Source organism: Cavia porcellus, unplaced genomic scaffold (genome assembly GCF_034190915.1).
Source record: "Cavia porcellus strain 051 isolate PalLab524CR breed Dunkin Hartley unplaced genomic scaffold, mCavPor4.1 scaffold_7, whole genome shotgun sequence".
Classification (NCBI taxonomy): Eukaryota; Metazoa; Chordata; class Mammalia; order Rodentia; family Caviidae; genus Cavia; species Cavia porcellus.
The window spans coordinates 13,919,882-14,064,060 of record NW_026947490.1 but is presented as its reverse complement, the minus strand read 5'-3'; the positions used below and the strand labels follow the sequence as shown (position 1 = coordinate 14,064,060).

General features: G+C 39.3%; 1 protein-coding gene, 1 long non-coding RNA gene and 1 pseudogene across 4 annotated transcripts; 2 read left to right on the top strand and 1 right to left on the bottom strand.

The window, feature by feature from the left end:
- The first annotated feature begins 65,774 nt into the window (after positions 1-65,774).
- Lsm14a (LSM14A mRNA processing body assembly factor) lies at positions 65,775-120,957 on the top strand. 2 transcript variants are annotated; one of them, XM_003467204.5, is made up of 10 exons: positions 65,777-66,091; positions 94,213-94,376; positions 97,670-97,799; positions 101,799-101,921; positions 105,357-105,533; positions 105,802-105,867; positions 111,182-111,364; positions 111,479-111,650; positions 112,628-112,862; positions 119,649-120,957. In XM_003467204.5, exons 1-10 carry the CDS (start codon positions 65,971-65,973, stop codon positions 119,670-119,672), a joined length of 1,395 nt encoding a protein of 464 aa, XP_003467252.1. In that variant the 5' UTR covers positions 65,777-65,970; the 3' UTR covers positions 119,673-120,957. The 2 variants fall into 2 exon arrangements, with proteins under 2 accessions (XP_013005244.1, XP_003467252.1); XM_013149790.3 differs by lacking the exon at positions 105,357-105,533 and having other exon boundaries at positions 65,775-66,091.
- On the bottom strand, positions 91,555-91,957 carry LOC111756009 (cofilin-2-like; annotated as a pseudogene).
- Positions 120,958-135,198: 14,241 nt separating the features above from the next.
- On the top strand, positions 135,199-142,089 carry LOC134476841 (uncharacterized). Of its 2 annotated transcripts, XR_010048606.1 has the most exons (4): positions 135,199-139,691; positions 140,710-140,745; positions 141,395-141,518; positions 141,905-142,089. It is a non-coding gene; the product is annotated as an uncharacterized LOC134476841 (long non-coding RNA). The 2 variants fall into 2 exon arrangements; XR_010048605.1 differs by lacking the exon at positions 135,199-139,691 and having other exon boundaries at positions 139,717-140,745.
- Positions 142,090-144,179: the final 2,090 nt, after the last annotated feature.

Sequence of the window (144,179 nt, the reverse complement as noted above, 5' to 3'; positions counted from 1 at the left end):
CACGAATACCTAGAATGTCATGCAAATCCTTTCTCTCCTAAAGCCATTTTTTATCTTCAACCACAGCTTGAAGTGTTCTTTGTTTTCTTCTTTTTTTTTTTTGGTGGGGTGAGTAGTGGAGATTGAACTCAGTACCTTCATACTAAGCTATATTTCTAGTCTTTTTAAATTTTTTGAAGGTTTTTTTTTTGCTTTGTTTTGTCTTCTAGTATTTATTTTTGGACAAGATCTCAATAAATTGTGTGTTTGAGCTCCAATTTGCACTCCTCCTGTCTCAGCCTCCCAAAGTTCTGGGACTATAGGAGTGTGTCACCATACCCAGTTTTTAAAGTATTGACAGTCTTCAGAATTGTCTGAACATGTCCATGCCCACAATATTTGAGGACAACCCTATAACTGGACAACCTGTCTGCTAACATGTCCCTTCTTTTTTTTTTTTTAGTTTTTTTTTTTTTTTTTAGTTTTTTGGTTTTTTGAGTTTTGGTTGTTTTCACTGTTGTTGTTTTGTTTTTTGTTGTTGTTTTATTTTGATATTGTCTTTTTGAGACAGGGTCTTGCTATGCAGTTCAGGCTGGACTTGAGCTCACTTTGTAGCACAGGCTAGTCTCGAATTTGCAACGATACTCCTGCCTCAGCTTCCTAAATGCTGGAATTACAGGCATGTGCTACCATGCCTGGTGCTTTCCTGTTATTGTAGAACTGCCTGAATGTGAAAGGTTATACTGAAGAGATTAAATATGTTAAAACAAACATATAGTTAAAACAATGTTATACCAGCTCTACCAAATTGAAAATTTTTTTCTCCATTTCAACCTCTGTTTAGTATTTCAGAAAGTTTCTGCAAAAATTCCATGCCAAATATCAGCAAAGACAAGAGTCAAAATACAAAACTAAAACTAAATAGCATCTCTTGCCTGCTGTTTTAGGCCACAAATGAAAATCACACTGCGATCAACTTTAATATCAAAAATAATCAGCAAGCAAAAAATAAAATTCTATGAACTGATAAAATTTAATTTTGTTTGTAAACTCTAGATAATGTAAACATTAGTACATATTTTTTCAAAAAGCTATTCGGTTTGCCTAAATAGAGTACAAATGTTCAAGCTTTTAATAGCTCATATTAAACTATTCAGTCTGCTAAATCAAGTACAAATGTTCAAGCTCATATTTGCTTAGTGAAGGAAAAGATCTAACAGAGTGACTGGATTTGTATTAAAATTGTTATGGATCCCTTAAGGACTCAGGGTGGAATATGGACACTAATTGAGTCACTCTGCTCCAAATTTTCAATGTCCCCCAAGTCCAACAGCCAGCTGAGCCACAGCTGCTCCTCAGTGGACTCTGTCTCCCTGCAAGCAGGGAGGCAAGCAGCCAAGCAAGCAGCCACATCCTCAGCAACAAACATTCAGACATCTGCAGGAAAAGCCAGTGGTCCAGATGCTCTTGTGGCCCAGCTCTCTGCTCCAAGATCCCTCCCAAGGAGTCTTGTTTATATTCATCATTACCACATTAAATCCAAGCACTTATATGACAAATGGAGTAACGTCATCTTTCTATGGCTCTTTTCAGTTAACAAACGTCTATTTCTGTAGGCATTGTCTCATTTAATTTTTACAACATAATATGGGGCAATTAACAATATCCTCATTTTACTAATGAGGTATTAAGGTCTGAAAATACAGTGTCCCACAAAAAGGACACACTGGCAGAGCTTGATAGAACCCCAGGCTTGGATTCCAAGGGGAATTCAGACCTCCTCACAACACTTAGTTGAGAAGGCAATTAGCACTGTCCCTAAAGTAAAACTGCCACAACTCCTATCCCTACCTGCTATTTACTATCCCATCATCCCATTCTTTCTTTCCATAATTATTTTACATATTGGCCATCTTCTTCTCTCAATACCTAATAAACTGAACATACATGGTGTTATCAATATATACAGTGAATGTTTAATTTCTTTAATTTATTGCAGCCAAAGACATACTACCATTAGTTTCCTTTAAAATATTCCACGTTTCTTCTACTACACTTATACCATCATTCTTAGCACTTTCTGAAGCAGCTCTTTCCAAGATGTGATAAAACAAAATATGGGAAATGCTGCTTCCCAGTGCCATCCAATAAAAAGGCGGGCTCATAGAAACATTATATTATGTACTCATCCACCTTATTCACTGAATATGGCAATGTGTGATTTTTGACTCTTCCTCAAAGTCAAAATGACCATGAAAGGTAAATGTTTTGAATCAATTCAAGACATGAAAGCATCCAGGCCAACATACCTAACGACACTCAAGAAAGAAGATTTCAAAACTGCTACAGAAAGTGACAAGAATGATGGGGTATGTTTGTTCAAATCAAAATGTAGTATTTTAAGATGGGTTAAATTGTGTCTTTTGCTATGATAAATTGTTTGTATTTAAGCATTCATCATGTTTTATCATCGTATCTGAGTATGTTCATTCTGAACATATCTGCAAGAACAAATCTGAAAGAACATTGTAGGGACATTGTCCTGTTGACCACTGAATCTCCAGCAGTGTCTGGAACCTAGAAAATTGCAATAAAAAATGAAATTAATGAATGAATGAATTGAACATTTCTAGAACACAAAATACATTCTACCTTCAACAGTCATATGGACATTTGAAAATCAATCCAGCATTAACATCTTCCAATGATATTGTTGTTTGTAGTCACTTTCTACTTGCTAGAATTCAATATCTGATACCAACAAATTAAAAGAAGAGAGATTCATTTGGGCTCACATTCTTACCCCATAATCCGCTGGCAGAGAGGTACAGTAGAGGGAAAATTACTTCGGTCCTGGAAACCAGGAAGCAGAAAATAAAAGGAGGAGCTGGGAACAGAGATGACCACATGTGATATGGGTCACATATCAGCTTCTGACCAGTGAAAGGGTTTTGGCCCAGACAGGACACTGTAGCCAGGAAAGCCTCAACCGGAAGCAGGAAACCCCTATCTCCCCTGCCTCTAGGAAGTTAACTGTGACGCCATCTTCCCGCCCCTGGAAATTTACTTATGGCGCCAAACCTAGGACCAGTGGGCTACCTGTGCATCCCTAATGCCCGCCTTAGGTTCCACCCCAAACCAAGGCTATTTACATGCCCCCACGCCACGTGTCAGCCAGAGAGATTGCCAGTCGCCAGCGGTGGGGGTGCCGGTCATCTCTTTCCGTGTTCTCAGAATAAAGGCCGCTTTTTATTTTATACTTCTCATCTTTTGGAAATATTTTTCATCTTTTGGAAATAATCCTAGCAACCAGTAGCCTCCTTTTCAGACCAGCCCCACCTCCTAATGTCACACAGAGCCACTGTTCCCTGTGGTTCAATTACCTTTCAAAAGCTCACCTGTGATCAAGAGGCTTTCAGGCCGCATCTAGATATGAACCGTAACACTGATCTTCCACAAGATATGAGATCAGCATTCCAGGCATCATCATATCATCTCTGATTCTAGGAAAGTCTGGTTCTGTTTTTCTTACAAAAATCTTTTCCATGAAGATACCTGGATGTTTTCATACATTTACCTTTATTTTGATTTATATTGTCAAAAGACACACACATACTCATACACACGGATACACAAAAATGTAACTCAACAATAAGGATTCTGGTTTAAGGAGTTTAAAAATGAGTTACAGAAAAAAATGAAGAAGTAAAGGAAGAGAAAATGATGTAAATAACAGTCCAACATAAAGTGTCTTCACAAAGTAGCACAAGATTGCTTGCCAAATTAAATATTAACAAAGTATTTGATACCAAAAAAAATCACCAAAAGATTTTAAGACAAAAAATAATAAAAGTGTCTTTAAAATCACAGGAAGGAAAACACTTGAATCTGGACTGAGAAGACTTCAAACAAGACAGGAGAGGAATTTGAATTAGCCCTTGGAAAATGAGTGGGGATTTATAAAAGCACAAAGTATTTAAAAAGTCATGAAAATTCAAGTCAACTAGTTTTGCCAAAAAGACTTCAGTTTATGAGTGATCAGAAAGATGGCTCAACACAGAATGAGGTCAACGCGGTGAGGACTATTAATGCCAGGATGAGAAAACTGAGATTTCTTTTATATGCAAAAAGAACCACTTAAACATTTAATGCAGGGATCCAGGAATGGTGGTGTGTATGATCCCAGCAACTGAGACGTTAAGGCAAGAGGATTGCTGCAAGTTCAAGGCCAACCAGGGTCATAAAGTAAGCTTAAGGCCAATCGGAACCACATTGCAAGACCCTATCTCAAAAAACAAGCAAACAAGAGGATCAATGCAGGAGAAGATGAAAGAGTAGTGAACAGCCCCTTAAAAACCCGTTCCAAGATTTAGTTTTCAGATGCTGGAATATAGCAACATGAGAAAGAGAAGGAGGGAAGAGAGTCCCTGTAACCCAGCAAGGATATGAAGTGAGAATTGAAGCCCTCTGGCAAAACAGAGAGAGAGAGAGACCTCAACACAGAAGAAGATGGTAAGCAGCAGTTTCTCCCTAAGCCTGACTCACTGTGTGGGAGATGTGGTTTGAACCTGCAGGTGCATGGTGACCAGAGGCCTCAGAGAAACACACCAGCAGCAGCAGATGCAGAAGACTGAAAAGCCTGGTGAGTTATTCGAGTTCAGATGTCCCCCAAGAGAGGGTGATTGGGCAGAAACTATCTTGGAGAGGGGTGAACTAAGGTCACAACTCAGAGCAGCTTGAGACTGACTCCATCTAGCAATGCCAAGGTGACTCTAGTGCCAAGGTGAGATAATACGGGGTACAAGTTGGCAGGAAGTCAAAGAGAAAAGTTCAAACCTACAGGGAGCCAAGGCTGAACAAATCTGATTGCCAGCCTCACAGCAAGAAACCAGCCCAAGTATCAGTGGAAATAAAGGTGCAGATTTTCTGGAATTATCCACTACCTACCATGAATCTACAACTGGTTTACAGCAAAAACATAAAGGGAATATTGCAATTAAAACATGAATATCTGTAAATAGTGTAGTACATAATGAGGCTGAGACAGAGTCTGATTTCTATATAGAAATGACTTTTTAAATTTTAATTTCTTATTGTGTAAGCTCTGTGCTTACACCATGGGAAATGACTTGGGGAGGGCGCTCTCCAACACAGAAAGACTGTTCTGTTATTTGTTCTATTTTAATAAAATTATTTGTAGATCTTAGAAAAAAAGAAAAGAAGACATTAAACAGTTTCTATACTTAAATGATAATGCCATTGCAATTCCTGAACTTCTGGAACAAAATGAAAGCAGCACTAGGAGGGAAAATTATGGTGGTGAATTCCCATTAAGGAAAACAGCAAGCTCAAATGAAAAACCTAATGTTGAACCTCAAGGGTTTTTTGGGTCAAGGAGGAGCTACCAGGAATCAACCTCTTGCTTGTGAGACAGGCACTGTGCTACTGAGCTATATCCTTGACTCAAGCTTCTAGAAAAAGAAGCCCAAAGCTCATACAAGTAAGAAAATTATCAAAAGCAGAGTGGAAATTAATGCATTGGAGAATAAGAAAACTGTATAAGGAACACATGAAGCCAAGAGTCAGTTGTTTGAAAGATTAAATGAAATTGACAAACCCTCAGCCAACCTTATCAAAAAAAAAGAAAGAAAAGACTCAGATGCATGCAATTGGGAATAAAAAGGATGAAATCACAACAGATCCTGCAGAAATCCAGAAGATCATCAATACTCACTTCAAGAGCCTGTATTCTAATAAGATAGAAAATGCAGAAGAAATAGACAGATTCCTAAATACACACAACTAACCAAAACTGAATCAATTTTTGTTTTTGCTGTTCTTACTCTGTTCTGTTCTTGTTTTTATTTCTTCCATCACCAAAAACAGGCAGAAGCAGCCCAAACTGAGGTGAGTGTACAAAAATCTGATTCCTCAGGGCATTGTGAAGCTGGATCCCTCCCCCTACACACATCCGTGTGGATTTCCCTGTGATCCTTCATGAGGTATGAACCTGGTGAGTAACAGACACAACCACCCCCTGACCTAACAAGAAACTTCCAGATTTAAGGTGTGCCTCAAGGTTAGGAACCCAGACTGCAGCTACAACCCTGAATAAATTTCATTATCTCAGAACCCTCAGCTGTGAGCCAGGAAGTCTCTGAGTATAAATTAGGTATTGGTTTATATGTGGACAAGAGATGGTTGGTGGTTGGCAAAGGCTAATGGCAGAGTGACCACCACAACCTCCCCATCCACTCCTGCAAGTAAGAAAATTATCAAAAGCAGAGTGGAAATTAATGCATTGGAGAATAAGAAAACTGTATAAGGAACACATGAAGCCAAGAGTCAGTTGTTTGAAAGATTAAATGAAATTGACAAACCCTCAGCCAACCTTATCAAAAAAAAAGAAAGAAAAGACTCAGATGCATGCAATTGGGAATAAAAAGGATGAAATCACAACAGATCCTGCAGAAATCCAGAAGATCATCAATACTCACTTCAAGAGCCTGTATTCTAATAAGATAGAAAATGCAGAAGAAATAGACAGATTCCTAAATACACACAACTAACCAAAACTGAATCAAAAGATATGAACATTATAAACAAGTCAATGTCAGTCGAAGAAATTAAAAGTGTAGTTGAAATCCTACTAACAAACGAAAGCCCGGGTCCTGATGGATTCACTACTGAGTTTTACGAGAACTTTAGAGAAGACCTAATGCCACTACTACTCAATCTCTTTAATGAAATTGAAAGGGAAGCAATACTCTCAAATTCATTCCTGGAAGCAAGCATTACCCTAATACCAAAACCAAGTAAGGACCCAACCAAGGAAGGAAACTAAGGCCAATCTCCCTAAGGAACATATCTGCAAAAGTCCTCAATAAGATACTGCAAACAGAATGTAGCAAATCATAAGAAGATAGCACATCAAGACCAAGTAGGATTCATCCCAGGGATGCAGGGATGATTCACCATATGTAAATCAATAAATGTAATACACAGTATTAACAGAGCCAAGGTCAAAAATCATATGATCATCTGAATAGATGCAGAAAAAGCATTTGACAAGGTCTAACAACCATTCATGATAAAAAAAAACTACAGAAAATTTGAATAGATGGTCTTTACCTCAATCTGATAAAAGTCATCTATAGATAGACCAACAGACAACATCATACTAAATGGACAAAAACTGAAAACTATCTCTCTAAAATCAGGAACAATATATGGATGTCCACTGTCTCTACTCTTATTCAACATAGTCCTGGAAACTTAAACTGAAGCAATTAAACAAGAGAAAGAAATAAAAAGAATAATGATAAGAAAGGAAAAAGTTAAATTATCATTATTTGTGGGTGACATGCTACTCTATATAAAAGACCTCAGAACGCCACCAGAAGACTTCTAGAATAAATAACCAAATTCAGTAGTGTAGCTGGATACAAAGTGAACACTCAAAAATCAATAACATTCTGTACACAAATAATTAACTCACTGAGAAACTAGGGGAAATAATATCTTCCACAACAGCATCCAAAAAAATTAAATATCTAGGAATCCATCTAATGAAGAAAGTAAAAGACCTCTACATTGAAAACTATAGTTGGCTGAAAAAGGAGATCAAAAAACATTATCAGAGGAGATTGGAAAATGGCGGCGAGCTAGGGGATCGAGCGAAGAATCTCTCCAGAGAATTCAAACTCAAAGATAAAAAAAGACAGCATGGAGAGGACCAGGCAAATGGATAGCGATTCTTATTAACCAAGACAGTACAACTGGAGGATTTAAAGTCGTGCTGAGACCGGAGGCTACAAATCCCACGCCCTTAAATCAACAAACAGACTCGTGGACCCAGCACGAAAAGCTGAGTTGCTTTTGGAGACCGCGGGAAACTGAGACCCAGATCGAGACTCCAAGTAGCAGCCAGTTCTGCACCGCTGCACCAGAGCGGATGTACAAAGCTCTGGCGATTCAAATCTAAACGGTGCACAGAAATCTGACCAGTCAGCGCTGAGCCGCGAGTGGGGGAAAAGTGGACAGCTTGGTGTGCGGCGGTCCCGGAACGAGGACTTGCACCGGACCCTGGTGAGTACAGAAAACCCCGCCGCTGCTGGGTTTGACCAGAGAACAGCTGGCCCGCCACCACGGGGAAATCAATAACACAGAATCTGGTGCAGACGTATTAGCCTGGCGGCAGAAATCGCAGCTTAGTGACATCACCAGGTCGCCCTGTAGGGAGGGCTGGTGGAAGACATCTTAAGTCCTGGCAGAGCCTGATTACTTGTTGGCTTCAGCTCCACACAGAGAACTTAGTGGGAGCCATCTTTGTTTTGGGCAGATCTGCTTTTCTGGTGCACCTATCACAGAGAGGTTTGGAAGAGAACGGCTGGGACCTGGGCAGAATCCTGTGCCATTACCCAGCTGCTTCTGATTCAAAGAGAACTGGCAGGAGCTACTGGGGCTAAACCAAGCCTCTGCTTGGGGCCCAATAAGCAGATACAAAATAGTCACAACTCAGTGACAACCAGAAAGTACAGCCTAATTTATGAACTAACTGACACAGAGGCTAGAGTCTAGACTGTACCACCCCTACATCCCAGCCTTCCTCAGCCTTCCCCAGATAACAGCAAATTGGGGAGGACAGCAAAAACTCAAGCCAGCACGCTTCTGAAAGGCCCTAAGCAATTCGGAGAGGGCCAGAGAACTCCAGGACAGTCTGAAAGAAACCAGAAACATGACAAGAGATAAAAATTAAAAAAAACCTCCAGCTGTTCAACAGGAGAAATTAAACCCAAGAGAACTAAACACTGAAGAGAACAAGCACAGTAACCATCCTCTACTCGACACAGCATCAGCCAAAATTAAAAAGTACTTACATGATCTCATAGAGGAATTTAAAGATGTACTCCTGATCCAAGTGAGGCAAGATATAAAGAGATTAATTAAAGAAATGACAAGCCCCGCCCAAGAGAACACAGATGGAAGAACTGAGGAAATCAGAAAAGAAAGAGAAGCATCTGAAGAAGAATTTAAGCATAACTTAGAATACATGAAACAGATCCAAAGAGAATATCAGGAAACTCAGAACTCCATTGAATATTGGCAAAATGCCTTGACAGAAACTAAAGACAACCTTCTGAAACTTGAAGAGAGATTTAGGGCTTATGAACGTGAAAGAAAAAGCCTCTTAAAAATAACAAGGAACCAGAAAGAAGCAATTCTAAAACTGGAAGATGATAAAAAGATACATAACCTAAGGATAAAGAATGTGAGTGAGGAAGCAGGAACATCCAAAAATGAAATACAAAAAATATTCACAGAGATATTAAAGCAAAATTTCCCACGTATAGCAAAAAGAAATGATATCCAGATAAAAGAAGCATACAGAACGCCAGCTACCTACAACCAAAACAGATCTACGCCTAGGGATATAATAATCGAGATCCCAGAAATCCACCAAAAAAACAGAATATTAAAAGCAGCCAGAGAAAGGATGCAGGTTACCTATAACGGGAAATCTATCAAAATAACAGCAGACTTATCATCACAAACTCTTAAGTCAAGAAGGGAGTGGGGAGAAATATTCCAAGTCCTGAAGGAAAAAAATATGCAACCTAAGTTCATATATCCGTCAAAACTCTCTCTAAAAATTAATGAAGAAATAAGATACTTTCAAGACAAGGAGGAACTGTGGAGCTCGTGGCCACCAATCCAACCCTACAGAGAGCGCTGAAGGACATTACAGAGAAAGAGAGGAAGAGATATCAGGATTACAGCTACAGTGGCAGAGAAGCCTCAGTGAACGGGGCAGACCATGGAATGAGGGAATAAGGTGGACAAATTATAGCAGAAAAGTGGAGTAGCAGACATGAGACAGAGACGGTAAGCTAGTCTTTAGTAGAGACAGCTCTGAAACTATATTTAAAAAAAAAAAAGAGGTCATTGCTAATGGTGTATAACGATTTAAAAGACACAGTAGTCCTAGTGACATATTTAGATAGAATTAAATTTGTTCTGGTCTGTCCACTCACATCAGATTTGAGGACACAGACCTCTAGAACCAAAAATAGCAGGTTATACCACGGCAACTATCCTTACTTTCCTATTGACTTAGGCTGAAATTCTGTATTACTTACATTGTCTTACTATGACTGATCTTAATTGTATCTGAATCATAAGACTATTGGTTGGCCTTGACTGATCCTATTAGAAATCGGTATGCATGTTAGAATCAACCCTAAAAGTAGAGGAAACTACTCTGAGCATGACAAGATGTAAAGGATATCCATACTGGTATGAATCAGTAACAGCTCTCAAATACTACAATGCAGTCAAAGATAAGTTTTTATAAAAATAGGTGATAGTATGTTTAACTATAATAAGCCAGTGTTGTCGACAAATCTATTGAAAATAACAAGAGAAAACATAGTAGCTACGGAAGATCATTTATATTATAGTTTTATAAGTCCTATCCATTGCATGATTATCTAGGAAATTGTTTCGTTGTCTTGTTATGACTTGGTTTTCCCTATAATACAGAGAGGATAGGAACAAATACTCTGAGGAAGAAACCTGAAAAACCCGAGGCTTATTTTGTAGCATTATAATATAAATTCTAGCAATCTATTGCTTGCTGATTAAAATGACTCTGGACTGGTTTCTTCAGCTCAACTTCAGCATATGCAGAGATGGGGACGGCTATCACAAAGAGAATGAGAGATGCGATGGTAGTTGGTATTGTCTTCCCTAATTTGGAACTTGAGGACCTAAAAAGACTCCATCATCCTGTAATGATTTGATTAGTTCTATAATATGCAATAAGTATAGAAAGTGGGTGAAGTTAGGGACAACTATTTGTAAGAAGCTAGATAGATAAGGTAGATCTCCAGTGGACTTGCTTTGAAATCTGTATTTCTTTAAATTGTTTTTTTATTTTTTTTAAAATGTTCTGTTCTGTTTTGATATGGTTAACCTTATCCTCTTAGAGATGTAAAACAAATAGGTGGGACTGATAATCATATTACAGAGCTTTTGTTCGGCCATAGAGCAGAATGGTTTGTAGGGTCATTTTTTTTTGAATGTCATTCTATATACTTTAATTCTATAACCTGAACAGCCATTTCGAAGATGACAATTTGTAACTTATCAACTGGCAATTTCTTACCTTTTGTTTGTCTGTAATTTAGAATTATTTCTACCCTTTTTTTTTAATTTTCCATGTATTTTTTTTTCGTTTCCTTTTCTTTAAATAAAAAAAAAATTATCAGAAAATGGAAAGATTATACCTTGTTCTTGGGTAGGAAGAACCAATATAGTGAAAATGGCCATATACTCAAAATTGTTATAGAGATTTAATGATATTCCAATCAAAATTGCAAAAGCATATTTTACAGAATTAGAGAAAACAACTCTAAAATTCATTTGGAACCAGAAGAGACCTAGGATAGCAAAAGCAATTCTGGGCAACAAAGAAAAAGCAGGAGAGATCACAATCTCTGACTTGAAGTTATACTACAAAGCTACTGTGATAAAAATAGCATGGTAATGGCAAAAAGAAAAGACCTGAGAATCAATAAACAGATTAGAAGGTACAGAAACAACTCCAAACACACTCAGCTTCCTTATCTTTATCAAAGAAGCCAAACACCTTCACTGGAAAAATCCTCTTTAAAAAATGGTGCTGGAAAAACTGACTTTCCAAATGCTGAAGATTTAACTATACCCATATCTTTTACCATGCTATATACTAAAATCAAAATAGATCAAAGATCTTAATATTAATATTAGAAACACTAAATCTACTGGAAGATAGAATAAGTAGAACTCTTTTTTTTCTTTTTTTTTTATTTTATTTTGAAAGTATACAACAGAACAAGACAGAATAAAGCCAGCTAAGATCGTACAATGAAATTGGTACAGAACTTCACAGCAGGTTACCGGGATAACAGTAATAGGTATCACAGTACATTTTGTTATCTTTATAATAGTTGTTCTTGGGGCTGGGGATTTAGCTCAGCGGCATAGAACTCTTAAAGTCATTGGTGTAGAAAAGACTTTATGAACAAAACCCAATAACACAGAAACTATCACAAAGAATCAATAGCTTGAATCACAGCTTATTAAAAATCTTTGTACATCAAAAGAAACCACCAACAGAGTAAAGAGACTGCCCACAGTGTGGGAAAAAATTTTCCAATTGTTTCTCAGACAAAGAACTAATATTTAGTATATATTAAAAAAAACTCAAAAAAAATCAGACCCCTCAAATTTTTTTTGTTTTGTTTTTTAATTTTATTTAAGGAGAAAAGAAAAAAAAGCAGAGAAAGGGTACAAGAAAAAAATTTACAGAAAAAAAAATGAACAGTAGGAAATCACTAGTTAATGGATTACATATTGTCATCTTAGAAGACCCCTCAAATTTAAAGACACAGAGTCATGTGGAGCCTGGGAAGAGAAACAAGAAGCCAACTTGCCCTTCCTGTGAGCCAATAAGTGCACAGGTTGGAAGAAAAGACCTCCCACCCCCATAAGCAACTGACTGGTTTGGAGAAACAAAAGTTGAGTTGACAGCAACTGAAGTACAAAAACAACTTAGTGCTTATATTGTTTGATTGACTTGGCAGGCCTAAATCCAGCAGTCTGAGCATCTGTTTAGAGGTTAACAATATGAAATATAGCAAATATGGAGGATTATTTCTGTCTTATTTTTGAAATCCAATATTGTTCTCACTGTTTTGTTTTGCTCTGTTTTATTTTGTTGTTGTTGTTTTTAATGTTCTGCTTTGATTGGTTTTATTCTGTTCTGTTTTGTTTGAAGATATGGCAATTTTGAAGATAGCCATTGTTGATTTCCTATTTCCTGTTTTGAAGTCCTGTATCACTTTCACTGTTTTGTTTTGATTGGCTTTATTCTGTTTTATTTTGTTTGGTTTTACTCTTTTTAAAATAAGTTTTTTAAAAAGTTAAAGACACAATCTAAAAATGAACATCTAAAATGAATAGATACTTCTCAGATGAAGAAGTAGAAACAAGAAGTAAATATATGAAAACATATTCAACATCACTGGTCATTTGAGAGATGCAAATTAAAACAATGCTAAGATTCTATCTCACTCCAGAAAGAATGGTCATTTTCAAGATAGTAGCAAATGCTGGTAGAGCTGTAGCGGGAAGGAATCCTTCTCCACTGTTCGTGAGAGTGTAAGCTGGTGCAACCACTGTGAAAATCAGTGGGGAAGATTCCAAGAAAACTAAAACTAGTGGTTCCATTTGACACAGTTATTCCTTTTTTTTGTTTTTTGGTATCTCCTCGAAAGAATAAAAGTATCATATCCCAACAATATATGCATACCCATGTTTATAGCAGCACAGTTTGTAGTAGCCCAAATGCCCATCAACCAATGAATGAATGAAGAACATGTAGTTTTTTATATAATGGAGTACTATTCTGCCATAAAGAAGGATAAGTTTGAGACATTTCTAGCTAAATAAATGGATGTCCCTGGAAACTGTACTATTAAGTGAAATAAATTAGACATACATGTTTAAATATCACACTGTTTCTCTGGTGTGACAAACTGAAAGTATAAATAAGCACCAAAATGTATAATAGATATTGGAAAATGGGAAGAAAATATTAAAGTGGGGAGGGAGGAGATGGAAAGGAAGGAAGGTGCAAAAAAAGAGATTAGAGGAAAAAATGAGAAAAAATTTTTGTGAAAAGAAAAAAGCAGCAAAATAAATAGAAACCAAAAAAAAAAAAAAAAAAAAAACCAGTTTCATGCAGGTATTTCATGTGATCAGTGAGCTGTTTTATGAAGATTATTGTGATATAATGTGAGCCCAGATGGGAGGAAGTTGCCACTAATTCCCTCAGCCTCCCTTTAAACTCTATGGGCATTCTCTTTTTTAAAAAAGGGAATTATTCTCTAACAATAGTGACTGGGTAAAGGTCTCCATGATTGTCACTGCTATATGAACCTTGTTTAATCCAAAGAGAACACAGATAACCAAGTAACAGGCTATGTTCCTCAGCTTTCTTTGATGGGTCAAAAAACCTGAGATAATCAGCTTTTAAAAAGGAACCGTTTATTTTGGCTCACAGATGCGGAGATTTTAGTCAAGTGGTCAAGTGGCCCTGTTGTTTCAAGCCTGTGGTGACACAAAACATCATGACTGCATACACATGAGAGGGGTGGCTGCTTGCCTCAAGGTGGCCAGGAAGCAAATCAGGTAGGAAGGCGTGGGAGCTGTTGAAGCTGAATACACGTGCAGGGCTATGGCATGGCCCAGCATGACTGAACTAAGAACAGGAGACACCTGAGTGGCCACGGCTGAGACCATGAGAGACTTTCTGAGTAGTCTTCTTTAATTAGCACTGTCTGTTGCTCTGAGGGGCCTTTGAACCCCTCCCAAGAGCCTGTTTAGGTTTCCTCCATTGTCCACTCAACTCCTTGCTTGTTCTGATTAAATACCGGCTGCCTAGCGTCAGTCAGTTGGCTAAGAGTTATGAGCTCTGCCAGGATTTCACTCCTCCTGCAGCCCTAAAGACCATGCCGTGTGTCTCATTCCTTTGAGCCTTCCCTGTGCACCCATTTGGAGGGTTGGAGGTCTAGATACAGACCCCAATAGGAGGGGACTGGGGTTCCAATATCTTCTTCAAAGTAATATCCCAATGACTTAATTTCCTTCTCGTAGACCCCACATCCTAAAGACTCTACCACACTCCAACAGCGCTATAGGCTGGAACTATACCTCCAACACTTGAGTCTTTAGAGGACAGTCAAGCCCAAACTATTGCAGTGATACGTCCCAGCCCTGCCTTGCGATCAGACTAAATAAGGCAAGGTTTTAGTCAGTGGTGTCCAGTGGGCAAACAGGAGGAAACTTCATTCTGATCCCTCCTTCCTTACGTCCAGACAAAACACTAGCATCTCTGGGTCACCTCATTTTTCCTCCAGTCATAGGGATTGATCCCAGGGCTATCACACTGAGTTACATCCCTCACTTTTTAATTTTGTTTTGTTTTGGGACAGGGGCTCATTAAGTTGTTAAATTGTGCAGGTTGGGCTGGAACTGACAGTTCTGCCTCAGCCTCCCAGAGTGCTAAGATTATAGGACTGTACCACCATATCCAGCATTTAGGCCACCTCATTTTGTTCCACAAGGTTCCTTTTGTTAATTTTTTTTTTTTTTTTTTAGTACCAGGGATTGAACCCAGGGTACTCTACCAGTAAGCTGTATTCCTAGTTCTTTGGAGTTTTTGTGGGTGTTTTGTTTTTGCTTTGAGACTGGGTCCCACCAAGTTGTCCTCCTGCACTGCATATTTGTTAAATTTTTATGAGACCTGTTCACGTAATGCAAAGAATGCTGTTTCTCACTCACTCCTGTACCTAAAAACAGTGTCCATGCATTTAAATCCTTATAGTTTCAGCTTTTGAACTCTTTTGCTTTGCATTTCTTTGACTGAGACAGCAATAATCATTTCTTCACAGCTGAGACAAAAATAAACTATGTGCCTCTGTACACTACCTTTTAAAGCTTCAATTGCTGAGGCAGATGCCACAGGAAGAAGACTGCTGAAAGCCATTGTTTTTAATGAAAATAAATTGTGTCTACTCTTTAAAACACTATAAACATGGAGGCAAGTCTGGACAGATTTATCAGATCCTCACTAGAGCCTGCTACAAAATACTACTTTGAGAAAGCAGTTCAAAACACACCCAGTCCCATTCCGGACTTGGCAAAGAAGTAGACTGCAACACTAGCACCTCATTGTCAGATTTGCCTTTATTTTGTGAAACATTCTAATGAATGTAATAGGTCATAATATATAGTCCTGCTTAAATGTTGTTAATATCTCCCATTATCTCCAAAGATAATCCTTTGGAAGAAAATAAACTAATATTTGGGGGAGGTTTCTTACCTACCGGGCCTTCTTCTAAGCAATTTTCATTAATTATTTGGTCCTCAGAACAACACTTTCAGGTGAGTATTGTCCCCATTTACAGGACTGAAAATGTTCTAAGGTTACATTGTGGTTGCCTGACTCTAAAATAAATTTTAGCACTATAATTATATCATAATGTACAGTTTAGTGTAAAAAAAAATTTGCCAACCTATGGGGAAGTTTGCTGACCTCTATTTTGCTTGAACAATGTAACATTGTCCTTGCGTTCTTCTTTTTCTTTTTCTTTCTTTCTTTTTTTTTTTTTTTTTTTGGAATATTCTAGATTGTCTTTGGTGTCTTTTACAGTGGTGCCTTGGTTCACAAACTTAATTCTTTCCACCTCTAGTCACAAGCCAAAGTTGTGGGAGACAATTCGTGTGACTCCCCTTGAATGCAGAACAATTGCTGCAACTTTGATTATATAGAGGCTAGTTTCATTATACTGGTATGTACAGAGCTGGCCGTGGTATTTCCTTCTCTCTTCAATTGGCTCTAAGCATTGCAAATAAGGCTAGCCAAGGTACTAATATGTAATCTCTAAAGCCATCAGACAGTCTCCTGTTCCCTCACATTGTGCTCTCTCTAAAATATATAAGCACAGTGGGATGTTAAAGCCAGTCAGCTCCAGGAATGTCAACTGGGTACAGCCTCAAGGTAAAGAGGCCATGACTCCCCAGGGCACAAACATTTACGTATCAGAAACTAAAGCAATAGCCTCCAAAAACAACTCAGTTGCTACTTCAATTGATTTATACAAATTGATTATTCTGCATATCTTTATCTATGCATTTTGCAGAGATGCTTTTCTCTACCTGGCCAGCCAGCTCAAATTACTATGTAATTCCCACCACCCTCTCTGTCACTTATCCTCGAGCCACCTCCTTCTTCACAAGATAATAAATTCTGGGAGAGGCCTAGGATCAAGGCCTTTTGCCTACACATCCTCATGGTGATTGGATTTAGGCCCCCTTGGTTACCCTTAAATTGGAATACATCTTGGTGTCTTCACTCTCACCGAAGGTTGCATTTGAGGTAGTTGATTGGAATTATCTTGCTGAGATTCCAATAATATCTCAATGGGATTATAAATATAACTTTTTGGGCCGGGCGTGGTGGCGCACGCCTGTAATCCCAGCACTCGGGAGGCTGAGGTGGCAGAATCGTTGCGAGTTCGAGACCAGCCTGGGCTACAAAGTGAGCTCAAGTCCAGCCTGAACTGCATAGCGAGACCCCGTCTCAAAAAAGACAAATAAATAAATAAATAAATATAACTTTTTGGATTTTAAGGAAGACTGGGGAAAGGAGTCTAGTACTTGGATAACTGTACTCTATACTTGCGATTACAATACAAAGTGAACAAGAACCAAATCAAATTCAATTATTAAAGTTAATAGTGACCTTATGTGGAAATTTGATTCGCTTCTCATCCAATTACATTTTTGATCAGAACGATGGCAAGAATTAAGTCCATGAACCAAGCAAGGTACCACTGTATTTCAAACCCTACCTTTACTTTATTTTTTATTCTCCTAAATCTTTTTATATGCATCAAAACCATTACCTTCAAAGTTTAATTTGTCTCTAAGCATAAAATGAGCTTAACTGAAACACTACCCCATAAGCAATGCATGCGCATAGATACACGTTTACCCCTACCAATCAGAAAAGGTGTCAACTTTAATTTAGTTATCTGGGGCTACTGTCATCCTTAAACTTGATGACTGGAGTCATAGGATCTGTTTTCAGGATTACTCATGTGGCTGTTGGCCAGAGGCCTCCCAAGATTTCTCCAAAGTCTTCCTGAGTCTGCTGATCATCCAGCTGACTTCCTCTGGGTTAAACTAATTAACCTTAGAGCATACAAAGAAGAAACCTCAGGGTCATGAATTTAGCTCAGTGGCATAAGTGACTACCTGGCAAGCGTGAGGTGGTGAGTTCGATTCCCAGTACCAAAAAGAAACCTCAGTGCTCTTTCTGACATGGTTTCTGAAATAAACCACATTCCTTCCACTTCATTATATTCCTTGCAAACAAGTAACCAAATCCTGCCCATGCTCCAGGGGAAGAGAATTAGGGTCCACCTCTCCTTGATGGGAAACTTATCCAAGAATTCGTACATGTAGTTTAAAACCACCACAGCTTTATTGGTAGGTACCAAAGGACTCTGACCTCCTCCTCCATGGGAAGGGACTGTGGCACAAGGCTGAGCAGTCAGAAAAGCCAAGCTCCAAGAATAAATTCCTAGTGAAGGTAAATTTGCTTTGTCAAGACTATAGACAAATATCGAGAGATGGCATGCACCTATCCAGTTTGGTGTTCCTGAAAAACCTTGAAGCCCTGGTTCCCATGAAGCCTCTGAGCTTCAGGCTTCACCCACTCCTTCCCATTAGGAGCTAAGCTTTCTTCCCTTCTTGCATTGACATAATGCATAAGAGATTCTCCAAAACAGGAGTGTTTACCCACCATACCATCTCAGTGGAGATGTGGAGCCTTAGGATCTGCTTGTCCTTCCTGGTCTCAGAATTGTAATCTACTTTACTCTGATTTAATCTTAAAACTAGGATTAATTCACAACGTAACCTCACCCCCATGTTTGGCCCAATAAGAGAGGAAAGGGATTGCAGCCCTTACAAAATCTTCACAGCAAGACAAATGAACTGGCACCTAGTCCTTGCACTTGTCTCACCTTGGGAGAGACAAATCTTCATTGTTTAAGTCACTTCTGCCATAGTAATCTGTTACGGCAGCCCAGACTGACCAAGACAAGGGAGAAAGTGTCAAATCCAGATTTTGGATGACTCTAAATTTTAGACTTTGACACATTCAAACAAAGCGTTTTATTCATTTAGTTCTCCAATGTATATTTATGTGATTCTCTCTCTGTCTCACTTTCTGTCTGTCTCTCTGTCTCTCTGTCTCTCTCTCTCTCTCTCTGTCTCTCTCTCTCTGTCTCTCTGTCTCTCTGTCTCTCTCTCTGTCTCTCTCTCTCTTTCTCTCTCTCTCTCTCTCTCTCTCTCTCTCTCTCTCTCTCTCTCTCTCTCTCTCTCTCTCTGTCTTTCTCTGTCTCTCTTTAGGCAGGTTCTGACTATGTAGCCCAGTCTGGTCTTGATGTGTCAGGTCTTACCCTGAATGCTGAAGATAACATGGCAAAATAAAATCCTTCCTCTGAGAGCTTACAAATGATAAAACATTTAAAAAGAAACCAATAAAGCAGCAGCTGGGCTCAAGCCTAAGAAAATCATTTCTGTGGACAAGGTACTGCTCAGATATACAGTGGTGATATGAGGGTAATCGAAGGCCTTTTGGAGCCAAGGAACTGAGACTGCTATTGGCAGCCAGGAATTCAATTACTCAGGTAAAGGAATCTTGTTCTCTGCCAAACTATAATCCTAAACCAAGTTTGAGGCTCACGGCCATTCTCCCTTAAAAGAAGCTAAAGGTGATGTTGGAGCTTAGGACTCTGGGAAGCCAAGCCAGCACCTCCCCTCCCTGGTAAGCGGAGGCAGGGTGGCAGACTGCAGCCCTTCCAGGGGGAGAACTAGCAGTGTCTCCTGAGATCCCCATCATGTTGGAACTGAGGACACTGTGAAAACAAATGACTATCCTGCCTCCCTGCTAAGCAATAGTGAACCTACTGCTACATGGCCTAGAGTCAAATATCCCACTTCCCCTATCCTCCTTCTCCCCCCCCCCATTAGCAAATGGGAACCAGAAATCTGAGCATCTCCTGGGAGGTTGACCATAGCAAATAAGGGGGACTTCCTTCTACCATTTCTTTGAAGGCAAATATTTTTATTACTGTTTTGCTCTTTTCGGATTAATGGTACTGCTCTATTCAATATTCTGTTTTGATAAGTTCTATAGTGTTCTATATTTCATCTCATTTTGATATATGTGATTGAAAGAACAACTATTATAAAGGTAACAAAATATACTGTGATACCTGCTACTGTTATCCCGGTAACCTGCTGTGAAGTTCTGTACCAATTTCACTGTACAATCTTAGTTGGCTTTATTCTGACTTGTTCTGTTGTATACTTTCAAAATCTTTAAAATCTTTAAAATCTTTAAAATCCACATGATCTAGGTATGGTAATATATGCCTATAATCCCAAATCTTTTGGAGGCTGAGGCAGGAAAATGGCAAATTCAAGCTTAGTCTGGACAACTCAGCAAATTAGTGAAACCCTCTTTCAAAATAAAATATTTTTTAAAGGCTGAGAATATAGCTTAGTGGGAAAGCCCTCAGTTTCAATCTCCAGTACTACAAAAAAATAATAAAGTCTACCTAAATATTTTGCCCACCTAGAAGAAAAGCTGCAGCGCTATTATTTTAAGGGAAATTTGTGCTTTGTGTGTCATCTACTGATTTTTTTTCTTGTCTCTACAGCACTCAATAATGTTATAATGGAGATGAAAAACTCAGCAGCCTTAAGAAAAATCTGACCATTATTGCCTCTCGTAAGTCTGCTGCACTGCCCAGGAGCCATTTCACAACTCTGGTGAGGACACTGGGCTTGCCTGAAATAAGGATGGCTTTTGTCCTTAATGAACCCCTGTAAGGAGCAGGATGAAAGTTACAAACTTGCAAGTGTCTTCACACATAGATATGACAACTTTAAAACAAAAATTCAACCTGCCTCTTTTTAGTCAGGTTCTGACTATGTAGCCCAGTCTGGTCTTGATGTGTCAGGTCTTACCCTGAATGCTGAAGATAACATGGCAAAATAAAATCCTTCCTCTGAGAGCTTACAAATGATAAAACATTTAAAAAGAAACCAATAAAGCAACAGCTGGGCTCAAGCCTAAGAAAATCATTTCTGTGGACAAGGTACTGCTCAGATATACAAGTTTTGTTTTGTTTTGTCTGAGACAGGGTTTTGCTGTGTAGTTCAGATTAGTCTTCAACTCACTTTGTAGCCCAGGCTGGCCTCAAACTTGCACCAGTTCTCCTGCTTCAGCCGCCCTAAGTACTAATTACAGGCAAGCACCACCACACTCAATTTGGGTCATAATTTATCCATAACTTTATTGCACATGAAATAAGATTTTCCTAACAATGTCATCCAAATTAACATAGGAGCAGAACTTACCAGGTCACTCTGGGTAACTTTCCTCTCACCTATTGTTAATTAGCATCCAATAAACAATAGATTTGTTAGTTTTAGTGTTTTATAAAAAGGATGGAGGAGTGGTGGTGTATGCCCAGATAAGTGGTCTGGGAACATCCCTTAACAGCCCTGAAGGCATAGGCTCTGACACCAACTTTTTGAGAGTTGGATAATGACTCTGCCAGGTAAGAGTGTGAAATCTGTTAAAGATAACTTTGCTTCTCTGTGCCTTCGTTTCCCCACGCACTCACTATACTGGCATTCACGTATTACATTTTATGGAGGGGATGGTCTACAGACAAAATTGAGTAGTAAAACAATTTTACTTTTTGGACAGGGTCTTGCTATACAGTTAAGGCTAGCCTAGAGCTCACTGTGTAGCCCAGGTTGTCTTGAACTTGCTATGATCCTCGTGCCTCAGCCTACCGAGTGCTGGGATTATAGGCAACAATTCTTTAATAAGAATTTGTTTTGCATCAAGTAAAAAATACTGAAAAAACAACAAGCCATACTTTTATTGCGGCAATTTAATGGAACCCCTGTAAGAATTCCCTCTCACCTCAGATTGGATTTGGGAATTTCTTTTTCATGAAGTGTCAGAGAAACAACTATATTAAACCGAAAACTCGCCCAGAAAGTTGCAAACAGGCTATGTTCCCTCTAGTTGCAACAGTGCATCCAAACCTGCAACCCCTGCCAGGAGCATCCAGAGCCTTCCTCCCAATCACTATGGGTCTCGGAGATCGGTTCTAAGTGAGCAGAGGGACCTGGCATTGACAAAAATCCTGCCTTCTCTTCCAGAAAATGAGTGGGCACAAATAACCTCTATCGCCCACAACCACCTGCTGCACTCAACAGCTGGAGGACTGAACTCCTGATATCAGGACGTGGGGGCGGAGTCAAGGGTCCACCACCCACCAGACCTGGGCCTGTGTGCCTCCGATCTCTCCTCTGCACACCTCACTGCACCTGCGTGGTGTTTCTGTGGGTGTCGGTGGCCTTGTTGGTGACTCACTGTGTTTGCCTTGACTTTTAGAAGCTTTTTTGTTTTGCGTTTTTGATTTTGTTTGGTACTGGGAATTGTATTAAAACGCTAAAAAACTAAAATGCAAAGTTAAAAAGATAGTTATTAGCAAAAATAGTTTAAAAGATAGTTATTAGCAGTATTGTCATTCTGTGCTGAACTCATTACCCTAGTAACCACCTAACTGAAGCACCAACCACATAGTTACAGATTAACTGACCACGTCCTCATGCTGTTCTGTATGCGTGCCCCCCCCACCCAGTACCTGTTTGCTGTGTCAACCTTTGTTCCCTCTGAAAGAAACAAATGATGCTGTGTCAACCATTGTTCCCTTTGTGAGAGACAAATGTTCCTGGAATTGGCAGACCAAGGCCTATGAATTGGCTAACCACCCACCGTGAAACGCCTCTGACCTCAAGCAAAGGGGAACAAAGGCCCACCTTGTTTCTGTTTCTCATCGCTATGTACTTAAGTGGTCAATGGGTTATAAAAATCTGTCAAAAATCTAACCCAGTGGCACAGCTTTGCAAACTCTATCTGCACTGTGCCTCTGGGTACCAGCTTAAATAAAGTGCTCTTTTAAAGGCATCTCCCCCCCCCCATTTTTGATTAAAATCTTGGGGCCTTGTTTTGGGGTATAACAGGATTAGAACCCAGGGTCTTCTCTCCAAACTACACCACTAGTCCTTCTTATGTTGTGATAGGGTGCCACTAAATTGCCTCAGCGGGCCACAAATTTGTGAGCTTCCTGCCTCAGCCTCCCAAAGTGCTGGGTTACAGGTCTGTGCCACCATGCCCAGTTCTGGATGCTGCTTTTCACCCTCACCTGTTGCAGCTCTATGAACTTCCCTACCTTCCTGGCCCCTCTGGACAGTCTAGAAGCCAGTAGCCCATCATGGTCTTCACTATTTTGCAAAGCAATGCTACCTCTCCTACTGTGCTCTGGGGGCTACACCTACTAATGGTATTGTGTCATTTAATCACCTCTGTAATTGAAACTCTGAAACATAGAAGTCAAGGAACTTGAGTAAGCTCTCAAACACGAAATCTACTAGAGGTTGTAGTTGATTGTGTGCTGTGGGCCATCATTCCACCTTACATGGCTGTTACAAAGCTTAGATCAACATGATATACAAGTCTTTGTGGAACATAGGGTTTTATTTGGATTGGTATCTAGAAGTGAAATGACTTTGTCATGATTACACTCCTTCATGATCCCAACTTTTGGGAGGCTGAGGCAGGAGTATTGCCATGAGTTCAAGGCCAGCCTAAACTACATAGTGAGATATCATGTGATAGAGATATATTTAACTTTTTAACTGGTAAATTATTTTTCAAAGTTAATGTCCCATTTCATGTTCCCACTAGCAATGAATGAGAGTTCTATATCATCCATGACTAGATCCTCAATGTCAGACCCCTTTAAAGGTGTATAGTGGGATCTCATAAATTTAATTTGCATTTACCCAATTATTAATGATGTTGACCATCTTCTCATGAGATCATTTGTTAACTTTACATCCTTCTGGATAATGTCTTTTAAAATACCTTTCCCATTTTAAAATGAGGTTCTTCCCTTTGGCAGGAACCACCATCTTCCAGTAATTTGCCAAAATGATGAGCACAAAGGAAGAGAAAAGGGGAACCTGTTGTATGTTTTCTAGGCCTTTTAGGTTGTTCCTTTGGCCACATACATGTAAATCTACAAAAACGGATGATACTGTAGACATCAAGGGAATGGGTACTCAATGAAAAGGAATGCCATACAAATATTACCAAAACTGGAAGAGTCTACAAGGTTACCCAAGATAAATGTTAGCAAGACTGGAAGGGGCTGCAGTGTTACCCAGAGTAAATGTTACCAACACTGAAAGAGTCTACAATGTTGGCATGGTTATAAACAAGACACCCAAGGGCAAGGCAAATGATCAGAAAAAGAAGGAAGCCAAAGAGAAAGGTACATGGTTCAAATGAAGCACCAACCTGCCCCCAGCAGAGAAGCACACTTTGTGAGAACTAATGGGAAGGAGCCTGAGTTGTTGGAACCTATTCCCTATGAATTCATAGAACAAGCTGGGGATGTAGCTCTCCCATTCGGTGCCTAATTAGTGGCTAAGTGTTCTGGGCCCCACTTATAAATAAAAGAATCATGCTATGTTGTAAGGATGGTTTTCTTAATTGAACAAGTGTGTGATGCCTTTACCTCAGAAACAACTATTTGGAGCAATTTTTCATTCTGCCTAGTTAATTGTGTCAGGTCTTTATGCTTCTGTGTTTATCTTGCTGAACAATATTGCTGAGATATTGTGTAGGTATATACCCAAATGGCCAGGTATTCATGAAATACTTACATTGGCTTGAAGAGCCTGTAGAGCACCATGAGGAAAACACGTATCAAAATAAATGGAAGTCACTTCAGTTAAATAAATGGAAGTCATTTGACTTAAATAAAATGTTCAAAGCCAAAAAAAGAGGTTAATTCCCTTACTCAGTTTTGAAGTTATTTTCACAATCAGTAGTCTTTTCAGATATGATTTTTGAATTTGTCCTTTTTTTTTCAAGTGCTGGAGATTGAACTTAGAGCCTTGACACTGAGCAACATTCTATTTTTATTTTTATTTTGTACTGAGTCTCACTAAGTCACTAAGTTGCCCAACCTGCCCTCAAACTTTCTGCCTCATTCTCCCAGTGTTAGGATTACAAACATGTGCCACCACACCCAGTTTATTCTTTCATTTTCTAAAAACATGTTTCAAAACACACTCCTAAGTTTGATAAAATTTAATTATATATATATATATATATATATATATATATATATATATATATTATCCTTTTGGTGTCATATCCAAAAAAGATTTGCCTAATGTGAGGCCCCCAACATTTTTCCCTATATGATTTTCCTAGAAGTTTTATAGTTCTGTTATACATTTATGTCTAAGAGCTATATACTATACCAATTTTTAGGTGTAGTGCAGAATATGAATCAATGTTAATTTTATACATATAGATATCCAAATATTTTAACCATTTGTGGAAAAGATTACCCTTTCTCTGAGTTACCTTTACCACTTGGTTGAAAGTCAATTTTAATCATACAAATACAGGGGGACTTGGGGTCTTTTTTTTGTTTAAGGAGAAAAAGAAAAAAAAAGAGAAAGGGTACAAGTAATACAAAATTTAAAAAATAAACAGTAAGAAATCACTAGTTAATAGGTTACATATTCTCATCTTAGAAATAGTTGTTCAAGTTACAAAATTAAAGCATATAAAGTGGACTTTAACACAATGAGAGTGCAAACAGTTTTGTTAAATGATCCAAAAAAACTCAGTAATATGGTTATCCATCTTATACACTCTAACATATATGCAGTTATAACGTTTAGAGTACCTTCTTTTCTTTTCTTTTGTACAATGACAATTACACATTTTGGGTTTTATTACTCCCACAGTTCTTATTACTTTTTTTGAAGATAGTAAAACCAAATGTGACATATCAGAACAGAGTCAGTCAAATCAAAAGGATGGACATAATAGATAATGTAGAAACAAAATATAAGGTGATCAACAATGGTTACCATACTGCCTCTTGCTATCTTAAGAATTGCCTATATCACCAGTTATAATAAAATTGAACAAAACAGTAGAGAATATAACCAAAACATTGCAGACTTTACAGGACTTTAAAAGAAGGTAATAGTCAACCAGAATGAGCGCCATAATGAATCTTATTGTCTTCACAGTTTTGCCTATACTTTTGAACTTGGCACTATCAAGCAAAGCAGAATAGGGGAAAATCAGTCAAAGCAAGACGGTGAGGGCAATACAGGGTTGCAAATCAAGTTAATAGGAAATCAAAATAGGTTATTGTAATGTATCCTGCTATTTTTTAAATTTATTTTCCCTTAATTAAAAAGATAAAAATAAAGAAGTAAATAATTAAAAAAAGAAAAAAAGGGGGGATTGAGAGAAAAGAGGGTATAACAACAGAACAGTGTAGGTCAAAACATAACCATTTAAGCAAAATAATGTTTCACCACAAGATATCCTGACATAAAAGTAGTTACCATAGTGACTCTTTCCTTGAAATCTTTGAATATAACTTCGTATACTGTAGCACCAAACATATCAAGACACTGTAAAACCATTCAAGAGAATGACATTATTACAGGGTATTTAGAACCAGCTAACAGAAAATGAACAATGGTTTCTGTATAGTCTCCTTGTCTATAAAAGTTTTTGCTTATATTATCACATATAATAAAATTCAATAAGATACAACCTGTTAAGACTGATGGAGACAGAAGAATACAAGCTTGATGGGACTTCAAAACAAGATGACAGGGGGCTGGGGATTTAGCTCAGCGGCATAAGCGCCTGCCTTGCAAGCAGGCAGTTGTGAGTTTGATCCCTGGTACCGATAAAAATGAAAAAGACAAAAAAAAAAAAAAACAAGATGATATTAAATCAGCACTAGCTAATATGATGTCTTGTTTTCTCCAAAATAGCTCTTTTCTAGCATCTGATCTTCTCTGCCTCATTTCTGTTGAGATCTTTTTCTGTCGTTTGTTGTTAGTTTGTCTTCTTCATTTTGCTTTCTGCTCCACTCATTGTGGCCTCTCTGCCATTATTTCTGGAATCATGGTATTTTCCTTTTTTAGAATATCCTGCAGTATTCTCTGTAGAGTTGAATTGGTGGTTGCAAATTCGCCTAGTTTCTCTTTATCCTGGAAGCACATTGTTTTTCCATCAATTTCTAGGGACAGTTGTGCAGGATATATCAATCTTGGCTGGAGGTTATTATCTTTCAAAGCTTGAATTATTTCCCCCCATGCTCTTCGTGATTTGATGATTTGTGCCGAGAAGTCTGCTGTAATTCTGATGGGTGTTCCCTTGTAAGTGATCTGTTTCTTGTCTCTGATGGCTTTCAGTATTCTGTTCTTCTATTGGATTTCTGGAATTTTGATTATTATATGCCTGGGTATGGCTCTGTTTGGGTTGTAGGTGGCTGGGGTCCTGTATGCCTCATACATCTGAGTATCTTTACCATTTGCTAAATTAGGTAAACTCATACACAATACATACACTTGGTAAATTTTGTTGTAAAAAAGAGAGGGGAAAAAAAGAGCTCTAACGGATATAACAGCAAGTGTGTTTAGGGGTGTTAAATAGCTGACTATATTAATGTTTTCGGATCATTGAACACAGCTGTTTGCAGTCTCTCTGTTTGAATGTCCACTTTGTATTCTTTGATACTGTGATTTGGGCAACTATTTCTAAGATGATAATATGTAATCTATTAACAGGTGATTTCTTACTGTTATGGGTTTTTTTTTTTTGTAGTTCTGTATTACGTGTACCCTTACACCACTTTGTTTTGTTTTGTGTTTTTCTCTTTTTCCTCTTAAATAAAATTTAAAAAAAAACAATACATACACTTGTATAGCAGGAACAAAAAATATGGGAAGAGGGAGCAACAAGAAAGGCTCCTCGGCCCCCAATCCTGAGAAACATGCAATAGCAGACACAGCACCAATAGACATAAAGCAATATCTCCAGAGCCTCATAGATGAGTTTAGGAATGAAGTTATTAACAACCTAAAGCAATATATAAGTAGAATAGTTAGAGAAATGCTGAGCACCACCCAAGAAAGAACAGATGGTGAAATGGAAGAACAATAAAAGGGGAGAATTGTTTGATGGAGAAAACAGAGAAAACATAGAATATGTGAAGCAGGTTCAAAGAGATTACCAGGAAAATAAAAACTCTATTGAAAGCTGGCATAACAGCTTGAAAGAAACTAAGGATAGATTATCTGAACTGGAGGGCAGATTTGTAATATGGGAGCATGAAATTAAAACTTCTTAAAAATAACAAAAAAACAGCAATAATACAAAGGCTAGAAGATGATAAGAGGATCTATAACTTAAGAATTAAGAACATAAAAGAAGAAGTAGGAACACAAACAAATGGACTACAAAAGCTATTCACAGAAATAATCCAAGAGAATTTCCCTAATTTAGCAAAAGGTAAAGATACTCAGATGTATGAAGCATACAGGACCCCAGTCACCTACAACCCAAACAGAGCTATACCCAGGCATATAATAATCATAATTCCAGAATATAAGAACCAATATAAGAACAGAATATTAAAAGCTGTCAGAGACAAGAAACAGATCACTTACAAGGGAACACCCATCAGAATTACAGCAGACTTCTCGGCACAAACCATCAAATCACGAAGAGCGTGGGGGGAAATAATTCAAGCTTTGAAAGATAATAACCTCCAGCCAAGATTGATATATCCTGCACAACTGTCCCTAGAAATTGATGGAAAAACAAGGTGCTTCCAGGATAAAGAGGAACTAGGAGAATTTGCAACCACCAATTCAACTCTACAGAGAATACTGCAGGATATTCTAAAAAAGGAAAATACCAAGATTCTAGAAACAGTGGCAGAGAGGCCACAATGAATGGAGCAGAAAGCGAAGTGAAGAAGACAACCTGACAACTAATGACAGAAAAAGAGCTCAACTGAAATGAGGCAGAGAAGGCTGGATGGTAGGAACAGCCATTTTGGAGAAAACAAGACATCATAATAGGTAGTGCTGATTTAGTATCATCTTGTTTTGAAGTCCCATCAAGCTTTTGTTCTTCTGTCTCCATCAGTCTTAACAGGTTGTATCTTATTGGATTTTATTATATGTGATAATATAAACAACAACTTTTATAGACAAGGAGATTATACAGAAACCACTGTTCATTTTCTGTTAGTTGATTCTAAATACCCTGTAATACTGTCATTCTCTTCAATAGTTTTGCATTATCTTGATATGTTTGATGCTACAGTATACGAAGTTATACCCAAAGATTTTGAGGAAAGAGGCACTATGGTAACTACTTTTATGTCGAGATTATCTTGTGGTAAAACACTATTTTGCTTAAATGGCTATGTTTTGACCTGTGCTGTTTTGTTGTTATGCCCTCTTTTTTATCTCAATCTCCTTTTTATTATCTACTTTTTCATTTTTATCCTTTTAATTAAAGGAAAAATAAATAAAAAATAGCAGGATATATTATAGTAAACCCACATTGATTTCCTATTAACTTGATTTGAAATCCTGTATTGCTCTTACCATCTTGTTTTGACTGATTTTCCTCTATTCTGTTATGCTTGATAGTACCAAGTTCGAAAGTATAGGCAAAACTGTGAAGACAATAAGATTCATTATCACACCCATTCTGATTGTCTATTATCTTCTTTTGAAGTCCTGTAATGTTTCCAATGTTTTTGGTTCTACTGATCTTGTTCTTTACCCTTTTGTTCAATTTTATTTTAACTGATGATAAAGGCAATTCTTTTTAAGATAGCAAGAGGCAGTATGGTAACCATTGTTGATCACTGTGTATTTTGTTTTTACATTATGTATTATATCCATCCTTTGATTTGACTGACTCTGTCCTGTTATGTCACATTTGGTTCTACTTTCTTCAAAAAAAAAAGTACTAAGAACTGTGGGAGTAATAAAACCCAAAATGTGTAATTGTCATTGTACAAAAGAAAGGAAAAGAAAGTGCTCTAAAGGTTATAACTGCATATATGTTTAAGTGTATAAGATAGATAACCATATTACTGAGTTGTTGGATCATTGAACAAAACTGTTTGCATTCTTACTGTTTGAAAGTCCCCTCTATATGCTTTAATTTTGTAACTTGAACAACTATTTCTAAGATGACAATATGTAATTAACTAGTGATTTAATCCTACTGTTTATTTTTTCTGAAATTCTGTATAACTTGTACCCTTTTTCTGGTTTTTTTTTTCTTTTTTTCTCCTTAAATAAAATTTTAAAAACCCAAAATGTGCTATACTTACTTTGTTCTTTTCCTGTCAAACTTGTGTAATTGCAAGATGCAGCCTTGTAACATACCCACCATGTAACCAGCCCCCTCCCTACCTTCCTGGTTCCTGTCACTGCTTGTTCCGCCTCCCTGGTTCCTTTTATGGGGACAAATTGATCCTAAGACCCTGACCCCTGCCCTTGTGGCTTGCTACTATACCCTCCCTGCAGCCCCTGGCTCGCAAGCACTTGCCTGGATGCTTTTCTGGGACAGTGCTGCCACTGAGATCAGCTAGTAAAGTGATTTCTAAAAATTTTTTGGAGTCCATCATTTTTCTGCCCATATCATCTATCCATTAACATAGTCTGGCTGGATGTGGTGGCACATATCCATAATTTCAGCCCTTTGAAGGCTGAGATAGAAGGATTGTTTTGAGTTTGAGGCCATCTTGTACTACATAGTGAGTTCAAGAACAGTCTGAACTATATAGTGAGACACTGTTTTAAAAAACCAAAAACAAACAACAAAGCAAAAACTCCCCTAAGCCCCTGTTATAGTCAGGGCTTACAAGGGAAAAGACAATACAGGGCACATAATCTATAGGATCATTTTATAATATTCACCCAAAGAGTCAAATGAAATGAGTACGGGAGATCTGTCCACACTAGAGACCCAAAGAATCCAACTGAGGGCCTGGATCCTATGGCAATGTCCTGTACAAATCCAGCTAAAGACCTAGTGTTGAGAGCTGTTCAAGCTGGAGATTGATCACATGTGTGGGCCTAAAGCAAGGCCAGCCCAGAAAAAAATAGAGACCAAAATAAGCTACGTAAGCAAGTTGTTCCAGCTCCCAGAAGGCAATGGGCCTAAGCCTGCCAAGCAATGGGTTGCTAGGCAGAAGGGCTGAAATTGACATCATCTTTCCCAGTATATAAAGGTGCTACAGTGGTTGAGCAATTCCTGACCTCCCATCAGGAGAATAAGGGCTCCACCTGACCCCAGCTTTGTTTTTTCTTTATTTTCTCATCCTTTTGCTTAACCCCTAGAACCTCAGGAGCTGCATTGGGTCGTGGTAATCTAGAACCCATGGAATTGTCCTCCATGAGTCCAGCTGGTGGCCGAGAGCCCACAACGTCTCATGCATGTCTGTATCAAGGATTTGCACTTGGTAGGCCCAAAGGTTAGTGGTGAAAGCTAGAAAGTCTGCACCAGTTGGGTGAAGGGTCTGTGGCAGCAGGCTAAGGTTCTGCACTGGAGCCAGGAAGCGATGCTCAAGACAAGGATTAAAGCTCCCTCTCAAAGAACCCCAGTCATCCTCAGCGATGGTGAGGACCCAAGCTCCTCTGATGATAACAGCTGAGTTCATATTAGAAAACCAGTGCAACAAACTTCTCCAGGAGAACCAACAGCACACCATCTTCTCCTCCAGTTGTTTTTATGTTGCTGGCAGCAGTTCTCAGCTGGCCTTTCTCACCCAGCACTGTGCTGATTCAGTTCAAGTGGGTGTTATAAGTTGACCGTTAGTTAATCCGCCACAACTCCCCAAAAACAACACAACAGAAGTCTGTTGTATTAGTCAACTTTCCATTACTATAACAAATACCTGAGGTAATGAGTTTATAAGGAGAAAAAGTTGATTTTGGCTCAAAGTTTGGAAGGTTTTCTGGCTAATTGATTGGCTCTGCTGTTTACAGGGCTGTGTTAAGGAAACATAACATGGCAAAAGCCCATGGTAAAAGTGTTCACCTTGTGGCAAGGACAGAATAGGAGGCTTATTAAGATCCCAATATCCCACTCAAGGGCACACCCAAATGACTAGAAGACCTCCTGGTAGGTCCAACTTTTATTTTGCAGTACTAAGAAGCCAACTGTGGGTATTTTGTCACTCCAACCCTTTTTTTTTTTTTTTTCTATTTTGAGACTAGGGTCTGACTAAGTTGCCCAGGGTGGGCTTGAATTTGAGATCTTCCTGTCTCAGTCTGCTAAGGTTCTACCACTTCTCAATTATACCACAAGCTGAAGACCAATCTTTTAATGTGTGAGCCTCTGGGGAACACATCCAAATCATAGCACCTATTATATTTTTATAGTATTATTATCTTTCACATTAAGGTCTGTGATATGCCTCAAATTAAGTTTTGTGTATGGTTCTGGGTAGGGTTTAAAGTTTATGCTTGTTTACGTGACTAATTGGCCCAGTCTCATTTATTGAAAAGACCACTCATTGCTCCACTGAACTGTATTGAGAGCAACACCTAAGAAAAAGACACAAAAGTCATCCAGATTAGAAATGAAAAAAAAATGGTTTTTATGCACAGATGACACGATAACCTACAAAAAATATCTTATAGAATGTATAAAATGCTGCTCAAACTAATGAGTTTAGCAAGTTTTCAGGATCTATATAAAAATCAACTATTCATATTCAAATTAAAAATACTATTTAAAATAACATAGTAATGGATCACTTATGGATAATTTTGACAAAAGATACACACGGCTTAAATGTAAAAACAAAAAACAACATTTCTGAAAGCACAGAATATATAAGTAAATGAAGATACATCCCTAATTCATAGATTGGAAGATTCAGTCTTTTTAGGGCATGAATTTACCCTAGGTTCAGCTATAGATCCATTACAGTTCCAATCAAAATCCCAGCAGGCTGTCCTGCTCTGATGACATACACCTGTAATCCCAGCATTCTGGGAGGCTGAGGCAGGCAAATAGCAGGTTCGAGCCCTGTCTGGGCAACTAAGCAACTTGGCAAGATCCTGTATCCAAATAAAAAGTTAAAAAAAAAAAAAAAAAGAGTTGGGAATGTAGATCAGTGTGGAGGCACTAGGTTCAATTGTCATTTCTGGAAAAAAATCCAAGCACGTTATTTTTTAGTTGAAATGTCCACGCTAATTTTCAAGTTCACTTAGAAATGCAAATGGTGGGGTTGGTGGGGCAAGTTGGGGAAATAGCTCAATGGCACAGTGCCTGCTTGGCAAGCACAAAGTCCTGAGTTGGATTTTAAAAAGAGAGAAATGTAGGAGGGACTAAGAAAAGAAGAAATGTAAAAGTCATAGCTTAGTGAAAACAATTTTGAGAAAAAACAAAGTTTAAAGATTAAAATTACTATACTTGATTTCAATTCACTTACTTGATTATTTGATAACCTATGATAATCAGGACTAAATGGTAACAATGTCAGGACTGATAAGTAGAACAATGAACATAAGAGGTTTCATAAATAGTTTTCTATATTTTTAAGCTAATAGAAGTTCTATAAATAAATTCAGTCAGGAGTCGTGGCTCACGCCTGTAATCCCAGCACTTGTGAGGTAGGAAGATCATCACAAGTTCGAGGCCAGCCTGGGTACAAAGTGAGTTCCAGGCCAGCCTGCGTCATATAGTGAAATCTTGCCTCAAAAAAAGACCCCAACGAGACTTCCAGGAGAACATGGCGGATAGATAGCAGCAGCTTCAGAGACTTTTCTGTCTTCATTCTCTTTTGCATTTACCTTTCCTGGATCAGTGTTCTCAGGATTGGAGACTGAGGACGCTTTCTTGTTGCTCCCTCTTCCCATACTTTTTGTTCCTTCCATACAAGTGTATGTAGGGGGCCCAGGTTTTGTTTTTTTTGTTTTGTTTTGTTTTTTTCTCCTTGTCTGTTACAGTTTGTTTGAATCTGCCTGCTCGGTGTTCCCACCGGCTCGGTGTTCCCGCCCACTGCAGTGTACTAGGGAGACACAGACCTGGGCAGCCTCTGCTGGGCCTGCCCCTCCAGGTCAACCTACTGAACGCTTCACTGCTAGGGCACACCGCCAGGCACAGGGACCTGGTTTGGGCTAGCCTACTGGATCTTAGTCCGCGGCGTCACCAGGCCAAGCACTCCCCACCAATCCTGCTTGATGGGAATATGCGACTAAAGTCACTGCAGGGCCCCGTTCTGGCTAGTCTGCCTGGTCTCAGAATGTCCTCTGTTGGAGCCTCCTAGTCTATGAAAGGGTCCCCATTTCTCTCACTCACCGCAAGTCAATGCAGGGTTCCCTGTCAGTCCCACTCTCAACGCCGTTTGGTTCGTTTGGTTCGCCAATTCCCGCTCTCAGAGCTTTCGTGCATCTCTCTCCCTGCCATGCCAATTGGGACGCAGTAGCGGCAGCAGGAAATTCAAATCATGGCTTCCAAAGGCACCGATCCAGCTTCCGCACTGAGATTTTATCTGTTCCTGTTATAGCATCAGGATTGCATTTCCAGTTGGTTTCTCTCAGCTTAGTTCGTTCCTGGGTCGCAGGGTACATCTCCCCTCACGTAGGACTCCTCACAGGGCACCACTCCTGGATTCTAAACTGGTAATCTCAGAGAGCCTCCGTGGCTGCTGTTATTTGTCCGCCATGTTCTCCCGGAAGTCAACTGACAATCAGCCCTGCATTTTCTTCTGCATATTGTGATGACATCAGATGACTTTAGAAGCAGAAGAGTAGGAGACTTTGCTCTTCATTATATTGCATTCTGTTTTTCATTCTTTAAAACCATCAGATCCATCAACAACTATAGCTTCTTAACTGCTCTATGCTGTTACCTCAAATTCACTGAGATCCTCCTGCCTCAGCCTCCCAAGTGTTGGAATTACAGGTAGGCACCACCACACCTGAGATACCTCCTTACTGTGAGGTCCTCCATCATTTGGGAAAGATGATAGGCAAAGCTTTGCCTGTTCGTCTTCCACCATCTTCTGTCTGGCACCTGGAGACTCACGTTTCCTCCCTGGTCCTATGTCCTCCCAGTTTTTGGAGGTTTCAGTCTACACTCAGTTGGCTCCAAGGCAGGCAGGCATGGCTGGGCCGCACTTCATGACTGCTGCAAACAGCCTACATTTTGGGTTTTTAAGCTTATTACATTCCCTGCTGCTTTGGGTCGAGTCAAATCTTTGACTCTGTTGTACAATCATATGTAGGTAACTGGTATCCTTTTTGTCTAAGTACAAACATTTTAACAGCTTGAAATCAGTGCTGGATGTGATTTAGAAGGCACTTTATAATATATGGCCCAACAGTTAAGGCAAGTAAGAAGAGAACAATTGGTCCTATAGAGCTGAGAGTAGGGTGGTCGGCCAGGAGGACAGTGAGAATAGGTTTTGAAACCAATTCCAGTCATGTTCAAGGGACATCATAAACCTTATCCAACAAGTAAGAGAAACTAACACTATCAGGAACATTTTGACAGTTTGAGTTTCAGGGGGAGCTCAGTCCCAGTAACAGTCCACTTATCTGTATCCTGGGTATCCAGAGGAAGGACCTTGATGTGCAAGTGATGTATCCAGGTGGGTTTCCCAGCCACCTTGACAGCTGTGGGACTGCTGAGAACAACGGTGTATGGTCCAGTCCAACATGGTTCAGGGGAAGAGCTGCAAGAATGGCATTTGAGCAGCACTTGATCTTCTGGGTTTGTGGCCAGAGGGGTCTCTGGTGTGCGTGGCTTGGCTTAATGGTCTCAGAAGAGTTGATGAATGGAAGCCAGCACAGATTGAAGAGACTGTAGGGACTTAATCAAACTGTGGTTAGCAGTCTCTGCCAAATGAGTACTATCAAGGCGGGGGATAAGGGGTGGTGGTCTCTCATAGACTGCCTCAAAAGGAGTTATTTCATTTATATATGGAGTACAGCATACGTGCAGGAAGGCAAAAGGAAGGAGACTTACTCAGTTTTCACCAGACTCTAAAATCAATTTGCTAAGCATCTCTTTCAGAGTTTGATTCATCCTTTTAACTTGAGCCGAACCTTGGGGATGGTAGGCACAGTGAAATTTCCAGTCAACCTGTAATAACTGAGCAACTTTATTAATGATGGAAGCTGTGAAAGCCGGACCATTGTTGGACCCCATAGATAAGGGAAGGCCAAATCTAAGAACTATTTCATATAAAAGCTTTTTGACAATAATCAAGGCCGTCTCGGTCTTCGTTGGCTATCCCTCAGTCCATCCAGTGAAAGTGTTCATCAAAACCAGCAAATACTTATGTCCATGTAGTCCTGGTTTCACCATGTCCATGAAGTCAGTTTCCCAGTGTTCTCCTGGAAAGATTCACCAGTATCAAATTCCCTCTGAGATAGTGGTGGCTTTGGTATTTACTTGTAGACATTGTGGGCATTTTCGACTGACTCCTTTGCCAGTTGAGTCAGCTTAGGAATGAAGTACCTGTTCCAAAGCAACTCAACCAACTTTGAGCCTCCTGGATGTGAAGCCTGGTGGATTTGAAGAATCAAGTCTCTTCCCAGGGTAGCAGATATTAAAATTCATCTGTTTGGCAATTGGAACCAATTTTCGGGGGGCTCTTGTTTTGCTCTCAGTTGTCTAGCTAGCTCTTGATCTGACTTGGAATACACCAATTGGGGCAAACAAGGGGGTGGCAGAACTGGCAGCAAATGGGCCGTAGGCTGTACAAATGACTTTAGAGCTTCCTCTTGAGTGCTCCTGTCAGCGAATATGTTAACTATTGAGATTGGATCTTTTCCCATCTGGTGGCCCCTACAATGCACCACTGTTATAGATTTGGGGAGCCAAACAGCAGCTAACAAGTCCAGGATAAAAGGAGCATTGTTAATTTTTGAACCAGCAGATGTTAAGAGCCCCTTCTCTTGGTAGATTGCCCCACGTACATGAACGGTAGCAAAAGCATAATGGCTATCTGCATAGATAGTTGCCCTTAGCCAATTTTAGGGCCTCCGTGAGAGCAATGAGTTTGGCCCTTTGAGCAGAGGTGACTTGATCCATTGGTTGGGCCCAAATTACTTGTGTTTGAGTGGTTATGACCTCCCCTGCCACCCATTTCCTTCAAAGAGGAAGCTGCTACTTTCAGTGAAATATTCAACATCTGGATTCTCTAATGGAAGATCAGTAAGGTCTTGACGAAGACTGGCACTGGTAGAGAGCAAAGCCAGGCAATCATGGATGGGTACCTGTGGATCATCATCTAGCAGCAGAGTTGCTGGGTTTCAGACAGTAGTCTCCTTGAATTTAATAAGGTCAGAGTTAAGCAAGACGGCCTGGTCCTGCACAATCCTCGAGTTTGAGAGCCATCTGTCAGGTGGGGCCCTGAGAAGGGTTTCAATTGCATGAGGTGCCACAATTTGAAGTTTCTGCCCAAAGATTAATTTATTGACCTTTTTTATTGTCAAGTCAGTAGCTACAGTGGCTTGAAGGCAATTCAGCCAGCCTGAGGAAACTGAGTCCAGTCTTTTTGAGAGATAAGTGACTGGGCAGCACCATGGCCCCAACATCTGAGTCAGTAACCTCTTAGCTATTCCTCGTTGTTCTGCAATGAACAGCAGGAAGGGTTTGGTCAACTCTGGCAATGCCAATGTTAGGGCTTGGGCAAGAGCCAATTTTAGTTTTTGGAATGCTTGGTTTTCCCTCTCAGTCCAAACGGGTGGTCAGAAGAGGTTCCCCAGTTGCAGCATGGAGGGGTTGTGCCAACTCAGCAAAGTACAGTATCAACCAGGAAATCTATGGGTTGCCCCCACACACAGTTAAGGTTACCCAGGGCTTGGGGGTCCAAACCCTGAAATTGTCAATCTTTTTTCAATAGGACCCAAGGTGCGGTTTCCCCTTTCTCCAATTTGGCCTTTAACTTTGGACAATCCTTTTTCCAGTGGCCCAATTCTCTGCAATATGCACATTGATTCTTGTCTAGCAGAGCCCTTGTTTGTTGGTCTTTTCCCTTTTTGCCTTGAGTATGCCCTTTTGCCAGTATGGCCAATATCCTAGTTAATTTCTTCTCTTGTGGGTCTTACCTGTCGTCAAAAACCTTCTGGGATATCTCTATCAATTGACTTATCATTATTTCTTTAAAACTCTCTAATTTTTGCAATTTTTGTTTAATATCGGGGCTGACTCCTCTATTTTTTGGTGTCTCCAGGGCTATAGGTGTATATATACGATAGGCCTCTAGGAGGCGCTCAAGGAAAGCCAAGGGAGACTCAGAAGCCAATTGTCATACCTCAGTTACTTTTGATAGATTAGGAGGCTTCTGGGCAACACCCCGGAGTGCCGCAAGAAGAGTCTGATGATACCGATCGAGAGCCTCCTTACCACCATCCATGTTGGGGTCCCAGTTGGGGCAGGTCAAAGGGAAAACAGCATCGAGCCTCATTAGATCTGAAGTGGGTTCCCTGTTAGTGTGGAGGACAGATCAACACGCCAAAGTGCAGATTTGCTCATGTTCCTCTGATGTGAAGAAAGTCTGCAAAAGCTATGGCAGTCATCCCAAGTCGGCTAATGTATGAGGGCACCAAATCCTAACCACTAGACCACTTGATCAGGGTGCATGACTGGCTTACGAGGGGGTCTGAAAATGACTTGATGGACCTGTTGAGAAACTTGTAAGTTAAAAGTTCCCTCTGAAGGCCATTGAACACCAAAGGAAAGCCATTTGAGGTCACAGAATGTTCTTAGCTTCTTAGGGTAGACAGGATCTCCATACCTGGCAGCTCAGTCCCTAAAATCCTTAATGATTAAGAACAGTTGCAAGGATGACAAAGGGGAGGAAGCTGTTTGGCCCACGAGAGACAAAGGATACAGAGAAGCGACCAAAGACAAGATGGCGGAAGCCTGCCACAAAGACAAAGAATCACCCACAGGGCTCTGGAGACTGGGGCAGGTCCTCGATTTTGCAACTAGGAGCTGGTTAAAATTACCAGGTGGCCACTTTCCTGTTTGTTGATTGCAGATTGCCCCAGGGATTTTAAAATAACCAATTTTTGCTACCTGCAGGCTAGCCTCGGGAAGAGCACAATTTTCAACTGAATAACCCAAATATCCCCACAAAACCATCTAATTTAGTTAACTTGAGTTAATCAGCTGATATAAAAAAAACTCCAGGAGGCAGTTTACATATTAGCTCTGGCTTAAATTGCAAATTCTCAGTGATGGATACATCAGGAATAGAACAAGAAGATGAAAGTATATGGGAGCTAAGACAAGATCTTGGTGACATCTCAACTAAGTGGGAGCAAGCCTGAAAACTTGACTCCCCAAGTGTGGTGCACCCAGCAGAGGTCAATTCCTCCCTCAAATGGCGGTAACCTGCCCTAATGTTGGTGAAGTCTTGCCCAAATGGGTACAAGCCTGGAAACTTGACCCAGGATGTAGAAAAGGAGAAAATTGCCGAATGAAACGAAAGTAATAAGTACCTGCCAGTAGAAGGAAGCCGCGTTGAAAAAGATCCTGATGTCATCTGAAGAGTAGGAGCCTGGGGCAGGGGGGTAAATCCCATAAAAGGTAGAATTCTGGGGCTGGAGGTTTAGCTCAGCGGTATAAGCGCCTGCCTTGCAAAGCAGGCGGTCGTGAGTTTGATCCCTGGTACCGATAAAAAGGAAAAAAGACAAAAAAAAAAAAAAAAAGAGAGAGAGAGGAAAAGGTAGAATCCTGGATGGAGGAGCCCCCAAATGATATGGGCAGGAAGACAGACTTCAAAAAATTTTTAGAAAGCACTTTACTAGCTGATCTCAGTGGCAGCACTGTCCCAGAAAAGCACCCAGGCAAGTGTTTGCGAGCCAGGGGCTGCAGGGAGCATAAAGCAGCAAGCCGCAAGGGGAGGGTCAGGGTCTTAGGATCAGTTTGTCCCCATAAAAGGAACCAGGGAGTCAGGGAGGGGGTTGGTTACGTGGTGGGTATGTTACAAGGTTGCAACTTGTAATTACACAAGTTTTACAGGAAGAGAACAAGTTATAATAAATACAGCACATTTTGGGTTTTTGAGCTTATAACAGTAAAGATAGAAATTTCTTAAAACATAATAATAACATAAAAGATTAATAATATAATTTATAAATTAACTTATAAATTACTAAAATTTTTATTCATCTGCCAGATATAGGAGTGCATACCTCTAATCCCTACAACTAGAAAAGCTGTGCCTGGTGGATTGCTTTGAGTTTGAGGCCAGCCTGGGCTACAAGATGTATTCAATGCCAGCTCACATTGCATAGAGACACCCTGTTTTTAAAACACAAAAAAGATTTCTAGTCACCAAGGCAGCATTAAGAAAGTAAAACAGTGCCAGGCATGGAAGTACACACTTGTAATTCCAGTACCCTGGGAGGCTGAGGCAGGAGGAACACAAATTCAAGCCCAACCTGGGTGACTTAGAGACACTTTGTCACCAAATTTAAAATATGTATGTGTGTGTGTGTGTGTGTGTGTGTGTGTGTGTAGAAAGGCTAAGGATGTAGCTCAGTGGGAAGGCCTTGGATTCAATCCCCAGTACCACAAAAAGTAAAACTTAAAAAGTGAGTATGTGACAGGCCAGGAGAAGATATGCCAAAACATTCTCATCAAAAGACTCCTATAAATTGCTTAGTGTGACAGTTTTTCAGAGAACAGCAAGGGCAGAAGACCTACACTGGCCTTTACAAAAGAGAATATCTAAATGGCCAATTAGCAGAAGAAGAGATTCTCAAGATCACCAGTCATCAAGGAAATGCAAATGAAAGCCATAGAGAAGAGACCACCATAGCCAACACCCGGGGCCTCCACCATGGGTGCAGCCACTTAGGAGAACTGACAGTAACTGCCACAGCCGGCCGTATTCACGCCATGAACCATCAGTGCTGTTTCTGAGCATGTGCCCAACACAAATGCATATTTCTTCCTCCAAGAGACATAGAACAAAAATACTCATAGCAGCAAATGATGTCCACAGGTAAAAATTCAGTGTGCTAGAAGATTTAGATCATATATATTGATATAAAAGAAATATAAAGTGCCTGTTGCTGAACATAATTATTCAGTTCTACTCATATGTGTGCTTATTTCTGGGCCAAAGTTGCACAAATTTTTTTTTTTCAAGACAGGATTTCACTACATAGTCCATCTGGCCTTGGAACTCACAGAAATCCTCCTGCCTCAGCCTTCCAAGTATAGGCACGCACCACCAGCCCCAGTGCACATAAATGTTTTTTCTGCAGATAGTAAAATACAACAGAACAAAGCCAATCAAGACAATGCAGTGAAATTGGTACAGAACTTCACAGCAGAATACTGGAATAACAGTAATAGGTACCATAGTATCTCATTATCTTCACAATAGTTGTCCATTCACTCAGGTATAGCAAAATCAAACCAAAAATAGAACATTATTAAACCTATCTAAACATAATATTGAATAGAGCAAAACAATCAGAACAAAGCAAAACAGTGAAAACAACATTTGCCTTCAAAGAGAAGACAGAAGGGAATCCCCCATATTTGCTATATTGCATACAGTCATCCTCCCAAGAGATGCTCAGACCTCTGGCCACTAGTTGCTAAGGGAGGAGGGCGGAGGAAGGGACAGGGGTTGTGGTGTTTGATTCTCAGCTGGCGCACCAGTAGGCTCACAGGAGATGCTAACTGGTTCTCTTCCTGGCTCACCAGCCACTTGCTCGCACTGAATGCACATAACTTTTTGATTACTATAAATTTACAGTAATTTTGCTATCTAGAAAATAAGTTTCTCCTCTTTTAAAATTTTCATACACATATGTTTGCAGATGAATTTCAGGATAAAAATTTCAAATTCCTTTAAAAACACTCACTAGAATTTTTATTGTAATTATGTGACATTTTTAGTTTCTTTAGAGACTATCAACATCTCCAATGTATTAACTCTTCTTGTAGTTCACTAGGTACTCAGGGTGATCTTTATGTCTCAGCCTCCCAAGTACTGGGATGACAGGTGCACACCACCATCCCCTAGGACTTCCCATCTAATTAATATGAGTAAGTGCCATGTGCAGTGGTGCATGCCTGAAATCCCAGCACTCAGGAGGCTGAACTAGGAGGACCAGTGCACATTCAAAGCCAGTTTGGGTTACACAGTGAGTTCAGGACCAGCCTGAACTACATAGCAAGATCTTGTCTCAAAAACAAACAAAATAATAATAATAATAATAACAGTTCACTTAGGAATTTGAAATCAAGTTTTTAGGTACTTTTCATATAGGACTTGAATGTTTTTTACTATATTATGTGCATTAAGTATATTATGGTTTCCACTGCTATTAAGAAACACATAATCATTCACTTATATCCTATTATTATCGCTGGCACATAAAAGGCCTTTTAAAAAGGCCACTTCGCTGACTCCTTCATTCGCGTAACTGGTTTTCATTTGATTCTTAATTTCTAGGTGTCTGTGTAAAAGTATCAGAATCTTTGACATTTCATGAGGATCTGGCTTTTATTTTTTGGTTTTTCCTAGAAACAGATAGATAGTAAGCATCAACTATGTCACTAGACAACATAGCTTAGAATGAAAATGACCACAAGTTGGTAAAATTTATCTGGGCTGGCAGTCACTATCGCTTAGGGCTCCTCTCCTAATCTGAGTCCCTTGTGCAGACCCTGGAAGAGATGCCGACAGAGTTGCTACTGAAGTTGCTATTTTCCAAGGGCAATGAAGCTTTTAAACCAGAACAACCTGCATAGCAAGCCCAGCGTAGCTCTTGTCTCCCCGAATCTGAGCCATCTGCTGAGTGACGCTGCCCACTACTAGGAATATAGAATACATGCTCCATCTTGGCAGCATGTGTGGTGGGGTTCCTGTCCGAGATCCTTCCCAGAAATAGGCAAGTGGAATCAAAGTTTAGTTGAATGTAAGAATACATCGACCCCCAACACTCCATGGGCATGGCACAGTGGTATCAGCAGTCGGCTAGACTTCCAGACCCTCAATTCCGTTTGGATAACAGACTAGGAGCTAAAAAGAGTAGGGAAGAAAGTGCTGACAAGGCACTGAAAGCCCTGGTGTTCACAGGAGAGTCCATCTACCCACCTGCTAACGTGGAATACTCCACCACACATGACAGAGTTGATCATATCTGTTGTGGGAGGCAGATGAGGGTTGGTGTAAAAACAAATTCATACTGAGATACTCACTGCCCACAAAGAGACCTGGCCAGGAGCCCAGCTGCAGGTAGGCTGCACAAACAGATTAATATCTGGCAGAGGTGGGTGTCAGAAGAGGGGAGTAAAGAGCATAAACCTATGCTTGTGACAGGATGGAACTGCTAAACTGAGTAAACTCCTCTCAAGTTCTAATCTCTGTGGAGGAAAGTTTGGGCACCCAAGAGAGCAGCAGGCAAAAGCAGAACAATAGGATATGTTATCACTGATAAAAGAGTAAAGAAAGTTCTTCATGTGAAAGATTAACCTAAACCTATCACCCAGAGTCTGACAAAACCTAAGGACTCAGAATGCGCCAGTGACTCGGACCAGTGTCTTCTGCTGCCATCTAGTGACAATTATGGGAAGGCAGCCATCAATGCAGAAATTTTTTAACTTGTGGAGGGGGAGAGACCTAGGGCTAGAAGCCAGGCACCCTGCCACCGAGTTACATCCCCAGATCTTTTTTTTATTTTATTTTTTATTATGAAACAAAGTCCCACTAAATTTCCCTGACCTGCTTCAGATTTACAATTCTCCTGCTTCATGTCTCCATGCAAGGATTGCATGTATGTACCGTGGACCTCAGCTGAAAGACAAGATGTTTTAAAGCCTCAATAATTGGCTATTGTAAAGGTCTAAACTGTCTCTTAGGATTAATAAAATTTTTATATGGTATATAGAGATAATACACTTTTTATATAAATGCTAACTTTCATTCACTGTAGTAAGTTGGCTGAGTTGAAAAACTGAAACAAAAATTATCTACAGTATCATCTAATACTTTTTGATGTAAAAAATATTAAGAATTCCCAGAATAGGAGGGGTGGTGGGGTACAAAAAGGAGCTGGCATTGAGCTCTCACTCCCTTGTTCTTTCAGTGGTCCACTTTCCTGCCCGAGGATGGAGTGCATTTCTTTAACTTGGCCCAAATATGCTCTGCAGGGCATGTTTCTTTTCATACCTTTAATAAATGAAAAAAAACCTCACACACAAAAAAAGAATTCCAAGAATAAAAAATGTTTATCAACACTGATTATAAAATGTACCAATTTGTCCTGGGGCTTTGGGGGGGGGGTGTAGGGGTAGACAAGCTCTTGCTATGTAAGAGCTCAGGCTTAGCTTCAAACTCAAAGTGACCCTCCTGCCTCAGCCTCCAGAATGCTGGGACTGTAGGTGTGTGCCACCATGCCCAGCTCTTGTCCTGTTCTACTAAAAAGTGTTATCCAGAGCTATGGGGCAAAACTTGAACAAATGCTATGCATGAGACTCTAATTTAGGGTTCTTTCCCAAAAAGTATGTGCTAATTATGCTGCTAGGCAAGACTGCTTACAGTAGAAAGGACCACTAATAAAGTGTACCTAATTGACCTGTAACTACCTGGTGGGGTAATTATATGTGGTAGTTTAGACCTCAAGTTGTTTTTTCATTTGCTTGATGGGACTTCTGGGGATCAAACAGGGCCTGGTGCATATTAGGCAAATGCTCTACCACCTAGCTACACCCCCTTACCCATACCTCCCTGTTGGTTTCCTGAACACAGAACTCTGGTCACTGGACACGCCCTTTGCAGAGAAGCTATGTCTGTGGAACTGGGGGGCTATCTTCGTGTGGCTAGGGTATTTCAGTCAGAGCAGTTCTGATAAAGAGCTGAAGAGCTCACCTCGTCCACGTGCACTGGAGAAAGCCCTGCAGCAAGGACTCTCAGGCCCGGGGACAGGTGAAGGAAGCTGCCCAGCTGACAGCTGCAACTTCTGACCTAAATATTGAGAGTGGTCTCTGACCATCTTGTGAGCTTAAATAATACTAAAAGACCACTGGCCATCATCATATAAGTTATACCAGTGGTCAAACATGACTCTCCCCCACCACCACCACCTTTCCCTTACCATTACAATGCACACTTTTTTGTTTTGTTTTAATTTGCAGTGCTGGATTGACCCTAGGGCCTCCACCATGCTAGGCAGATCCTCTACCACTGAGTCATATTTTTTTTGGTCCTCCACATTTTAGTTTTCCACTTTTTATTATGAAATAACTTCAAAGATATAGGAAAGTTGCAAAAAAGAATCTAAACACCTACAAAGTTTACCATCATTCACCAATTGTTCCCATTTTGCCACATTTGCTTTATTTTATTTTTATTTTCTCTGTGAACATATTTTAATTAATACTATTACAGTTGTTCTTCAGTATCAGAGGGTGATTAGCTCCAGGACGCATAAAGATACCAAAATCTGAGGATGCTCTAGTGCCTTGTACACAATGGCACAGCATTTGCAAGTAACATGTACAAATCCTTCCATATATTTTAAGCCAACACTAAATTACTTATAACAACTACAATGTCAATGTGACAATTTTGTAAATAGTTGTTATACTATTTTGGTGAGAGAATAAAAACAAGAACAGACAGTCTAGCTGGGCATGGTGATACATGCCTGTAATCGCAGCATTCAGCTGAGATTGGAGGATTGGCATGAGTGTGAGGCCAGCCTAACCTACATAGCAAGATTCTGTCTCAAAAAAAAAAAAGAAAGAAGAAGAAAAAAAACAGCTCAAAAGTAAAGAACAACTACGATGGGTAAAAGGATAAAAGAAAGAAAAGGAAAAAAGAATATACAAAAGATAGCTAATTATACAGCTGATTTCTCTTAGTTCATTAAAAAAACATTTTTACTTACACTGTTTGGTCAATTATGCATGCCTGTATCTTGTAATCTGAGCGACTACATTGAAGATGGCAATATACAATATTAACCATTATTGATTTCCCATTACCTTGTTTTTGAAATTTTGTATCTTTGTTTTTATTGAGATTTTTTTTCTTCTTTAAAATAACATTAAAGCTGGACATGGTGGTACACACCTGAAATCATAGAACTTGGGAGACTGAGGCAGGAAGATCACTGCAAGTTCGAGGACAAGCTGGACTGCAAAGTGAGTTCAAGGTTAGCATGAACTGCATAGTGACACCCTGTCTCAAAAAGACAAAACTAATTTAACTTAATTTAATTTAAAAAGAGTGAAAGAAAAGTCTCTACATTTTCAGCATAGACTTCATATGCAGCCTAACTACATAAAATCACATAGCAGCAATGTAACGCTATTTCCTTATTGGGGACTGAATCTAGGACCCAACACTCTAGATAAGCACCCTACCAATGAACTACATCCCCAGAACTTTTTCATCTTGAGACAAGTTCTCACTCAATTGCCCAGATTGCCTTCAAACTTTCCGTATTCCTGTCTCTGCCTCTACCTCTTGAGTAGCTGGAATTACAGGCATGTGCCATGGAGTCTGGCAGCAACATAACCTTTTTGAAACTTGGTTGGTTTGATAACTTGCTATGTCACTTGACAGTAAATTGTAGCCAACATGTATCTTAAGTATTTTATTGGGTAGTTCCTAAAGTAGGACGCCCTCTTATATAGTCACACTATAATTATCAACCAACCTGGGAATTAACATTAATACACTGCTGTTACCTAATTGACAAATCGGTTAGCATTTCACTAGTCTTTCCAATATTTTTCTTGATAGCATTTTTCCTCATTCAGATCCACTCTTTTAGTCATGTCCTTGTTTTTAGTTGTCACATCTCTTGTCTTCTTTACTTGACAATAGTTTGTTAGCCTCTGTTGTCCTTCTTCATGACTTGTACATTTTGAAGAGCATAGGCCTGTTCTTTTAGGAGAATGTCTTTCATTTTAGATTTGTGTGACGTGATGTTGCCTCTTGGTCAAATTCAGGGTTAGGGTTCCCCATCTTAGGAACCCATACTCTGCACCTTGTCCAGACTTGAGCATCTGGAACCAAGGAGACACTCCCATGGCAGCCTGTCCATGTCCACCTTCTAGACCAAAAGTCCACAAAGTTCTCTGTCACAGCTAGTCAGCTCTGCCACTGCAATACGAAAATAGCCAGAGGTTAGCTCAGCAACACAAGCATTTGCTTGGCAAGCATGAGATCATGAGTTTAATGCCTGCCGCCAAAAAAAAAAAAGAAAAATAGCCACCAATAAAAGGTAAAGGTAAGTAAATGAGAATGGCTAGCATTATGATTTGAATGTCTGTACCAAAACCCCATTGTGAAATATTCATAGATGGTACCAAGTGGACCTTTAAGAGGTGATTAGGTGATGAGGGTTCTACTTTATAAGTGAATTATTCATTTGTGGATTAATGAGTTAGTACTTCATCCCCAGAGTGGATGTTAGAAAAATCAGTTTGGTTTTCCCAGTGGCACAGGGAATAGCACCAAGAATAAACAACTAGATTCACATTAATGTATAAAGCTTTTGCACATCAAAGGAAACAACCAATAGAGTAAAGAGACAACCTACAGAATGGAGGAAAAAAACTTTTTGGGAAAGCCTTAGACAGAAGACTGATATTTAGAACTTTAAAAACAGCCCAAAAATATTATATCCCTCTCCAAAATAAGGCTCAACCAGTAAGTGGGCAACCAGGGCCAGAGGTATAGTTCAGCAGCATGGTGCCTGCCTGGCAAGCACAACGTCCTGAGTTCAATTTCCAGTAGCAAAAAAAAAAAAATTTAAAAAGCCAAACAAAGTAACAAATGGCCAACAATGCATGAGAAGGAGACTTCTGACAAAATAATAGAGTGGTATGCAGCAGAGAAAGAACTTCTCCAGTTTTGGTGTCCAGGCCCTAGAATATAGCAACATGAAGAAGAGAAAGAGGAGAGAGGTAGGTCCCATGGACACAGGAAGGATCTGAACTGCGACTGAAGCCCATGGAGAGAGATAATTCAGGAATCCAGCAAAAGTAAGAAAACAGGGGTGGCAGCCCTGCCAGATGGGGAGAAACAGCACGGAAGCCATGCAGCCCCCAGCCACTGTGTGCCAGCAGAGGCCTCACCGGCCTGGGAGAAGTTCCAGGGAAGCTACTATGCAGCCTTCTTGTGTGCTGGAGGAGGCCCTGCTGGCTGGTGAACACCAGCAAGGACACTGCCTCCCCCTCCCATCCACCGGCCTGTAAGCAACTAGACGCAACACAGGCTGAGATGTTAATAACTGAAGTAAGGAAGCAAACTGACACGTTACTTGATTGACTTTGCAAGTCTGGGGCTGGCAGTCTGAGCAACTATTTAGAGGATAACAATACGCAATATAGTAACAATTATGGGTTTTCTACTGCCCTATCAGTGATCTGTTTCATTTTACTATTCTGTTTTACTTTCTTTAAAATGCATACATATAAACATACATACAATGCGTGAAAAAAAGGCTAAACCTTGCTGGCCACTAGAGAAATACAAATTAAAACAACACTGATATCATCCTACTGCACAAAGAACAGTTAGCATTAAGAAATCAAATAATAACAATTGGTGGCAAGGTTGGGGGGAGGGGAGAACTAGTCTTTTCGGTGGGAATGTAAAATTATGAAACCACTATGGAGATCATTATGGAGATTCCTCAAAAACTAAAAACAGAGACTTCATTTGACCCAGGCATTTACCTTCTAGGAATCTTCCCAAGAGTTAGCATCATCATTCTACATTAATACATGCATAACCATGTTTATAGTAGCACAATTTATAACAGCTAAATCTGGGAAACAGCCCATATGTCCATCCACAGACGAATGGACAAAGAAAATGTGGTATTTATGTGCAATGAAATGCTACTTTGCCATAAATAAGGATAAACTTGAAAGATTTGTAGATAAATGGATGTACCGCAAGACACAATGGTAAGTGCAACAAATCAGACATACGGTTTAACTATTGTGTAATTTCTCTGATACAGAAAACCCAAAATATAAATGAAGAGCAAAATAAAGATAGGAAGGGGTTCTTTTCAAATGGGAAGGGGATCAAGATTTGAGGGAAGTGGGGCAATAGTAGCATATAACTGTGATTCTGGCACACAGAAAACCGAGGTAGGGGGATCGCCCAAGTTAAATGCCAAGCCGGGCTACCCAGTGAGTACAAGGCTAACCTGAACTACATGGTGAGATTCTGTCTGAAAAAAAAATTGGAGGGAGAAGGGACAGATACTAGGGGAAAGACACAAAAATAATTACCATGTGTTACGTATAAACTCCCCATCATAAATGTAATCATTATGTACTACACACATGTACTAATGAAATAGAAAATGGGGAAATCAACTTGTTTCTGCCTCTTAGCTGCACCCAGCCCACCAGGAGAGGCCCTCTGCTGTGCTGTGACCCTGAAGAAAGGTGCTTGCCAGAGCTGAGCAGCTGCCAGCACCATGCTCTTAGCCTTTCCACACTCCAAGACTATGAGCTGAAGACATCCCTCTTTCTTCTAAATTACCCAGTTTGTGGTGTTCGATTACATCAACAGAAAATAAACTAAAACAGTTATATGCCAATAAATTTCTACTTACAAAAATAGGTAGGGAGCCCAAATTTGTCCACAGTTTGATAACCCCTAATCTAATCCATGCATTAATTACCGAAGGAGGACAGTATTCTATGGCCAAGTAGCCACAAGCCTATCTCCAGGGCAAGGCTATGTGGCCTCTCCCCAAGGCCCTGACCCTGAGACCTGCCATACTGATGGTAGGTTTTCTCTCCTGAGGCTTGAATGTGACCAAGAGGTAGCTGCTTGGTGGACAGATCCAGACAACAAGCTGAGATGTCTGTGCAGGTGAGACTCTGGCAGTGTGGGAAAGGGCCAGCAGTAGGAAGAGGAGGAAGATGTGTCCATAGACTGGGGCTCTCCTCTACCGCACTAGTTCTGGTGTGGAAGTCCACGGAGGCTCACAATTCTATACTTGAACCCAGCTTTCAAAGTCTACTTGAAGGTGTAGTTTATCCAGGGTTTGACTTTTTATTTAGCAATTTAATGCTTGAGTTAAGAATTTCAGGCATTTAGAAAGTTTAGTTTCCATTTGTACTTTGCCCCTGCCAGACTATGCCAAGGGACAGCCTGGAATGCTTCTCAGATCAGCCTTGGGCAGGCTGCCCTTGTTCCCAAGTCTGTGAACTGGCCCCCGGGAGCAGAGCATCAGAAGCAGCAGGTGGCAAGGCCTCCCAGCCTCCCAGCCTGCAGCCACCCAGCTTATCACCAGATCCCAGACCTAGTGCCTAGCTTCTCAACCAGAAAGAAAAGACCCCAAACTGACCAGTCCCTCTTATTTTTCCACGTTTCGCTTGTAGAATGTCTGTTCTGATTTCACGGAATCTCTTGATAGCTGTACAACAAATTCTGTTGTAGCACAATTAAGACCTTTGAAGGTTCCTGGTCTCCCCAGTCTCACTCATTTAACACACGCACCATCACTCTGACTACTACTACCTCTGCCACCTGATCAGCAGCACAAGGGCTTGAAGCACAAGTCCCTCACCCAGAACACTCACACTAGAGGTGCTTAGATGTTTGGTGTTGCCATCCTAACCAAATTAGCACATGCTCAGTTCCAAGACACCTTGGACTCTAATGTAGATTTAAATATAATATCCAGATCAATCTTTCTTTTCTTCTCTCTCTCTCTCTCTCTCTCTCTCTCTCTCTCTCTCTCTCTCTATGACAGAGTCTGTCTTTGTAGTACAGGTTGGCCTTGAACTCACAGAGATATTTTTGCCTCAGGCTCCCAAATGCTGAGATTACAGTCATGTGCCACCATGCCCAGCTCCAGATCTTATAGTTGAACGTGTCCAAAAAGCAAGCAACTCTTTAAAATGCTATCCCACTGGCAAGCGCAAAGTTCTGAGTTTGATTCCTAGTACAAAAAAAAAAAAAATTGCTATCCCAACCAGCCATGTCTCTATAATCCTCACTCTGGAAGACTAAGGCAGGAGGATCACAAGTTCAAACCCAGCCTGCACAATTTAGTGTCATAGCAAGAACCTGTCTATAAATAAATAAATAGTTATTGCATAATGTGTTCTTACTCCTTCATATTTTTTTTTGTCTTTTTCATTTTTATCGGTACCAGGGACCAAACTCACGACTGCCTGCTTGCAAGGCAGGTGCTTATGCCGCTGAGCTAAATCCCCAGCCCCACCTCTTTGTATTTTTAAAAGGTGAGTGATACCTATTGCTCTAAATATCACTTCCAATGATATAATACTTGTGGCAAGGCATCTTATAATTTTAATAATTACCATGATTCAATTTACATAATTAGTGTTATATTTTATTTTCTTCAACTTTTTACCTTTGTTTCAAAATTATTTTCTATAAATATATGCCCCCCCAAAGTTGCTCCAGTGTCATTTGTATCTTTTTTGATGCTCTGAACTCTAGAAAAAAATTTATGAAATATTTTGCAATAAAAATTGATTAACATTTTATTTGACAATGCTTGTCTATTTGATAATTTACTATTTATATTTTCAGTGACTCATATCACCATCAGAACACATAGTCAAGATATGAGATATTGCAAAACAGGAATTTTGTACACAAAGCACAAGGGCCAAATCAATTGTTAAGTATGTCCTTTTTTTTTTTTTTTTTTGTATCATGAACTGAACTCAGGACCTTGTGTTGCCAGGGAGGCATTTGTGCCACTGAGCTATATTCCTAGACTGTTAAGTATATTACTTTCTGTTCCGTCTGGAGCATCATAGAAAAGGCTCATATGTCAAGCACTGTGATGCGTGCCTCTAATCAAAGCTACTTGGAAGGCTCTGGCAGGAAGATGGTTAGATAAGACCAGCCTAGGCAACTTTGTGAGAGCCCATCTCAAAATATCGATAATAATAAGCTTAGAAAAACAACCCAGGCAACCAAACTGAAGAACAAATGGGAAAATGCTGAAAAGAAAAGTTAACAGTGACACTAATGAGTTTGTTGTTATCTCATAACATGCAAAAAAAGTCTTTCCTAACCCTTTCATGACATTGTCTTCCTCTGACAGATTGTGAGAGTTTACTTAGGTGTCAACTGAGATAAGGACTGCTCAGATAGCTGGTAAATATTGTAATTGAGTCTGAGTTGGTTGGTTTTGAGAAGATTAGCATTTGATCAATCTTTTTTTTTTGGTACTGGGGATGAAACTCATGACCAGTGCAATAATACATTGATTAACATTTTATTTGACAATGTTTGTCCATTTGATAATTTACTGTTTATATTTTCAGTGACTCATTACCAGGCAAGCACTTGAGCCTCTCAGCTAAACTCTGAGCCTTGAGATTAGCATTTGAATTAGTAGACTAAATAAAGACTATCCTTTTCCTCAATGTAAACAGGCATTATCCAACCCACTGAAGCACTAAACAGAACAAAAAGGCAAGTACCAGAATATGGACTTTAAGCATCCCCCCAAAGGATATGATAAAAGTGGGTTGGCCAAGAAGGCATTACTGGTAGATGGTGGAGCCATTCAGAGATAAGGCCTAATGGGTAGGTTTTAGATCTCTTCAGTTTCCCCCTTTCTCTTTCTCTGTCTCTCTCTCTGTCTCTCTCTGTCTCTCTCTGTCTCTCTCTCTCTCTCTCTCTCTCTCTATATATATATATATATATATATATATATATATATTCTAGTCATGAAGTGATTGGTTTTGATTCACAAAGCACTTCCACCATGATGCCACGAGCTCAAAGCGAATCAAACAATGAACCAAAATAAACATTTTCTCTTTATAAATTGATTTGTCTCAAGAGTTTGCTATAATGAGAAAAAGCTAGCTCACCAGAAAGTAAAGGAGGAAATCTCTCTCCTCTTTCTCCTTGTTGTGAATATGCTCCCAGACTCAATTTGTAAGTATCGATAATAAAGCACTCACACATCAAGAAATCTCAACAAGGAGTTTTACTTATGCAGAAGGGCATGAGCCCAGCATAGTAGCACACGCCTGTAATTCAGCACTTAGGAGGCTGAGGCAGGATGATCATTATGAGTTCAAGACCACAGTGGTCTACATAGTGAGTTCAAGGCCAGTTTGAACTGCACAGTAAGACCCTGTCTCAAAAAACAAAACAAAATCACTAAGACATAAGAAATTTCAATAAAATTCTTAAAGTTATAGAGGATAAATCCATTTTATTTCAAAGAGAAAAAAAAACAAAATTAAATTTTGAAACATGTCAATCACAGGGCCAAAAATTTAGCTCAGAAGCATAAGTGCCTGCCTGGCAAGCATGAGGTTGTGAGTTCAACCCCCTGTACCCAAAATCAAACAAACAAACAGTCAAAAAAAAAATCAGAACAACAATAGTACATACATTGTGCATTGTCATTCCCAAATAATTTACCCAGAGCACAAAACACCTGCATTCAATTGTCTGAACAATACCAGCACAAATCTTTCTCTTCAGTAAACTCAGAAAAATCAATTGTATAACTATCTTAACTATTTGTACACATATACATATGTTGTTTCAGCTTCTCACACTAGTGAAACAATACAATATTTACACATGTGTGTCTTATTTATTTCACTTATGAGTATGGTCTCAAGTTGCATCCATTTACCTGTAAAAGTCTCTAATGTATCCTTCTTTATGGCTGAGTAGTACTCTATTATATAAAAATATCACATCTTTTTTATCCATTCCTCAGTCGATGAGCATTTAGCTTGTTTCCAAAATCTAGCTATTACAAATTGTGCTGTTATAAACATGGGTACACATATATCACTGTGGTATGATGTTTTTAATTCTTTTGGGGAGATATCCAGAAGGAGAATAGCTGGGTCGAATGGGACCTTTAGTCTTAGTTTTTTGAGGAATCTTGGCACTGATTACCACAGTGATTGCACCAGTCTACACTCTCACCAACAGTGGAGAAGCGCTTCTTTTTCCCCACAACCCCTCCAGCATTTGTTATGGCTTGATTTCTTAATAATAGCCATTCTTTCTGGAGTGAGGTGAATCTCAGCGTTCTGGTAGGCTGAGATAGGAGCTCTGCAAGTTCCAGCCCAGCCTGGACAACTTAGCAAATCTTATCTCAAAATAATAAATTTTAAAAGGCTGATGATATAACAGTGGGAAACCCCTGAGTCCTGAGAAAAAAAAAGAGGAGCAGGAAGAGAGACCGAGACAGACAGACAAGAAGAGAAGAAGAAGAAAGAAAAATTGGAAACATGACTGGAAACATATCTCACTGTAAAGTCCTCCTCCCCCTCCGCCAAAAGAGAAAACAGACTGGCGATATGCCTTCAAGGGAGGAGAAAATATGAAATTAGCGTTTAATGAGCAGAGTTTTTGCTTGATAAGATGAAAAAGTTCTGAAGATTGACAGTGGAGATGACTACACAACATGAAGATACTTAATGCCAATAAACTGAAAAATTACTAGACTGGTAAATTTTGTAGTATGTAATTTATTGTACACTCACACAACTAGAGGTTGATGAATAACTGATGAAGTCAAAGACAGGAGGCCAACGACTAGTTTATACTTGTATATGATGGGGAGGTACAGAACTGCAGCCCCTAGACACACAGGTGATTTATGGTTTGTAATTGCCTGTAGACCAGAAGGTAAATGCGAGGCATAGAGCTGAGTCTTCCTAGTTCCCTTGCTCTTCCTCTCATATAGCAGCCATGTGGTAACCTGACATGCATCCCTAAAAAACTGCAGGAGTTTTCCCCAAAAATAAGATTCTCTAAAAACCTCTACAGTCATTTGTAGGTTCTTTGATTAAATGTCTAAAGAGTGAGCCTCATGCACCTGTACTGTAATCCCAGATGCTCAGGAGGCAGGCAGGTCACATGTTCGAGGCCAGTGTGGGCAACTTAGTAGGATCTTGTCTTCAAAAGATAAAAAGGACTGAGGATATAGCAGATATAATCCAGTCATAGAGTACTGGTTCCAGTCCCAGTATTAAAAAAGAAAAGACAAAAAATGACTTCTTCCTACCTGATCACCTTAAGTTCTCCAGAACCTAAACTAGTGGTGGTGAGCCTGTGGCGTGTGTCCCACAGTGGGTTGTTTGTATCACTGAAAGCTCTAAAAGGTCTGCCCTCACCGCCTAAACAACTATTTATAACCTTGTTCTCATGCATGTTCCACTACAATCACCAGAATTTGATGAAAGTCTCTAACATTAAAGACACACTAAGAAAATAAAAAAACAACAAGCCAGGTGTGGTAGCTCACACCTGTAATCCCAGCACTCGGGAGGCTGAGGCAAGAGGATTGTTGAGAGTTCGAGACCAGCCTGGGCTATAAAGTGATCTCAAGACCAGCCTGAACTGCATAGCGAGACCCTGTCTCAAAAAGACCAAAAAAAAAAAAAAAAAAAAAGAAGAAGAAGAAGAAGAAGAAGAAACAACAACAATAAAATTGACCAGGACACAAAGACTCTTCACACTACATAACTGCACAAGCAAGCACATCCATGATCAGGACAGTCCACCTAGCCATTCATATGGCCTGGCCTACAGGCCTCCATACAGCAGGTAACTCAGGCATGGAAAAGAATTTCCAGATATCGCTTAAGTACTTGGCCTGTGAGATAAATCTTCACTTTATCAGAGCTGGGAATTAATAGACAACATCTAAAAGAGGTGTATCAAGAACTGGTGATATAAGTATATTATTTAGAAATAATAACAACCACCAGTAGAAACAGCTGAAAGAGTTAACCATGATTGTCTCCACAATAATGGAGTGGCAGGTTGGGCCTGATGGCCATGCACCACAATCTCTTCTGTATGATTTGATGGTTTCATCCCATGCATGTATCGGTATTTTTATTTTTTGTAACTTATTTTCAAAGAAGATGACTGGTAAGTTTTTCCTTGTGTAGCATTGTTTCATTCTGGAATCTTCCAATTATGCTTTTGGCTAAACACATAAATATGATAATGATAATTATTTAGGAATCGGAAGCTTTATAAAACAGTGTGTGCCATTAGAGTAATCAAGCTCAATTCTAACACATCATGGCTTTTCAGGATAATTAGACGACACTGGAGGCCCAGATGGGGTGAATGAAAAAGCCATGGGTGTCTGCCACACAGTAACAAGAAAACATCACACAGAATTACTCAACTGGCAATTGAAATTTACATGTTAACTTAGCACACAACAAGAACTGAATAAAAATATTTGTATTTGTATTTGTATTTGAGATAAAACATTTCATTATAAAAATCAAACATCGAACTTAGATTATTAATATCCTACACAACTCATTTTAAATCCTCATGAGTTAAAATCTTTAAAGCCAGAAGTAGTTTCTTTTTGTTTGTTTGTTTGTTAGTTTTATTTTTGGCACTGAGGACTGAATTTGGGGCCTTCACATCCCTAAACCCTTTTTTATTTTTTATTTTGATATAGGGTCTCACTAAATCACTAAGTTGCCAAAACTGAGTTCAAACTTGCAATCTTCCTGTCTCAGCCTCTCAGAGTTCTGCAATCATACGTATATGCCACAATGTCCAGTTTATTTCTTCTTTTTAAAAAAATTCATCTCATCAAGACCATCTTTACAAAAGTCACTTATTCCATTAATTAATCTGAAAAAGGATTATATCCCTACTTTTGTGAGTTAGTGGTAAGGTCACAGTTGGTGAAAACACACACAGTCCCTGTACTAAGCACATCTGAAGACTAATGTAAGCCAGGCGTGGTGGTACATGTCTGTAATCCCAACACTCAAGAGGTTGAGGCAGAAGGATTCCTGAAGGTTTGAGGCCAGACTAGGCTCCACAGTGAATTCAAGGCCAGCCTGAACTACATAGTGAGACCTGTCTCAAAACAATGTGCAATTGGAACAAGTAAACAGACAATTTCACCTAGTGCATGCTGTGGTTTAAGTGTGGTTTGTGCATGCCTTCAACAGTTCACATGATAGAAGCTTGGTACCCAGTGTGGTCCCCTACGTGGTGGTGTTGAGGTGTGAGACCTCTAAGAGCAGGGGCATCGTGCAAGGAAATTAGGTTGGGAGACATTGCCCTTGGAAAGGATTCATGCTGATCTCACAGAATAAGTTAGTCCTTATGAGCACAGGTTGTTATAAGCAAGACCACCCTTGCTCTTGGACTTTTCTGTACACAGCCAGTTTCCATTCTGTTTCTCTACCATGTTGCAATGCAGCAGAAAGAGCCTGTATCAGAAGCCAAACTAATGAGGCTGGTCCATTTTAGAGTTTCAGCCTCCTAAATGATGATAGATAATAGACGGGTTTTTTTGTTTGTTTGTTTTTTGGTTTGGGGGTTTTTTTGGTACGGGGATCAAACTTGTGACCACGGGCTTGCAAGGCAGGTGCTCTGTCACGGAGCTAAATCTTCGGCCCTGATAGATTTTTTTAATACATTATTCAGCCTCTGGTCGTTTTATAGCAACAGCAAACAGCCCAAGACAATACATGAGAGAGATGCACTGGCAAGGCTCAAAGGGGCAAACCTCAGAGAAGTGTGAGATGCTTCTGAAACAGAAGACAAAGAAAGGCTGAGGGGTGTCATGAACGGGGTATGGTGAGGAAGAAAACCAGAGGTGAGATAAGCAGAAGCCAATGCACATGCAATTTTGTAAATAGCACATCCCAGGTTATTCCAAGAGCACAGAGCAATGAAAAGCCACTAAAACTACTGAAGGTTTTGTATATGTGCATAGCAGGAGGCACAATGAGCCGAATGCTTATATTCTGCCAAAAGTCATATGATATTAGGAGGAGGAGATGGCATTAGGAGGAGAAAACTTTGGGAGGTTATTAGGTCATGAGGATAGCATCCTCATGGATTTTAGTACCTTTATTTGAAAAATACCAGGGATTTAGCTCAGCAGCATAAGCATCTCCCTGGCAAGCATGAGATCATGAGTTTGATCCCCAGTACCAAAAAAATAAAATTAAATTAAAAAGGCCTCAGAGAAGCTAAGAATGATGATACACACCTGTAATCCTAGAACTCTGGAAGGCTAGGGTAGGAGGAGAACAAGTTCACAATCAGCCTGGGCAACTTAATGATTTAGCAAGATTCTGAGTCAAAATAAAAAATAGAGGGGATGCACCTAATGCAAAGGCTCTGGATTCAATCAAATACACACACACGCACACACACAAGTACCTCAGAGAGATCCCATGCTCCTTTCTTCAGGTAAAATTTTAACAAAAAAGCCAGCCATTAATGAAACAAGAAGTGAGTCCTTACCAAACATGAATCTGCTGGAGTCTTGATCTTCCACTTGTGAAGTGTGAAAAATAAATTTCTGTGGTTTATACGCTGTTAGTTAATGGTATTTTGTTACAACTCCCTAAAGTTGGACTAATAAGATGTAGGAGAATGGTTTTGAGGGATAGATTTGGCATCATCAGATTTGGCATCATCAGAAATTCTCAGAAAAAAATTTTACAGGATAATTTCCATTATTGTGCTCACTTTCCAATCACACAAATGTATCTTACTCGTTTCTAGTGTTTGTTCACTCATTTCTAGTGTTTGTTTGTTAAAGTAGTTAAATATTTGAAAAATTGTAAGAATAAGAAAAGCCAGTGTGTTGGTACATGCCAATAATCCCAGCTACTGAGGAGCCTGAGTCAGGAGGATTGCAAGTTTAAGGTCAGCCTCTGCAGTTTAGAGAGAACTTTTTTAAAAAACAAAATTAAATATTGGGATGTGGTGATATGTACCTGTAATCCAAGCAATCTGGAAGACTCAGGGAAGAGGATGGCAAGTTTGAGCCCAAACTGGACAATTTAGCAATTTAGACCCTGTCATTCCAGAGGCTGAGGCAGAATCATCACATGTTCAAGGCCAACCTGAGCTATGTAATAAGACCTTGAAAGAAAGAAAAGTAAGAAGACATAGAAAGCTACTGCTAATTAAAAAGCAGAAAATGATTAATCAATGCCTTCATGTTAATCTCATAACCGCACTCTGAAGAGTACACAAGAGACAGAAATCAGTGCTAATTCTACTCAGTGTGCATAGACCTGCACCAAGAGCAAACAAGAAACAGGAAATATCTTCCATGGAACCATTAGTCTCTGTTTCTCATACAATGAGCATCTCGTGCAATCAAAAGGGTTCTGTTACTGGGTATGGTGGTACACACCTATTGCTATGGTTTGTGTCTGGATGTCCCCCACAAAGCCTCATGAAGTTACAGGGAGCAGGCTTTTGGGAGACAGCTGATTCCAGAGTTTGTGAATGATTCATGGTCCAATTCTGGGGCCTGACCTAGGGTGGGTAGCCTGCATGCAATATAAGGGTCAGAAAGAATCTTGTCCCTCTTCTACTCTCTCACTGCTTTTGCTGCCTTCCTCCACTATGAATGTTTGCCCCTCTACCATGAACCACCCTGTCTTGGAGCCAGCTGATTATAGACTGAAATCTATCAGAACTATGAGCTAAATAAACCTTTCCCCTATTAACTTTGGGTGTCAGGTATCTTTCTCTCAGCAACAAGAAAAGCATATACCTGTAATCTCAGCATTCTGGAAGGCTAAGGCAGAAAGATCATAAGTTTTTGAAACCCTGTCTCAAAATCTAAAAATTTACAAAAGACTGTGGGTGTAACCCTGTCAATCCCAGTCCATCCATCTTTCAAAAAAAAAAAAAAAAACACTGGTTCTGTTGTTTGAAGGAATATATTTCCCAAAAACACATGGCTTCTAAATGCAAGACAGCAAAATCATGTATTACTTAAATGAAGGACCACTATTCCAACTCTGAAGAAAAAAACCGGCTAGAAGCCCCTCCCTAAGGATGTAATAGATATATCAATACTGCATACAAATATGGTCAAAAATCTTGTATTTAAGTGATGGGAGCATCTATTCTTTTCCAGAGAGAGAGAGAGAGAGAAGTTAGAGCATTAGATGGTCATAGTAGGTAAGAAGATGTAGCATTTTTGAGAAAAAAGCAGACTCTTTTTTAGACAGGGTCTCACCATATAGCTCAGACTGACCTCAAACTCACAGCAATCCTCCCGCCTCAGCTTCCATACTGTTGGGATTACACACATGTGCCACAACACCCAGGTAGACCTCTATTAATAAAAATAAATTCATGCTAGGTAGCCCAGGCTGGATTCAAAATCACAATCCTCCTGCCTCAGATTCCTTAGTATCAGGATTATCTTGTGCTTCTGGCCATAGACTGCTTGCTTGTTTGTTTGTCTTTTTGAGACAGGGTCTTGTTATGCAGTTTCAGCTGTGTATGTGGAAAGTAATATATATGAAATAACAAAGGGACTATGAAAATAGATTTATATTTCTCTTTGGCTGTCTTGGTTTTTTTCCTGTTTTGTTTTTCAGTGTTGGGGATTGAACCCACAGCCCTGCACATGATAGGCAAGCACTCTACCCTGAGTCACACCTCCAGCCCAGAATTATATTAAGGCTTCTAAATTGTTCATAAAAAATAAAGCAGTTAATTCAGTCTAAACTATGGTATATTATGGATCAATGTTATAATCTGTACAGTAACCATTAATATAGTTTTGTGTTTTTTTGGGTTTTTTTTTATCAGTACCGGGGATCGAACTCACGACTGCCTGCTTACAAGACAGGCGCTTATGCCGCTGAGCTAAATCCCCAGCTCTAATAGTTTTTTTTTTGATACATGGTCTCATTGTGTAGTTCAGGCTGACCTTGACCTCATGGTGTAGGCCAGGCTAGCCTTGGACTCATGGTGATCCACTTGGCATTACAGAGTATGCACTACCACGTTCTAGTTTATCTCTGTTTCTTCTATTCCACCTCAATAATACCTGGGCTCTCTCTGCCTAATCTTCCTTCTTTTCACTGTTATCTTTTATAAGCACAATGTACAATAAATTTCTTTTACTCCTGTCTCAGGATCTGATTCTGAGAACCAACTGACACATGTGCTAACTTCTCATATGACAACCTTGTGTCAGAAGTGGCTCTTCCAATGTACTTAAAAATAACTGACCCAATACCTGACATGAAACAGACTTATCATAGATGTTAGATGTTTTTGCTTTTTGTACCACTTAGATATGCACTGGGGTCTAGAGAACTATCTCAAAGCCACACACAAAAAGATAAAAGGAATCGGCTATGCACTTGGCTGCTAGTTAAGACAGACTCAGAGACTACAGCCCTTCCAGGGGGATAACCAGCAGCAGCTCCTGAGATCCGCGCCATGTTGGAACTGAGGACACTGGGAAGCCAAGCAAGCACCTCCCCTCCCTGGTAAGTGGTGGTGGTCTGGCAGACTGTGGCCCTTCCAGTGGGAGAACCAGCAGCAACTCCTGAGATCCATGCCATGTTGGAACTTAGGACACTGTGAAACCAAACAACCAGCCTGCCTCCCTGCTAAGTAATAGTGAACCTACTGATGCACGGCCTAGAGTCAAATATCCCACTTCCCCTACCCCCTTTTCACCCTCCCACCGCCCATTAGCAAATGGGAACCAGAAACCTGAGCGTCTCCTGGGAGGTTGACCATAGCAAATAAGGGGGACTTCCTTCTACCATCTCTTTGAAGGCAAATATTTTTATTACTGTTTTGCTCTTTTCTGGTTAATGGTACTGCTCTATTCAATATTCTGTTTTGATAAGTTCTATAGTGTTCTATATTTCATCTCAATTTGATATATGTGATTGAAAGAACAACTATTATAAAGATAACAAAATATACTGTGATACATATTACTGTTATCCCGGTAACCTGCTGTGAAGTTCTGTACCAGTTTCACTGTACGATCTTAATTGCCTTTATTCTGTTGTATACTTTCAAAATAAAATTTTTAAAAAAGACTCAGAATAACATTGGCACAAATAAGGTAGTTGATAGCCTCATGACTACAGTGTCATAAAAACCTGAGCCTTCTAGCCACCGTATTGCTGCCAAATAGATGTAAGCAAAGCTATCTTGGACCCTCTACACCAGGCAAGCTGCTACCTAGCAATCCCAATTGATGCTACATTGAGAAGAACCATTCCCACTCACCTTGGTCAATGTTTTGACCTATGAAACTGTGAAATACATGAAATGATAATAATGTTAAATCACTGGATTTTGGAGGGGGGCCAATATGGAGGATTGAATCCTGGGCCTTCCAGCTAAGTTCCATTGCCAAATAACCAACCTTTTTATTTTTCATTTTGAGACAAGGCTTCATTAAGTTGCTCAGGCTGGGCTCAAACTTGCAATTCTCCTGTCTCAGCCTCCCAAGGTGCTAAGATTATAGGCATGTGCCTCAATGTTCTACTAAGTCACTGGATTTTTGTCAATGACAATGAGGGTGACTTTGAATCTTGCCTGCAAATGGAGATAGGATACAGAGCTTTTGTTTCGTTCAGATAAATGTAGGAGACGAAGGAATAATTACAGAAGAGAGAGTACAATACTCCTTTTCTTTTTCTTTCTTTTTTTTTTTTTGAGACACAGACTCACTATATATTTCAAGAAGTCCTTAGACTCAGCCTCCTGAAGGCTGGAATCACAGATATACACCATCACACCCAGCCCAAGACGCTTGTTCTGGATCTTAAGGAATTCAGTGTTACCAGAGGCAAAGATGTACAGAGAGAATTTAGGAACTATTATGAACAACAACCACACCAAGGCACACATGAGGGATACATTTCTCACATCTGCTCCACTGAACACATTCACTTCACTTCTTACAGGTTCTATCACCTCTCAGTATTGCTGTACTTGGGACGACCAAGCTTCCAGCAGATGAATGTGGTAGATTGACAACTGATGGTCAACTTGTAATACCAGCTGAACTGAATCAGTGCAACGCTGAGTGTGGATGACCTACTTGAGGATTGTTGCCAACATAAAAGGGAAAGCTGGAGAGGAAGTAGTAGCTTGTTGGTTCTTGTTGTTGGTTCTCCTATTGCCATTGGTTCTTGTGGGGGAGCTTGCTGAGCTTCTTTCCTGATATGAACTTGGTTATTCTCATCCTCAGAGGTGCTCTGGGCTTTTTTGTCATTGAGAATGGCTGAGGTTCACTTTAGGGGAGCTCTGGTCTTACCTTACCTCTTCCTGGCTTCAGAGGGGAAGATGGTGTGCTATTTAACCTTCAGGAGAAGCTTGTCACACTGGCTTCCTGATATGAACTCAGCCATTCTCATTGGAAGAGCTTAGGGCCCTGTTGTTACTGAGGATGGCCATGGTACCTTGTGGGGAAGCTCTGGTCTTTTGAGCATCACTTCCTGGCTCCAGTGCAGAACACTCAGCCTACTGGCACAGATGCTTATCCACTGAGATAGTCTTTCAAGTTTTCAACACTGACCTTTGGGCCTTCCTAGTGCAGATTCATGAAATAGACTTGCATGAGACATTGTCATAGGCTCTAGGTCTTTAGTTGGACTCATGCAGGACATTGCCATGGATTGAGGCCATCAGCTGGATTCTTTGGGTCTTGGTGTGTATACAGATTTCCTGCACTCTTCCTTATTTGACTTTTTGGGTGACCATTATAAAATAATACTATAAATTACATGTCCTGTATGTGTCGTTTTCCTTGAAATCCCTGACTACAATAAGGACACACTCAAACCATATCCAAAACAAAGCATACATGTGTGTTCTGCAGCCCTTGATGGGGCTAGAGGTCACAGATAAAAGATAGTGCATTTAGGAGGACAAAAGAAGTGGATGCAGTAATTTTGCGCATGAGCTGAAAATGCTTGTGGACACCAAAGCAATTCCATATACTATATAGTCAGGGCTGGGGATATAGTCCAGTGCAGAACACTTGCCTAGCATGTATACAGCCCCGGATTCAATTCTCCAGTACCACAAAACATGGAAGTCAGGCGAGATTCCTGTAATCCCAGCATTTGGAAGGCTGAGGCCAGAGCATCACCACGAGTTTAAGGCCAGCCTGCATTATGAGTTCAAGGGTACCCTAAACTACATAATGAGATCCAAAAACAAAAAATAAAACAAAACAAAAAAATGCATACTACATAATGAATGTCCATGATAATCCGAAGATGTGAAAAGGAGATGTAAATTTGGGAATGATCAGTTAAAGAAACTGACGATGGAAAAGATTGAGTTCACTAAGGAAGCATGAAAAGGTAACTTGGGTCATAGGCCTTGAATGGGTAGGAAAGAAAAAGTATAATAACTCAACTTCCTGACATTGACTTTATGCTGAACCAGAGATTTCCTAGTCTTCCTTTGAAGATGCTGCGCAGCAACTCGATTACAGCTTAATTTTTTCTTCTGCTTCCCAGACTCAATAGCAACAGTCATCTCACCCTTTGTTCACTCTGCTCACCAGACTTCCTGACTGTACAGTCCTCTGCTTTCACACACACACCAAATATTTGCTGAGCAACTGTCTTGTGCCAGGTGCTGAACAAGACCCTGATAATACAAGAGCAACTAACCAACAGCCCTGCCTGAAAACACTTAGATGTCATCTCTGGGGGTGACATTTAACCAAAGACTGGAATGAAGTGTGAAATCTGTGTGAAGAAAAGATGATTAGAAAAGAACGAGGAAGCAAGGTAAGAAGCAGCCAAGTCAGACAAAGTAAGAGTCTGTTTTTCACTTTGTGTAACATGGACTTAGGAAGAGTAGTGAGTAAAGGAGAGACATGATCTGACTGAGATTGGAACATGATCTCTCTGGCTACTGAAGAATGAAGTAAATTGGATAGTAGTGGTGCACACCAAGTCCTGGTTACTTTGGAGGCAGAGGCAGGATTATCGTGAGTTCAAGGCTGGCCTGGACTACACAGCAAGACTTTGTCTTGAATAAATAATATAAATAAAATTAAAGAATAAATGGGGCTGGGGATTTAGCTCAGTGGCATAAGCGCCTGCCTTGCAAGCAGGCAGTTGTGAGTTTGATCCCTAGTACCGATAAAAATGAGAAAGACAAAAAAAAATTTTTTTTAAATTTAAAGAATAAAGTGTGGAAGTGGGGTAAGGGAAGAAGTGGAGGGAACTCTCAGGAAGATTCTTCTGCAACAATCCTAGCAGAGTGTGGCTTCTTCTAGAGCTACAGAAATAGGGATGGTGAAAAATGGTCAGATTTGGGATATTTTGCACAGGTGGGATGGACAAGATTTCCAATCAGGACATACATGAGAGTAAGGGAGAAGTCAAGGATGACACCGAGGCTTTGAGGAGCAGAATAAATGCTATGCCTTACCTCAATGGAGAAACAGTTGCAAGAGAACAAATTTAAAGAGGAAATACAGTGCGGTTTTGGAAATAATTTGAGATGACAATTTGACATTCAATTGAAATGCCTGATAAGGATATGGTTTTTATTAAACTGAAGTTCATAGAACTGACCAAAGATGTAAATACTTGGGATTGGTCAATGTACAATAATATGAAAAGCCATAAGCTTGGATCAGGCTACCTGCAAGTGAAGGATAGAGAAGGCTAAAAATTGAGTCCCAGTTCCTACTGCAAAAGCCTGATGTGTGTGCGCGTCAGGGGAGGGATCCTTGGGTTGATGATCTAAGCAATAACAAGACCTTGAGCACTCTAGGAGGGGCGTGGCTGCCTCAGCAGGCAAATGGCAGTGAGTGTGCATTGGGGATTGAACTCGGCTTTTGCACTGAGCCACAGCCTATCTATCTAAAAAATGACCATTAACTTGCCAGGGAATTTTAAGGGGTTACGTTAACTTTCCAGGTAGAAGGTCTTGCGCTTACAGAGACACTGAGAAGGCAGAAAGATTTTAAATTGAAGCCTGTCCTCGCAATTTAACGAGACCTTATCTCAAAAAAAATTTTGTTTAATATTTTCAAAGGGCTAAAGATGTACCCCAGTGCTAAGCCTCTGGGTTCAACTCCTACTACCACAAGGAAGTAAAAATAAAAAGATACAGGTCACAACAAAAACACACAGCGTGTAGAAATGACACAAGCCACAGATGGGGCCATTAGGAGCGACAATAGCTTCTCCAGTCACCGTCACGTGTTTCCAGGCTTCGAACCATTTCCCCTCTTTCGAAACTCCTTCGAGGCTATAAACCAAACAAATGGCGAAGCCAAGATTAACTCGGTGTAGACTGTCACCTCCCTCGGTTCAAGTCTCGCGAGAGTGCAGTCTCGCCCTCCCAGCATGCCCTGCGCCGCCGCCGCTGCCGCCGCCGCCGCCGCCGCCGCTGCCGCCGCCGCGCCGCGGTTTGAGGGCGGGAGGCTGGGGGAGGGTAGCGGAGCCGGCGACGACGCCATGTTGGGTCTGAGGCGGCTCCTATAGGCGCCGACAGAGCGAGCGAGCGGGCGGGCGGCGCAGCGACAGCGGTGTGGGATCTGCCTCTGCGAGCGGCCCGGAGCGGCGGCGGCGCCATGAGTGGGGGCACGCCTTACATCGGGAGCAAGATCAGCCTCATTTCCAAGGCAGAGATCCGCTACGAAGGCATCCTCTATACCATCGACACCGAGAACTCTACTGTAGCCCTCGCCAAAGGTAAGCCCTGGCGGACTTCGGGGGCGGGCGGCCGGGCCGAGCGCTGCCTGTGAGCTGTGCTGCGCTCCGGCCTCCCCTTTTTCCCTCCCGCGACCTCCAGGAGAGCGCTCCTTCCCTCCCTTCCGGCCCCGGCGTCGCGGGCCCCGCCGCGGCCTCCCCGAGCTCCCTGGTTCTACCCTGAAGGTCCGCGCCTTCAATCCGGGCAACTAGGGGACCGAGTGCGCGGCGGGCGGGGCGGCCTCAAGTCTGAGAACGGCCGGAGAACACCGCGATGCGTGTCTTCCAACTCCGAAATTCGGTGGTTCTTCCGTCTGACCGCCGAACAAAGCCGGAGTAGTCAAAGAATTTTTCCGCCTGTCCTGAGTTTAGTGCTGATTTGCTGACTTTATAGCCCCCATTTTTTTCAAGTTTTTAGTATCAGCTCGCTCCAATTTTCCTTAAGTGAACTGTAAATAATGGACCAAAACTTTGAGTTTTCTTTGCGGTTATGAGATCTCGAAATTCCATTGGTACCGTGAAGCAGATCACACCTCCCTTGTTTCTTCTGTGATAGTTACCTGTTAAACCGGAATGCTTCCCAAAGCCTGTAGTGCAACTATCTTTAGAGTGATATTAAAAACGTTTGCTGCCCCCTTCGCCTTGCCCCCCAGCCCTGTTTCGGGAAACTTGGTCTAGGATTCTTGTTCACAGTTAAAGATCGGAGTGGTCAATGGGCGCCGACCGACTGCTGCAATCTGGGAAAAACTGGATTCTATTGAGGAGGTAACTGTCCTGTCCATAAACATATGTTTACCATCTTCTGTGGGTTTTCTTTCCGTTCACACGTGTTAGGCCTTTACTTTGCCAGGAAATCAGAAAAAAAAAAATCTTAACTCCTGATCTTAAAGGAAATCTGACAACTGTTTGTAATACCCGGGAGGGAGAAATGATAACCTCTTACCGCACTAATTTTCCCAGCCCACCTGGTAGAGTTAACTGCATAGCCTGGTAGGGACAAAAGTTAAAGGATAGAAGGAAAATTTTGTGAATCTAGTTTTTCAGTCGTTGGCTGATGGCATGTTGTTTCATAGTGGCAAACAAGTTTAATGGCATGTTTTTAAGGCTCTGGTAGGCCTTTTGATATCATGGTTGTTGGGACAAATGTTTTACCTAGGTAAGGAATTAAACTGTAAAACTGTGCTGTGTGGGGAATGGAGCTGTGGCCTGGTGGTAGAGCACTCGCTCTACCATCACACTAGGGTATTGGATCCCTAGTATTGTAAAAAAAAAAGCAAAGAGAACTTGCATACTATAAAAGTAGTATTAGAAGTGCGACAGTTGTGATGATAGTTGCACAAGTCTGTAGATTTAGTAAAGATCGTTGACTCATACACTAAAAAGTCACGAAGTCCTTTTAAAAAAGAGTACAAGTGCTATGGCTTCAAACTTGAAAGACTGAAGGAGGATCAGGTGAGCCAAGAGTTCAACGCCAGCCTGGGCAATAGGAAGCCCCTCTCAGAAAATAACAGAAAGAATAGTACAGAAAAATAAGGAGTATCCCAAAACTGCTCTTTGCCTGGTGAAACATTATCTCATGAAGTTGTTAAAACATCTCAGAGTTAGCTCATCTTTTTAGAAACCCACTGTACTTCAAGATACATGATTCTATTTAGTGATTAGTAGAGGCTTGGCCAGTGATGCTTCTTAAATAACTTAGTTTTTGCTTGCCTTTATTTTGAAATTATTTTTACATTAAGTTTCTTTATAGATTAATAGTTAGCTTTGTTTGGGTTTTTATGGCTTTATAGAATTACAGAAAAAGTTGTTCTCTTAAATTCTTGGTGAGAGCTGCATACACTTTGAGAACAATATTTCTTGTTAAAGTGATTTAATAACTTTTTAAAAAAATCGTTTCTCTGAATTTAAAGGTATTTTTGGCAGCTTAGTTACTTATTAGGGAATTGGGTGTATTGTCTTCACTGCTCATAAAGAAAAATAATCGGAGGGTCTGGGGATTAGGCTTAGCAGCAAAAGCATCTGCTTTGCAAGTTTGTGATGTTCCATCCTCAGTACCAAAAAAAAGAAAGAAAAGAAAAGAAAAATATTCGGTAACATTTTTAAGATTTGTAAGGTCTTAATTTTAGTCTTTTTTTTTTTTAAAGGTCTCATAGGACCATATCCTTTTATACCTGAAAAGCTATATTCATATTCATGGCATCAATTAAATTCATCCGACATAAAATATAATTTGTTCCTGTGTCATAACAATCATGTAAATAAAACAATAAAAAATTTTAATCATTTAATTTGTATTTACAATGTTGACATTTAATCCATACATCAATATGAGTTAATGTATAAGGGGTTTTTAGAATTTAATCATGCTTGGAAAAACAGAAGTGGCCAGGGGGTTTTTGTGTGTGTGTTTACTTGTTGGTTTGTTTGTTTGTTTTGCAGTAGAGATTAAACCAAGGCTTTCTGCAAAGCTACATCCCCGGCCCTTTTTTTAAGTTTTTAGACAGATCATACTAACTCATCAAATTACCCAGGCTAGGCTCAAAACTTTCAATCCTCCTGCCTCCTGCCTCAGAATGCTTGTGCTACCATGCTGGGTATCAAATCTTAATACATTACTTGACAGTATTAGCTAATCTAAAACTACTTTATAACTGCCCACTCAATAAAATTAGAAGTGGGAAGTTTGGGCTGGGGATTTAGCTCAATGGCATAAGCACCTGCCTGGCAGGTACGAAGTCATGAATTGGTTCCCTGGTACCCAGAAAAAAGCAGACAAGACTGAGAAGTGGGAAGTTTTATTCTGACAATTTTAGAATTTCCATGACTTGTTGAGTAATTTGGTATCAGGTAATTCTGCCTTTTAAAAATTAGGAGCCAGAAGTGTATTGTTTGATTGATTTTGCAAGGTTAAAGTCAGTGGTTTGAGCAACTATTCAGAGGATAACAATATGCAATATAGTAACTATTGCAGATTTCCTTCTATCTTAGGGCTATTTTGTTTCGTTTTCTGTTTTATTCCCTTTAAAATGAAATTTTAAAAAATTCAAAAATAGAATAGAAATTTGGAGTCGGGCATGGTAGTACACACCTGTAACCCCAGCCCTCGGGAAGTTGAGGCAGAAGGATGTTCATGAGTTTGAGGCCAACCTGGGCTACACAGTGAGTTCAGTGCCAGCCTAGACTATGAGACTGTTTCAGATACCTACCACCCAAGGGGAAAAAATTGGTTTTGGGTGAAAAGTGGTAGACTCACAGCTGAAAGTTGAAAGTTTATTCATGGAATTTAGTTATACAGATGTGGAGATCTCTTACTCTTTTAAAACTTTGAAGTACAAGTTAATATTTTTCAATAACATTCCTAGAATTATTTTTAGATTTTTTTTTAATCTCTAGGGAGAGTTTTTTCCTTTTTTATTGTGAAATAACAACCACCCATGCTAAGAAGATATGTAATATACGAATGAAATATTCTTACAACATTATGCAGGCCAAGTTAGACATTGATTGTAGCATGCCAGAGGCCTTCTGCTTCTTGTGTCTTCCCATCTCTTACCATCTTAGTCTAGATACAGTATTTTGATGTTTATTGTTTTACTGTGTAACTGTATAGCCCAAAATAGTTTCACTCATTTTTGAGCTTTGTATAAATGGAATTGCCTTCTGTATGTTTTCTTTTGAGCTTTTGTTATATAATATTCATGAATATAAAACACTGATTTTTTTTTCTGCAGTTTTCAATATTTCACAGTTGATGTTTAGGTTGTTTACAGTTTTGACTATTATGAACAATGATTTTATGAACTTTTGTTTTTAAATACACCAATGAATGCTTACATAGTTTTACCAGGGGTGTATACTTAGAATTTAAATTGTAGGAACATAGAGAATGTGTTAAATAATGCTATGCAGTTTCCATTGTAGTGGTTTACTAGTTTTTACTTCACTTACTAGTATATGTGAATTCTAATTGTTCTATATCCCTTGCAACTAATAATATTTGGTATCATATATTCTCATTCTTGACTGTTTGGTGAGCATATGATGGCTTTTATCTCCATTTACCTGGCTACTAATGAGAGTGAATGTCTTTTCATGTCTTGGCCATTTGGATTTCATCTATGAAGTGCCTTCAGAACTTAAAATATGAATTATTAGTTTGGTATATGTTTTGCCATTTAATGAATTCTTAAGATAAATGGACAGTCTTCATTTTAGTGTAGATGTGTTTAATTAGGCCTCTGTTTTATAGCTAATGGCGAGTATTTTTTTTTTTTGCTGTACCTCAGCATCATAGAAGTGCTTGGGTTTTTTTTTTCCCCTCTTTCACGTTTATGTCTACATTGTATTCAAAACTAATTTTGTGTATGAGTTATTTAAATCTTTTTAGTAAAGGATTTACTAGGCTTAAGTGTTTCATATTATAATTTAGTCCTTTTGCTTGAATATTATACTATATTTTAAATATATTTAGAACTATAGACTACTCGTGAAATTTTTGGCTGTTTGGTGTGGTATAGAATTGAGATTATGTGTTCTAGGAGGTTTGTCCTAGGAAAAAGTCGTCATTCGTGCTTTTTCTAGCACAATTATTTAAAATATCTCTTTTCTCTCTTGAAAATGTTCAGGTCTGGTTAAATAATTGTGTGGTTACACAATATGAAATCAAAAGCCTAATCACAGGTACTGCTAAGTGGATGGTGCCCTTTATATTCTAGAGATATTACAGACTAGCTCTAGTTGTAAAAATGAAGCTTAGGTAAGCTCAGTGGGCTTTGATCCTAGGAACTTAGTAAGTAAATGTCAAGAAGTCTTAAAGGCAATCTGGGAGAACACAGATGTCGGTCTGATTGTTATGTTTATGGATAATCTGGGGCACAGTTTATTTCTGGTTTGTTTCAATGTAGTAATCTTGTTCACAGTTCTGAATTTTCCTTCCTAGCATTGATCATGACCTACACTAACCATCTTTATTTGCAGGTTTTTTGTTTGCATTCACCTTTTTTCTCCTTCCAGAGTCTGAACTCCTGAAATGAGCAAATATTTATTTAATGAGTGAATAATGGAAATAATTTAGTAATTTAATTTACTAATTTTGTAGAGGTTTCAGGGATACCTCCAAATACTGCTTTTTCATGTTTACAACTATACTGTTTTATATTTTATTTTACTTAGGGTCTTGCTGTGTAGTTCAGAATGACCTTGAACTCACTGTAGAACAGACTGGGCTTAAACTGGCAGTGATCCTCCTGCCGCAGCCTCCCAAGTGCTGGGGTTATAGTAGTATACCATCACACCTGGTTTATATGTCCTTTTAAAAATGGAACCTCACCAAAACAGGCATATTAGAGAATTATAATTGAACAATGATACAAGAGATTGAATTTTTATGACAAAGTTAACATTATTAGGGAAGGAAACTTTCTGTGATTCAAGCTCAATTATTGTTCAAAATTTAAAGAATGAATCAGTTGAAGATTTTAGAGGATATTATAAAGTGATAAGTGACATGCATGAATAGTTTGAGGAATAGTTCCAATTATGTTCACACCTATGTTTGTAAATGAATATAATACCTAGTAGGCCAGAGTGAGTGAAATTGTTATCTGAAATGAAGATATTTTTATAAATTTAGTTAGCTGTACCTAGATAATGATAAAGTAGAAACTAGATTGCCTCTGCATAGGGAAAAGAGAATTTGTGAAGAAAAATAGTTACATAAATTGGTTTCTTCTAAATAATTTGCCATTAACAAATAGAATGCTAGAAAGATGTAATGGTGGTAAATTATTAACAGATTATTTCTTTTCTTTGCTTGTTTGTATATATGTGTGTTACTGAAGATTGGACCCATGAGCTTCACACTGTGCTGCATCCCTTTATTTTTTGAGACAGTGTCTCACTAGGTTGCCCAGGCTGGGCTCCCATTTGTGATCCTTCTACCTTAGCCTCCTAGAATGCAGGGATTAAAGGTGTGTATCACCAGCTAACAGATTATTTCTTTAATTATCCGCTAAATCTTGTTAATTAACCATATAATCATAAATCATGTCCCAGTGGAGAGAGTAGAAGAGGTTTTGCATGATGGATGAAAACACTTTGTGGTATTTTATTGATTTCTTGCATGACTGGGAGATCTAAGTCTTCAGTTCACATAATCACTACCTAGACAACAGAGATCTAGCAAAACTTCAAGCCTCAGTTTCTTTTATTTGCTTTATTTAGTGAGGTTGCCAGAACTAAGAGACTTGGCAAAGAGTTTATTATTGCTAGATAGTCTACAGGAATACTTAGTAATTCTAAGCGTCTGCAAAAACTGTTCATTTTCTTATAGGGTAAGATGACCCATGGCTTTCTGTAAGTAGAGAAAACAGCATAAGCCTGAAAAAAATAATGGTAGAGGGAAAGAAATAAGAAGAGAGAAGAAATCTAGTATCTATGCATGAGAACATAGCAACAGTTTTTATAGCCACAGTAATAATAGCTGTTCCTGCAAATAGTTTAACTAGAATTTAATTACTCTGTGCTAGAGTTAGAAGATATGCCCTCTACAGGAACAATTTGGCTTATTTTCTCATGATGTAAAATAATCTATTGACAAGGATCTATACTATGTTTTGTTTCTGGAAGAAAAATGTTGCCCAAAAGGCCAACTGGAATACATCATGCTCTTTGACTGTCAACAGGTTATTAATTTTAGCTTTGACTTCATCTGATCAGTGGGGTCAACAGTGCCCATCTTTCAGTCATTCTGATAGCTAAATGAAATGATACTAAAGTAGTAACTAATTTATTTTAAGTGCTTAATAGAGAATTGTAATTGCACTGTTGTTTCCATCTACCATTTCTTCAGTACTCAGTTTCTTATACCCTATCAACCTCACAAATCAACTGTGGTCTGTAGTGTCATGATCTTACCTTTTTTTTTTTGAGACAAGGACTCGCTGTGATGTAGTTTAGGCTGGCCTTGAACTCACTGTGGAGCCCAGGCTTGCTTCAAACTTATGAAAGTCCTTCTACTTTAGTCTCCTGAGTGCTGGAATTACAGGCTTATGCCACCATGCCTGGCTGATCTTAACTTTCACTGACTTTACCTCCCTCTTCAACCTGCTTGAATTCCATGTGCAGTCATTGTGTATACCCTCACCTTGTGCCCCTCTTTCTTTTATGGACAAGCTTGCAGAAATCTCAGCCCTGATTATATCAACATAAACATGCAGACCAGTTTTACTCTAAATTTATGCTTAATCTCAGTGTACACATAACTTCCCAAGAGCCATACTATATTTCCATTCCATACTTCTACATGATTATTCCATTCTTTCTGTTTTCCTCACACCAACACTTCCTCCTCCTCCTCCATCTTTAATTTCTGCCTGTTAACTTTGCTTCCTTTTTTTCCCCTTTCAGTACTAGAGATCTAACTCAAGGCCTCACACATGCTAGGCAAGTTCTCTACCACTGAATTACATCCCAACCCATCTTTGCTTCCTTTTACCTGAGAAAAGAACAACAAATGAGTGCTCTTGCACAGTAAGATATCTACAGATAAATAGTAGCTAACAGAGAATATTAATGCATGTACAAGTTACCTGCATTTGTGCCCCAGACCACTAGCTTTTTCCTAGTCAATGTAGATAATCTTTTTCTTTTCTCCAATCTTCAGGGATTGAACCCAGGGAATGTTGTGGTACAACTCAACCCTTTATATTTTGAGACAGGGTCTCACTAAGTTGCCCTGGATGTGTACATGTCAGCATTCTCTATGCACACTCTGGCCATGGTTTGTGTCTCCTAACTTGAATCTTGAACTTACAATCCTCCTGCCTCAGCCTTCTAAAGTAGCTGAGATTACTGGTGTGTGCTACTGTGCCAACCAGATAAACTGTATTTATATTTGTGTACAATCCCTTTTCTACTCTTGCACTTTTTATCTCCTCTTGAAGATTCAAAGACATGACTCCTACAGTTATCTACTCTTTAGTTTTTTAAAAATGCATCTTTCCCTTGCTTACAGATAAGCTGTTGTTTTTCTCATCTTAAAGTTAAAAACAAAACACAACACTAACTGTATTCCTCTGTTACTCCATTTCTGTCCTTCCCTTTACTGTAAAACTCCTTTAAGATGTCTATACCGGGGGCTGAGGGCTTAGCTCAGCTTGCATAAGCATCTGCCTTGCAAGCAGGCGATTGTGAGTTCAATCCCCGGTACTGATTTAAAAAAAAAAAAAAAAAAAGATGTCTATACCACTTATATCCATTTTTCAAAATCTACTTCATTTAAATTCTTATTCCCACAGATAAAAAAACTGTTCTTATCAAGGTTACCAAAGACTTACGTTGCTATATCCAGTGATCAGGGTTTGTTTTTTTCAGTGATTAGTTTTTAATCTCCATTCTACTTGCCCAGTCAGCATAATATGGCACAATCTGTTCTCGGTGAAGCATTTTTTTTCACTTGACCTTATACACATGTTATAAAACTCTAGGAATCACATCTTTTTTTAGTCTATGTGCTGCTGAAGTGAGCACTCTTTCTTAAAAATTGAATCACTTGAACTTTTTCTCTCTCCCTGTTTGTCTTCTACCCCAACCATAGCACCTGAGGGTGCTTTAGTGAGTTCCAAACTTGTTCTCCCATTGGCCTTTTTCATCTAACCAAATGACATCTCCATATTTATAGTTGGTTAGGCTAGAAACTTTGGGGTCACCCTTAATTCCTCTTTTTCTCTCATATTTGATAATGCAATTTGAACATATCAGTTCTACTTTCAAAATAGATCCAGAATTTGACCTCATAGCACCTTTGCTCTTATATTATGATCAATTATCTCTCACTAGTTGTTTTGTTTTGTTTTTTGGTACCGGAACTGTTGACCTCAAGCTTGCCAAGCACGTGTGTAAGACACTGAGCTAAATTCTAGGCCACTTCACTAGTTTTTTGAGGGTTTTTGGTTGGTTATTTCTGTTCCTTTGTAAACAGTCATTCAAATTTCAAAATAAGATTATAGGGGAGTCACAATGGTTAGTACATAGTATATTATATGCAAAGTAGTTGCTACATATTACATGAAAAATTGACCAAACAGTATGGGCACAAACCTTTCTTTTCAATGAACTAAAATATAGCAATTACTAGTATAATTATCAGCTGTTTTGTGTGTTTACTTATTTTTCCTTTTCTCTTCTTTTCTCCTTTCTTCCATCCTAGATTCTCTTTCCTTTTGAACAGTTTCTTCCCATTTCACAGTATCTGTTGTACATTTGGATCATTTATCTTTTCAGCTTCTTACACTAGGGAGCAAATATGATGTTTACTTGCAAATCTGATTTATTTCACTTACGAGTATGGTCTCAAGTTGCATCCATTTATCTATAAAAGCCTCCAGTTTATCTTTTTTTTTTTTTTTTTTTTTTTTTTTGGTCTTTTTTGTTTTTATTGGTACCGGGGATTGAACTCACGACTGCCTGCTTGCAAGGCAGGCGCTTATGCCGCTGAGCTAAATCCACAGCCCCTCCAGTTTATCCTTAATTCTTACGGGAAAATACTCAGAGGGGGAATAGCTGGGTCAAATGGGACCTCTAATTCTAGTTTTTCAAGGACTTTCCACACTGATTTCCATAGCAGTTTCACCAGTCTACCTTCCCACCAACAGTGGAAAAGGGTTCCTTTTTCCCCATAGCCCCTCCAGCATTTGTTACTGGATGATTTCTTGATAGTCATTTTCACAGGGGTGAGATGAAATCTCAGCATTTTTAAATTTCCATCTCTTGAATGATCGTGATGTTGAACATTTTTCATATATTTATTTACTGTTTGTATTTCTTTATCCAAGAAATACGAGTTTCATCTCAGCTTTTAGGATTTTAGGATTGGATTTTTGAATCTGAAAGCCTGGTTTTTTTTCAATTCTAGATATAAGTCAAGGTCTAAAGGCTAGTTGGCTAAAGTTTTTCCCTCTGTGGGTTGTCTTTTCACTCTGTTGGTGATTGCTTTGGATATGCAAAAACTTTTTAGTAAGATGAGATCCCAGTTGTTAAGACATTGAAGTTTCTGTTTCTTGAGTCCAATTTCGGCCTTTCAGTTGGTTGCTCTCTAACTGAATGTATCTTTGTAATGAAAAAAATACATATAATATGGCATATGTGAGTGAAAAGTTTTCTTAGTGAACCTATTTTTTTGTTGTTATTGTTTTTGGTTTTGCCTTGCTGGTGATTAAATTCAGGGCTAGGGCATGGTAGGCAACTGCAGTCCATCTGTGGCCCAACCTTTGCTTTCTTGATACTATTCAGAAAGTTAGAATCTTTCTATCTATAGAACTTTGTGTTTGTTTCGTCGTGGTGGTGGTGGTGGCGGTGATGATTATTGTTGTTTCTCTCTGTAGAACTTTAAAGTTAGTTTTTTGTTTATTTGTTTGTCTTTTTGAGACAGAGTCTTGCAGTGCAGTTCAGACAGGCTTTGGGATCACTTTGTAACTCAGGCTTTCTTGAGCTCCCAAGGATCCTCCTGCCTCAGCCTCCCAAGTGCTGAGATTATAGGAGTGCACCCCACACCCAGCTAAAAGTTAGTAGTTTGTTGTCTTTTAACATTCTGATCTTGCTAAGGCCAATTTGGAACCTTTCAAAATTCTTTACTCAGGGAATTCACAAATGTGATTACATTGTACATATTTATTTCTGTTTTCTAGAATAGCACCTTTGTGGACCTTGTGAATCTGAATATCAGCAGGTTTTGTTTTTATTTTTGAGACTGGGTTTCACTGTGCAGTTCAGACTTTGAACTCACAGAAATCCTCCTGCCTCACCTTCCCAAGTGCTGGAATTATGGACATGCACCACCATGCCTGATGTTCTCCCTGTTCTTTAGATTATTTATTGTTTTTTTAGACAGGGTCTTGCTGTATTGTTCAGGCTGGCCTCAAACTTGTAGTGATTCTCCTGCCTCACTGTCCTGAGTGCTGGAGTTACAAGTATGCACACCTTGTCTGGACCTTCAGATTAATTTCTATATTGTTTTTACTGTTCCTTTTTCAGCCCCTCCCCCTTTCTTAAACACTGTATAGTTCAGGCTGGCCTCAACCTCACTTTGTAGCCCAGGCCGGCCTTAAACTTACAGCAGTTGTCCTGCTCAACCTCTCTCCAAATTGCTGAGATTACAGGCATGCACCACCACACATGGCTTGTTCTGCCCATTTTAAAAAATCTTTTTGGATGCATATACCCTGTTTGCTCTCACATTTTCATATCTTGTCTTTTGATTCTGTCACTGGGAGAGATTAAAATATGAAACTAAGCACAAGGAAGAATGCCATCTGAAAGCAATTTAAAAAGCCAAGATTAAATTTAGCTGCTGGATAAAGATAGCAGATTGAACATGTTTTTACTTTTACTCCCTGCTAGTCAATCCTTCCAAAACGTTAAAAGGCATAAACCTGTGAAAGACAAAGTAGATTTGGAAAGGAAATAGCATCCACAAAATTTTGGAAGCTTAATAATAAATGAGTTTAAATAATTTCTTAGCAGAATTGGGAGACCTATAACCAAAGTAGGCAGCCAGTATAAAGTAAAGAATAAACAAATTACATCCCTAAACTCCCAAGAGACTCGAATTGATATCAATAGGTACAAAACTAAGAAATAGAGGATTAACTCATATTTTGTTTGAGCAAGTGAGATTTTCATAAACCTTTGGCATTTCTCAAACTAGTTGCCCTAATATTCTCCGGAGTAGGGGTAGGATAGAGGTACTGGAGAAACTGGGCACAGTTAAGAGCAGATGTACAGCCAGGCTGTGGTGGCTTTCGCCTGTAATCCCAGCACTTGGGAGGCTGAGGTGGGAGGATCATTTGGCGAGTTCGAGACCAGCCTGGGCTACAAAGTGAGCTCAAGGCCAGCCTGAACTGCATAGCGAGACCCCATCTCAAAAAAAAAAAAAAGAGGTACACACTAAGAAGGTGTTTAGTAAATGTGTATGTATGTACTGGGTGCTGAGACATCTGCGTTGAAAACATATTAATCAGGGGCTGGGGATTTATCTCAGCGGCATAAGCTCCTGCCTTACAAGCAGGCAGTTGTGAGTTCGATCCCCAGTACTGATAAAAAGCAAAAAAAAAAAAAAAAAGAAAGAAAGAAAGAAAGAAAGAAAGAAAAAGAAAATTACAGAAATCAGCAATTCATAGTTTTTAAATTTTATGCCATTCTGAGTAGTGTGATGAAATCTTACACCATCCAGCTGTATCAACCCAGGGCAGGGATCCTCCTTCCTACACTATCTGCCCTTTGGTTACTTAGTTACCACTTCCAATCCACTGCCACAGCATCAAAATATTACAGTGTTTGTATTAAAAAGCTTTCACTAGTAGCATAAAGCTGTCCAAAAATCCCTCCTCATTCACCTCACTTCGTCATGGGGGTGTAACCAATTTAAGTCATCACAAGACGAGTACCATACAATAAAATTTTCAGAAGCCACACTTATAACTTCTATTATAGTGTATTGTGCTTGTTGGGGGGGGGGGAGGTTCGAGGAATCAAACTCAGGACCTCTCACTTGCCAGGCAGGTGCTGCACCACTGAGCTATATCCTCAGCGCCTGCAGTATATTGTTTTGAGTGTACTATTTTGTTTATTGTCACTAACCTCTTAACTGTGCTTAATTTTAAATTAAACTTCGTTATCAGTATGAAATGTAAGGAAAAAAACCATGGTGTGTGTAGAATTTGGTACTACCTACAGTTTCTGGTATTCACTGCAGGTCTTGTAATATATATTTCATGGGTTGTGGAGGACTATTATATTTCATAGATCAATTTGAACAGTTAGCAAGTTACTATAATGAGTCCTTAACATGAAGTTCATGGATAATTTCAGGAAATCATAGATTCCCCTGAAATTATAAATAATTTTTGTTATATGTATAAACGTTGAGGGAAAGTTTTTAGATCTTATTATTTTTCTAAAACAAGTGAATAAAAACTACCTTCTCTATGCCTAAGACAGAAACTTTCATATACTATGTCTTTTTACTTTTCTCACTCTGCCCCAGTTTCTAGTTTTGATGTAATTTGAAATGTTAGTTACAGATTGTTAATACATTGCTTACATTTTTAGAATCTCTTAAGAGCAGCTTATTAGCAATATTGATTTAAATAAAACTTTTAAGTTCTTATTTCACCACTCATCACTCTTAAATTTGTTTGGCAGTTTTTCCACTAGGGAAAGGGAAGGAAAGTAGGAAGGTTGATTTATTTGTGTTGATTGTTACTCTGAGGTACATATCTGCTTATATGTCTTATTATCTCATGTGTAATTTATATCCCTTACCAGATATCTTTTCCATTATATTCTTTTTTTTTTTTTAATTTTTTTTTTTTTTGTCTTTTTCATTTTTATCGGTACCAGGGATCGAACTCACGACCGCCTGCTTGCAAGGCAGGTGCTTATGCCGCTGAGCTAAATCCCCAGCCCCTTCCATTATATTCTTTAACATTGTTTTACAGTACTGCTTACATATACTGCTATTTGTAAGAAATTAGATATCAGACTGATTCTCTTTTCTATATAAAGAACGTACTATTGGTGGGCTTTTCCACAACTTTGCATCTGAATTCTTATACTTTTCCTGTCAGCATTCTTATCTTACACTGTTATTTATCATCTGTGTTGTAGTCTTCTCATCCAGCTTTTAACTTTCTGCCCTGGATTCTGAGAGAGCTGTCAAATTTAGATTATTTTATTTTTCTAAAATAAGTGAATAAAAACTTTCTTCTCTATGGCTAAGACAGAACTGGTTTGCTAATTTGGCATTTTTTTGTGTCCCTTCTGTTTGATATTTCCAGTAAGTTTTTAGGAGATTTGATAGAGATATGTATTTCCTTTCTTTTCAAAAATTAGTGAAAAACACATTTTCCTCTCCATTCTGTTATTAGACTCCAACTGCTATTTTATACTTGCTTCCAGAGATAATGCACATGTAAGTATATATAAAAAATCTATGTCACTTTGTTTCTGATTATTTCACTCACTGTCCCTTATGTTGTCATAGGACATAAATCAGATTTTTAATAAAATATTTCCTGTAGTGACTTGATTTGCATGGGTGTGTGTTCTGATTGTTAATCCTGATCTTTCAATCTGCCAAGTCCTCATAGGGCCCTTTTATTTTCTGTTATCTGCTGAGATTTATAAATGAAAATCTAGATCCATTGGTTTTTGACATCTGATGTGTTTCCTTTCAACAGTAATAAAAGTCTTTGTCCAGGTTCTCAATACATACTTGGTTCTAGTGTGACTGATAATACTATGGTCCTCATTAAACAGTTACTGTGTCAATGGGAGAGGGTCTTCCTCTGTTTCAAAGAGTCGAGTTTAATCCCTTTGGCTCATCGATTGAACTAGAGCACAGTTAAATTTCCTAATTGCCTTTGTTTTATTAATTTGTGTTTTATGGCACCTTGCTTGTTATATAGAAAATTGGCTCTGAAGTCTAGACTCTTGGTAGCCATCCTTTGTCTCCTCACATAGATACTTGAAGTTAAGAGACAGTACATTGAAGCTGAATTTGATAGGTTTCTGAGACGAGTTGGCCTGCATTTGAACAATGAATCTCCAAACCAGATAACAAAAATCACCCTTTTCCTCAATCTTTTTGATTTTGCCTATGTTTTTAGGTTTATTGTAATTTTTATTCATATGTTTTAAGTGCATAATAATTACATTCATTTTGGGAAAATTGGTATATACATTGTGATATTTTTGGTACCCTCTAAGTACTTTTTTATTCCATCTGCTACTTTACTGAATCTGTCATAACCCTGTAGCCCAGTTTTGTCCCATTACCTGCCCCACCATAGTCTCTTTTCTTTAGTATAGTCTGTACTACAGTTCAAGGAATCTTCTCAAAACACAAAACCATCCTATTTTCTTAAAAGAAGTTTTCAGTTCTTTAAAAAAACTTGAATTTCTTACCTGATTTTTGGTGTCATGTTAAGCTTTATTTCATACTGCACTATTGAGTTCTGTGCCTAGATCTCCAATCTACCAAACAAGTGTGAGGCGAAGGCCCAAATGAATGAGACAAGTGGTATGATTTTTAGTGAAGAGGACCAAAACCTTCTGCAGAGTTCTTAACTGGTGGCTGAGACAGACAGCTTCTCTGGGGCAGCTTGTATTTAGTATTCAAACAAGGAAGGGATTAAAGTGGGAAATGCAGGAAACCTGAGCCGGAGGATCTTGGGAGGGGTTCAAAGACCCTCCAAGCAACAGATGATGCCAATTAAGGAGAATTATCTTAGAAGAAAGTCTCTAGATGCCCTCAGCTGTGGCCTGTCTTTCCCTCTAAGGCTCTCCTCATTCTCAGTTCAGCCGTGCTGGGCTATTCCACAGCCCTGCACCTGTATTCAACTTCAATAGCTCCAACACTACACATTCCCTTCTTCCCACTATTTCTCTTAAACTTTCCCTTTTTTGTTCCATAAACATATGGGCAGATTTCTGCCTCTGAGACTTCACCCTGCCCTAGTCTTATATTTCATCTTCAAATCTCAGTTCATATGTTAAGAAGTTTTCTTTGATCCTCATTTTTCTCATGTCTTTTCATTTTTTGTGGGAGTAGTAACTGCTTATATTGCACAGAATTCTTGAGAGGATTAACTAAATTAATACATACTGTGATACCTAGTTTATGCTTGAATCAAGGAAAGGACTCGAAACCTCCAATAGTAGGTAGGTGTTCATTAAGTGCTATCATAAACTCTTGTATCCTTCCTGATTTTCCTTCTGATTATGTTCTCAAACTCTGTTCCAATTTGTGCTCTTGTCTTCTTTCTCAATCTTAACTGTCACATCCATGATTTATTAAGTCTTTTAATTTCTTGCTTTAGATCCAACCTTCTCAATAATTCTCAGTGGAAAGAATTTTTCTTCTAAGATTCATATTGCCTCTATCAGTGGTGTATTTTTCCTAAAAAGGGACTCTGATAGATGTCCTTGATACATTTTTAAGTCACTTTATATTTCTTTCTAGATGAAGCCTAAATCTAACAGGAGTCTTGTTTTCTTATTTGGATGTTCATCCTGATGCTTTTTAAGGTCACTTGTTACACCTCTACCTAGCATATCCCCTGTCCTGTCAGACTGTTCTCTAAAATCTCTACAACCAGGGACATACAAGATCACCCACCCTTCCTTTTTCTCTGCTACTTCAAAAAATATCATTCAAGAGAATTTCTTAGCACCTGGTATTGTCTACATATTAAACACTCTGCCAGGTACTAGTAAACAAAAGAGAGCATTGGAAGGACTGAGTATATTTGTGTGTACTGTGATATCTCGGTTATCAGCTAGCTACAAACTCAAACTTTCCATTACAACTTGAAAAAACCTGTGCAGGCTGAGAGTCACATGTCACAGCTCTCTGTGGACACAGAGGACTTGAGTCTTAGGACTGCTCACACCCAGACAACATATAGTGCTTGTGTTAATGCATTAAAACATTTGTCATTGTCTTTTTTTTCCACTTTATTTGTGTAAAATATTGTGGCCATAGCGCCAAAGAAAATTAATGATACCAGTAGTAAAGGTAAGGAAAATTATGAGAGCCACAGTAGAGTTAAAGAGAGAAATCATTGTGAAATTTGTTAAAGTCTTGGAAAAATGAATTTATAAGTATAATGTTTGGGCCTCAAAACCAATTATTTAATTTTCCCGGTTTTTTGGGGGGTGCTGGGGATTGAACTCACGACCTCACCTTTGCCAACCAAGCACTTACGCTCCTGAGCTGAACCTCCTGTCCTAGTTTTCCACTATTTCTTATGAGATAAATATTGTTCTTGAACATTCTTGTGTTTGAACATAAATTTGGATTGAATTGAGTTTGACAACTGAAGAGGTATCACTGTATGGATTGAGGATCCCTAATCTGAAAATCCAAAATCCTAACCTTTTTAAGCAGTTACATAATTCCACAAGTACAAAATTCCACATTTGAACTCATGTAATAGGTCAAACTCAAAATATAGGCAGACTAACAGTATTGAATACAATTACTTTCAAGCTGGGTACAAAAATTTATATGAAACATAAGTGAATTTTGTGTTTAGACCTGGGTCCTATTCCCAAGATACTTCAAAATCTGAGACACTTTCAGTCCTAAGCATTTTAGATGAGGGATACTCTACCTGTCTTGGTAATCCAAGGCAAAGACTCTTACATAGAGGAAGCAAGTAAAGTTACAGTGAGAGAATCTCTTTAGCTCAGCAAGATCTTAAATCTGTAATTGTAGGAGAAAGTGAAGATTTTTAGAAGCAGGATGAGAACAGGTCTATAGAAATCATTTTTTAAAAATCCATCTTATTCAAAGATACAAAGAAAAAAGTCTACAACAAAATTTCAAAGCACGTCAATCAGGGTACACATATTGCAAATCTTACTTTTTAAAGCTATACTAATAGGGCGAGGGATTTAGTTTAGCAGCACAAGTGCCTGCCTGGTAAGCGCAACATCATGAATTCGATCCCAGTACCAAAAAAAAGAGCTGTACTCATAAGTAGAAAACCCAGAATCTGCTCACAGTCATCTTGCTTTCAGGACCTGTGCAAAGAATCTGCATTGTGGAAAAGATAGCACTCATTTAGTAGTTTATTAAAATCACACATAATAACTTACTCCAAATCTCCTGTACTTCAGACTGTTTGAGCACGTTAGTATACAGTGCTGTATGTAGTAGAGCAGAAACTTATTTAAGAATGTCAGGAAGAAAAGAAAAATACCAACTATAATGACTTTACAGGTTTGATGCTTCTGCCTGTATGCTGTTTGTGTGATTTCCCCCCCCCCATGCTATTGATGTCCAATGGTTTTTTGCTCTGAGCATTTATTCCATTTTATTCTAAGTAGGTTTATTGCATAATTTAATTCAATTCCCTTGATATTAAACACTGCTTAGTACTCTTTGAAATGGCTTAATATCTTTTCCATTTTGAGTTTTATTCAAATATCAGCTACATGTAGGGCATTCTGTTAGATTATGTGGGAGTTGCAAAGATAACTTACATGCAGCTCTTTCTCCTGAAATTTCTTAAATTCCAGATTTTAGAGGAAGACCAAATTGCTTCACAGTGGGTGAGATAATATAGTGGTGAATTTTGTGTCACTGGGCCACAGTGCTTAGATACTGGGTCAGACATTCTAGATGTGAAAGTTTTTTTGGTTGTTTTTGCAGTACTGGGGGTTGAATCTGGGATCTTTGCACTGAGTTATATCCCTAGCCCTTTTTTGAGACAGGTTCTTGCTAAGTTACACAGGCTTAGCTTAAACTTTCCATTGTCCTACCTCAGCCTCAGAATGATGGTATTGCAGGCCTTTGCCACCTTGCTCTGTTAAGATTTTTTGTGAAATTAACATCAATAAGTGGGTTTTGAGTAAACTGAATTATGTATCATCATCTTCCCCCCTTAGTGGACCTTATCTAATCTTTTGAAGGTCTGAGGAGAACCCTACTACATGAACAAGAAGGAATTCTACTAGCCAATTATTCAGAGTTTGGCTTTGTTTGATCTATTGAGTAAACAAACCATTCAGTTTTCTTCTGCTCTTCATCACAAAATCAACACAAAGGACTTTTTTCTCCCTACCAAGCCAGCAACTCCTAACAGCAGACACAGCTTCCCACAGATTGGAAGACAAATTCTGAGAGACAACTGTCTCCTTAGGTTTTCTTAATTGACTTAAATGGCTCAGAACTCAGGAGAGCATTTACTAGTTTATTATAAAGAATATTTCAAAGGAGACTGATAAAAGAGACACCAAGGTAAAGGTATAGGAAAAGAAGTGTGAACACTTCTTGGAACAGGAGCTTTGGGCATGGCCAAGCTCACTAGGGTAGTAGGTATGATGTGTTAATTACAAAATTCCAGAACACTGGTGCAGAACAGTTCCCAAACCTTTGCATGTGGATTTATCCCAAGAATTCAAGCAGGTTTTCAGTAGGATAGCCCAGACCTGACATCAGCCTCAGGAGTGAGTGATACAAAACTTGATACTGTGTTCCTTCTTGCACATATAGTTCACCATTACACTGCAGGTTATACTTCTTTTCGTATCTTTAGTAAACCTTGTACGATCTATACTTGTCTTAACCAGTTCTTTGCTCAGGACAGAAAGAACCTAGAAGTCACCTCCAAAAGGAAGCTTTGTCATCCCACAACCTAGAAACACTTCTACATTCTCAGCTTTCTGGCAGTTTTCCCAGCCCTATCCTTTTAGGTTTTTATGGAGGCCTCATTTTATAGGCATGACATCTATGTTGAAATGTGACTGGACATAAAGTGTATGAACTGTAGATAGACACTGTGGGGAACCTAGCAAGACCTGGTTGTTAGTATTCTGCTTGACCTTTTAGTATTCTGCTTGACCTTTCTCGGCCAGGGTCTTGCTGTCCAGTTCAGTCTGTTTGAACTTACTTTGTAACCCAGGCTGGCCTTGAATTTATGGCAATCCTCCTGCCTTAGCCTTTCAAGTACTGCAATTACAGGCATGCGCCACCACACTCAGCTGTCATTTCTATTGTCTTTTTGCTGTAGACTCTTAACTAGAAATAAAAAATCAGTTGTCTTCTTTAGGATTTACAGAGAGAATTATTTTCCTTATTTCCTGTTATCTTTTATTAAACATTGGCCTAAAATTTAGGCTTTAGGCTTATGTAATTTAGGGAAAAAGTAAAATAATGGGGGGGGGGCGCGTAGATTTAGCACAGCTGCATAAAGTTCATGAGTTTGATTCCTGGTACCAAAAAAAAAAAAAAGAGGACGAATGAAATGTTTGCATATGTTTTGAGCCCAGAGCCAGGGACACTACCATTGTCCCAGGCCTTTTTTAAAATCGTGAAACAGGCTAAGTTGTCCAGGCTGGCCTCATACTTGAAGTTATGCCTCAGCCCTCCAAGTAGCTGGAATTGCAATGCTGACAGTGTAGCAGCATGATGAAAACAGAGGATTACCACCAGATTTTCCAGTTTTCACAACTGCCGTTAATCATTTTGTGTGTTTTCTTATAGGCTATCTTTGTCAATGTGCACACAGATTCTCCTATTTGTGTTTGAGGTGCAGTTAACCACTATACAGATCAGCGGAACTTAATGTACTCAGTGTGGGCATTGGAATAGTTTCCATCTTTTGGCTATTTGTAATGCTGCTATAAATATTTTTCTGGAATTATTTATATTGTGTCCTACATCCATAATAAATTGTCTTGTATACCTTGTATGTTCTTTTTTTGTTTGTTTGTTTGTTTTGCTTTTTATCTGTACCAGGGATCGAACTCAACGACTGCCTGCTTGCAAGGCAGGCGCTTATGCCGCTGAGCTAAATCCCCAGCCCCACCTTGTATGTTCTTAAAGGAATTGTCAGTTTCTTACCTTTTTGGGAGGTGCTGCTAGGGATTGAACCCAGGACATTTCACATGGAAGCATATGCTGTGCCACAGAGCTGCATACCCAGTTCCATTTCTTTTGACCCCATTGTTTCTGTGAGTTCTTCATGTGATACATTTTGATACATCAAAGAATACGATTTTGTATGGTCATTAGTATATTCTGTGTGTGTGTAAATACAATGAAAACTTTAATTAAATTTTGGTCTTTGTGTCGTGAGATTACTGTTGGTAGGCCTTGTGGCACATGCCTGTAATCTCAGCACTTAGGAGCTGAGGCAGGAGAATTACCATGAGTTTGAGGACTGTGTGGACTACATTGTGAGATCCTGACTCAGAAAAAAGAGTGATTACTATTACATTGTAGTTTTTAATTATTATGTTTATATTCTGTTATATACCTCAGCGATACCAGTTAGCCATTGGATCTTCATAACTATCCTCTCTGTAACCTTTCATTGGTATACTATTTTTTCTTTAATTCTTGTTTCCTTTTTCTCCAAATTACTGTGGCTTCATTTTATTGCATTGGGTATTGTTTGCTCTTGATGCATTTTTAGTTGTGCTCCTACTTTTCTGTGATAAATACTAATCTTGAATGTTTTTCTTACATTGTCGTTCTTTGTTTCTATTCTCCTTCCTATGTACTCTTTTCCTTTCTTCATTGTGAGGGACTAAGGGAGGCTCCCTCTTTCCACTCTTTGTCCTGTTTCATCGTTTCTGTAATAATTTTCTTGATTCTGTGCCTTCTGTTTTTGTTTCTGGTTTGGTTGTTTGGTTGGTTTGTCTTGTGTGTTTGTTTTAGAGGATGCTGTTGCTGTGAAGTGCAGGCTGGCCTTGAACTCGCTTATGTAGCCCAGGCTGGTCTCACTCATAGCAGTCCGTCTGCCTCAGCCTCCCATATGCTGGAATTACAATCACGAGACACCACAATTGGCTGATTCTGTGCCTTCTACTCTTTCTTATACTACATTATTATCTGTTGATGGATGTATATGGATGCTGTTTCTAAAATCTAGCTATTGAGGCCAAGGATTTAGCTCAGTGCATAGTACCTGCCTGGCAAGTGTGAGGTCCTGAGTTTAATTTCTGGTACCTCCCCATCAAAAAAGTCTAGCTATTATAGAGTGTGCTGCTATAAACATAGATAGATAGGATTTTAACTATTTGGAAAGATACTTGAAAGAGGAATATCTGAGTCAAACATTTCTATTTTTAGTTTTTTAATTTCTTTCCATAGTGGTTGTACTAGTTTATATTTCCACCAACAATCTACATCTTTACCAGCATTTGTTTTTAATGATAGCCATTGTTTTTGTGGTCAGATAGTATCTCAGTATAGTGTTACTGCATTTTTCTGACAGCGATGATGAGCATTTTTCCATATACTTATTGGCCATTTGGACTTCTTCTGAGAAGTATCTATTCATTTCAGTTGCCCATTTTTTGATTGGCTCTTTTATTTTGAGGGGGTCTAATTTTTTTTTTTTTTTTGAGTTCTTTATATATTCTTGATATTAGTTGTCTGTCATGGAATAGCTGACAAGTTTTTTGGGTTTTTTTCCCCTCCATTTTTAGGTAGTCTCTTCGCTCTTGGTGGTTTCCTTTGCTATATAGAAGCTTTTTAATTTGATACGATCTCATTTGTTAATTCTCAATATTATTTCTTGGGTCATCAGGTTCAGTTTAGGAAGTTCTTGCCTATGTCTTCAAGCACTGTAGTATACTGTTGTACCTCTTTTTTTTAACCCCTAAGAATTGAACTCAGGACCTTGTAAGGCAGGCACTTGTGCCACTGAGCTATATCCCTGGTCCCTGTACTGTACCTGTTTTATCTTCCATCAGATTATTTCTGTTTTAACATTTAGATGTTTGATCTATTTTTAGTTTAATACAGAGTAAGAGATGTGGGTTGAAATTCAGTCTTCTGCACATAGTCAGTTTTCTCAGCACCATCTATTGAAGAGGCTATCCACATTCTTATTATTGTGCCAGTACCATGCTGTTTTAATCACTGTCGCTTCATAGTATGACTTCATCTGGAATTGTGATGTTGATAGTAGGTCGCCTGCTTCTAAAAGTGGCTCACCAGCTAAACATTGGATTCTGGGTGCTCACTTCTCTCACTGGTGTTAGATTCCATGTTCTTGTCTCAAACAAAGAATTGAACAAAGCAAGCAAAAAGCAGTGGCCAAGTTTATTCCAAGAAAGTCAAAGTGGAAGTAGGGGAGAAACTGTTTCTGCAGTGCAATTTTAGGCCAAGTAATGCGGAAAAAGTAACATAAAGAACATCATGGAGGACGCATGGTGGGCTATCTTGAGGAAAAGCTACCAAAACAAGCTCTTTTTTTACTTTGTCCTTCTCTATACATAACTCTTTTATTTCTTCATCTTGCCTGGTTGCTTTTGCTAATGTTTTGAGGACTATGTTGAACAGGAATGGTGATAATGGACATCCTTGACTTGATTTTAAAGGGAAGGCTTTCATTTTTTCCCTATTTAATGTTATGTTAGCAATAGGTTGGTCATATATGGCTTTTATCATATGGAGATAAAAGACCTTCTATACCTAGTTTCTTCGGAGTTTTTAACATGAATGGATATTAGGTTGTTTTTTTGTTTGGGTTGTTGTTGTTGTTTGATACTGGGGATTGAACTCAGGACCTCATGCTTGCCAGGCAGGTGCTTATGCCACTGAGCTAAATCCCCAGCCCCTAGATACTGGGTTTTGTGAAAGACTTTATCTGCATTTATTAAGTTGATCGTGTGATTTTTTTTCTCTTTGCTTATGTTTATGTGATAATTTTTTATTGATTTGCATATTTTGAACCATCCTTGCTTCCCTGGATTTAAAGTGATTTATATGGTCATGGTGTATGATCTTTTTGATGATTTATTGCTGTTTGCTAGTATCTAATTAAGGATTTTTGTATCAATGTTCTTTGCAGAAATTGGCCTGTAGTTCTTCTTTTTGGTTGTGTTCTTGTCTGGTTTTAGAATGAGGATGTTAGCTTCCAAGTATGATTTTGGAAAAGTATTCCCTTCCTCTCGATGTCATTAAAAACTTAAGACATACTGGTGTTAGATCTTCTTGAAGTTCTTAGAGAATTCAGCCGTGAATCCATCAGGTCATTACTGCTTTTGTTTGTTCAAGATTTTTAAGTCTTCTTGGTTCAATTTTGACAATTCATACGTGTCTAGGGATCTCCGTTTCTTCTGAGTTCTCCAATTATTTGGCATATATGTATTTTTGGCATATATATTTGTGAAGTAGTTGCTAATAATTTTCTGGATTCAATGTCCATTTTAATTTGCCTTTTTCATTTCTAATTGCATTGAGTTGTGACTTTTCTTTTATGTTTATTCTTTCAAAGAACTACCTTTTTAATTTTAAGTTCTACTCTGATCTTTGTAATTTCCTTCCTAGTACAAGCTTGGGTTTAGACTGTTTTGTTTTTCTGAGACCTTGAAATGCATCACTTTGTAGTCCACACAGGCCTCAAACTCACAGCACTTTTGGTAATGATTTTACTAAAATCATTACCAAAAGTGCTGGGATTACAGGCATGTACCACCACATCTGGCTTCATATATGTTTATAATTGTTATTTCTTCCTGTTAAATAGTTATTAACCAGGATGTATTATCCTTCTTTACTTCTTTTGATCAGTTTTGGCCGAAATCCAGTTTATATGAAAATAGAATAGCTACTCCATCAAGTACCTATTCTGTGGAATGTTGTTTTCCATCCTTTAACTTTTAATCTGTGAATTAATTTTCGTGTTTAATGTGTTTCTTGTATTCAGCACACTGAATTTTGTTTGTTGGTCCATTCAGCTAATCTGTGTCTTTGGATTAGTGAGTTGAGTCCGTTTACCATTGATAGTTATAACTGATAGGTATTGTGTTTTTCTGTCTTGATATTAATTTCCTATTGCTGTTTTGCTTTCTTTCTCTTCTACTTATTTGCTAGCCCTAGCTGAGGTATTCATTTTATTAAACCTTTTGGTGTGGTTAGTTTCATTCTCGGATATCCTTGAGAATTTTTTGAAGTGTTGGTTTGTCAATCATAAATTTCGTTAGATTTTCCTTATTGTGGCAGTATCTTACTTTTCCATGTTTTGAAAGATAATTTTGTAGTTGGCGGTGCTTTGCTTTGCTTTGTTTTGATTTTTTTTTTTTTTTTTTTTTTTTTTTTTTTTTTTTGGTAATATGTCGCACCTTTTGTTGAAATGTGGCCATTTTTGTGAGGGTAGAAAGTTTGATCTCAAAATAATGTTCCATTTGAGGCTCTTTTATACAGAAATTACCATCATGACTGATATTCAGACTATCTTTAGTGTTGTAAGACTCACATGGTAAACATGAAATGTCTATACTTACTCAAAAGTGTACACTCAGTACAAAAGCACAAAGACGTTAATACTGTAACAGTTGTTTTAAGATACATGGGTAACAGGAATGAACACTGAGGTACTAGGATTATCTGATGACACAATTAATGAAACTTTTAATTGGCATTCCTTTCAGAGGATTAAAATCATTACCAAAAAAGTACTTTCAATGTATAGTGGTTTTACCATGTCACAACAATAGACTTGTCAAGGCAGGTGAAGTACATGAATGTAGAGCACCTCACAGAACTGCAATCAAGTGCAACAATCAATAATACTGAAAAAAGTTTACCATCTGACCAGGGGCTAATACTTTCAAGGCATTCAATTTCCTTATCCTCTGCAGTATTCTAAGCTATTCACATTGAGAGTCACATTCATTGTAGTACTTGCAACAAGAGATACATAACCAGTAGTTTTAGCTAAAGATGGGAAGGCATTCCTCAGGTTGTACATAAAAGTAACTGTATAAATAGACTAGTAGCAGTCACTGACAAGCTGCTTAAATGAATGGTGTCTCCTTTATTCATTGTGTTGGAAGGGTCCAGTGGAAAGGGAACAAACAAAAAATAAAACCTAATACTATTCCAATGAACTGAGCTGGAAAATTGAAAGCCTCTTAAGATCCAGGTGCACTTGACTGTCATTTTATAGTGGTTTCCCTTTCAGTGAAACATTGCCTCCCAGTTTCTCTCCAGGTATTGAATGGCCCTTAATAACATCCAAGCCATTTACTTGCCACTCACGTTTTTTAACGGTGTACTTTCAAGAGCCCAGAATATAAATAGTAGATCTCCTTTCTTCGATTCTTTTGTTTTGTATTTAGCATCGTACAAAGCATATCAGCAATTATTCAAGGTAGCAACTTCACAAAAGGATGTGTAGGGATCCTTTACAGTATCACCAATGTCACCCACCAAGATCTGCTTTGCTTCCTCTACAATTATTTTTTGTCATTGCTTAAACAGAAGAGAACTGCTTTCTTTTGCTTTTTGATCGCCTCTTACGTACAAGATTTCCTAACTTTCATATCATTAAAAACATTGATGACTTCATCCACTTAACTCCAAATGCCATGGTGCCTGCAATAAGATGGTGGCAGTGGCTTGGGCTTGGTGTTACTTGGAGTTTGTTTTCTTTACGAACTTGAATGACTTCATTCCATGTTCTTCTTGCCTTCAAGGTTTGTGTTAAGAAGTCTGTTGTAATTCTGATAGGTTTTCCTTTACTGGTGATTCACTGTTTTTTTTCTAGCAGCCTTTAAGATTCTGTTCTTGTGTTGTATTTCTGGTATCTTAATAATTATGTGGTAGAGGTGATGTTTTTCTGATCATAGGTATTTAGGATTCACTATGCTTTATTTACATGTGTATTAAATTCTTTTTCCATGTCCAGAAGGTTTTCTGCTGTTACTTGTGTAAACAGGTTTTTATGCCTTTGTGCTGATTTTTCTCTAATTCCAATTCATTGGTCCTCCTTGAGTTACCTAGGAATTGTTGGACCCATCTTTCATGTTCCCTTATTGTTCTTATTATATCTCTAATCAATGATCATTGCCGTCTCTCTTCCTCTCCTCTAGGTCGGACACTGTCTTCACATTGGTGAAGGCACATTGGTTACTTCTGCTCCCCATACTTTGAATCATATTTTAGATTTCCTGGATGTTTAGACCTTTCCTGTGTTCATTACTTCCTATGGTGGTCATTCATGTTTTGCATCTCTTTCTTTAGCTTCATTAGCTGTTTATTAATATGTTCTCTGGACTTGCTGATTGTTTGTTTCATTAGGGTCATTATCTGATAAATTATAGCTTCTTTAAATTTTCCAGGTGCCGGGGCTGGGGGTTTAGCTCAGTGGCATAAGCGCCTGCCTTGCAAGCAGGCAGTCGTGAGTTCGATCCCTGGTACCGATAAAAAAGACAAAAAAAAAATTTTTCCAGGTGCCTTATTGAACTGTTTTAATTTCCATTGGTTCCCTTTCAAATGTATCTGTTGTGTAGTTTATGATTTCCTACTTTTCTATGACCCTTGAGCTGATTTGGGGAGGAATTGGCGGTGTTCTGAGGCATTTGGTTGCCTTTTTTCTGTTTCTCTGTTTTTGTTTTTATGCTGGGGTTTGCAAATTATTCACTCCAGTGCCCATTCTTCTTGGGAGTGCAAGCCACGGTGTCGTACATGACCCACAGGCAACCAGATATTGGCATAGATAATAAATTGTTCGCCAACCACAACATGTTACCTTGGCTATCATAAATTCAGCAACAACAGTGGCGTCAAATTTCAGCTGAATAATGACACACCCCAAGAACAATTCATGAATAGCCCTTAACCAAAAGAAAAAGTACTATGATTTAAGTGAAGACAGTTAGGTCACTGTTATATTGACTTACAGTACTTCAAACCACTAATTTTTGCCAGGTATAGGCAGCAATACCAGAACAGTACCAGAGCACATACTACTAGACTTCTTCAAGACCACTGCCTATGATGGTTATTCCCACCAAACCTGGCCTCACACAACAGACTACAGGTCACTTTTTGGGCTTCCATGGGAATGCTTCATTGAAGTTTAGGGCCTTGTTTAAATTACAGAGATCTAAATCCCTATTGCCATGGTTGATACACTATGTCAACTTGAGAAGTTTACAAGTTTAACTGAGAGACTCAGCAGGGAGCCACAGTCCTTACTTTGTAAATTATCCTCATGGTGGTGAGAGCTGCATACATTATAAAGGAGAAGAGGCTTCTACCCCACTTTTGCTCTAGCTGCTGCCTTGAAATGTTGCCCCAGTGCCACACCACCCTGCCTCCAGCTAATTATGGACTGAAACCTCCACAGATAATGAGCTAAAGAAACCTTTCTTTCCTTTATTTTCGGTGTCAGATGGTTTTGTCCCAACAACCAGAGAAAAGTAACCAAGTCACCTGTTTAGCCCTCTCCAGTCCTAACACCAAAGTTGTCTCACCTGGAGAGTGATAAGGGTATCACTTTAGTCTTGAAGCAGAATACCTGGGTATTGGTGTTTCTTCATCAGGTCTGTTTGTTGGTTACCAAGTCTGTTACTTTATACTATGAGGGACATGGACTAGGGATAGAATGTGCAGAATACATCTGACTTTAGATAAAACTGTTTCACATTAGCTTTAATTTTTTCTCTTTTTGTTTAACCACAGTTCAGTAAATACTTTCTCACTGATGATATTTCAGAACTTTTGCTTGATACTTGAAACAGAATACTTAGATGAGGCCCTACATGAATGTCATGAGTAGTGGATACATTTCTCATGTTCTCTATTTTCTCACCAGTTCGATCCTTTGGTACAGAAGACAGACCAACAGATCGTCCAATACCACCTCGAGATGAAGTCTTCGAATACATTATATTCCGTGGAAGTGATATTAAAGACCTCACTGTTTGTGAGCCACCAAAACCACAATGTTCTTTGCCTCAGGACCCTGCTATTGTTCAGGTAACTGATAGCGAATCTGTCTTTCAGTGGAGTATAAATTTCACACATATGGCTAGCCTTGCCTGTCTTTCCCAATTAAGTGTTCGTAGAGCTTACCATTTGAAGTTACCTGGATACTTACAATTACCTGTATAATAGTCTTACCTAGATTTTTTTCTTTGGGTCATAAATTGGGATTAAGTAGGGTAAACATAAATGAAGACTTTATTTTTATGATAAAATATTTTACTGTTACAATGGCTAACGTATTGAGAGCTATCTATAAGATGTGCTTTTCAAAGTACAGTGTGCATATTATAACCATGAGAAGTTGATATCATAATTTTTCTCTCTTTTACAAGTGAGGGAATTTAGAGCCAGTTTGAATGGATCCAGGGAATCAGGCACCAGAATCTAAGATCAGCACTACTACACTGCTCAGATAATGGCTCATGTACAATCTAGAATGACAGTAGCACTCTTACGTGAAATTACTAAGTAGAATGGGGAAAAATGTTGGATCACATTATGTATGATTTGTAGTGATAAATAAGAAGCATAAGTAAGGGGCTGGGGATTTAGCTCAGCACCATAAGCGCCTGCCTTGCAAGCATGCAGTCCTGAGTTCAATCCCTGGTACAAAAAAAGAAGAAGAAGCATAAGTAAAAGGATTTTAATATAGATAAGTTGCTAAATTTCCTAAATAAAAAAACTTTATTGTCAGAAAAATTGAAATCCTTTTCAAAAAATAGAAACATTTTATGAAGAAATAGAAATACATGCCTAATGAACTATAAATTATGACTTAAAGAGGAAGGAGATCCATTACATTAAGTCCTTGACTTAGCAATGAGTTCCATTCCAGAACATTCATAAGTCCTACAAAGTAAGTCTCATACACGTTTGATGTTTGGCACTTCCTAGCAGTCCTCTCCACAGCACCACTGCTTTCACTCTTGCTTCTGGACGTCCTAAGCGCTGATTGAGCACTGTACTACCGTATACTATTGCACTGTAGAGTAAGCACACGGCAGCACAACTGTGACAGTATCCAGGGCATGAGCTGTTTCTGCAATTTGTTTATAACTGTGTTTTTGTTTGTTTGTTTGTTTGTTTGTTTTGTTTTGTTTCTCTTTTTATCTGTACCAGGGATCGAACTCACAACTGCCTGCTTGCAAGGCAGGTGCTTATGCCACTGAGCTAAATCCCCAGCCCCATATAACTATGAATGTTCATAATATGAGGTCCATTTGTATCTGTAAAAGTTCACAACTCAAATATTTGCAAATTGGGATCTTACATATGGTGTGTACTTACATGTTCATTAGAGGAATATAAAAGCTCTTTGAATTTTGAATATAGCAACAGAAGCCCTTTCACATAAGAATACTTTTTGTAATTTTTTGTATTTTGAGACAAGGTCTCATTGTATAGTTCAGACTGACTTTGAACTCATTTTGTAGCCCAGGTTGGCCTTGAACTCGCAGCAATCCTCCTGCTTCAACCTCCCAAGTGTTGGGATTACAGACGTACGCCACCATGCATGGCCAACTTTTTGTTTTGTTTTATTTTTTTGAAACAAGGTCTTACTGTGTAGGTCCAGGCTAGCTTCAAACTCACAATGATCCTCCTACCTCAACCAAGTGCTGGAGTTACAACCATGCCAGGCATGTGTCGGGTTTTTGGTTTTTTTGTGTGTATATATGTGTGTTTATGTTAGTCCTCCAACTCAAGATCTTCTGCCTTGGTGTCCCAAGTGATGGGCTCACAGGTTTGTGTACCATGCCTGGCACATAAAGAATACTTTTACTTGTTAATATAGCTGATTAAAAGTTAGGGCCCTCCTATGGTTTTCCTTCTGTATTCATTTTTTTTAACCTTTTTTCTTGTCATGAATTTTTGTCAGCTGTACTAAAATGTGCATGTTGAGTTTTTTTCTCCATCATAATACTTTTAAATTGTTTTATATTAACTTTTTCCCTTTTTTATGCCATGAATGATAAAATCTTGTATTTCACATAATTTTTTTTTCTTTTTGATAGTATACTGTGGATTAAACCCAGGACCTGATGCATGCTAGTAGACAAGTACTCTCCCACTCGGCCATATGTCTTGCTCTCGTCTTTTTGAAACAGGGTTAGGCTGGCCTGGAACTCACAGCGATCCTCTTGCCTCAGCTTCTCAAATTCTGGAATTATAGGCATGCATCACCTCACCTGGCTACCCCTCCCTTTTTATTCTGTTCTTTCTGTTTGTTTTTTGTCTTGTGGTACTGGATATCCAATGCAAGGTGCTTTCCCAGTGAGTTACAGCCTTTTTTTTTTTTTTCCCTTTTCTTTTTGGAAACAAGATCTTGCTAAGTTTATGTTGCACAAATAGGACTTGAACTTTTAGATCCTCCTGCCTCAGCTTCTGTCAGTGCTGAAGTTACAGGCATGTGCCACTGTATAGGACTTCTTTTCGCCCTTTTTTAAGTTTGTTTTTTTTTTTTTTAAGAAAGAAATCTAAAGGAATCCTGACAAATATGAATCTCTTAGATGAAGAAAGAGAAGACACATCTTTAGATATTCTGCAAAGTAATTATTTTAGTAGTCATTTTTATAGGAAAAGAACAAAAAGCACAAATCTTAATGGTATTGAATTTCTTAATCTTCAATTTGATTTTTTATTCATTCAGCAGTATTTATTGAGTACCTGTCATGTCCTTGGTATTAGCAGTAAACACAAGGTAATATTCTGCCGTACTGGGCTTATACACCAGTACCCTTTAATATAGTTCATTTATATCATTAAATATTTTATAATAAAGTAAATAAAGTGTGTACGTATTAAAGTATATTCAAGATGTAATAAGTTAAAGTTTATATAAAGTGTTCCTCACCCTACTATAACTGCATGTAAAAATGTATATGGTTTTTGGGGGATATGATTGAAAGCAAAAGAAAAATCACAGGTAAGATGCTTATTTATGTGAGTATCAGACTGAAACTCAGTACCACTGAATGTGATTTTTCTTTAATTAATTTACTTACTGGAGTAAACTTTTCATTTACTCATTTCCTGAATCTACTATAGAATTCTTAGAGTATATATTACAAAGGTTGTAAATCACATTGTGTATAATTGACACATGTAGACAAACACTGAAATCAGAATGTTAAACTATAATATGCTTAACTGTAAGTTATTGTAATTTATTTTGTTTCTGTTAGTTACAATCTCATGCTTTTATTAGATTTTTAAAATATGAATTTCTCTTTATTATACACATGTTGCTTAGTGCTTTGAAAAATGACTTTATTTTCTTCTTTCAGTCTTCATTAGGTTCATCTACTTCTTCATTCCAGTCAGTAGGTTCCTATGGACCTTTTGGCAGGATGCCTACATACAGCCAATTCAGTCCAAGTTCATTGGTTGGGCAGCAGTTTGGTGCTGTTGGTGTTGGTATGTGGTTCTTTTTTTAAAAATATATATGTGTAAAAAAATAAAAATAAAAAATATATATGTATATATAATTTCCCTTTCTTTATCACAAAGGTATAGAAACTTACTACAAGATCTTACACATACTTTTAGAAATGTTTTTTGATGTTCCTTTTATAATCTCATGTATTTTCTCAGGATTTTTATGGAGTAAAATCACCAGGTAAAGTGGGTCTAAAGTTGGGGGACACTGGGAACTCATAAAGTTGGCAGGCATGAGGAGGGATAGAGCTAGGTTTGGCCAATATGATTAATAGCTTGGATAAAATTGATTAAATTGGGAACAAATGGGGAAGAGAGTCATGTAGAAAGCAGGTATTCTTAAGAGAGCAGTGACTCCTCCCTAGGGATTAGAATGGTGACTCCTGGCTTCTCAGAATGATCCAGTCTTCATCCCTAAGGATTATACTTAAGGGTGTGGTTGCATTGTTTTGGCTTCTTCCTAAATTACGGCCCACAGCAAGAGGTGTGTGTCTCTTCCAAGATCATCAGACATCTGGTCCTCTGTCAGCTTCTTCGAGGGCCTAGCCCTGTCTGACTGCCTATAATATTTCTAACTAGCTCAGCTGCCTGTAACAAAATGAGGAACTCGTTCCAGACATACTAGGTTGAGAGTTTCACTTCCCTGTATCACACTAAATGACAAACTGGCATGTAGAGAATGGGGTATGAAAAAAAGGAAAAGAAGAAAATATTTCAGGGAGAAGGAAAAGAGAAAAATAAATAACATCAAATGAAAGAAATTAAGAAGAAAAGACTTTTTTGATGTATTTTTGTATCTGGATGGGAAGACTGGTGGAGAGACTAAACAATAAGGAGGGAAATTTAAAAGAAGATTGAAGAAATCTATGAGAATTCCAGAAACAATATGCTGATTTAAAAAAAGAAAACATGTTCGTATCCTCCTGTGCAATATTTTTGGTGAGGGTTAATCTAATTCACCCTTAAAAGACAATATTTAAACTAAAGCACTAATTAATTATTATTATTAGTCTTTTCATTTTTACAAATCTCTTTCATAGAGATATCAGATAAAAGCAGAAAAAAGAAAAAAATCACAAATGCAAAAACACAGAAGTAGAGTCCTCTTAATCTTATTTATACTGAAGTCCTAATTTTGCCAGTGTGCCTTTTTTCCTCTGTTCACAAATGTAGAAACTTTGCATGGACATCTGAGCCTGTGTCGTTTCTTCTGCAGGCAGTGTTTTGCTTGGTTTCAGTTGTGCTGCTGTCGTAGGGTGGGTGTGGTTACTTGAAAGGCTTTGTTTGTTTGTTCTTTACCTCTGTTTTGTGATTAGATATATTTAGTTGTGTCCAAGTATGGAAGGGTACTGTGTGTTTGCTAAATCTTCCATGGATTTTGAAAAGACTAATTTCGAATATCTTCCCCTTTCCCTCCATGATAATCCTCCATCTGTTCTTTCTTTAACCCTGTGGGTAATTGTAATATGCCATCCCCTCCTACACTGGTCCTCCCCAGCTCCACACCTTTGCCAAATTTTCTATCCATACTTACAAAGATTCACTATCCAGACTTTGAAACAAGTGGTACCTAGGGCTTGGCAGATGTAGGAAGTTTCCCCTGATGCTGTGAGTGTTCACATGCAAACACAAAAAGGCAGGTAGCTGGTGATGTTATTCTGTGGACACAGAACTTGAAGGTGTTTGAAGGACTAATGGAGGAGTTCCTGCCTTGGAACAGCTTGTGTGTCTTTTCTCACCCAGACTGCATTGGTTGCCTCTACTACCTGCTTCTATAACTCATTGAGACATGGCTTGCTAAATGTCTGGTTCAAGGTTCCTAATCAAGATTCTGCATTTGCGTCTACTTTCTCAAGGGTTCACCACCTCTACTTCAGTCATCCTCCAAATTATTCTCTGGCTTTTATTTTTGCCAGTGCCCTGATCTTCAAATATCATGCGTTTTGAACTCCCACCCTCAGTGAGAAGGGAATCAGGATAGGTGTGCAATGAATGGTGGGGAGATTGATTGCTTGACTAGGTGCCAATAGCTGCAGCTCAGCAAAAAAAAAAGAAAAAGAAAAACAAAAGGAATTAACTTTGTGTTGGCACAAATCAAGCCTTCTTTTGTCATTTTAGTCAGTATTCTGATTTTTAAAGGATAATGAATTCTGAATTATATTACCACTATTTATGAGACTTTTTTCCATTTAAATTTTCATATACAGGTGCTCTTCAATTCACAGTGAGCTTTCATCCTAAAATATGAATTGGAAATGAGTCAAAAACACATTTAAAAATGTAGTACCCAACATAGGTTAGTTTGTTTCACTTTAAATATATACCAAGTGGCAGCTGGAAGTTTAACTCAGTGGCACAAGCGCCTGCCTAGCAAGCATGAAGTCCTGAGTTCAATATCCAGTACCAAAAAAAATTTTAAATAAATAAATAAACTCTAGTGTCGGGTAAGCTCTTGTACACACATTTGTAAACATGATGAATATAAAAACCCAAAACATAATATCCAGAATATCCTGGCAGCATAGTGCGCACCTGCGCTCACAGAGAACTGTAACTTGCTGCTCTTTAGTTTCCTAAAAAGGTATCACACTATTTATGGCAAGCCTGAGAGATCAAAATTCAGAGTCTAGTATGTACTGAGAAAACAGGTATTCATGCTATCCTCAAGTCCAAAAAATATTAGGTCAGACTGTCACAAGTTGGGCACCATCTGTGTTATTAGTAGTGCATTGTTAATAGTTTTATTTGCAATTTTTTTCACTACTTTAATATCCTTTTATAGAGAGCTCTTATAAATATAAAAGATCAGCAACCTAACAAAATTGGCAAAGAACTTAATTCACAGAAAAAATAGAAATGATCCTTAAGCATATTGAAAAGGATGTTGGGGTTGGGGATCTAGCTCAGCAGCATATGCACCTGCCTTGCGAGCACACAGTTGTGAGTTTGATCCCCGGTACCAATAAAAAAAAAAAAAATAGGATCTCAAGCTGGGCATGGTAGCACAAACCTGTAATTCCAGCACTCGGGAGGCTTTTTCAAAAAGAAAAAAGCGAAGTGGAATTATGGCACATATAAAGAACTATGGTAGGATATCAAAGAGTTTGCCAGCCATTGAATGTACCAGGGCCAACAGAGGGAGGTTGAGTGGATAAGGAAGCACAGAGCAGCATGAAAGTAAGAATAAACAATAGCTGGCATTGTAGGTATATGCTGTCACACACCACGAGGCTGCTTACCTGGAATCCTGGTATCCCAGCACTCAAGTCACCCAAGGCAGGACCATCAACAAATTTAAGGCCAGCCTAGACTATATGAACGCCATCTTGAACCAAAAAAATTTAAAAACAAATTTTTTTTAAATGAATAATCTATAAGTACTATAGAAACTTCAGATTGACACTGCTAAATATGGCAGAGAACAGGTCTCTTTATAGAGGTTTTATTAATCATACATTACCCAGTCTTTTTGTGATTACTTTAGGCTAAAAGCAGGCCCATAGTCCATTTTCAGGGGAAGCATTAATGCTGAAGTCATTATTGTCTGTTGCCTTGGAAATGGTGACAGATCTCCCTAGTATATGTGTTTGCTGATTTGGCTATTTGTGAAGATGCTTAGTGTTAGAATAATTTGAACTTGGTTTGGTTTAAAATGTACCATTCCTGTTACTTAGCTCTCTGATGTGTGCATCAGCATAACTACATCACTAAATGTTATAAAAGTTGTTTACATCCAGGAATACCACACATTGACTACATACTGGTTTGGTTTTGGGTTTGATTTGGTTTGCTTTGCTTTAAAACCCAGTATTGTTATGCATTTTCCAAACTGTTACTTCATGCACTTAAATTCAGGATTATTCATTTCTACAAGTTCTATGAGAGGGTGTAGGAAGACAGTAACCAATAAAATATTACACTTTTATATAGCGAAAGGTAAAAAACATTAATTTTTTTATCATTAAAAAACATTTCAAGCTGGAAGCTCCTTGACGTCCTTTGGATCAGAAACGTCAAACAGCGGTACCTTATCCCAAAATAGTGCGGTTGGATCTGCCTTTACACAGGATACAAGATCTATAAAAACACAGTTATCTCAAGGTAAACAGTTTTTTCTTCAGATATTTTTATTCTAAATAAAGATTTTTATCTTTCTCTAAATGTAAGAGCTCTTATATTTGTAAATTACATGTATAATTTCAGGTGGATTCTTTACAATCTTTTCTCCCAATTGATGTACTATTGAATTAACTTTTCTTTACACCTTTTAGAAGTCTAAGATCACAAAACTTAACTGGTGAGCATACTCTGTTTGACTTTTGTTTGCAAAGCAATTATATAACTTATAAATAACAGTGTATCAGACCAGTCAAAAATGTATCTTTAAAAATGAGTCATCCTAGACAAATTTGAAATAGCCTTTGAAAAAAATAAACTGTTCCATGAAATTCTTATAGGATGTAGACTATTTCTTCTCAGTGTGTACCACTCACAAAGTGCTTCTAAAAAATACATGTCCTGAGACCTACTATTATCAGAATCCCTGGAGCCCGTTACTTACATTTTAGTGAGTTTTGTGAAGAATCCTGTTTTAAGTTTTTGATCTGTCTTCTATCAGCCAGTCTCTATGATCATAAAACCCCACATCTTCTTTTAATCACCAGTAAACTGGGTATTATTGGTTCATTGGTTTACATGAATCATTTACTTTTGAATAACACGATGTAAAGTTATTTCAAAAAGATGCTATATTTATAATTTTTAAAAGCTGTTGACTGGGCTGGAGATTCAGCGCAGTGGCATAAGAACCTCCGTGACAAGCACAAGGTCTCAAGTTTGATCCCTGGTACAAAAAAAAAGAGTAAAAAGCCATTGACTATAACAATCAAGCCAATCTAAACATAACGTGATATCTCAGTTGTTTTGAAATAGTATCTGCTATTCATGTCAACATAAAATATCTTAATTATTATACATTACACATATTTTAGAATTCATGGGCTGGGGATTTAGCTCAATGGCTTAAGCGCCTGCCTGGCAAACACAAAGTCTTGAGTTCGATCCCCAGTACCAAAAAAAAAAGAATTAGAAACATATTTTAGAATTCTTTCCTTACTAAGGAAGTACTTAATCTCTCTAAGGATTAGTTTCTTAAACTATAAAGTGAGACTTTCCTGGAGTGTTCACACTTACATAACATATATGATCCTCACCACATAGAACATGGTTAGTATAGGTTAACGGTCTTAACTGTAGCTAACATCAAACTTAGCATTAAAGCCCCAGAAAAATTCTTACTGATACAATACTAATACAAATACAAACATCTGCTATTGCTGCTACTCACTGTTTCCTGGAATTTTCAGCTGTATCAGGTACACATGAGGCAGTAAATACGAGGCATAAATATTGGAATTAGCACTAGTTACTAATTTTGTGCTTAGAATTGACAACTCACTGAAAAACAAAAATTAAGACTTAAATTAGAGGTAAAATATAAAATAACCGTGCAAAATTCAATAAGTCTTAAAACTTACCCTATGCTATGAAACAGAAATAAAAGGCTGATAATAATAATGACAGATAGAAGTTTGACATTAATGACAAATATGAAATACATAGGATATATAACTGGTTTCTATGGAGAAAAATGCAAAATGTAATACACATCACATACTATAATAGTGAAGAATGTCTTATTTCTAGATAAACAATTCAGGATAGATACTTTTCATAATAAATTTATACTTTTGATCAGGAAGATTATCTTTAAATGAAGATATAGATCAGAACATACTTAAAAAATAAAAGTAATGGCTTACCTGCTTGAAAGTAAAATATATGTAAGATAAAGGAATACAGGAGTAAATTTTAAGATGAATAGAACAAAATAAAAAGTCAGAAACAGTTCTAGGTTTAAAAATTTAACAGCTGGCCGGTGTAGCTCAGTAGTAGAATGGTTTGCCTAGATGCATGAGGTCCTAGGTTCAATCCTGAGCACACCCTCCTGTTTAAAAAGTAGATTAAAGTGTCAAATTTGTTGGTTGTTGTGACACATGCCTATAATCCTATCTCCTTGGGAGACTAATGCAACAGGATCACAAATTTGATCCCAGCCTGGGGAATTTAACAATACCCTGTCTCAAAATATAAAAGGATCAGGAATGTGACTTAGTAGGTAGAGTACTTGCATAACATACCTGGGTTTAATCCTCAGGACCAAAGGACAAAATTTCATTTTATTGAAAGAAAGTTAGATATATTTACGTGACTATTGTCAAAGACATGGAGCATTAAAATTTCACTAACTAAAAATTCTGAATTTTACAAAACAAAACACCTAGAATTCTCTTTTAATTGTAATAAGAATGTGAAAATTACTTAAAGGAATGTGTTTTTATTATGCTGAAATAGTTTCTGGATTTATTCCTAATACTATATCCACATCACCTATATTTCCCCATTTATAGCAAAATTGGCATCATGATTATAATATGAAAAATAACGAATTAATTTAGTACTTTATTTAATTGCCCTATCCCATGTATTTCTGTAATACTTCTTAGTCACAGCATCTTTTTTCAGAGAGAAAGACTTGAGGGAGCTGGGAATATATAGCTCAGTGGTATAATGCCTTCCTGGCAAACAAGAAGTCATGAATTCGATTATATAATTATTTTGTTATAGACAAAAACTTACATAAACCATCATAATTTTCCCTTACAATTTTTTATATGTACATTTTAGTGTTTCTATTAATCAAACTTGATTTTTAAATGCTTTAATGATAATTTAAATGTTTTGGCTAACATGATTTAGCCATTAATGGCTAGAAGTGATGATACATGTTTGTAATTGTATACTTTAGGTAAAGTGTGAACTTAGGGAGTATTGCCAATAAATTATCCCTGAACTAAACTATTACCAGCACTTACCAGTTTACTGGTTTGGAGCTTATGTGTACAGAGGTATGTGGAAATATTTTGCATAAAATGAGCGTAATATTTAAGCAGAATGTCATATTCTGGTACAGCAGTATTATAGGGACAAAAAAAATGATGAAAGTACTAGTGTTTTATTCTTCTGTTCAGATGGTAGCAAGATTCTGACCTCATAAAAGGAAAAATGGAAATTCTGAAGTTTAAGCCCCAAATTAGCCAAAAACTTACCAAGACATCTATACAGTGGCAAAGAATGAACACGGCTACTATATAATTATCTGAAGGGTTTATTTGTTACTGACCTTTTAGTTTTTATGTTTCATTACCCAAGCCCCAGCCTGAGTTATTTAAAAACCACCTACCTTGGTTTTCTGTGCTTTATTTTGTTGTAATAGAACTCAATGAAACAGTATTGCTTAATAACCAGCTTGCTAAGAATAATCAAATTTGAACTTTGACCTAATAAGCAGATTAACTCTTAATTTTTGCTAAAAATTTGAATTGTTAGAAGTTAAACCCTAGAACCTTTTCAAAAGGGCTAGATTATTTTGAAATTCCCATTAGAATAGTTGATTATCTTTTGGTTACATTTTAGGTCATTCAAGCCCTCAGTTAGATCCTTTGAGAAAAAGTCCAACCATGGAGCAAGCAGTACAGACCGCCTCAGCCCACTTACCTGCTGCAGCACCTGTTGGGAGAAGGAGCCCTGTATCAACCAGGCCTTTGCCATCTACTAGCCAAAAAGCAATAGAGAATCAAGAGCACAGGCGAGGTAGAACTTGAGCTACTTATTATTCTTGATTGACCGATCAGTATTTTTTGTTCACCTCATTAAGAGAATGTTACTTTATAGGGTTGATTCTAGGTTTAAACTGAATTTAATAGAATATTCAAGCTTTCAGGTTTGACTTGAAATGGTATTGGGGAAATTGCACAGGTTTTTTTTTTTTTTATGGGATTTTTTTCTACCCGTTTTCAACTTTACAAAAGTTTTTATGTATCCTGAGTTGATTTGTCACTTTGCATGTCTCCTTCCACAGCTGAATTACACAAAGTTTCAAGACCAGAAAATGAGCAACTCAGAAATGATAGCAAGAGACAAATAGGTAAGTTACTTGAATCTGAAAGCCATATTCTTTGCTTCACAATAGAGAGCATTTTAAATGTATAATACATGATGACTGAAAAAGTGGAACACAGAACTGGACTTGATGGCACAAACATGTAATCCTAGCACTCAGAGGCAGAAGGATGGTAAGTTGGAGCCCAGCCCTGGCAACTTAGGTATCCTGTCTCAAAAAGTGTAGCTCAGTGTAAAGGCTCTGGGTTCAATCTCTAGTAAGAGACAGAACTGTAAAAACAACAGAACAAAATTACTAGGTCTGGGAGTACCTCCATGGTAGAGTGCTATCATGTATGAGATGCTAGGTTCAATTCCTAGCACTACAAAGAAAAAACAAACTGGTGACATCTACCTAAGGTGTGTAGTTCAGTTGATTGATTCCGTGGTTTTGAAAATGAATAATTATGTAATACTTTACCATTAGAAAGCTGGATGGTGGGCTTGATATACCTGTCTTCACTGATTTAAAAATTTTTTATTACTATAATTATTTTCTTTGGGGGGCATTTGGGGTTTTTTGATTTTTTTTTTTTTTTTTTTTTTTTTTTTTTTTGAGAAAGGGTCTCACTCTGTAATTCAGGTTGGCCTTAAAGTCAGTGTGTAGCCCAGACTGTCCGCAAACTGCAGCAGTCCTCCTGCCTCAGCCTCCCAAGTGCTAGAATTACAGTTGTGTGCCACCCACTCACTTATCATTACTTTTAAATAAAGGTTTTGTTGGTGTTCGGGTTTTTGGTTGGTTGGATTTTGGGGTTTGGGTTTTTTGTTTTGTTCGTTTGTTTTTTGGTTTTTTTCCACCCCTGAGATAATGGTCTCACTCAGACCGGCCAGAGTGAACTCAAATTCATGGTAATCCTCCTGTCTTAGCATTGAGAGTGCTGGGATTAAAGAGGTACCTACCACATCTGGCAAATAAAGTTTTTTGTGTGTGTTTGAGTGGATGTGCATGTGTGTGTTGTACTAGAAATTGAATCCAGAACCTTCAGATTTAGCTACAATTCTGCGACCCTTGGTATTTTTTAGTTTGAGGTAGGATTATCTCCTTCAGCCTCCCAGAGTGCTGAGATTACAAACAAACGCCACCACATTGTGAAAGGTTTTATAAAATATTACATCTCTACAAAAAATTCTACTTGATTATAGATTTGTCTTTTCATATGTTCATGACTATTACCTTGCTAGTATGATTCATACATTGATGTTTAGAACTTGGTTCTGTGGCTTGCTGTTTATACAGTTTTTGTATCAATTTCTTATTACAATTATGAAATTGTTTTGATTGTTTCCTATATTTGATTGTTTCCTATATTACATGCTTGGAAAGTTTCTCAGTTGGGTTTGGGAAAGTGCTTTGGTGGTAGAGCATGTATCTATCATGTATGAGGCCCTGGGTCCAATCCATCCTCAGTACCAGAGAGAAAAAGTTTCCTCCTTATAATTACATAAATCCAGCAGGATGTAGTGGCACATACTCATAATCCCATTATTTGAGAGGTTGAGAGAGGAGAAGGATCACCATGATTCAAGGCTAGCATGAACTACGTAGAAAGACCCTGTCTCAAATAGGAAAAAAAAAATTATTCCGGGGCCTTTTTTTTTTTGAAGTGCTTAAGAATTTTAATTTTCTTTCCTGGTTGTTGATTCAGTAAAGTTTTACATTTGCTTTGTTTCATATTCTGTAACATTTACCCAAAGCAATCATTTTATTAATTTCAAATTTATTATAATTTAATACACCTCAAAATTTAAAATCTAATTTCAAAATTACAAATCTAATGTATAATTTTTATTTCATCATTAGAAAGTAGTTAATTTTATCAGTTTAAGAAACCTAGAGTTGGCTGGTCCGATGGCAGTGGGTTATCAGAACTTACTAACATTAGTGTCACTAAAGTTGGTATACTAAACCCCCCCCCCCCCCCCGCTGCTAAATTTGACTGGCTTTAAAAAAATTTAAAAAAAAAAAAAAACCCTAGAGTTGTGCATGATGACACATGCTTGTAATCCTAGCACTTAGGAGACTGAGGCAGGAAGGATGCCACAAGTTCAGGCCAACCTGAACTACAAAGCAAGCCCTTGTCTCAAAAAAAAAAAAAAAAGCAGCAGCCAAGACACAGTGTTTGTAAATGTGTACTTTTTTTTTTTTTTTTTTTTTTTTTTTTTTAATCTTTTTAAGACAAGGTTTTCCAGTGCAGTTGGGAGTTTGGGCTGGCCTGGAATTTGCAGCCATCCTCGTGCCTCAGCCTCCCAAGTGTCAGGGTTAAAGGCATTCACTGCCATGCCCAGCTTAAATGTGTACTCTTATTTCTCCTATATTTTGATTATCTTTTAGTTTGGAAAAGGAGACAACTCTTCTCAAAATACTTGCCATAATTTTATTATCATATAAAGTTTAAAATAAAAATATATTTCATTGCTCTTCAGAACTCAATACTCTATCCTGTCACCAAAGTTCCTTAACTAAATATTCATTCAAATTTTTCTCTTCAATATTACAGACGTAAACATCTGTACTCAGAAGTTTGGTTTGGTTTGGTTTGATTTGGTTAGTTTTGAGTTTCGTTGGTTTGGGGAGTTTTTTTGAGACAGGGTCTCATTATGTAGTTCACGCTGTCATTGAACTAACTATGTAGCCCATGTTGGCCTTAAACTTGTGGCAGTTGTCCTGCTTTAGCCTCCCAACTGCTGGGATTACAGGCATGAGCCACCACACCACCCACGCCCAGCAGTTTGGTTGTTTTGAGACACAGAGTCTTACTATGTAGTCCAGGCTGGCCTGAAACTCACTGTGTAAATCATTGATCCCCTTGCTTCAGCCTCTGGAGTGCTGGGATTATAGTCAGTGCCACCTGCCTGGCTTGATTGAACCCAGGCCCTATTTTTTGCTAGCCAAGTGTTTTACCACTAAATGCTATAACTCCAGCTCCAGAATTTTATTGACAGATCTGCATTTCTAGCATACAGACAAGTCATTTTAGTAGTAAAGTTGAATGTTCTAAACATACTGCTTCTTTAGACTTAAATGTCTGGACATGTTTCTGTGGGCTTTTCTGGCTTGTTTTCTCAAATCCAGGCAGTTTGCCAAACCTCACCAAACAAGTGAACACAAATCTGTATGTATCCTTGTAGTCACTTCTGATCTTTGTCAGCATATATTAAACATTTCACATAATTATAATCATTAAATTCATATTGTTGTTTTATGCTCTGCATTTTTGCAGTGAACTTTTTTTTGAGACAGGCTATCACCATGTAGTCCAGGCTGGCCTCAAACTCACTGTGTACCTCAGGCAGACATCAGACTCACAGCAGACCTCCCTGCCTCAGTCTCCAGAGTGCTGGGGTTGCTGGAATGTACCACCATGCCTGGCTTTTACAGTTAATTTACATCAAATTCAGTTCAGTTTCATATTTCACTTTTTTATTATTTCTCTTATGTTGGCTATTATGTTCCCAAGTTTTCACTATAAAATTATCCTATTTTTGTGTTTTATCAATCTCATGTGATTGACTAAAACGTGTTATGTAGAGAGACTGACTACATAGGTATGTCTAGGAAGGCTTCAATATTGTGTAGTCAGAGAAAGTGAAATGAAGTAGAAGTGTTTGGACCCAGTGAAGACTGGTGCTTCCTGTCCATTTTATAGAAATATACTAATATCTCAAACCTTTTAGTTTGTGCTCATAAACATTGACATATTTTTCTTACTGTAAATCTTCTTTCCCTGACCCGGGGCTCCCTCCAGTGAGGAGCTGGGCCCGCGTTCCCTCCGTCTCTTCCACATGCTGGGGATTTCCCGGGTTGCCCCTCTCCCCGCAGTGGGGGAACCCCAACACGCCAGCCACCATGCACCCACCACCCGGTTTCCCACACTTCACAGAGCGCAGAGGGGGGTAGCTGGGTGGGGGGGGTGTCCAAGGCCCCAGAGGGTGGTGCTGGCCCAAGGTCACCCCATGGCGGTGGGGCAGGGCCCTGCCACCAGGTCCCCTGCGGGTCAGCTGTTGCCTGGCTCTGGGGTGCACTATGGGGTGAGAGAGCGAGGGGAGCCCAGTGGCTTCATCCCTTGGCTTCTGAGACCTCCCCCTTTTCTTGTCGACCCCCCTTGTCCCTCTGTCCCTCATCTCTCAGGGCACTGGGCAGGGGCAATCCTGGAACAAGGGGTGAGGAGGAAGGAGCTGCCTGGGCCCGCTCAGGTTCCAGCTGGGCGCCCAAGTTCACGGCTGGCTGCCACTCCACACCTCCAGACCTGCCCCTCCTGACTGGGGGCTGGGCGTGGAATTGTGGGGGACACAGCAAGCAGACAGTGCCCAGCGTCCAGCGGGGGACCGGGGGTGGGCTCACCCTCAGGCCACCAGGATGCAGAGCCACCATCGGTGAGTTCCTAGCACTCCAAGGTGACTCCTGTTGTAACGAGTCAGAGGGCCTGGCCCCCTATACCCAAGGAAAACGCTGCGGGACTGAAGGGCACAGGCCTGGGGCAGCAGCACTGTGAGCAACCCCTGTGCTCCAGGGTGAGTGAGGCCACACTTGGGCAGAAAGCCTGGCGGCTGGGGAGAGAGTGCAGACCTATGACAGTGGCAACTGGGGTGACAATAGAAAAAAAAGAAAAGAAAAGGAAAAAAAAAATCTTCTTTCCCTTTATCCTTTGCATAAAAGGCTTTCTTTTGAGACCCACTATGTTTCTAGCACTTTGTAGGTTTGGGGACTATAGCAGTAAACAGAACAAAGCCTTTGCCCTTGAGGAATGTGTATTAATTTAATGTAAAGGCTCCAAACATGTTTGGTTATATATTCTATTAATAATGTATATGAGGGGCTGGGGATTTAGCTCAGTGGCATAAGCTCCTGCCTTGCAGGCAGACAGTCATGAGTTCAATCCCTGGTACCGATAAAAATGAAAAAGACCAAAAAAATAATAATAATAATGTATAGGAGTATGGAACCCACATATACAAACATTTATCATTTTATTTATGCTAGTCTTCATGTATTACATTTTAGCAGTTAATTTCTTTTATGTAAAAAATATAAACAGTAATGTCTACAGAGGCTTTTAAGCATTTCTGGTTTGGGCCATTTAGTGTAACAAGTATAATGACAACTTCTGCCCTAAGCCAGTGATAATGTACTAAGAACCCTTTGTATAAATTCTTTTTTTTTTTTTTTTTTTTTTTTTTTTTTTTTTGTCTTTTTCATTTTTATCGGTACCAGGGATCGAACTCACGACTGCCTGCTTGCAAGGCAGGTGCTTATGCTGCTGAGCTAAATCCCCAGCCCCATAAATTCTTTATTTACATAGTTCCAGGTGCTCCTGCAACTCCAAGAAGAGGGCGTGGAGGTCATCGAGGTGGCCGGGGACGGTTTGGTATCCGGCGAGATGGTCCAATGAAATTTGAGAAAGACTTTGATTTTGAAAGTGCAAATGCACAATTTAACAAAGAGGAAATTGACAGAGAATTTCACAGTAAACTTAAATTAAAAGGTAAGCTTTGATTTTTCTACTTAGAAAAATCTTGTTTGTGAACTAAGGATGTTTTCTAGATTATGTATTTAATTTTACTTGGTACAAATTTTATGGTATTTTGCTTTTCTTTAGAAGATAAACTTGAGAAACAAGAAAAACCTGTAAATGGCGAAGATAAGGGAGACTCTGGAGTTGATACCCAAAACAGTGAAGGAAATGCTGATGAAGAAGACCCACTTGGACCTAATTGCTATTATGACAAAACTAAATCCTTCTTTGATAATATTTCTTGTGATGATAATAGGTACTGTCTTTTAAGATGTTCTTCATGCTCTTAGAATATAAAGTATAAAAAATTACTTCCTATATAAATTCACCAGGTTGCCTAGTATGGTAGTGCCTGCCTATAATCCCAGCATTCAGGAAGCTGAGGTAAGAGTATCTCCACATGTTCAAGGCCAACCTGGGCATAAGCACCTGCCTTGCAAGCGCATGGTCGTGAGTTCGATCCCTGGTACTGATAAAAAAAAAAAAGAAAGAAAAGAAAAAAACTACATTGATTAGGACTGTAATCACATTTGTAATTAAGTGTTAATAATTAAGACAGAAGCATTCATTCATGTAAATAAGACTTTCTCCTGTATAGCTTTATACTGTAGTTCATATGAAGCCAGGACCAGGATTATATTTCTTTGACATTTGCTGATGCAGTAAAACTGCCATATTGTAATAAATACGGGTCTAGAAAATTACCAGTACATTACTGTGAGGTGAAAAGACTATGTCTTATAAGAGTTCTAGAAGTTGCCCACTCAATTCATACTGTCTGTTCTGGCTGCAGTTTGGTGCCACCTGGTAACCATTGTTAGCTTCAATTAAACACAGAGAGGGAAGATGATTCTGTTGTGGGAACGTACAGCGCTTGTATGCCATGGACAGCTGAGATGGTTTAGACAAGTCTTTTTTTTTTTTAATGCTTTTTTAATTGAGTTTTTTTTTTTGAGAGGAGCTGTTGGTTTTTTGTGTTTCTTTTTCCCAGTTACATACAGTACCTGCATTTTGAATCTAGGGAGTATTCTTATTTTGAGACAAGATCTCACTAAGTAACCCAGGCTGGGCCTGAACTTGAGATCCTTCCTCCACAGCTTCCCAAGTAGCTTGAATGCTCATTTTAAATTGATTTTTTGTTATTCACCTTAATTTAGGAACTATACTATGTATTTTTGCTGGAAAATGTTCTTTTAAACAGGATATGCTAAAGGTGATTTACTTTTATAATAGAGAACGGAGACCAACCTGGGCTGAAGAAAGGCGATTAAATGCTGAAACTTTTGGAATTCCACTCCGTCCAAACCGTGGCCGTGGAGGGTATAGAGGAGGCAGAGGAGGTCTTGGTTTCCGTGGTGGCAGAGGACGTGGTGGTGGCAGAGGTGGTACCTTTACTACTCCTCGAGGATTTCGTGGTGGATTCAGAGGAGGTCGTGGAGGAAGGGAGTTTGCAGATTTTGAATATAGGGTAAGTCTTGTATGCTTTGGCATTGGCATTCAGTTTTATGAAAGTTTTATTTTGTGTAAATTATTTTGAGAGTATTAAAATAACTTCCCAGTTTGAATTTTCCATGGAAAATATACCTAATAATAATGTTTCTATTTTATGTTGTTTTATTTTTAAAAACAAGGTCTCACTGCGTAGCCTAGACTGATGCTGAGTTTGAAAAAATCCTTCTGCCTTAGCCTCCCTGGTGCCTGTATTACAGATATGTGCACCACCACACCTGGCAATGTTTCTGTAATTTTAAGACAGTAACTTCTTGGCTAATGAGTCTAAAAAATTCTTTATCTGTTCTTAGTTCTTTTCAACTTGAAGTAAGAGATGGAGATATGATGATTTTTTTTATCCGCATCATTGGGGATTGAACCTAGAGCTTTCACATGGAGCTATATCCTTAATCCCTTTTTATTTTTTATTTTGAGACACAGTCTTACTAAGTTATCCAGGCTGACCTTGAACTTGCTATAATCCTGTCTCAGTCCCTCAAAACTACAATTGCAGATGTGTACCATTGTGTCCAGCTAGAAGTATAATGCACATTTTTTTATGTAGTGCCATAGTTTTAGATTTTGTGAACTACTTAGGGAAAAAATATTCCGCCCATCCCAAATCTGTGAAGAGATTGAATTAAGGTTATTTCTTCTTTAAAAGAAGGGTTTTTTCTTCTTAAAAAGACTTGGTGGCAGCCAACTGTGATCCCAGCACTTGGAAGACTGAGGCAGGAGGATCATTGTGAGTTTGAGACCAGCCTGGGCTACAAAGTGAGCTCAAGGCCAGCCTGAACTGCATAGTGAAACCCTGTCTCAGAAAGAGGGAAAAGGGGGTGGGGAGTTTCCTCAGCACAGACAGCATAAACTGCTTTGTGTTCTTTCTGCTTTTCCATCCAAAAGGCTGGTATGGGCGCATGTCCTTGTTAACTGTTGGACTGGCCTTTCCTCCTTCATTCACTGTGCTGCAGATATATGTACTTACTCTTGCTTAGTGCCCAGATTGTTCCTATCTCAAGATTGGGAGGGGAGGGAATTGTTTTCTGGCTTTTTGGAAAGGTTTTCTGTTTGTTTGTTTTTGTTTTGGGGTTTTTGAGACAGGTTCTTGCTAGGTAGCCCAGGGTAGCCTCAAATTCATGGTAATCCCTCTGCCTCTGTCTCCCTAGCGCTAGAATTACAGGTGTGCACCACCTCTGGCAACCTTGGGACCTTTTTACCCAGTTTTTCTGCCTAGAATATTCAGTTTACAAACTTACATATATACTCACATGCTCAAGTACTCTCATTGTTCACTGCCCCTCCCCTTGGGGAGAGGCCTTACTGTGTAGCCCAGACCAAGGATCGTCCTGCTTCAGCATTCCAAGTACTGAGTTTACTACATGTACCACTGTGTTGCTTTCTTCTTCCCCTTTTGTGATCTCTTACATGCAGAGCTTTTTATCAATTATATCAGCTTGGACTTTGTATGTTTCTGCCCTGCATTTCTTTCTTTACCTGCTTTGTGTCTGCTGTCAGCATCCTTAGCATTTTCTTGCTCTTTGGCTTTGTACACTTTGTCTTCTCCCAGTGTTCTGTGTTGGCTAGTCGTATACTCCTTACGTGATGGAGGTACCTTGATCATGATCCATTTCTACATGACCATATTCATTGCTTTAGATGTCCTTCCAGCTACAATGATAACCTACTATAGGTCTTCAAATCTTCATTCTCTGTTTACTCTACTTCAGGTATACCAGGTACTGCTTAAAGCACCCAAGGACAATTTTTTGTTGAAGATCACATTGAATCAGCTTGATTTGAAAAAAAGAAAAAAAAGTATGTTTAAGATTAGGTACAACTGAGGATTACAGTAATAGTTGCCAATGTCTCATTAATGAGTAAGCTGCTTAGACTGTCAGTTTTAACAACTGTGAAAAGATAATTTTAATCTACAATACAAATTTAAAGATCATTAAACTTGCCAGGAATGGTGGCACACACCTATAATCCCAGCGCTCTCAGAGGCTGAGGCAAGGGAATTGTTGCAATTTCATGACCAACCTGGGCTACAAAGTGATCTCCTGACTGAACTGCATAGGAAGACTGTGTCTCAAAAAGACACACACACAATCATTATACTCTGAGTTTCAAAACAGCTGAGAGGCCTGACCTTCTGCATGAAGCTTCTTCTGTAGTGCTTGTGTGGAGCTAGGCCATCCACCCCATTCCCAAGAGTTCTAATTGTCAGCCTATCACAGACACCACACCACACACTTTTGAGTGAAAGCTCTTCCCTTCCCCCCCACCCCTTTGAGGCAAGGTCTTACAATAATTTAGGCTGGCCTTGGGAACTCAACTGTGTAGTCCAGGATAGCCTGAAACTCACAACAGTCCTCCTGCTTCAACTTCTTGAGTACTGGGATTACAGATATACACCACCATGCCCAGTAGTATCTTTACCCTTTGGTTAAACTCTATCCATTATAAATATACAAGGTATGTATCCTTCATGATATTTTTTCAAATATTCGTAAATGTAGCTGCTTAGTTTTCTTTACCTGACTGGACTATTATCTCTGTGAACATCAGTCAAACCTTTATTGACTTAAAACTGTGTACATGCTGTATGTACTAATTAATACTTAGCTTTCTTGAAGTAATGTGATTTTTGTTTGAGCCTTTTGTTAAAACTTTCTCTGTATATTGCAGAATTTAAGCACATTGTAGACGTTATCTGTGAGAGTCTTTATTCCCTGTATGAGTAACAGATAGTCCAACATCTGCTTAAATATTTCAAAGAAGACTCAGATCCCTGAAGCATTGTTCTGATGATGAGAAGGCTCTAATGTTACATTGGACTGCCTCCTGTTCTTACTGTGTGAGAAGAGCACTTGATATTTGCAGCTTCATTTCACATTACCTTTCAGTGTACCTGATTAAAGCAGATTAAGTCAACAGTCATTTCTTACACACTGCTTGATTCCAATCCTAACCTCAAGCTTTTACCAACTATACTAATTCTTCCTATAAACCAGGCACTCTGCTAGGCACTGATATAACAAACCAATATAATTCCAGCCTTTTTGGTATTTACAGACAAGAAGGGACACCGGCACAGCTAAAGCCAGGCATCCTTTTTCACTTACCCTACACAGTCTTGCCCAAAGTTTACTCTGTCTCTGGAAAGTCCTATTCATTCTATACTGATTACTTTTCTGACCTCTGTAGTATCTGCCTATATAGGCACACAATTTAAGTATATTTGTACCCTGCTTCCTGTATTTTGTTTTGTTCCCAGCCCAGTGGGAACTTTTTTCTACTTTTCTTTCCACCAAGACACTTATCTTAGTATACAGCCATAGTGGGCTTGAAATTCTTACTGTGTTGGTTAGAAGAAATTCACGGCTTTTGATCTGTCGCCCACACTGGTAATTCCAGCTGCTCACAAAGCTGAAGCAGAAGGATTGTAAGTTTGAGACTAAACATGAAAAGGACAGATGATGCACACACTCAGTGATAAAGCACCCCCAGGGTTCCATCCCTACCACCACAGAAAAGAAAAAAACACAAAGAGAAAATAAATTAAATATTTCAGCCTTCTACAAAACAAGGTGTGTCAGTGTAGCCAGCACTGCAACTGTGCATTACAAAGTTGAGTGACTCTTCTCTCCACCAAGAGTCCTGACCTTAGCAACCTGTATCTTTTAAATCATATGATCTGTGCATGAAGGAGATTTAATTTGAGGATTAACTCATTTCTGAAACATCATCTGCTTCTCTACAGAGATGGGTCATTGCAACAGCCTTCATGAAATGAGTTAGCTTGGTTCTTTGTTTAGTTTGTGTCTGAGCATACATAAGTTTGGTTGTTTTATGAAAACATAAGTAAACATGGAAAGAAGATTTTTTTTTTTCTTTTCTTTTTATCGAACTCACGACTGCCTGCTTGCAAGGCAGGTACTTATGCCGCTGAGCTAAATCCCCAGCCCCTGGAATCATAGGTTTTTAGAGTCCTTTAAAAATCAGCCAAACCAGAACTTCTCATACTCTGCCCATATAACACAGGAAATTAAGTATCCTGAGAAGTTGTTTGTTCCAGGTGCAAAAAGCAAAACAATGCTAGAACTCACCATCTTGATTTTTAGTACAGTTTTCCTTAATGATAATATTTTAAATGTAAACATTTGGTCCTGTGGTGTTTTTGTCTCTTTTTTGGGGAGTAGGAGTGGAGATTAGGATTGGATCATAAGCATGTAGCCAGCTCTCATTTTATATGCTGCTGCCAAGATGCTTAAACTTAACACCATGATGGACATGACCGTGCGTTTGAGTGCCATGTTTTTCAGACAGGATGCAGAGAAATGAGGCATCTGAAATGACTCAGCATGATACTCTCTTCCCCTCCTTCTGTTCCCTTTTTAATTTTCTCCTCTCCCTTACCTCCCCCCCCCCATCTCTCTTCCCACTTCTCTCTTTCCCTCTCCCCATCCTCCCCTGTCTCTTTTTTTTTTTTACCTTTCAGAAAACTACAGCTTTTGGACCCTAAAAGGTCTGGATTGTCATACTGCTTTCTGAAAGGTAAAAAAAAAAAGGTGGGGAGATATGAAGATTGGCTTTGGTGGGCGGCAGCAGATTCATCTATTTCTTGTACCAACTTAATACTGTCCCATATTTCTTTCAATATAATATTCTCTAAGTGATTTGGTGTACATAGATGAAGTTATATATGAGATTATATTTGAAATCCAGCTAGATGAAAGAAAATATCTTAACAGCAAAAGTAAGAATTAGTACATAAAAATTAGGTACCTCAGTGTCTAGTAAAGATTGGTTTCAGGATTGCTGTGAATACCAAAATTCCCAGATTGTTAGATCCCTTTATAGTACAGGGTTTGCATCCACTCTGCACACATCCTCATTTTATTTTGGGGTGCTGTGGATTGAACCCATAGCCCCACCCATACTAAACATGCATTCTTCCCCTGAACTACACTAACAGTCCCCTTCTCATGTATTTTAAATCCTCTCTAGGTTACTTGTGTAAATACCTAATACAATGTAAGCACTTTGTAAATAGTTATTACATGTATTATTGAAGGAATGATTACAAAAACATTTCTGTATGTGCAGTACAGATGTAACCTGCTCTGTTCCCTAGTTTCTGTGTGGTTCATTCAGTCTGTGGATACAAAATCCAAGGGATATGGAGGCCAACTGTATATGACAGCAGCTAGACTGGAGGAAAACAGAAGCCCTGTCTCATGCTGTGGTACATCCTTTAGTTTGGAATTGGAAATTTCACTGGAAAATTTTATTGCTTTCTCACTGATGACATTTTTTAGAATTTGTTTCTAGGGCTGGGGGATGTAGTTCAGCAGTGCAGTGCCTTGCTGGCAAGCACAAAGCCCTGAGTTCAATTTCAGTACCCCCTGCCCCCAAAAAAAGAATTCCTTTCTGAAGAGGTTTTTTTATGAGTTGGATTTGTTTTGTTACATTTTGTTTTTTGGACTAAAAATCAAACTCAGGATCTCGTGCTTGCCAGGCAGGCACTATGCTGCTGAGCTGTATCTTCAGCCCTAAAGAGTTATTTTTAAAATAAATTTCTAGGAGCTGGGGATTTAGCTCAGTGGCTTAAGTTCCTGCCTGTTAAGTGCAAGGTCATGAGTTTGATCCCAGTACCAAAAAACAAAAAAGAAGTTGCTTAAGATAAATTTCTAAATCATTGCTTTCTTCTGGCATGAAATTTTGAAGGTGGGGCTGGGGATTTAGCTCAGCGGCATAAGCGCCTGCCTTGCAAGCAGGCAGTCGTGAGTTCGATCCCTGGTACCGATAAAAACGAAAAAGACAAAAAAAAAAAAAAAAAAAAAAAAAGAAATTTTGAAGGTGTTTTACTGTCTGAGCACTTCATTTCTTAGTAAAGGCATCAAAGATAAGAATTTTTTTTATCTCTAGTACCAAAATGAAAAAAGGATTTTTAGAAAGCTTTCTGATTATTTTTTAAGGATGTAGTCAGTTTTAGTGGATGAGTTTGACTATGAAGTTAAAGGTTAAAGTTATATTGCTGTTTTTTAAAATTACTGGGGCAGCCAGATGTGGCACACCCTGAGGCAGGAGAATTGCCACAAGTTCAGGGGTGGTCTGGCTGCATGGTGAGTTCAAGGCCAACTTGAAATACATAGCAATCCCAATTCTGCAAAATAAAAAAAAGAAATACATACCAAGACCCTGTCTCAAAAAAAATGTAGAAAAGACAAGACTGACTAAATTTTTAAAAATAAAGTATTGGGGCAGCCAGAAGTTGTAGGTACGCCTGTATCTTATTGTGGCCTTCTTACCAGGCTCAGCTCATAATACTACTGCTTTAATAGAAAATGCACTAAATAAATATTGTGTTACTATTGATATACAAATTATAAAAAATACTTCCTGGAAATTGGTTTAAACAAATACTTTTCATAAAGTAAAAAGAAGAGTATATTTAAAGGTAACAAAGTAAATGTCAGAAAACTAAAACGAAGTACTTATTAATAAACCAGTCATAGGCTGGGGATTTAGCTCAGTGACATAAGCATCTACCTGGCCAGTGCTAGGCAGTGAGTTTGATCCCTGATATCAAATAACAATAATAATAATAAATCAGTCATTGGGCTGGAGATAACAGCTCAGTGGCATAAGTGCCTGCCTGGCAAGCACAAGGTCCTGAGTTCAATCCCCAGTACCCCAAAAAATAAATACATGAACCAGTCATCTGGAACATAAGCTAATTTCTTTTTTCCCTTTTTAGAAAGACAACAGAGTTGCTGCATAGTCTTCAAACAAGTCATTGAAAGTGGGTGAATTTGTAGCTCTTCATGGTCCTGAAAATTGGTTTCAGTCTTTGTGAAGAATGAAGAAGTGAATTTGCTGTATATTTGTCACCAGCACTGGGTTTTGTTTATTTTTCTGCTTAATTTCAGAGATACAACACAGTTAACTTTTGGGGGGAGGAAGGCTCATGTTTTAAAATGAGCATTAAATGTATTTGGAATAGCAGAAGGTTAAGCAATTTCTTATGTATAGTTAAACTAAAGCAGTACTCCAGTGGGACTTACAAGTATTTTTTCATCACTGAGAGGATTTTTCTTATCACTAAATTGTATTTGGCAATTATTGCAAGTTGCCTGCAAATAGGGCCATGATACTGTGTTTTGAGCCACAGAAGGTTGTGCGCGTGTATGTGTGTGTCTTTTTCTTTCTTTTTGGAAATCCTGTAATATGAGGTAGTTTATTTTGTCAATTAATTAGGGTGCTGGATGGTAGAGAATTTTGTTAGTCAACTATGTACACACAGTAAATACTGTTTCTTAGGCAAAGGTAACTTTTTTATATAGTTGTAAAATTCCATTATATTCCATTGCCAAAGAAACATTAAGAACTTTGTATAGCTGTATAAAAAGCAACTAATTTTTTAAAGAATAAACATTTTAAAGTCAGCAAACATACTGTGTCTTTGCAGAAGTTGATATGCTAAAGAGAAAGTTATGGATGGGTCTCTTTTTTTTTTTCTTAGCTTTCCAGGCTTAAGATTTTTTAATTTCAGTTTTTAATGTTTTGAACATAAATGAAGATTTGATACATTCTTCCAAAAGGGTAAATTATTCATGCTCAGTGTAAGAACTTCATTTTGTAGCAAATGACATATCACAGGATTTGTTAAATAATAGATATTTTCAGTATATGAATGTAAATAATCATAGATAAGAATGTACTTAGCTGTATTTTCAAATAAGTAACCCTCCCCCCTTTTTTAAGACACTGAAACTAGGCATCAATTAACCTGCTCTTCCTGGTATACCTGATATTTTGTTACAATGATGATTTCATTCCATTATACTTCAGAAAGATTCAGAGTGTTGAAAATTATTTTGGCAACCATAATCTATATCACGCAGTAACACTTTTCTTGGGCCTGTGACCCACAAATGACTCAGAATAGAGTTCATTGCTAATTATAAATTACTAATCAATCTTTTTGAAGTTTTAAGTAATGGAAAAAATTAGCCACTTTTGTGTTTTTATGAAGCCCATGTAATAAAAGTATCCAAAGATTTAAATATTTTTATCTATTTTGATTTTTGTTAATGCTATCCTTACAACATTCAATAGTGATAAAGATGTGGAAAAGTATGCTATAGAAGAATTGGAATATTTAAAAATGGTTAACATTTTTAATTTTAATTTTATATCTTTTGTATAACTCTACAGCAAAATGTTTTGTAATTTGGTTTCATTGCTAAGATCCAGTATTTGGCAGCCTTAGTTTAGATAATATTGTTTAGTACTATTTGCTTGCATGTTAACAACAAAATGTTTGGAGGACCCACAACACATTTCTAAGGCATTCTGATCATCAAAGCAAGTGCGTATGGCAACACCTTAGCAGAATAAGATGTTCCAGGCTGATTTCAAGAGGAAAAACTGTAATAACAGTTCTACATGCTCTGAAAGTATGAGTTCATGTGTTTTCCCAGCCATCTGGGTCACTGACTGGGGCATTTGTTGTCCCAGTAACAAATGGCAGCATGACATACCTACAGTGCACCTTACAATATTAGCAAAGTTTTTATTCTAAAACAGAATAAAGCTGTTCAATAAAAAATGTTCGTCAGTTCTTTCTCTTTAAATAGTAACATTTTCTTCTATTAGAAATATAATAGGGGCTGGGGATTTAGCTCAGGGGCATAAGCGCCTGCCTTGCAAGCAGGCAGTCGTGAGTTCGATCCCTGGTACCGATAAAAAGGGAAAAAACAAAAAAAAAAAAAGAAAGAAAAAGAAAAATATAATTAAAAGCATTAAAATAGATCAGAATTACAATAGTTGTATGTTCAGTGATAACTAAATCAAATTCTAATTTTTTCTAACATTTGTTTATTGTTGAAAAGCTGAAAGTCTCCTGAGTGTAACCACTCCATATAAGATCTGTGACATGAAGATACTAAGCCAACCTGAAAGAACCAAGCTGGAAACCAGTCTAGAATTGACCTGACCCCTGTGGATGAAAAAGATGGGTTGAATGGGGTGTTGTTCAGTGGTATAGCACTTGTCTAGTATGTTTGAGGCCCTAGAAAAGAGAGAGGAAAAAGACAGGAATTCAAAGACAGGACTTGCATAAGTGGTAGGAAAAGAGGTCAGGCGTATTAATCGGTCTCACTGGCTCTGCATCAATAGTTGAACTGGCAAATACTTAGGAATGTGAGGGATGTGTTTTGATTATTACAGTGACCAGGGACTAGCACTGGTATTCAAGAGTTACAGGCTAACTGTGGTGGGAGCACACTTGAAATCCCAGCACTTGGGAGGCTGAAGCAGGAAGATAGCAAGTTCCAGACATGATGAGTGCAAGGCTGACCGAAAATACACCACAGTATCCTGTCTCAAAACAAGTTACAAGCTAGGGATCATAAGTGTTCTATGCTGCACAGGACAGTACCACGTGATAAAATTTCCAGCTGAAACTGCAGTAACATCTCTTATACTGAAAAAATACCAGCCAGTCTCTTCACATGAAAGTAGATAGGAAATTTTTTTTCCTGCCAACTTTTAAATAAATCTTTACTACTTAAAAAATTGTTTTAGCCAGGCTTAGTTTACACACTTATAATCCCAGCACTAAGGAGACTGAGGTAAGGTAGGAGGATCGGTGTGAATTCAAGGCCAACCTGGACTACAAAGTGAGTTCAAGACCAGCCTGAACTGCATAGTGAAACTCTTGTCTAAAAAACCAGTAATAATTTCATGGATTGTAAAAGGACAAGATACAGGTCTTATTTCGTGTGGTACTGTCATTTTGGAAACCCATTGTAGGAGTTATTACTTTATTGTGTCCTCTCACTGATTCCCAAATCTTTGATCAGAACCTAGGGGCTCTCCACCCCTTGTACTGGGGATTAAACCAATGGCCTTAACGATGACCAATATCTCTAGCATTGTTTTTAGACAGATTGTTCAGCCTCATTTTGAATGTAATCTGTCTCAGCTTCCCAGAATGTTGGAATTCTGGGTATGTGACCACTCCTAGCTCTGAGGAACATTTTTAAAAAACAGATTCCTGGGGGCTGGGGAATCAGTTTAGCTCAGTGGCATAAGCACCTGCCTTGCAAGCAGGCGGTCGTGAGTTTGATCCCCGGTAAAAATGAAAAAGAAAAAAAAAACCAGATTCCCATGCCCAAAACCCAGATAATGATTCTGAAGCTCTCCACTGGGGCCTGGGAATGTGTCTTTTTGTAGTTTCTTCAGTAGTGCTGTGAGATACTAGTCTTACAGTTTATGCGTGTTTGAAGAGAGTCACACAGCACACAGTCACACAGTTGGCTTTCTAACACACCCCCTCCTTTGCAAGCCTTGGTAGGATTTCCACTGTGGGAATATCTGATTTTCCCCATCCAACATCCAATGCTACAGGCTGTATCTCTAGCATAGAGGGAAGTGACTAGAAGGCAGATTTCTACATAACAATCAGGGGTGGGACGCAGAGGTTGAGACTCAAGTTTCCTTCAGGGTCTGACTGCTTTTAAGTACTGAGGATTTTTTATTCCTAGTAAAGAGCCTCATAATGAGTGTGTGTGATTTCTGTCTGTCTGACAGTTGTCCCTTACTGTGAGTTTTCTGTTGGAGAAGCTGCCCTTGTGGGGCTCCTGTGTTCACAGCAGAAGCTGAGAAGCAGTCCTACCTTTTCCTAAAAAGGGTTCAGTTTTCACTCTTCATGCCTGGATTCAGTATATATCCTCTTGCCCTGCTGACATTAAGCTGATTTAAACTCTAAAGGTGAAAGTCACAGAAAAAAGTAATCAAGGTGAATGATACTTTCCTGTAGTTCAGGTGTCACCAGTTTGTAGTTTACTATTACAACTTTTTAAAAGATTGATGAGGTCAGCTGAGCGTGATTGTGCATGTCAATATTCCCAGCCCATTGGGAGGCCGAGGTAGTAGGATTGTTGATTCAAGAACATTGTGAGGTACATGATGAGACCCCATCTCAAAAAAAAAAAAAACCAACAAAACGAAAAAGATGGCAAATATTAGAATCAGATTCCCAGATAGATACAAGGTAGACCCATTTAACTGAATCTGATGACATTAAATAGATATTTGTGTTGTCTTCCAAAATGAAGACAAGGGAACAATTTGGAGATGTCATCTCAGAGCAAAATGCAGGGAAGGAGCTTTCAGTAGCTGAGGCCAGGCAGCCAGCCACTGGTATGTGCACTAGAAAACTAGAGGTGCACTGCTCTTATGGGAACAAGCCAAGCCTGAGGAGCGATGGAAAGGTTCTCTCCTGTTTATCAGACCCAGAGTTAAGAAAAGTAGGTTGATTGGGTGTAGTGATGCACACCTGTAATACCAGCATTCAGGCAGCTCAGGCAGGAAATTCTCTTTAAGTTTGAGACCAGCCTGGGCTGCATAGTGAGCCCAAAGCCAGCCTGAACTGTGTGATGAGACCCTGTCTCAAAAAGACCAAAAAAATTCCAAAGGCATGAGGTAGGACTGAATCTAATGTCTCTGTTCTTGGTGCTGTGAGCCAGTGGTATGGATGTCCTTTAAATTCCAGCTCAGTTCATGTTTAATGAACTTGGCTGACTGATAAAAATGTTTTCGAGATTAAGTCATAAACACATCAAAATAGACCTGAGTAAAATTCCAGGTCATGATGAATATTGACTTTAAAGAAATGCTTTAAAATATACTGATGCCCATGTGGTTTATAGGGAAACAAAGCAGCTCTGTGAGACCAGAGCATATTTCATTTCAATAATAAGGCTTACTTAGAGTGACTCATAGTCACTCATGGTTTAGTGGCACAGAAACAACTGAGAGCAGCCAGCAAAAGCGCACATGGTCTGGAAAGCCTTGCCTTCTCTTCTAGACTTGAGCAATCTGAAGTAAAAAAATTCCAATCTTGAGGGATGGTGAAAACTCCGGCCCCATATGAATGGATTTTACAGTTACTAGAGAACAGAAACATGTTTACTAGGTGTCTAGATTATACGGCTGTAATCCTGGTGCTCAACTAATCCAGATAATCATTGAGTGCCAGTGTCACACAGGATTGTTGACAATGCACATCCCAACCCTGCAATTCAGGATTTGGTTTATGCTGAAAGCACTGTGTAAATGGTCTCTTGCTGGGTTAACCCTTGGTCCATTCCACAGTAATATTTAATAACCTTTCTTTATTCCCAGGGGAGTCTGTAAACACTGCAGCCTGCAACTTATAAAAGGGAGCTAAATACAGATTTTCTTTTCTATCATGAAACTAATATAGGGAAAAAATAACAGATCTATAAATGTGCAGGTGCAAATTCCCTATGATTTTTTGGTTTGGTTGTTACCAGGGACCAAACTCACAACTGCAGGCTATTATTATTTGGTGACCTTTTCCTCTCATCCCCTTCCACCCAAAGCTGTGGATGCAAAACCATCAACCTTGACTGCAATGCCTCTGAGTTGCAGATTTAAGGATCCCATGCTGGTCTTTCAGCTGGCTTGGTAGACAAGAAAAACAACACCTAACCTTTGCTTAGTAACTGTCCTTAACCTAGGACAGAACTCCAAGTCTGGGGTCTTTTACTTTGTCTGCATGTGTCAACTCCCTTTTTTGTGCTTTCCCCACCTCCATCTCCTAATTTATCTTGCAAATACCCTAAAGTCCCTTGTGCCTCAGAGCGGCTTATGCCCTTGCCTACAGAAGTTTGACTCCAAAGTATGCACTCAGCCACCTGGTCACTGTATTCACTCAGAAGATTGTGTCCTAAGGATGAGAATCACTCCTGGGCAGATTAGTACCACTGAAATTCTAATTACTGCTCTCCACTGGGCCCTTGATGTTACTAATGAAATAAATATATTTCTGTAATTAACCTCTACTGAGCAAGTAGCCTGATAACATTCTAAACAGAACTAGAAACCAGTGGTAAAACTTGCTTCAAGTGCTTTACATGCTCATCCTCCTTGCATATTTGATACTACTTAGAGTACTTCATTCTGTGCTTATTGAACTGACTTTTGTTTTTGTTTTTGTTTTTGATACCGGGAATGGAACTCGACCTTGTACTTGCCAGGCAGGTGATTTGTGCCACTGAGTTGTATCCTGGCTCCACTGAACTGACTTTAATGTATTTTAGACTACTACTTTGGACCTCTTTTCCCAATTTTTTCCCCCTCTTTTATCCTGGAACTCAAACTAGGGTCCTTCTATGTACACTAGTGACTCTGTCCACTGAGCTATGCAGTCAGCTCTCATGAAATTTCTTACCTGCTCACTCTTGCTTGTGTTTACTGCCTTTATCCTAATGTTTTCCCAAGAGCTCAACCACATTATGAGTGCTGGGTATTGCACCCAGAACTTCAGGCATGCCTGACAAGCACTCTACATTGTGCTATAACCCCAACCCCACGGTATAAGTTTTATCTCATCTACATACAAAGTTTCCATTTGGCCTTTTTTTTTCTGTTTTTTGTATTTTTGAAGTCGGGGCTGGGGATTTAGCTCAACGGCGTAAGCGCCTGCCTTACAAGCAGGCAGTCGTGAGTTCGATCCCTGGTACCCATAAAAACAAAAAACACAGAAAAAAAAAAAAAAAGAAAGCTTGATGTATTTTTGAAGTCTCCCTTTTTTTTTTTTTTTTTTTTGAAGTCTCCCTTTTTTAAGAGATTGTTCTGTAAAACAATCAGCTGAGACCCTCTGACTCCTCATTTATCTTGCAAATACTCTTAAAGTCCCTTGTGCCTCCTTGGAGCTGCTTATTCTCCTGGCAAACCTCTTGGAGACCAAGTGCCCAAACTGCAGCCCATAACTCATTTATCACGAAGTGCCCACACTGCAGTTACCCCTGAATACTGAGGTTTTAATTCAGAAAAAATTCCTATATTAAAACAATACCAGAGATTTCAGTGATACAAACAGCACACTAGCACACATGCCATGGGTTCACCACCTCTGTTCTATAACATTTCACCATCCTGCTGAAATCTAAACAAGTAGCTCTCAAAGGTTTCAACAAATATGTGATCTTAGGGTTTCTATGACTCTGCTGGGTTTGAGTCATTGCTTCCTGAACACGTTTTTGCTTTCCTTGTTTATGGAAATTCTCCCATATGTGGCTTCCAAGAAAGTCTGTCTAAAGGACCAGATACTAATAAGGTCTCTGTCACATGTTTTTCCTGTTTTTGGTTGAACTATAAAATATAAAAACCATTCAGGTAGTCATCTGTCATCCCACACTCAGATAAATTGCCATGTAGGGTTCAAACTTAATGTACCTACCTCAGCCTCCCAGAGTACTGGGATTAGAGTCCTATGCCCTAAGCCTGGCATATCAAGATATTTTATAATCAGTTCTTTTGAGTGAGTTTTGTGGAATTTTTTACCCTAATGTTATGCTAGTTAGTTGTTTTTGGAGGTGTTGGAGGTTTGAGGAGGTTTTGTGTTGTTTTTTTTTTTTTTTTTTTTTTTTTTTGAAGGAAGTGTGTTGTTCTTTTTAAGAGTCTCTCTTGTGGGGCTGGAGATCGTGAGTTTGATCCCCGGTACTGATAAAAAGGAAAAAGACAAAAAAAAAAAAGAGTCTCTTTTGTTTTTGTTTTTGCTTTTATATTTGCTTTTGAGACAAGGTCTTCACTATATAGTTCAGGTTGGCCTTGAGTTTACTGTGTAGCCCAGACTGGTCTCAAACTCAAAGCAACCCTCTTGTCTCAGCCACCATGCCTAGCTGAGGTTTTGTTTATTTTGTTTGTTTTTTTGTTTTGTTTTTTGGCCTAAACCCCCTGTCTTCCTACCTCAACTTCTCTTGAGTGCTGAAATTACAGGTGGACATCACTATACCCCGCTTGTTTTAATTTTACAAACTCCACACTCCCTGTCCTTTGAATAGAACTCCCAGTTGCTCCCAAGAACTATCAATTCAGTGCTCCACGTGTCTTAGTTTTTCTTCCCTTCTCCTACTATCCTGCAGTAGACCTGATACAAGTATCTGAGGATTCTTGCTTGCCCCAGAGCTCTGTGAGAGCTAGCTGTGCTTGCTTTAAGGTAAATGTCATCTTTGAGATCCCTGAATTCCAGGTGTCTTTGTTCTAAGCTACCAGTTTCTCCAGATCTCACAGACGTAGGAAGTCTTCCTCTTGCTTGTTTTTCATAGTAGTATGTTGACAACTACCAGATTTGCAGCCCTAAGAAAGAATTTTTCACTACTTGTACATCCTCTGATGTTTCTCCTGTGTTCACATCCCCCTCTCTCTCTTGTCCTCTCCTGTACCAGCCACAAAAGCGCTCTAAAGCCTTTCAGAGGTGTCAGTAGGGGTTGCCCCTGCACATTAGCACATCCAGTATGGCCCAACTGGCAACAACCTGTGCTCTGCTCTCGATCATCATCCTTTCCATTGTTGGTGAAGTAGAAAGTTGTTGATAAATACTTCAGGTCTCAGTTTCCTCCCTGCCTGATTTGATTCTTAAATTTCATTTTACTCACTTATTGACATGTGGAGGCAGTTTTAAAAGACCATAAACATTTGTGTTTGACTTAGCATATCAAACCAGAAAGTAAACATTTGTGGTTGACTTAGCATATCGAACCAGAAAAATCTTACCTTCTTCCACCCTAGTTCAGTGCATTTTAACTGTGCTGAACTACTGCAGTAACATTCTTATTTGTCATCTGCCATTTGTAATGCATCCTTCCACTTCATTTTCTATGTAATGGTTAGAATGAATATTTGGGAACACACGTTCCAATTGTCAAATTATATCACGTATCAGTCAGATGTGATGGCTCATGCCTGTGATCCCAGCAGTCTAAGGCTGAGGCAGGAGGATTGCAAATTCAAGCCCAGCCTGGGCAATTTATTGAGACCCTGTTTAAAAAAAATAGGGGAGAGGGAACTGGAAATATAGTTCAGCATGAAGGCACTGAGTTCAATCTCTAGTACCCCACACACATACAAAATTACATCGTCTTACAGAAAGCACCTAACTTAGTAGGCCTCAAGTGATTGTGTCCTCCTAGAAATGGTGTCACTGCAATTATGACCTGATACAAATGTGATCATAGAGAAACAAGCAAACCCCTACTATCCACCAGAGCCAACCCCTCAACAGAGATTTCTCTCTCCAAGGCCTCAGAGCTGGACAAGGCCTCGGAGTCACAGATATAAAAATAACACACAGAGGGGCTGGGGATTTAGCTCAGTGGCATAAGCGCCTGCCTTGCAAGCAGGCAGTCATGAGTTTGATCCTGGTACCGATGAAAAGGAAAAAGACAAAAAGAAATATATATAAAAAATAACACACAGGACTATGAGCTAAGCAGGTTAGCTGCACACCTGTAATTCTGTTACTCACCAGTGGCAGCAGTAGGGAGTCCCCATATCCAGCACTGCTGCTACTTCTAAAGGCATCCTGAGAGACAAAGCACACAGTGCTAGACTAGCCCACGCCTGCTCTAATCTTCCCTTGTAGGAGTCCTTGGGCCAGAACTTTCCGAGTCTGGTGTCCATTCTCTCACTGGGCTTGCTCTGCAGCTTTCATCCACCTAGGTCATGACTGGTATTCAAAACCTATTCAGTGTCTAGGCCAGCTGTTAGCCTCTTCCAACTGTGATCTGTTTTCAATCTGGAAATCTTGAAGTCTTCAGAGCTCAGTGGGCCACTGTCCTGGTGTCTGTGTCTAGCACAGTCAGGAAATAGTTGATTTTGCTGTTTCCAGGAACCTAAAAGAGCTTCCAGGTATGCCCACTGTTGGCGTTATCCTAACTTGAACTTGCCTTGTTCTCACCTAATTTAAGGAGGCAGAGAGATTTCAGAAACAAATATTAGCCAGCACGAGGAATGTCTGTTGCAGCCAACTACCAGGAAACTCTCCCAAGTATAGACCTGGCAGTGGCTTCCCCCATTGCAAAGGGAAAAACTGGCATCATGTCAACAGTTGTTGACGTGAGCCTCAGGGTAATTTATGAAGCAAACTGACTTCCATAACTTGATAAGAAAAAAATACATCTTTCTTTCTTTGAGACAGTGTCTCCCTATGTAGCTCAGTCTGCCTTGAACTCCTGACAATCTTCCTCCTGCTGCAGCTCCCCAAATGCTAGGATTACAGGCCATGCCCGGTCAAGAATATCTGTTTAGGGGGCTGGGGATTTAGCTCAGCGGCATAAGCGCCTGCCTTGCAAGCAGGCAGTCCTGAGTTCAATCCCTGGTACCGAAAAAGACAAAAAAAAAAAAAAAAATCTGTTTAAAAAAAAAGAAAAAAAACCCTCAAATTTGGGCATGGTGGTACATACCTGTAACTCCAGCACTCTAAGAAGCTGAGACAGGAGGATTTCAAGTCTGAGCACAGCCTGGTTCAGTAAGAAACCATGTCTCTAAGAATAAGAGAATTTTAAAAAAAGAAAGAAAGAAAAAACAAATTTGGGAGTAGGAATTTGCTTAGTGGTTCAACATTTGCCTAGCATGCAGAAGGCCCTAAATACAGTCCCCAGCACTACACACATACACAATAAAACTTTAGAGGTAACATTACATTCTTTGCCCTTGAGATTGAAGTTAAGCACATCAAGTGTTACTACCTATATGCAGCATTGTCTGGCAGTTCTACCCTTTTGCATTAAGGTATGAAAAGTAAAGATACAAAGATTGGGAGAGATCAGGCATGGTGGTGCACACCTGTAGTGCCAGCACTCAGTAGACTGAAGCAGGAGGGTTGCCATAAGTTCAAGGCTAGCCTGGGTTACATGGTGAGTTCAAGGCCAGTTTGAACTACATAGTGAGACTGCCTTTAAAAAAAAGAGAAAACAGACAACCTAGTAGGTATGAGTAAAATCTATATATACAAACTACCACTATTAAGTGAGTTATCCAAATACACAACCCGCTTATTCAAGTAATTTGAAAATGAAAAATTAAAGCATTACCACTTATAGTAATACCCCATCAGAAGCCTATACCTCGCTGGGCATGGTGGCACATGCCTGTAATCCTAGCATTCAGGAGGTTGAAGAAAGAGAGTGGCAGGGAGTTTGAGGCCAGCCAGGGATACACAGCAAAAAAAAAACCTAGCAACCCAGTGAAAGATGTGCAAGACCTCCACACTGAAATTATAAAACATATCTGAGGAAAAATGTAAAAGCCTATTTTCAAGACCCTGAAATAGAAACAGAGGACACAAAAGTGATAACTTCATGGAAGAAAAAGACATGCTGGGGCTGAGGTACATAGCTAAGAGAAGTGTCACCAGCTAGCATAGGCCTCCAGCTGCATGTAGGATGGAAATCAGACGTGGGCAAGTTCTTCAGTCACTTCTCCATTGCGGACGACATTCCCTGTTCTTCGTCATCTTCAGGGACCTCTGAAGGGGAGGGTCCCTGTATAGCCGCCAATATGATACATACCGCCTGAGGGTTCTTTTGCTCAGTTCACACAAAAATTACGAACTGGCAAGTGGTAGCTCTTATTGTATATAACAGCCCTGAGTTTTGAATGCCAGCAGCTATCAACTGTGTTAGCAGCCTTCCATGATCCTTGGAGCAAACAGCTGCCAGCTCCTTTGGCCACCAGAGATAGTGGTGCCCAGTTCTCCATTGTTTTGTCACACTCTGGCTTCTAGCTGGCTTAAGGGTTACCAATCCAGCCGGGGATGTAACTCAATGGTATAAGCACCTGCCTGGCAAGTACAAGGTCCTGAGTTCAATCCCTGGGAAAAAAAGAAAAACTGTTACCAGACTGCTGGTCCCTTTTCATGCCAGCAGCTTTTGGCTTTACCAGCTCATAGTGTATCATCTCAGCATGCTCAGTTATATATAAGAAATCATGAAGAGGAAAAAATATACCATCTGAAAGAGGTTCTATTTGGATTTACGTATGCAGCAGCATAAGGCGGACAAGTATACGGATTGACCCATTAATATAAGGGTATGGGGAGGTTGCTTGTAAAGGAAATGGTACACAGCCATAATCCCAGCACTCTGTGAGCCTGAGGTAGGAGATCATGGATTTGACCCCAGGCTGGGTAACTTGATGACTTAGCAACATTCTGCCTCAAAATTTAAAAGGGTTAGGGTGCTGGGAATGTAGTTCAGTACAAAAGTCCTGGGTTTAATCCCCAGTTTGGGGGGAAAAAAAGAATACTATATGACTCCATTTACATGAAACTCAAAATAGACAAAACTAATCTAATGTAATAAAGAGATGCAAATCGTTTCTCAGCCTTTTGGCTAAGATCAAGTGTAGTAATAGAGATGAAAATAGCTACCAGACTAGGGGAGTTAGCTTAGTAGTAGTAGGGAATGTATTTATTGTGTATGAGGCACTGGGTTCTGTCCCTAGCACCACAGAATAAATTTTAAAACCAGAAACTGGGCATGGGAGCTCATGCCTATAACCTAGCATTCAGGAGCCTGAGACAGGAGGATCACTGTGAGTTCAGGGCCAGCCTGCACTACATAATGAGTTCAAGGCCAGTTTGGACTATACACAATGAAACCGTCTCAATAAAGTAGTAGATAAATAAATAAACTCTAAAAACATTTGGGCTGGGGATGTAGCTAAATAGTAGAGCACTTGTTTAGCATACGTAAGGCCCTGAGGTTCTGGGTTCAATTTCCTATATTGGAAACCAAAAGTTAAATAGAAAGGGACCATGGATTCCCTCAATTGCTTAGTCTAGCATGTGAGACCCCTGGGTTCAGTCCCCAGTACTTAAAAGGAGATGAACATCTACCACCAGATGTTCATCTGGGGAAGCAGCCAACTGAGAGCTTTCTGGATTGATAGTTGCCTTCTAGGTATCTATGCAGATATGGAGTGGGAGGGAGTCGGCTAATCTTGTGAGATTACAGAGAATTTTCAAAAATTAATCCTATTCCTTCTCACTTATCTCATTGGTTTTGTGGGGAGTAACTCCACCACCACCCCATCAGAGTTCTATTATGTTGCACAAGCTGGTCTCATTCATATTCATGGGCCCAAGTGATCCTCCTGCCTCAGCCTGCTGAGTGGCTGGCTGGTGGCAGTTAACTTTCAGGGTTTGTACATATATTTTTAAGGCCACCTGACTCCATTTAAATAAATCCAGTCTTCTAGATGTTTCTTGTAAGTGTTAGCTGGTAGGAAGCTCAGAGAGAAAGCAATTCAAAGAGGCTTCAAGTTTCATCAGCTGCCCCTGAGATCCTCATTTTTTTCGCAGAACTGAATGGGGTTACACAGACTCATTTGTTGCAGTGTAGAGTGATCATGTTTCATGTATTTTTGTTTGTTGTTGTTTTGATTTTTGAAACAGGGTCTTGCTATGTAGCTGATGCTGGCCTCAAACTTGTAGCAGTAGTGCCTCAGCTTCCCGAGTGCTTGGATTCCAGGCATTCACCACTATGTCCGGCTATTTTGTTCTTTAACGGTAATGTTTTGGCGCAGTGAAATCACTGTAGGATAAGAACGGAATTTGAGTTTATAAACTTAGCCTTTCCCCAGATATTTCTAGTAACTTGGCTTATATATAACTGAGCATGTTCGCTCAGTCTTGCTCTAAGTGGGAGGTATGAGTCCTCCACAGTTGTGTGGGTTAGAATTAAGATTAAGAAAAATTAAAAAAAGAATTAAGTTCAGCACTGCCAGGCAGTGTAAGAAGTTTAGTGGTGTAGGACCTGTGCTCATCTCTCCCTGTGGGGTAAGGAAGGAGGAGAAATGGCTTTTGCTGCTCCCCTCTCAACAGCTCTCAGGCCTGATGAGGAGATCTGTTTCCCACCTTCCACCTGAGGCAGCCAGCTGTCTGATAAAGAGGAGTCTATTGTGCATGGTCCTGCCATCCAGCACCTACGACTAACACAAACTGGTTGTCCCAGGCTTCATGAGGAGTCCAAACACTATGACCAGAAGCCCAGGTCACACTAAGTCACATTGCCACCAGAAACCCAGCCAGGGGCAGCTTTCCTACTTCTGCTTGTTAGCAATTGAAAATTCAGTTCAGATGTACAGACTGGCTGTAGCAGGAACTACTACATAGAAAAATTTCCAAAGCTGCTGGTGGGAGAGCACTTGCTAGCTTGGATTAGGCCCTCAGTTCAATCCCCAGAACACAAAAGCAAAGAAAAAGAACCAAAATATGTCTGATATTTTACAGACCTCAGATTTGGTTGGTGGCACACTGGCATTGTATATGAATAGAATGAAGGCTTGAGCCCTTTGGTCTTCCTCCCCACTGTGCTCAGAAAGAACCCATAAGCCTCAGGGTGAAAATCTGCAAGTTACTCCCAGGCACCAGGACTGTTACCAAGGGCAACCATTCTGATGATCACAGTGCCTTTTTTGTTAGGGCTAATAAATCTCTTTTTGTTTCAGTGACAAGAAGTTGGGGTTTTTACATTTTAATAACTAAAAGGAAAATCCACCCACACCCAGGGCAGGAAATAAAATTACAGTTTCTTCAACCAGATGGACACAAGAAGATCTCTCCTGCCTCTCAGCCTTGGCCCCCAAGTGAGTTTACAAATCAGAGTGGATGCCCCTAAGTTTAACTGTTCAGAACTCCCCAAAATGTTCAACTGTGAACTCTCCACAAGGCCACAGACTCTGCAAGCTATCCTCTAGTGAACCATAGGAGACACATCTTGCAGGACAACTGACATAGTGCAGGCATTCTAAACAGGGAGAGTACCTGTAGCCAGGATCGTGCATCAAAGGCCTTGTCTCTGTTGCTATGAAATGGATAGACAGGAGCTACTCCAGGCTTTCTGGATAGCCAAGCCCATGGCTCCGTCAACACCAGAACTCTGCCTGAGTTCCCTTTCCAAAAGACCTTTTCTTCTTGTATCTGTTTGTAGACCTGGGCCCCTTGGTAGTCTGAGATACAGAAAAGTCTCATTGGCCCACTGTGTAGCCTGGCACAGCTGATAGATGACTGGTAGAAAACACCACTAGGCGGTCCCTAGTCTAACAGGTAGCTCACCAGCTCCCCTTCCCACTTGCATCCTGTATCGTGAGCTCCCTGCTTCACCTCACTCTGGGGAGACTTTCAGAAGCCCCATAGTAGTTCCTTGTGCTTGTATCTTAGTTTTTCCCATTCCAACTCCTTGGGTACTCATTTTGCAGAAGAGAAATCAGTGAAATATCTTGGCTTCCTGAAAAGGGGTTTGGACTCCTGGTATCCAGCCTGCCAGAATTATTTCCAAAAGATGAAAAATATTTCCAAAAGATGAGAAGTATAAAATAAAAAGCAGCCTTTATTCTGAGAACACGGAGAGAGATGACCAGCAACCCCCACCGCTGGCGATGGCAATCTCTCCGGCTGACACGTGGCGTGGGAGTATGTAAGTAGCCTCGGTTTGGGTGGAACCTAAGGCGGGCATTAGGGATGCACAGGTAGCCCATTGGCCCTAGGTTTGGCACCATAGTTAAATTCCCAGGGGCGGGAAGATGGCATCACAGGTAAATTCCTCCGGAGGGGGAGATAGGGCAAGTGATCCTATATGTAAACAGTTGTGTAAGTCAGCGATGATGTCTAAGGCCTGTTGATGTGGGAGAACAAGTTTAGATCCCTGAAAAATCCATCCCTGAATGTTTTGTGTGTAACCTGATTTATGAAGTAGCTGTAACTGCTCTGGTGAATAATTAGGCTGAGGTAGACTGTTTGGGACTAACGGGAGAAGATGAGAAGGGCAGGGCCCTTGTGCAGCTAGCTTGGCTTGTGAATCTGCAAAGGCATTGCCTTGAGCAATAGGATCTGTAGAGTTTTGGTGTCCTCTACAATGAATAACTGCTGCCTGCTTTGAAAGTTGGGCTGCTTCTAGAAGTTTAAGGATAAAGGGAGCATTAATGATGGGGGTTCCTTGAGTGGTAATAAAACCCCGTTTTTGCCAGATAGAGGCAGGAGAGTGTAAAATGCTAAATGTATACTTTGAGTCAGTGTATGTATTTATAATCTTACCTTTTGCTAGTGTAAGAGCCCTTGTAAGGGCAATAAGTTCTGCCCTTTGGGAAGAGGTCCCAGGTGGCAGTAGATTTGCCTCTATAACTTTTGACTGGTTAACTATTGCGTATCCTGCCTTTTTTTGGTTGTCTGTGTTTGTTGAACTGCCATCTATGAACCATGTGTCAAAGGCCAAAGAGAGAGGTGTGCTACTGATGTGAGGGAAAGGGGTGGGAGTCATCTGTAAGACCTCAATACAGTCATGGTGATGGTGGCCCTCCGAGGTGGGAAGTAAGGTGGCTATATTTAGAGGACCACTAGTTGCAATAGAGATGCAAGGGTCTTGAGAGAGAGCTAAGTGTACCTGTTGAAGGCGAGAAGGGGTCATTAGGGCAGGGAGCACCTTATGTGAGATAAACTCACGTAGGTGATGAGGTGAGTGTACTGTAATAGATTGCCCTAATGTAAACTTTTTAGCTTCCTGTGTCAAGAGGGCTGCAGCTACAAGAGCTCAGAGACAAGGAGCCCATCCTTTTACTGTGTGATCTAACTGTTTTGATAAGTAAGCTACTGCTTGAAAATAAGGTCCCTTTTTGTGTCCTAGTACACCTATAGCATTGTGGCCCTGAAAGGTAGTGTATAGGATGAAAGGTTGGGTGGGATCAGGAAGGGTAAGAGCTGGAGCTTTTAGGAGAGCCTCTTTTAATTTATGAAAGGAGGCATGTATGGGCCTAGTAGGGTCCAGGGGTTCTGATAAGGGACCCTTAGCGGCCTTGTAAAGGGGTTGAGCTAGGGCTGCAAGTTAGGAATCCAGAGATGAAAGAAATTAGCTAGACCTAGGAAAGATGTAACCTGCTGTTTAGTTGTGGGCACCTGGAGATCACGAAGAATTGCCTTACAATCTGAGGTGATGGAGCGAGTAGTGGGGGTGAGAGCGAGACCTTGGTATTTGACTTTTGGGGAAGCTATCTGGGCTTTAGCAGGAGAGACCCTGTATCCATGACTAGCAAAGAAATTAAGAAGACTGGCTGAGTGGTGTATGGCTAACATATGGGATGGAGAACATAATAGAAGGTCGTCTATATATTGAAGGAGAACACTAGGTTTGACATCAAGTTCTGTGAGGTCAGTAGCGAGAGCCTGACTAAAGAAGTGGGGACTATCTCTGAACCCTTGGGGGAGCACTGTCCAAGTAAGTTGTTGAGAACTGAGAGTGTCTGGGTCAGTCCATGTAAACACAAAGAGGTTTGGCAATCAGGGTGTAGGGAGATAGTGAAGAAGGCATTTTTAAGATCTATAACTGTAAAGTGAGTGGTGGAGGGAGGGATATGAGAGAGCATGGTATAAGGATTTGGCACCACTGGGTGAGTGGGGGTAACAGCACTGTTAATTACCCTAAGGTCCTGTACCAGGCGATAAAACCCATCAGCCTTAAGTACTGGGAGAATGGGAGTACTGTGGGGTGATTGGGTAGGTTTAAGAAAACCGTTGTCTAAAAGCCGCTTAATTATGGGTTTAAGTCCCCTTAAATGTTGGGGGGCTATGGGGTATTGGGGAACACAGGGAAAAGTTGAGGGATTCCTGAGATGGATCAAAACAGGCGTGGCATGTGTAGCCAGAGTGGGATTGGATGTGTCCCAAACTATGGGGTCAACCAGAGAAGGAGGAAGGGGAGGGAATGGCTTTGTGACATATTGTGAGGCTGTTTGGAGAATTAGGGCTGTGGGGAGAGAGAAAGTGAAGGAAAAATTAAGCTTTTGAAGAAGATCTCTACCTAAAAGGGGTGTGGAACATGTTGGGATTACTAGGAAGCTATGGGTAAAAAAAAAAAAAAAGAGTCTGGAATCTACACAGGATAGGCCCAGTCTGCAAAGGTTGATTAGGCTGGCCATCAACGCCCGCAACAGAAATCAAGGATTTACTACAAGGTCCTGAGAATTCAGGAAGTACACTATAAGTCGCCCCCGTATCCACAAGCAGAGATATTATCTTACCTGAGACTTCCAGTGAGACTCGGGCTCCGACAAGGTTACCGGAGTGGGGGCTGTGAGCCCCGAGCCCCGTCAATCTTCTGCAGCAAGTCCAAGCAGGTCAGTCAGCCACGAATCTGGCATTGACAGAGTCTCCTGTGAGGGCGAGGGATTAGAGGATGGTTTACCCACTCGTTGGCGGCTAGGATAGTCACTCTTCCAATGCCCTTTAAGGTTGCAGTATGGACAAGGTCCTGGAGGAATACCAGGGTTAGGGCAATCTTTTGCCCAGTGTCCTTGTTTGCTGCACTTTAAGCACGGTCTGGGCAGGACTCGGGCAGCCACACCTTGTTGCGGATTTTTTGTCTTGGGAGCTCTGAGTGCCACTGCTAAGAGGTCAGACTGATATTTAGCAAACTTTAATTTTTGAGCTTGTTTTTCCTCCTTTTGAACCTTATCTCTATTGTTGAATACACAGAAGGCTAATTTAATAGATCCCCTTGTGGAGTTTGAGGGCCATGTTCAACCTTTTGTAATTTTGCACGAATATCAGGAGCAGACTGTGAAATAAAAGAAGAGTTAACAACAATCATCCCTTCATGAGAGTCTGGGTTTACATTAGTATACTTGATTAAGATTTCCCGAAGCCGATTTAAAAACACAGCAGGGTTTTCGTTAGCCTCCTGGACCTGTTCTAAAAGCTTGTTGTAGTTAGTATGCTTGTGAGCAATCTTATTAAGGCCCACAATCAGACACTCAATCATCTTATGTAATTTTTTTTTTGTCTTTTTCATTTTTATCGGTACCAGGGATTGAACTCACGACTGCCTGCTTGCAAGGCAGGTGCTTATGCCGCTGAGCTAAATCTCCAGCCCCTTATGTAATTTTTTGAACCTTGTCCATTCTGATAGTTCCAGTCAGGTTCTTGGTCTGGCACAGCTACAGGCCCAGGGTCATTTTCAGTGGTGTTCGCTCTATGCCTGTGATCAGCTTCTTCTTGAGCTGCCTGCTACAGCTGATTTCGCTCTTGTGAGCTAAGGATGGTATTTAAAATCACATAAACATCCTTAAAATGTAAATCATAACAATTAGTAATGAATTCAAATTGCCTGATATAATTCTGTGGGTCAACAGAGAAGCTACCTAATTTATGGGCAATCTGGGATAGATCAGAAAGGGAAAAAGGCACATGGATGTTAACAAGTCCCTCGGGGCCCGCTTGCTCCCGAAGTGGTAGCAGAGCCTGAGGAGAAGATTCCAGAGCAGAGGGCCATTGGGCAGCCATCCGTCCAGTAGACGCGTGTGAGCAATCATCTGTAGAGCAGCTACAGAGCTGCTGCTGGTCACCCTGGGAAACACAGGCAGATGGCGTCTCACTGTGTGCCTTGCAGCAAGAGGACTGCTGTGGGCAGCACAATGAAGCATCATGTGCACTGCAACAGGGCAGCTGTTGCAGTTCACAAGAGGAGCCACAAGGGGGCGCCCATTGACAAGTGAGGGTCCTGGGAACATGGCAGCACCCTGTTGCCATGTGACCCTCCTGAACATGGCAGCGCCATGTCACGTGGCAGAGGGTTGCAACATGGCGACTGTTCCCAGCGCAAGCTGGAACAATCACACGGCCTGCTGGAAGGACATGGCGACCGAGACCCAGTATGATGGGCAGGCGGTGAGAATGCTGTAGGGGATAGAGAATTCTCAGGAGAACAAGAAATGGGAGACTTTGAGGAAGTGCTAACAGAGTGATTAGAGTTGCCGGGAGAATTATGGGTCCCGGAAGGCGGAAAAGGAGATGATCGCACAGCGGGAGATAACTGCGACACAGAGGGATTAGAGCTGCTGGGAGAGTTATGGATCCTGGGAGACAGAGGGGAAGAGGATCGCACAGCGGGAGGTAACTGTGACTCATTGGGACCAAGACTGCTGAGAGAATCAGGTATGGGGGGAGGGGAGGGCGGTCTGGCGGGAGGTAATGGCAGGGAACAAGTTTGGGGGTAGGCAGGCGGCAGCTGGGAAAACACCGGAGGGCAGGATGGAAAAGTTTGCAGCACAGTAGAGTTAGCTAAAAGTATCTGAGCAGGAGCACAAGACTTAATGAGAGATGGGCGTGTTCTCTGAATAAGGAAGGCCTGAATATAAGGGAGTTCTAATAACTTGTCACCAGCCTGACAGAAATCATACAGTTTTCTGAGAATGCAGGGGTCAAATGTTCCTTCCTTGGGCCAACACTTGCCGATAAGCGGGTAGGTTGGCCAGAGCTCCTGGCAGCAAAAAGTTAATTGTTTAGTTTTTATGGTACTTTTAATTTTTAGAGTACATAAATTGGAAATTAGGCATTGTAAAGGCATCTTTTGGGAGTTAGAAAATACATTTCCCATGACTGATTCAGGCAAGAAATAAGCTGTGGTCCAGAACAAGCTGTCACTCATTTGGGGCACCACGCAGTGGCTATGGTTCCAAAAACTCGTATATTACAGTCGTCACTGAGAGTTTTACGAGTGGAGCCCATGTGGGGTCAGAACAGTTTTGCCCGTGAAAGCATGAGGCTTTAAGGGAAGTAAGGTGGTCCTTTCAGTGTGGGTGGTCCAAAAATCTCTGCTTTGGGCTATCCGAACCCAAAGAACGTGAGAGATTTTATAGAGTGTGGACCCAGGTTTGCCTAGAAAGATCCTTGCCCTGGACTGTCCTAAGGACGTGAAAATGCACAGAGCCACGTGAACGGGGAGAACAGTCGACTGGGGTTGCCCAGTGCCAAAAGTTCCCCGGGGAGTGCTCACCTGAAATCAATCTGGCCAATGCTGAGTGCAGGCGGCTGGCAACAAAGACGTCTCAGGAGAGGAAAAAGCTCGGAATTAATCCAGGATGTTATCTGGTTATCGGCTAGGGGACTCAACTATCAGTTTCTCACACCAAAGAATTATTTTTTCTAAATTCATTTTATTTTTTTTTATCAGTACCAAGGATCAAACTCACAACCCCGCGCTTGCAAGGTAGGTAATAAGCTGCTGAGCTAAATCCCCAGCCCCTAAATTCATTTTATTTCAAGGAGAAAAAAAAAAAAAAAAAAGAAAATTTCAAAACATGTCAATCGGGAGCAACAATAGTATATACATTGTGCATTGTCTTCCCCAAATCATTCACCCAGAGCACAAGACATCTGCATTCAGTTGTCCAAACAATAGCAGCACAAATCTTTCTCTTCAGTGAACTCAAAAAAATTAGTATAACTATCTTAACTTTTTTACATGCATATATATATTTATATATATTGTTTCAGCTTCTCACACTGGCAAGACAATACAATATTTATACACATGTGTCTTATTTGTTTCATTTATGAGTATGGTCTCAAGTTGCATCCATTTACCTATAAAAGTCTCCAGTTTATTCTTCTTTGTGGCTGAGTAGTACTCCGATATGTAAAAATACCACACCTTTTTTATCCATTCCTCAGTCAGTGGGCATTTAGGTTATTTCCAAGATCTAGTTATTACAAATTATTCTGTTACCCTTCCAGTAAGCCATGGAAAGCATACAGGGCCCAGGAAGACAGAAGCCAGTTTTTCCCTCAAATGAATCAGCAGAAGTCATGCTGGGTCAGGGAGGACCACATTAACAATCCAGTTCGCCCTTCATTAGGCTATACAAACCATTGAGGGCCAGGAAGAGAGAAGCCAGATCTCCTTCCCTGTGAGCCCGCCAGCATGTGGGCTGAGAGTGAAGAACTCCCATCCCTAAGCAACCAGCTGATTCAGAGAACAGGGTGAGTTGATAGCAACTAAGGTACAAAAACAGCTAAATGCTTGTATTGTATGATTGGCCTAAGGCCAATAGTCTGAGCATCTACTGGGAGGATAACAGTATGGAATATAGCAAATATAGAGGATGTCTTCTATCATGTTTTCGAAATCCAATACTGTTGTCACTGCTTTGTTTTGTTCTGATTTATTGTTTTGTTTTACTCAATGTTCTATTTTGATTGTTTTTACACTGTTTTGTTTTATTTGACTTTACTATGTCTGATGGCATGGACAACTATTGTGAAAAGAGCAAGATATATTATGGTAGCCATCGTTGATTTCCTATTATTCTGCTTTAAAGTTCTTTTTTTGTTGTTGTTTTTGTCTTTTTCCTTTTTATCGGTACCAGGGATCGAACTCATGACTGCTGGCTTGCAAGGCAGGCGCTTATGCAGCTGAGCTAAACCTCCAGCCCTCCTGCTTTGAAGTTCTGTACCACTCTCACTGCTTTGTTTGGATTGGCTGTACCCTATTTTGTTTGGTTGGGTTTTATTCTCTTTAGAATAAAAATAAACCGAATTATTCTGCTGTAAACATGAGTGCACATATATCACTGTGGTATGGATTTTTAATTCTTTTGGGAAGATTCCCAGAAGGAGAATAGCTGGGTCAAATGGGATCTCTAGTTGTAGTTTTTTGAGGAATCTTCATACTGACTTCCACAGTGGTTACATTAGTCTGCATTCCCACCAATAGTGGAAAAGGGTTTCTTTTTCCCCACAGCCCCTCCAGCATTTGTTTTTGCTTGATTTTTTGATAACAGATATTTTTCCTGGGTGTCTCATTTATTTCACTTAAGATTATAGGCTCAAGGTACATTCATTTAACTAGAAATGTCTCAAGCTTATTTATGACATAGTAGTACTGCACTGCATTTAAAAAACCACATTTTTGGAAATGTGAAGACATCATAAAAGTCAGCTGTAACAAGTCTTTTGTGCTCTTTCTTTCTCTTCCTTCCTTTATCTTTCTTTCTTTCTTTCTTTCTTTCTTTCTTTCTTTCTTTCTTTCTTTCTTTCTAGAAGAGGACATCCCCTGCCAATATCAAGAGGCATCTCTGAGGTACTTTTCACTAATGTAAGTCTGATCCATTCTAGGCCTTGAGTCACTGAGGAGTTTCTGAAGCCTTCTGCTCACTTCTCAAAGACAACCATCTCATAGGCTCTTGGCCTTTTCACAGAATCTGATTCTAATTCTGTCTCTATCCAGATTCACAGTAAATTCAGGCAGAGAGCCATTCCCTAGCTGTGGCCTCCTCAATGGTAAACTGAGGCTCCCTTCTATCCCTATATGTATGTTGAGGCTTTAGATACAGACCTCTCTGCAGAGCAGGAGGATTGAAACTCCTGTCCTTGAACATGTGTGCATTTCAGGAGGATCTGAACTCTATTTCTAGATCTATGGGCCCCATACTATTTTATGAGCACTTTGACACAAAGGAAGTAACCAATGTCTCAAATCTTTGTGGGGGGTATATGGTATTTTTTTGTTTCCCTTTCCATGTGTGTGTGCGTGTGTTTGAAAAATGAAAACAAACCTGTGAAGCAAGAGTGTCATATCTGTAAATAGTCTCACAAGATACAACAGACCCACAGTACAAAATATTAACAAGTAAGCTTGAGAGAGCTACAGAGACCATTAAGGGGATCCCAAGTTTGGCAGGGTTCACGCTGAACTCAAAGCCTTACTTTTTTTTTTTTTTTTTACCAGTACCAGGGATTGAACTCACAACCACATGCTTGTAAGGCAGGCACTTATGCTGCTGAGCTAAATCCCCAGCTCTTGAACTCAAAACTTCATGTGTGATTGAGTGAGTCTCCAGGTCCTCTCACAACCCTGGATTGAAGCCTATAGATTGGTTTTCCATGGTGAAGGCACAAGTAGGGGTTTGTTTTTGTTTTTGCTTTTGTTGTCTTTTTAAGACAGGGTCTCACTATGACGTTCAGGCTGGCCTTGAGCTTACTTTGTAATCCAGGCTGTTCTTGAACTCATAGTCCTCTTGCCTCAGCCTTCAAATGCTGGGATTACAGGCATGTGCCACCAAACTTGGCTTGCACAAGTGATTTTGATCATATTTTTGTGGGCTCATGGACTTTGCATGGAGGTAGCAGCAGTGACTGAGGAAATGAGTCCAAACCTACCACATGGGGAAAAGGCTACTTTAAAGTTGCAGCCAGAACTAGCACTTGTGGCACAAGCCTGTAATCTCAGTGCTCTGGAAGGCTGAGGCAGGAGAAGGATCACAAGTTTGAGCCTAGCCTGAGGAACTAGGAGAGACCCTATTTCAAAAAAAAAAGATAAAAAGGGGCCTGGGGATGTAGCTCAGTGGTCGAGTGTGAGCTTAGCATTTATAAGGTTCTGGCTTTAAATCATATCACACAAAAAAGTTTCAACTGAGGTTTTGTGGGTATTGTCACTGGAGGATTCTGTAGCAAGGCCCAGCAGCTCCCGGGCCCTGTAGTAAGAGCTCAAAGGGCCTATGTAAAGACATGGGCTCATTTTGAGCTTACAAGAGTCACAGCTGGCCCTTGGAAGCCTTCCACTATCATCCTTGGCCCCTTTCCCAGCCTACATAGGCAACTAAGTACACAAATACCCAGGAACACTTCCTCTAAAGCCCACGT

Bases quoted from the DNA above. Each gene is read 5' to 3' on its own strand.
- Lsm14a (XM_003467204.5), top strand. From the start codon at position 65,971: ATGAGTGGGGGCACGCCTTACATCGGGAGCAAGATCAGCCTCATTTCC. The intron at 97,800-101,798 runs GTATGTGGTTCT...AAACATTTCAAG, and splicing joins GTTTGGTGCTGTTGGTGTTG to CTGGAAGCTCCTTGACGTCC. The intron at 111,651-112,627 runs GTACTGTCTTTT...CTTTTATAATAG, and splicing joins ATTTCTTGTGATGATAATAG to AGAACGGAGACCAACCTGGG.